The following is a 140569-nucleotide window of genomic DNA, read 5'->3' on the forward strand; positions in this document are numbered from 1 at the left end:
TCATGTATTTAATTCAAAGGTATTAGGTTCGGCTCACGAAAAGTTCGGCGTCCGGTCTGAACCGGGCCTAAGGGGAAGTTAACCACTCGGCTTAAACACCGTCATAATATAAACAACAACTCGTTTTTACACGAACACAAAAATTATGGGCCTGAATAATGTGTATAAGGAAGTTAGAAGCTAACCAACCGAGTTACAATACTTGAAGAACACGAGTCGGTAAATCACTTGCATCGAGATGAAGCGAATTTTGATCGTCGCTTTCGTTTTTGCTCTTGGTATTCTGATGCTGTTGGCTGAGAAATCTCCGCAGCTTGAAGAGAGACGTGTGCCTGCCTTGAACGATGATGCTTACCACGCTTCGACGCTGAAGAGAGGAGTTGGGAACCATACCTCAGGTTTGTGTGATAGCTTTAACTGGGAAAAAAAATTCCGTTCAATGTAGTCGCGCGCAGAGAAGGATATGTGATTTCGAACGCAAATGCGTGTAAGCGAAGCACTGAAACTGAATTGTGACATATTTTTCAACCAAATTTGCTCCCGTCGAATCAAAGAAAAATAGAAATTCAATTTTTAAAAACACACAAGAAAAGGAAACTTCGCCTGTGTGAGAGGGCTTTCATCTTTGAAACTACAACCGAGGTTGGTTGATCAAACAAAAAAATAGTTTGCGGTGTTCTGGTTAAAAACTAGCGCTGAAAGCAGTCGTAACACACTGATTAACATTACGAAGCCGTATAAAAAATTGGCGATTTAGCTCTGATCTTCAACTGGATATTGTAATTGAGTTGTCGCACCGTTAACCGGCTACAACCCGTTTTCTTTTTTATGGCGGTTTACTGTAAAGCAATGGGGCGAACGGTGAATTAACCTCGACTAAAAGTCACACATAATTATTTTAAATGAATGTAGTGAATAACTATTCAAAAGCATTTTGCTATCAAAGCGGCCTAGAAAACTCGCAGAAGAAGAAGAAAAGTGTGAAAGAAAGTGTGCGTTTGGATGCTAAACTCTTCTAACGTGAAACACACAAAAGTACTTGTCCCCAACGCAAGGTGCGACCTTAGAGGAGCAAAAAAGCACTTAGAATCCTTATAAGATCTCAAACATTTTACGTTTAATTCCTAGGCCGCTGGAAGAAAGCTAATACCTCTCCCGTGTGTTTTGGTGCCAAAGATCATCACTTCGGTAGGTTCAACGCTCCATCGCAAGGCAGTTTGGCGGCCATAAAGTTGGTCCACCTGTACGGTTATGTTTCCTGCCATCATTCCAGTTGGTCTTACTGGGGATGTTTTGTTCCTGACAAACGCAATCAGATCAATGTGGTCATAACAAATGCAGCCAATCATGTCCTTCTGCCTCCAAGACAGTTCATCCAAACGGCGAATGCAAAGTGGTCCATACTTCATGGATATAACGAGTTCTCCCCAGAGCTGGTCATGTCAGTTTTCGCCCATCCTCGCTCTGTGATAAGAGGCGAAGAGTTACGCTTGTGGTACGGTGAAGATTTGGCAGACTACAGCGAAGCCGATAATGGAGGAAGAGTATGCTGCGATGTTTATGCTCTCTACGTCTAAACAGCTTTCCTGTCCTCTGGGGATTTTTACGAAATTATAGAAACTAACACAACTTAAGGGATTCATTTACAAGCAGATCAGAAAAGTTCTCTATTGGAAGTAGCGAACAAGCCTTACAATTAACAGTCTTTGAGCTATTTTGTTACTGGCTAATTGGCACTGATCAGGATAAAACTAAGCAAAATAAATAAGTGGGATGTATGATCAAGGTTAATCTCCCGGGGACTCTTTTATTTTGTATTAAATGGTACAACAATAAACTGAGGTTATAACAGGAAAAATGTTGGTTTCTGACTACTTGACTTAATATATAAGACGGAACGTTCTCGCCAAAATCTACCCACAGTCGGAATTTTTAGAACTTTTGCTGCAGTCAGATAATGGCTAACTCATGTTAGCTAGAAAGGGAGAAAAATCAGGGGATTCTTGTGCTCGTTTTGGAGATGAACCGGAAAATCTCAGTGTTTATAAAAGCTTTGTTGATTAATCCAAAATGGGTTGGTTTGTTTTCCCTTAAAAAAATGGAAATGAACTTCGCTAACAAAGGTTTTTGTGTCCAGAATGACTAGTTCATGTCGTGCCCAGCCGCCCAATAGAGAAATTCGATCCCACGCGGGGCAAGAAAAATTTAAACGTCTTACCCTCAGGTTTTTGTTGTTTTTTGTCAAAAGGCGAGAGTAGGAAAGTGAGTTGATCTATCAAATCAAAAGCTGCCATCACTGTGTACAGCAGCAGTTTTTCTGGACTTAGGGTGGAAGTTTTGAAATTACAATCTCGCATACAAGATAAACTTCGATCTCCTTCATACTACATCATCATTTCAACATATGATCAAAGTTAATTTTCTCATCGGTTTCCAAGCAACAGCTATTACCATAGCAACGGAAGCGCATTGCCTCTCATTTTAAACATTGTCGATTATCTCGGCGTGAATCTAGTCAGACAATTTATGACGAAACTTTAGGGATTTAAACTGCTCAATCTAGACAACTTGTAGGCGAAATTAGAAAAAAAATTATAAGAGCGTTTTCAAGTAGATAATGAATCAATTTTTGTGGGGTGATTTTGATCATTTGATCATATGTTGAAATGATGTAGTATGAAGGAGATCGAAGTTTATCTTGTATGCGAGATTGTAATTTCAAAACTTCCACCCTAAGTCCAGAAAAACTGCTGCGAGCCTCCTAAAATGGAGTGCAAAGTTATTGCGGTCCACTGACACCAACACTTCATTCGTCTAAATTCTTCCTCAGCGCGCGCTTGATGTAAGACGTTTGTAAATAAAGATTGAACTGAATTGGAGATGGCGTTATATTGCATAAACTGCGCCTCAATGTTAACTGGGTACCAGTAAACTGCGCGGACTCAATTTATGAATTTCATTTGAAACATTGGTCACGTGGCAAGTGTTTCCAACGAAAATCATACGCTGATGTCGTAGCGATTACCATGGTAACCCTTCAGCTCCACAAAGAGTCTCAAATTTTTTTAGTTACCTGAAAAACGTTGACCTACTGTATTTTATTGCTCTCTTGAAAGGTTGTCACATTTTACCCCGTATTTACACCTCCGGTGTGTTGTGCACGCGAATTTTTTATAGAAACTTTGATCCATTTAGCTTACGCGTGCATCCTATGTGCGCGTGAGTAGCTTCTTTACACCGACCCTTGTACCTCGTTTCTTTCAATTCTTACTGAATTGGCATAAACTGTACCAACAAGCAGTTCGAAGTGTCGTAAAAAGGGCAGTAATGTTTATTCCTGAACTTGAATAAATGTTGAATAAATGGTGACTAAAATGTTAGATAATATTCTCAAACATGGGATAAAATGCTATTACCCAAAGAGCTTTCCAAATGAGGTAGCGACCGCATATTACATCAAAGACCTTGACTAGGGAACCAATCAGATTGCTGAAAAGTACATTTCACAGCGGTTTTCAATTGTGGGTCGAACGTAATAGGCGTTTGCTTTGGTTTTGCTTTATACGCTCCGTGATGGATTGAAAAAACTGGCGCCATTTTTTCAACCAATACTGACTTGCTGGCACGCGTTTTCCCGCGCTTGGTCTCGGTTGCATATATTTGTTTCCAATTCAGGTCATGTCTGTTGTGATCGGCCAGATTAATTACTTTGGTTTTGGATTTACAACAGTCAATTAAAATCAGTCTTATCTTCTGTGGTAAGTGTGTTACAATTAATTATATACTGAAACGAATTAAAATAAAAGTTGTGCTGGTGATAAACTTAAGTTAATGTCACTGTTCCGGTTAAGACTTGAGCTACGTGGAACTCTACCCAAACATAGAATTAACTAAAGTAATGGCAACAGACATATTGGCGTAAATAAGGGGGAAACACCGCTCGGCGATTGCGTGACAGGAGACTTCTATTGCGTGACCATTTTAAGGCCTCACTTCTCTGGCACTTCCAGCTGCACCTATTCCAACAACAACAAAACACAGCAACGCGCTGCAACAGCAGCACAGCTAGGCCAGCAGCACCACTCCGAGAAGAGTATTGGCAGGTCCCAAAAACTAGAGTAGCTGAAAGGACCTCTCGTGCCTCACCTATCTCACCAGCGCTGCTGGGTCAGACTGGAAAATTGGCAGGTCAATACAATCGAAACACGATAAAATATACTAGAGAACTTAACTTGGGGAAGTCACTGCGCAGACTTAACCGAAGCGCAGCCAACAATTGGTGCAAATGAGACATGAATGGGGTATTTCGACATTATATTTCCGAACCGACTGAGATCTGGCTACGAGATTAGGACGAAATAACTAGTATCCAGACAGAATTGCAACATACTAAGATAGAACTATAGATAAATGCCCAGACAAAGAATACAATGGTACATTTACAGTACCAGGTTAAGAGACTAAAGTACAATACAAGCATTCCCACAGGGGGAAAAGTGTCACGTTCCATTAACTGCGTTTTACAATTTTGTTGTAAAATTCTCTTTGGTTTCTAATATTGGATACGGACCGTATCTTCAATCCTGCCTTATAGCTGCATGAGAGTGATTGATGCGTACCAACAAAAAGTTAAAACAATGTTTGTTAATCCTGGTCTATGTCGTCTTTAATCGTTGACATCAGAAGTTGGATAATAAGTGAACTTTCTTTCTCCCTAAGCATAATGCCTGACAGCCTCAAAATGCAGCTGCATTCCCGGCTTCTTTTCACCTTTCTTGGGCGAGGTTCTCTTTGGAGGATTCAGTATATCGGTACAACCTTCTTTATCGGGTTCTTTAACACAGGCAACATACTGCCTGATGTGCTCCTGCAGGAAAGCAATGGGTGAAGGTCCCAAGGACAAAACCTACAAATGGATTCAAGAAAAAATTGAAATAAGTCAAGACTATGCAAATGAAGTAGCTCAACAGTAGTAGCAGTAGTAGCAGTAGCAGTAGCAGCAGCAGCAGCAGCAGTAGTAGTAGTAGTAGTAGCAGTAGTAGCAGTAGCAGCAGCAGCAGCAGCAGTAGTAGTAGTAGTAGTAGTAGTAGTAGTAGTAGTAGTAGTAGTAGTAGTAGTAGTAGTAGTAGTAGTAGTAGTAGTAGTAGTAGTAGTAGTAGGTATCCTTTTATCTCGTGATATAATGGAAGCACCCTGATCGGTCAGGATCAGTCCTTTCGAGGGCATCGTCTGGAGTGGCTCAACAGTCCGACCTTTGTATGGCAGTCCCTGCTGCAGGCATTGCAGGTAAAGTTAGTAACTAACACATTCACATTATCTTTAATACATTGAGTACCTCGTTCATTATACTTTGTTTAATTTATTGAATTCTGTGCCGGGTTGGCTCTATCGTTCTGTATAAATTTAAAGCCTCGTATTTGAAACTTGTGTTACCCTCGGAGGGAAACTCGTCTCTGCCTGAATTGTTCTGTAGGGTTGAAATGATTGTGATAAGCAACGTACTTGACACATCATGATGACAAGATGATGTGACTACCTGTTTACGATTGAGTAAAAGTTTTTATGAGGTTTCTGTCAGTACTTTAACCTTCAACCAAGGACAAAAGGGTAGGATCGCATTTACGGTGTTTTGTTACGTACGCGAAAGAAACATGGTACGCACGAGCGAACACTCCATTGCCCAACCCCCTCCCCCCTCCCCTAACAATGTTGAGCTAGTGTAAATAAAATACATTGGGGACTTCAACATTCTCTTTGGGGAGGGTGTGAGGGAGTTAAGTGCGTTGTAAATGGATGACATGGCTTCTATGGTTAGTCAGACTAAATAAGCAGTTAATAGCATACTTTGTAACTTCTTTCCCAAGGTCATTTGTCCTTGATTGGAGGATGAGTATAATCCTACACTACCTGGTAATGAAAATCTTTCAGGTTGAATTTTTCACCCAAGGTAGAAGTTGCATTTTGTCTGGCTTGTAGAATTCCTAGCCTACCAATCATGTAGGCTGTAGCCTGTCCTGGCCAGCCTTGGTAACGTGTTAACTGTTTCAAAAAGATGAGATAACAATTAACCTAACTTGCGATTGTACGTAGACTTTGAACGCGTTTCAAACGCGTTTTGAACGTGTTTTAAACGCGTTTTGAATGCGTTTGAAATGCGTTTTGAGCGCGTTTTAAACGCGACTTGAACGGGTGCTAAACGCGTCAAACATGTTTGAAATAGAACAGGTTTAACGTTTAAAACGTGACTAATATGCAAGTGGAATGCGTTCTAAAAGCGCCTGGAACCTGTCCGAAACGCATCCAAAACAATTACACTTATTTTGTGTACATTAAAGCGGAAGTTTTAAACTCGTTTCAGACGCGTTTAAAACGCGTTTAAACTGGTCCAAAAAGAAAGGAACAGGAGCGGGAAAGCTACAACGTTGTGGTCGAGCTTGAGCTGAAGTAAAAGACAGCAGTGGAAAATAACGGTACTTATTGAAAAGGTGGTCGATGGAAACTTGATTGCTTTTCGTAAAATGATGGTCGCAAGCGGTGGTGAGTATTTGATGGTGTCAAAATTCCAGCACCGTCATGCCCAAAACGAGAGTGTGTAATATTAGGATGAAAATTGGGCTAAACAAATACCATAATATCATAATACTATAGACTATGGATTGTGGCTACATTTTGGTGCTAATAGTATAGAGTATGGATTTTGGCCTAATATTAATTTCTTCATAATACTATAGACCACGTTTTTTAGTCTATTTTGTTCCTAATACTATAGACTATGGATTTTGGCCCTAATTTTCATCATAAGACTATGACTATGTATTTTGAGCCAAATTTTCACAACAATACTATAGACTATGGATTCTGGCCTTATCTAGGTCCTAATACTAGGGACTGTGGATTTTGCCCAAATTTTGATCCTAATAATATAGACCATTGATTTCGGCGAAATTTCATCATATGGATTGTGGCTAAATTTTGGTCCTATTACTATAGACTATCTATTTTGGCCTAATTTTCATCATAATACCATAGACTCTCTTTATTGGCCTAATTTTGATCCTAATACCATAGACTCTGCATTTTGGCCTAATTTTGATTGTAATACTATAGAATATGGATTTTGGGGAAATTTTGGTCCTAATACTATAGACTATGGATTTGGCTTAATTTTTATCATAATACTATAGACTATGGATTTTGGCTAAATTTTGGTGCTAATACTATAGACCTCAATTGTGGCATAATTTTGCAGGGCCCCACTGAAAACCGCCAAGGCGAGTGGGCTCCCTGGATAAATATTATTATTATTATTATTATTATTATTATTATTACTATTATTATTATCATCATCATTAATTTTGGCCCTAATATTATAGACTATGGACTTTGTCCTAATTTTCATCCTAATACTACTAACTATTTTGGCCTAATTTCATCCTAATACAATAGACTAATACAATAGACTATGGATTTTGGCCTTATTTTCATGCTAATGCTATAGACTATTGATTTTGGCCTAATTCTCCTCCTAATACTATACACTTTTGATTTTTGTCTAACTTCTATCCTTTGATTTTTGGCCTTATTTTCATCGTAATGGTAGAGACAATGTATTTTGGCCTAATATTCATCGTAATACTATACAGTGTAGATTTTGGCCTAATACAATAGAATATGGATTTTTACCGAATTTTCATCGTAATACTATATACCTCTTTTTCAGTGAAGTCAGAGTCATCCCAAGCATATTCTGCAAACATTTTTATAGCTTGGTCTCTCTTCATTCCTTTGTAGTGCAGCCCTGTATCCACTATCATCCTTATTGCTCTCCAGATCTGATGATACAATTAAAAAAAAATCATAAACATGAATATATATTCTAAGAAGACAGAATTTCAGACTCTTCTAAACCCATGACCATATCGCACGCAGAGCGTAGCGCAGGTATTTAGTCACCGCCTTACGTCCTTTCAAACCACTCTTAGCTATAGCATCATTTAACACCTAATGCGAAGGCTGCATTGTGTGAACTGCAATGAAGTGCACCTGAGAATTATCTTAAAACTGCTGAATAACTTTTGGGAATAGCTTCTTTCGTTCAGCTTTCCTACCGTTGAAGACGATCTAAGATCCAACAGCTAAATGTAGCTTATTGAAATTCTGCTAAGGCGTGGCCAAACAAATGTCCGATACGTGACCAAAAGCAAAGGTGCTGTTATAGAGGAAATTTTTCTAAAACCTGTACCGTAATCCTGACACCAGTGTTGAGTTGCAAATCACAGAAAGAATGTTACACGCTGCCAAATATATCGCATTTTTTGCTATAGACGTAACGGAGATTTGTTTACTCTTTTGAAACTCGCAATGTTATCTCTCGCTATACGATGCAAGTTGCGAAGAGATGACACGTACAATCCATCGGTTCGGAAATTTTTCTAGCAGCACATTGCGTTTGCAAGTTACATCTGGAAAAATTACTTCATCCAAAAGCACCTTATTTAAAGTATCCTCTGATGCGGCAAAGTGTATTTATGTAACTGGGCATTGATTGAAGCCTCTAAATAGATAAATAAATAAATAAATAAATAAATAAATAAGTAAATAAATACATAAATAAATAAATAAATAAATATATGGATTTTCTTTCAACATTTTTACTATCTTACTCACCTGCCATTTTAACATGCCGTATTTTTTCATTGGCTCGCTTTCATAAACATCTGTATCATCTGATATCAGAGGATTTTCTGCGTAAAGAGCCCAGCCTTCGTTGTACGCTGTGTAGTATGTTTTGGAAGCCAACCATCCAATCAGACCACCACAGGTGTCTAGGAAATGCTCTCTAAGTCCTTGGTTCTAAATTGAGAGACAAACGTTGACTGATTTTTAATAAGGTGAATTTGGAGATGCCGCAAAATCCGAATCTTATCTATTCCCTCCACAAAACTCATATTTATATTTATGCCCCATACTAAACATGCCTTTCTCAAAAATATAGCAGCTGCAACGTCTTCTACAAAGTCCAAAATTTAGTTTGTGTTTCTAGTGAGAAAGAAAATCTTGCTGTGAGTAAGTAGTTTTGAGATAGAGATAATCAGAATGTTTCGGTCTTCGAATCATTCGTCAGAAAGTTTCTGCAATTCTCGCCCCATAGTTTGATCAGATTAAGAAAAAAATTTCCAAGTAATAGTGTTGAAAACTGAATTTATATGGAGTTTTTATAACAAGGGACTATGGGCCGAGTTGGCTCTTTAGTGATGGTTGAAAGAAACTAGGATAACCTCGACAAGCGAAGCTTCGATTAAATCATTGAAACTGGCATCTAGAATTTAAGGCCCACCTGTTTTTGCTATTAGATGAAGGATTAAAATGTGAAAAAGACGTATGAGCAAATAACATGGATGTAACCTGTTTGTCAGTGAATCCGAAAAATAAAGGGGAATTCTTGTCGCTGTTGTTGTTGTTTTAGTATTTTTCACCAGATGGACCTTATCGCTTGATAATGTCTTGGGCGAAAATTTAGCGGCCGCCGCTCGTCCCTATGCAAAAACATTACAGTAGGTAAAAAATTATTAAATAAAGAACCGAGAGAACCAATCGGTTTTGTGGGTTCGCGATAACTTACGGCAGACGACAAATATCATTACCTGAATATGGTGCCCAGGCCGCGCTTCGTGGGCATTTATGCTCCACTCAGAAGACCTGGGGCCTAACTTGTTCAGGAAGAATGGAAAGTTGTAATACGCAGGCTTCAAACACACCGGATCGCTATCGTCGTAACTCTGTATACCACTGGAAGGATTCAGGCTGGGCCGTAGCTCAATTGGACAGTTGGGATTCGTTTGTTTATCGCCACCAAAGTGGAACATGTCAATTGTTTTGGGATACAACAAACTCATTGCCTGAAACCCAAAAAAAAAAGGTTCTAAAGTAAAATGTAATTGATCTTGCTTGTCACCACTGCTACTTCTTTCATCACGGTCGTTATGACGATATACCTGCCAACTCTCACGCCTGCGGATTGAAAACTTCGATCTCACGCTTACGAAACAATTTCTCACGCCTTGTTGAAAAAAGTGAGCTACTTCAGCCTAAACTGACACACTTTCCAAAAATATGTTAACTCAAAACAATGCAAGAAACGAAAACTTAACGTAAAATGCGTTCATGACGATACTTTACGCGAAGTATCTGATGTTTTGAAGGTCCATAAGGAGCATAATCATTTTCTTCGGAACATGTTCGGGCATCTTCTGAAATCTTCAGATAGAGTCGTGTCATCTTCAAAAATCCTGGCACTCAGATATGTTGCTGTTGAAGTCTAAGAGGACAACAATCAAACACAAAAGGCTAACAGACCAACTGACTTGAAAACATAAGACTAATGCGGTGCCTAATTATTATAGAGAAGTTATTTTAAATTTACAGACTGAAGTCATTAAGAAATCACATCTGCTTCTGACCATTGATAATGAAATAATTACAATATCGGTCAGTTCCCAGCAACTCTCACCATTCTAGCCTCCTTAAACCAGCTTTGTAAAGCTTTCCATCTCATGGGACAATATTTCTTAGCTCCTTCAATAGTACCGCATCGCACATGTGCCTGGTCATCAGATTCGTTTGCAGGAAACTCGTCTTTATTGAAGTAATTATCAGGTGAGTCTAACTTGCTTCTGAATTCTTTGACAGCTTCAGTTTCGTTGTCTTTTCCAGTAAAGTTCTTAGCTACCTCCACGGCCTACGGAAAAGCAGTGGGAAATTGCCTGATCAGTTTCATATGAAAAATATGCCATTACAGTCACTATTTTAAACTATGGATATACCGAATTACGTGCCGTGTTTGGATGCTTTGTCGTTTTGCAGAGGTCTTGGTACATTTTTGTTTTAAAAAACGCTTTGTTTGGCTCCAGTGGGCGGAGTCTCTCTACTGATAAAGTTTCAAATGTTTTTTGTTTTGGAAGCATAGCTTATATTACGTCTGAGACATGTTTGCGAAGACGGATATCACCGACTAAAAACAGGTGCCCGATACACTAATCTAAAGTAAATATTCCTTGTGTGTGAGTATTATGAATAAACCATAGGAAATAGAAGCGAGAAATAAAAAAATCAACTCTGCAGTGTGCACGTCAGTGCATTCTCGTCCCCTTGGTCCTTGTGCCCAGCCTCCAGCGGCTAAGAGGACCAGGCGGCTCTGGGGACGAGAATGACGTCAGTGTTGGAAGGTAAACACTTAATTACACTAGAGTTCTGATTTCTCGCTTGTATAACTAGTGCTGTGCAGCGGCACAACATTTTTCATGTTTACAAATAAAATTTTCTTCTCGTGGGCCTTATATCACAATTGATCAACAAACAAAGTTGGCAAGGCCACCATTACCAGGTATTGCATTAAAATTTTCTCTGGAAATCTAAACCAGGAAGTAAATTCTGCTTACCAGCGGATAAAGTTTATTCAGCTGTTCATATCCCAGTTTGTTTACTTCATCCGGTGTCATCTCATTGGTCGTAAAATATGGCATAATCATGTCGTATGCTTTTTTACCATCCAGCATTTCACCGGTAGGCAGCATTTTGTTGGTTGGCCAAGATGTGTTTTCTTTTCCATCAACCCACACATGATCCAGTGGCAGAGTGGCTAGGCCGCTTGAAAAGTTACTTGGGACACAATGGCGGTAATGTTCGTGCTCAAAATATCTGTCGAAAAACACAAAATGATCAATATCATTCAATGTCCCATCACAAATTAGAATTTTTCTGTACTTTAGTATTTTAGTTTTCCTTTGTACTGGCTGGTTCCACTTTCGTATCTCTTCCCACCTCGATTAAAAATTGCTATTTTTGGCAAAGCTGCCTCCTGTAGAAATTTTTACTGACCTGTGGACAAGTATTGCTGCATTGCACTGCCTTGCAGTTTATTCGATTGGATTAGATTGAAGTTATTGCTCGTCTACATGTCGCGATGCATATCAGTTATAACTTCAACCGTTCATCGACAAATAGCTAACTTGAATCGTACGTGCACATTCAGACATATTAAGTTACCTTAGTAATTGTGACATTGGTTTTCCTATATTTTCCACAAGGTAATCATATAAAGATTGCTTCACAGATTTGCCACCGTGGTCGTTCTTCCATGCGGTATTCATTTCTTCCGTGATGCTGGAAAAGTAAGCATCATTGAGGACACCTTTGACGAACCACTGCTCCAAGACACCTGCAAGCAAATAAAATTTGATGTTATTCATTTGTCAGAAAATGATAAATATTCTAATGGCATATGAAAACTAACCGTCTTAAATCGTAAAAAATATGTACTTCAAGGCTTTAGCAATCAGTACTAATACCGTACTCCCTTAATTGCATAATTAATAATTACAAAGTATTACACGCAAGAAGAATCAATTCGGGATCGACCCGAGGCCCCAGGGGGGATACTCGGGTATAAACGTGACGGGGAAGGGGGGGGGGGGGGGGTCCGACGTAATTTTTGGGTCTAAAATTTTCATCTCCTGTATTTTTTTGGGTTGAAGATTTAACCGTGTATTTTTTTTTTGGGTCTGAAAAATCTGCGCGTATTTTTTGGGGTTCGAATTTCCGCCAGGCTTATAGTTCTTACGCAATTCAGGCCAAAGTTCCCGCAAGATCCGAAAGCATGATTTCCAGTCTTGTATTTTTTTGGGTGCACAATATAAGGTCCATGTATTTTTTTGGGTGCAAAATATTAGGCTCTGTCGGACCCCCCGTCACGTTTATACCCGAGTAACCCACCTGGGCCCGAGGCCGATCGTCGTCGTCGGGGAACACGCGAGTAAATAAAGACAGTAAGTGTGCGTTTGACTGACCCTATTCCGGAATAGGAATACATACAATTATAATTACTTGAAATCCCTCACGAGAGGTCTTTGGAGTTGGATAAATAAAGAGAGATAGATAGTTTATTTATCAAAAACCTTGCAGCCACAGGCTGAATTACGTTTGATTTACGATAAAATATTTACTACAATAAAATACATGGCTAAGAATAACTAACATAAAAGGACAAAATTATATAATTAAGAGAAAACAATATTACATCATTTCTTTATGGACATAGTGATAGATAAAACTATTTCGAGTACGAATGGTGTGGAGGCGCCGTGTAGTAAAAGAGTGCTGACTCCTTAAATTGACTTTGCACTCATTCTTGGGAGGCAGTAAGCTATACAGCTTGTGCGAGGGATTAGACAGGATGGAATTAAAAAGCTTATCACATAAGAACTCGCGGCGGTTGCGTAAGTTACTGGAATAGTTCTTAAATGATTGGCATCACTGAAAGTTATTATTCCGGAATGAATGTAATCGAATGTAGCCTCCCTCGCAGACGCTCTTTTGGATCGTCACGCAATCTTTCCTCACCAAGGTTGGGGAGAAAAGATTGCGTGACGATCCGGGGGGCTACATCGCACGCGACCTGGAGCTAACTTTGATAGAAACCGAAAACGACGTGAGAAACGCCTCTGGTCACTCAGGGCGAGAGTGCAGCTTTGGCCTTGTCATGAAGGCAAATGGACAAATTCATAGGTATCGCATTTAATGTATATGTACTCCCTTACTCTTGCCGACCCATCAGTGCAAAAACTGTCGCGTGCGTCAGGTAAATTTAACTTGGTGAGTGGGTTTTCTCGACTTCGTGAAATTATGGCCGGGGTGACAAACTGCTGACTCACTGTATGTCACGCTTTCGGAAATAAGCGCGCACGCAGAACGATCACACTGAATATCAAAATTTCAATAACACCTCTTTTGTTGGAAACTAGTTGACTTTACGAATAGAGATCTAGATTAGACAACAAATTTAATTAGGGGTAAGAATTTCCACAGTGTGAAATATATATAAAAAAAAGCTAACCTTAAAAGTACTCAGGATATACTGATATCAGTATCCATAAACTAACCTGTTTCATTCTTTAAAGCGATGTTAAAATAAATCCTTTTGATCATATTTCGTGATGCGATGCAAGCCTCGTGACTGTACACCATCCCGTGCAGTTTTCCCATCTTTAAATTCTCCATGTATCTCAAAATCCCTGTCTTGTGAGTATTTAATTTTTTTTCTATCAAGGTCACCTCATCTAACGTCTCAGGCTTTAGCCTTTTCAGCATGTCATGCAAATGTTTTCCAACGCTGTAAATCTGTGACGGGTAAGCTGGTTTCATCATCCATTGCCCCGTGTAATAGTTCATGTCAAATGGTTGTCCGAACGCTGTCTTGAGGTAATGCTTCAGCTGTGATAGAGCTTTGCTTTCTCGCGGTTTCAGCTTATCATAATCCACTTTTATTTGGTTTATCTCTGCCAGTAGTTCCCATGCGGCGTCCGTGACTTGTTTGATGTATTCTGGTGTCGGGTTGTAAGCTGTGTACTTCTCTTTAATATCATCTCGAGTCGCATCGGGATCATTTGGTAACTGGAAAGGATGATTATCGTAATAGCTCTTCTTCACGCGCAGAATAATATCGTCCAACCCGATCCGTTTGGCTTCTTCGGAGTATTCACAGAAGGTTGATGAAGTCTGTTCGTCAGTGCTTCCAGGATGTTTATCGTCTTTGTCGTCGCAATCTTTCTTCTTAGCTGCCAGAGCTATTAGCACGATTCCCACGATTAAAATGATTATGGCAACCACAGCAAGAACAATGATCGCAATCCTACTCTTGGACAAAGCCGCCTTTTTTTGTTCAAATTTAAGGTACTCCTCAGCCATCATTTGGCTGGTCTCTGTTGGCTTCTCTGCCATGACTATCAGCACCCTACTGACCGATGTAGTGATTACTGGTCACCTCAGTCGACCAACACCTTTTGAATTAGTTACTTATTCACTCAAGCAACTGTGATGATACAGCGTCATGCTTTGATGGCCGAACACAATGAACATTGTAAAGCGATATTGGCGTTTGCTGAAATGATTTGCATTTTCCTGTTTGCACGTCGTTTTGCACGCGTTGAAAAATGTCATCAACCGAAATACAGTCAAGCTACGTATTGACTGGACCAGTCAGATTTGATGTAATAACTCTTCGCTGTAAACTTTGAAATGCCAAATGAAAGCATTTTTATCATTTGCGTGCCAAACTTTAGAACCTCTTAAAGAAAAATGTTTATAAAAGTCACGTACAACTAAATTGTTTACAATTTACTGACCTTTTCTGCGCCATTCAATAACTACGGACTCTGAACTTCACCCTCCCCACCCCCGCTCCAACTAACGATTTGCGTGTTTTACTGCTGTCCATCATAATTACGGCAACAACCGGCAAACCGAACGTAGCTTAGAGGATTACTATCGCGTGTGTGTAAAAGTCTAAAGTTTGCTAGAAAGTTTTTGACTCGCCCTAGTCAACGTGATGCTCGCTCACGTGTGGTCAAACGTCTTGGTTATTTTGCCTGGGGCTCTCCTTGTAAGCCCAGTAGGGTTTATTAAGAGCTCCTGCTCCTATAAAGCTATTAGAAAATAATACTGCTGCAAGAAAACTTTCAATGGGTAGCTTGGAAAAGCCGGAATGACGGAATTCGGAACCCGGAATTCGAATATTCCGAATTCCGGGTTCCGAATTCCGTCATTCCGGCTTTTCCAACCTACCCTTTCAATGGGGCAAATAAACATTGATTGATTGATTGACTCTGATAACGCATAGAGGACGTGCATGAAACGTGCTAAGAGCATCTGTCACGCTACGAGCAGCATACCATGTTTTGCAGACGTCATCTGTGCGTTATCAGAGTACAGACGACCCGCAAAATGAAATCTTATATATTAGTTAAATAACTGTCAGTGTCAGGCATGCATTTCCACACTGTTTTGCGAGATATTGTGATCAGTCATCCACAACCGATGTAAACATGCCTTACAAATAGACTATAAAGTGACGTCATAAAATGTTCAAAACTCAAGTGGAACCACGAGCCCCAGGCAAGTGGTTTTCTAACATTTGTAGCGTCTTTTTATGGTCTCAACGAGTATAGACGAGATAGAAAACTGCCGTCGATTTTTTTTACAAGTAGAATTGGCTTATTTTAGAAAGGGCGCGCGTTACACATGACGTCATTTTTATTATCTTTAATTTCAGAGACAAAAGTCTGAAAAGTTTCGAGCCAATCAGCGCGCGCAAATTTTGACAGTTATTGTTATTTTTGACAGTTATTAGCGACCCAGCATGCATAACATGTTTCTTTTACTAACTGTCAAAATTCCCGCGCGCTGATTGGCGGGTTATTATTGTCTCTTAGACTAAAGATACTATTTCGCTCGTAGTTTTTACATGTTGTTGTAAAAAATAATCGACCCACTCAGAGAATTTCTATGAACATTAACTAAAAATCTTGTATGAACGTAAACTAAAAATTTTGTAAAGTATGAGAATTCTTGATTTCCCTTTTGTTATGTCTTCCTGATTTGAATTATTTCATTTTTTTTTTTAAACTGTTACGCTTTGTTGTAATTGTTATCAGTATAACAGCTGGATATACTATATCACAAAGAAAATGCAAATGAATAGCGAAGCTTGTCGCTTGACCTGAAGGCGCTGGCCGCTGAAAACATCCGCTTCTGGATTGCTTTCTGTACTATACATGTGTGCCACTGGCAGAGTAGGTCAAAATAGCTTACGTCTACTTTACTCTAGGTTATGGCAGGCAGACATGGTGAAACGAGCCAGATGATGGATGAAGATAAGATTAAATTCCAGCAAAGCAAGTCCACTTTTCCCAAGGGCAGGATTCTGTTAATCGTACTAGCTGTGATTGCCATAATCATTTTAATCGTGGGAATCGTCCTAATAGCTCTGGCAGCTAAGAAGAAAGATTGCGACGACAAAGACGAACAGACCTCATCAGCCTTCTGTGAATACTCCGAAGAAGCCAAACGGATCGGGTTAGACGATATTATTTTGCGCGTGAAGAAGAGCTATTACGATAATCATCCTTTCCAGTTGCCATATGATCCCGATGCGACTCGAGATGAGATTAAGAAGAAGTACACAGCTTACAACCCGACACCAGAATACATCAAACAAGTCACGGACGCTGCATGGGAACTCTTGAAGGAAGTGAACGAAACAAAAGTGGACCATGACAAACTCAAACCAAGGGAAAGGAAAGCTCTATCACAGCTAAAGCATTACCTCAAGACTGCTTTCGGGCAGCCCTATGATATGAACTACTATACCGGGCATTGGATGATGGGACCGACTTTCTTTTGCTATCGGCGGGCCATGTGTAATGTTGGAAAGCATTTGGGTCAAATGCTGAACGTCCTGAAGCCAGAAAACTTGCAAGACGTGACCCTCCTAAAGGCCAAGTTGGAAACTCACAAGAAAGGGATTTTGAGGTACATGGAGAACTTAAAACTGGGAAAATTACACGGAATGGTTTATAGTCAAGAGGTGTGCGTGGGATCAAAGAATGCAATCAGGAGGTTTTTTTTGAAAATCGCGTTGAAGAACGAATCAGGTTAGTTTCCTTGCGGTTTAAACCTAACTAGATTTTTCCTTTCAGACCTACCAGGTCTCCTACCAGTGAAGAAGCATTGCGTGACAACCCTATTAAATGAGACTACGTTATCAGCGATCCGCAAAATTATTCCGCCCGTCACACCCCCACCCCCTACCCCTCATTCATGGAAAATTGTTCTCAAGGAACGGACCGGGTTTTTCGTTTAAGTTTTCTCGAGTTAGTGCAGATCCACTTACTGAGATTTCAGTTTACATAAAAGCCCATTTACCTCTTTAGTGAACTTTATTACAGGTGTTCTGGAAGAGAAATTCGTCCGAGATGTTGTCGATGATAGTTACTTTTCCAATATCACTGAAGAAATGAATGACACCTGGAAGAACGAACACGGCGGCAAATCTGTAAAGCAGTCTTTAGATGATTACCTTGTGGAAAATATAGGACAACCAATGTCACAACTACTAAGGTAAATTTGATAACTTACTTCCGCCAACAAGGAGCCCCACCGCCCAAAACTCTGCAAAGATGTCTTTTCTTTGACAGGAGCAGCAACCTGGAAATCATTTTGCATCTATAACAAGATGCCTGCTATACTGGCATTACGCGAGATGCTGGGGCTGATTCATTTATTCCAACTGTATGCTTCGCCGATTGATAAAACTATCCTTGCTAATGGAATAGTTTGAGTCACGACGATCGCGTTACGTTGTTTTCCGTGTGTTACGCGACTCAGACTATCAGCGGAAATTTGTCAAATTCCATTACGATAACGTAAGCTTCTCAATGACCTCTTTTCAGTCTCGCGTCGTGGTCTAAGACTGTCAAACAAAGCACGATTCCTTCACTAAGAACTCACCAATTTCCACCGTTTTACGTGTCGGGTGCTTCTTAGAAGTTATTCTTTCGATTTGCCGCTTCAAAATGGTGAAATTTCCCTTTGAAAACGGCACACTTGAGTCCAGAACATGTTAAAACAATATGGCGCGACTTAATCCGTCTTTAATAAATATATCAAATGAAGCATTGACGTCACACAGGTAGGGGTGAGTGGGTCCCCTCCCTCGCAATATAAGCGACAAGAATGGATTTTGATTGGCCTGCTTTTGTTGAAGACAATCAAAACAATACATCCCGAGTAGGAGAGGGGAGAGTTTAATGAATAAATTAATGTACCGATTTGTGTATACGACGAAGAAAAAAACAAGATGCCTGCTATACTGGCATTACGCGAGATGCTGGGGCTGATTCATTTATTCCAACTGTATGCTTCGCCGATTGATAAAACTATCCTTGCTAATGGAATAGTTTGAGTCACGACGATCGCGTTACGTTGTTTTCCGTGTGTTACGCGACTCAGACTATCAGCGGAAATTTGTCAAATTCCATTACGATTACGTAAGCTTCTCAATGACCTCTTTTCAGTCTCGCGTCGTGGTCTAAGACTGTCAAACAAAGCACGATTCCTTCACTAAGAACTCACCAATTTCCACCGTTTTACGTGTCGGGTGCTTCTTAGAAGTTATTCTTTCGATTTGCCGCTTCAAAATGGTGAAATTTCCCTTTGAAAACGGCACACTTGAGTCCAGAACATGTTAAAACAATATGGCGCGACTTAATCCGTCTTTAATAAATATATCAAATGATGCATTGACGTCACACAGGTAGGGGTGAGTGGGTCCCCTCCCTCGCAATATAAGCGACAAGAATGGATTTTGATTGGCCTGCTTTTGTTGAAGACAATCAAAACAATACATCCCGAGTAGGAGAGGGGAGAGTTTAATGAATAAATTAATGTACCGATTTGTGTATACGACGAAGAAAAAAAAAAAAAAGATGCCTGCTATACTGGCATTACGCGAGATGCTGGGGCTGATTCATTTATTCCAACTGTATGCTTCGCCGATTGATAAAACTATCCTTGCTAATGGAATAGTTTGAGTCACGACGATCGCGTTACGTTGTTTTCCGTGTGTTACGCGACTCAGACTATCAGCGGAAATTTGTAGAATTCCATTACGATAACGTAAGCTTCTCAATGACCTCTTTTCAGTCTCGCGTCGTGGTCTAAGACTGTCAAACAAAGCACGATTCCTTCACTAAGAACTCACCAATTTCCACCGTTTTACGTGTCGGGTGCTTCTTAGAAGTTATTCTTTCGATTTACGGCTCCAAAATGGTGAAATTTCCCTTTGAAAACGGCACACTTGAGTCCAGAACATGTTAAAACAATATGGCGCGACTTAATCCGTCTTTAATAAATATATCAAATGATGCATTGACGTCACACAGGTAGGGGTGAGTGGGTCCCCTCCCTCGCAATATAAGCGACAAGAATGGATTTTGATTGGCCTGCTTTTGTTGAAGACAATCAAAACAATACATCCCGAGTAGGAGAGGGGAGAGTTTAATGAATAAATTAATGTACCGATTTGTGTATACGACGAAGAAAAAAAAAAAGAAATCGACCCGTTTTAAGACACGGTATGCCCCTTCAGGGCATCCCGCGTAAAAAAGAAATCGACCCGTTTTAAGACACGGTATGCCCCCTCGGGGCATCCCGCGTAAAAATGTAGCCTGCGAGCAAGCTGTCTTCGGGGTGGAGACGGGAGGCCCCCTCCCACCCCCAAGAGAGCTTGCTCGCAGGCTAATAAAAATGATACTTCTTAGATCGAACAGAGTGAATACAGCAACTATAGAGTTGGTTAACTCTCCTTATGATATGTGCTAAGTTGTATTGTTACCTATTAACAAAATTTGCAATTTGTTACATTTCACTGCATTTTTCTGTGTGTTCCAGTTTGCACTGGCACAAAATTGTAGTTTTTCTTTTGTGGTAGTGTATGTTTCTTTTTTGAACAAAGTGATTTGTATTTGTGTTACGACGGCAAAATTTTGTGAACCTGACATATCAAGCATTAAGCTCTTCGTCAGAGAAAACAGGGGGCTTGCGCTCGAAATGTTAACTTCTTAACTTCGCTAGGCAGTTAATTTACGTACGTTTATCACCTAGAAGCTGATAATCAACTGCATGTTTGGTTGGCAAGTGTTTTTTGTTGTTGTTTCATTTCGTTTTGCCTTTTCCCTTTTTTGCGGGGGGGGGGGCAGGGGGCCGACTATGGGGGGGAAAATTACACGTATTTAACCTTGTGCATTCATGCGGACAAGAAAACTTGTCGACGTTTCGTATTCCTCTTAGGTATCTAGATCACGAACATTACCGCCATTGTGTCCCAAGTAACTTTTCAAGCGGCCTAGCCACTCTGCCACTGGATCATGTGTGGGTTGATGGTAAAGAAAACACATCTTGGCCAACGAACAAAAGGCTGCCTACCGGTGAAATGCTGGATGGTAAAAGAGCATACGCCATGATAATGCCATATTTTACGACCAATGAGATGGAACCGGATAAAGTAAACGAACTGGGACGTAAACAGCTGAATAAACTTTATCCACAGGTGAGCAAACCTAATTTTTTGTTGTGACGAATTCATTTAAACATCTTGTGTGCTCCGATAACATATTTATCACCATGATAAACTGTAGAAATGCGTCTTTAACAAGTGAAAAATCTAACTAATCCTTGGAGGTCCAAGGAGGTCTCCAATCACACCGTTCTGTATATATAGGAGCTTTCATTTGAGTCAAAACTGACCATAGTAAATGTCAATTTCCAAATTCAATTCGACCAGGAAAAGTGGTTGTACCACTACAAATTTCCACTGATATATCTTTCTATCTATTGATCTTTCTATCTGGTTTGATTGTTTAAGTAATCACTCGAACCAATCACAGCACATGTGAACAATACAAGGCACCAATCAGAAAAGCTATTGAAGTAATGGGAAAACGCTTATGAAGTCACGATTGGTTGGGCTTAGCTTCTAAGTAGAGTTACAATAGTTTACACTATAACTGCTATTCAAGACTAATCTGTTATAAATCACTTATCTGCGATCTGATTCGTAAATTATCTAGCTGTTAATGATTTTATATGATAAACAAGTAATTCGCTTGTTCTCCATAGGCCCTGGAAGCAGCTAAGAGAGATACTGGAAAAAACAACGTAACTGAAGCCGTCAAAGAATTCAGAAGAAAGTTAGACTCACCTGATAATTACTTCAACAAAGACGAGTTTCCTGCAAACGAGTCAGATGACCAGGCACATGTGCGATGCAGTAGTGTTGAAGGAGCCATGAAATATTGTCCCACGAGATGGAAAGCTTTACAAAGCTGGTTTAATGACGCTAGAATGGTAAGAGTTTAATACTGATCGATTTTTACTGATCCTCTGATGATAAATTTAGAATAATTCCTGATGGATTTAACCCTTTAATCCCTAATATCAAGGAATACAGATTCCCCTATCTTGTCTCACACTTTTCTGAGTACATAGTAGAAGTTATTTAAATATTAAGAAAATTCACCTTGGGTGACCATAACCTTAATTCTCATGACCTCAGGGTTGAATTACCATCGATATTACAAAGAGAAATTTGATGCTGATCACTGTTAGGGCTTAAAGGGTTGATTGTTGTGGAAGTAGAGATAGTGCAAAACGTCTTGTACGTCCCTAAGCTTGAAAGCATGACACACCAGGTGGAAAAGAGAACTTCACGTTTGTTTAAGTTAGCGAGGTTTTCGTCTGAGAAATATATCCTACATACAGCAGTAACATCTGATAGCCTCGTAGACTCGGTTCTGTGGAAGATGCTTATTGGCGAACCGGCCATTTGACAATTCCAAGAGCCTATCCTAGTCACTCAGATGGTGAGTTTGGAAAGAGCAATTAGGCAGTGAAGAAAAATAAGAATTATGAGAAACAAATCCAAATGAAAACTAGAGATGATGTTCAGGGGGAAGAAGGAAGCACACTCGCGTTCCTTTCTTTCCTCGACGCATGCAGCATTTTCTTGGTACATTGCCAATCTTATTGATCGCCTAGAACAGACAAACGTTACAATAGTACATACTGTTTTTCATTACGAAGAGTGGAGATGGAAGAAGAGGAAGGTCTATAATATCTAATGCCGTGCATTTTAACCAGAGACATTATGCGCGACTGTCACGCTCTTACCCCCCCCCCTCCCCCCATTTTTCCCATTTCTCCAACGTTTGCAAAAGACGACAGAAGCGTAAGTGAAAAAAAAAAAGATACCGTTGGTTTTTATTTCATTTTTTTTTTGTCCTTTTTAGAAATGGAAAAACTCTGCCCTGAATAGGTAAATAAAAACCGTTATCTTTGAAATTTAGCCTTTGCTGAATTTATCTTGAACACTTCAAAATCCAAATTAGGATCCGTGACGCTATGGCATTCTGCAAATAACATTTCTTGACCAATGAGCTCGGTAGAATTCAGGCGGTTTTTATAAAAGTACTTTGTGTCTTTTCTATTTCAGGCAATGGGTGTTTTGTACCCCAAAATAGTTCACATGTTCCACTTTGCCGGAGAAAAGCATTCAACCCCCAACTGTCCGGTTGCATTGCGGCCTGATTTGAACCCGTCCAGCGGTGTGCAGAGTTACGACGATAGTGATCCGATGTGTTTGAAGCCTGCGCATTACAACATTCCGTTCTTCCTGAACAGGTTGGGCCCTAAGTTTTCCGAGTGGAGCATCAGTGCGCATGAAGCGAGACCAGGTCATCATCTTCAGGTAGACAATAGACTGATATAACAAGAAATTTCGATTCTTCCTTTAGGAAACTACTACTCTGATGTAACACAAATCCCTTTTCCTAATTATTGAGCTTACATCACACTTTTCTGTTTGAACTGGTATAATAAATTTCATGACAACATGAAACTGTTAAAGAGTAAAGCCAACTTTGAGTAAGACCAACTTTGAAGATGGCAAGGTCTCATAACCAGTCCCTCAATTAACTGTGTATAGTACACACTGAGTGATTAGCACTTTTTAATCCATAGAAAATAAAATAAGGAGATTGCTTTATCGGCCCGCAATCATTGTCTTTCTCAGCTCTTGAGCACACGCTGACACGCGTCATCAGCTTTGGCCCGCCGAGCTTCAATTTGGAAAACAACGCCATACATTGCTTTGTATTTTACTGCTTTTTAGAATACTTTGTAATTGTTGCTTATTTATCTCTAAGAAACGCGTGGTTACCCCCATTTTCTTTTTGGATTTTACTAGCCCTTGCTAAGATCTACTTCTTCCGCATAGTCATAAACCGCGCAAAAATACTTCGGTACTAATAGGCACCGTCCTTAAGTGGACGTTTACGGCACGTTCAATTGTATTTGCCTCTCGATTTAGATCCAAGGAGCCCTAGAGCATTTCCCAGACACCTGTGGTGGTCTGATTGCATGGTTAGCTTCCAAAACATACTACACAGCGTTTACCGAAGGCTGGGCTCTTTACGCAGAGAATCCCCTGATATCAGACGATACAGATGTTTATGATAACGAGCCAATGAAAAAATACGGCATGTTAAAATGGCAGGTGAGTAAATAAGAGAAATAATAAAAACCTCACCCGCAGATTGAACTCTAATCATTGTCATTTAACCTAGAATCGTTTTACATCAGTTGCTGTTAACAGGCCTGTAGAAAGGTATTGAGAGCAGTTTACACTTTTTCTTTTTCCCTGATTTCAGATATGGCGAGCAGTGAGGCTGATTGTGGACACGGGGCTGCACTACAAGGGAATGAAGAGAGACGAAGCTATAAAAATGTTTGCGGATTATGCTTGGGATGACTCTGACTTTACTGAAAAAGAGGTAAGAACATGTGCTTGGTAATAGCGAGCATGATGGCTTGACAACGACGAGGACGATAAAAATGAAGAAGATGATGACGATGGCAATAATAATGTTGATAATGATGATAACGAGTGACGATATTGTTGACGCTGGCTTTTTTCATCATTGCCATTTCTCATGCACCAAAACCAGTGCTTAAACAAATGATAATTTGCATCTATCTGTTGCACCAGGTAACACGTTACCAAGGCTGGCCAGGACAGGCTACAGCCTACATGATTGGAAGGCTAGGAATTCTACAAGCCAGACAAAATGCAACTTCTGCCTTGGGTAAAAAGTTCAACCTGAAAGATTTTCATTACCAGGTAATGTAATTTACATTTAAAATGTTCTGTTTAGGAGAGTATTTTTGGGTTATACTCCTTTACGCTGTTCTTTTGAGGACAAATTAAGGACGAAGGGAAATTTATTACCCAAACAGCAACGACTGATCTGGAGCCCTTTGGGTATGACAAAGTTGTCCAGAAATAAGCATCAAAAGATGTCGAGGGTGATCAAAGAAATTCGCAGCACTCTTCTTGCATCACCATTCTTTTGACACGCATCAAAGGTATCCGCTTTGTACAAGTCAACGCCAAGTTTGACAGCATCTTTATCCTGGGCTTGATAACAATCAAAGGTGCATAACGCCTTTGAGTAAAATCAAACACGGCCCATACCACCTTTGACAAATGGCCAAACGGTGAGTAGAAAAGGAGTTTTCGTATGCAGCGAAGGTTCCCGAAAAAAAGTTGGAGCAACTTGAAAAATATTCGCGTTAGAATATATACCATAATCCCTCAATATAGAGAGATTAGTTTTACTGGCTTCTTGATAACCTTTATGGGAAAATTTTACTTTCAAAGCAATGTTGTCACAATTTCCTTGTTTATCCAATTAATCCCTTGATTATGACAGGCCAACTGGGACCTGGCCTTCTGCAGGTCTTTATCAGGAGATTAAGCCAAGCCAGGTCTTATACAGGCTATCAGAGACTAATATTTTTTCCAAATATGCACTGCTTTCCGCTCCCTTGAGTTACACTCCCCGTCTCCTGTTATACGTCTCGACTTATTTCAGTTCTTTTCTCGGATCTCTCTGCAGGTTTTGTCACAAGGATCCTCGCCCCTTGCTTTCCTACAGGAGCATATCAAGAAGTTTGTCGAGTGTGTTATTAAACCCGAGAAAGAAGGTTGTGATGATATACTGAATCCTCCCAAGAGAGCCGTGTCCAAGAGAGGCAAAAAGAAGCCAGGAATGCAGCTACATTTTGAAGCTAACAGACATTACGTGTAGCACAAGACAAAAGCTTACTCTTTTCCCACTAGTATTAAAGGAAAGATGTGAAAACAACTTCTAGGCTTGTTAGCTTTTTTCCCCTTTTTTATTACAGCACAATGTTTAGCGCAAGTAGGGTTATGGCGAAAGTTAAAAAGAGTACTACTTGTCTAGTTTACAGTGGTTTAGGGTCAGTCCAGTAACTGTGGTACATTCACAGGAATACTACCTGAGCAAAACTTTACATTGAATGGCCACTTTAAAGTATTCGGTGTATTGAGTCTTAGACGAATAACTTTTCATTCATTGAAAATAAAACAGTCAAACTTTTTAGAGCCGTTTTATATTAAATGTGGTAATTTTTCGCGTGATAATATTGATTTCTTCTGATATAGTCTCACTAAAAGCTAAGAGGTTAATTTACGTCAAAAGGCACACTGGCAGGACTCAGTTGTTTGGTTTCAGGCAAACTTGACAGCTCTTCTTGCAGTTGAAAAGCATGTATAGTTTAAACTTTTGATTTGTTGTTGAGGAACACATCGACTTCCAGTTATTACAGTAGTCATCGTTGATCCAATTTTGGCAACCTGACAAACATTACAGAAAATACGAGTTAAACATTGTATCCCACTTAAATTCTCATTGTACCCAATGTTAATTCTCATGATCAATTTATTATTGTATCAAGTCTTTTACTAAATATTTCTAGTGACCCAAACTCATAGAATCAAGAATTCCATCTTCGACTTATGCTCTGTATTCACAACAGATGGAGACTGTGAGAAATATTTCATAGATAAAAGTTGGAAATTTTTCTCAAAATGTCATCCAAGACTTGCCTGTTCAGGGAAGGGGAGGAGGGGGGGGGGGGGGAAGGCGTTGAGTAGAAAACAAAAATCTAATCAATCAATCAATCAATCAATCAATCAATCAATCAATCAATCAATCAATCAGGCAGGCATGTAGCCGCTCAATCAATCAATCCGTCAATCATTAAGTCAATCATCTAGTCAGTCAATCAATCAATCAAACACTCACTCGGTCAAACTAATAAGGCAGTCAATCACTCAATCAATCAATCAATCAATCAATCAATCAATCAATCAATCAATCAATCAATCGGTATTTAAGTCATTCAGTCAGCTATAGAGACAAACAGCCAGTCATATAGTGAGTTAGTAGTCAGTAAGTCAATTACTATTGCGGTACTACTTACTACATGATTGGCAGCAACTGTCCAGCATATAAGGCGCGTTATTAGCACACTCGCCACTTTGAGCCCATCCGCCGCAATCGTTGTTAAGGTCACGGCATCCTGAAGCTTTTAAAAGATGTTTTTCAAATTCACACACAATCAGTGACGGAGATCATTACAGATGTAAAGCAATGGCTTCAATTAAACCTTTGTGCGCTCATGATAAAAACGTTTTACTGCTGGGTTTTTTTTTTAATTCCGCTACACAGGATACTAAACCAGGCAGAGCAAAGGAACTGATGACTTGATAAGGGGACGCTTATTGGAAAGGGCCGGGATGGTACATACCTAAATCATTTCCATAAATCGCAAACAAAGGACATAAGAGAGAATCCAAAGGAAATTTACATCACATTTTTACATCCGTGTAAGTATATCAAGCGTAGAAAGGCGACTATGTAATGCTTGTGCCATCGGACTTTCAATCGGAAGAAGAAGAATTCAGTGGTTCGAGCCTACAACTAGTGACATAACTCGTTCGACCACCCGCCCTCTTTTCCCCCGATGCAATGTTGGATAGCGCAAGGAACGCGACATATTTTGCAGGGCATTTTAGTTTGTAAACAACATTGAATGGTAGGAAAGGGAGGGAGACGCCAACGAATCGAAATTGTAACAACATATTGTCATTGGTTGTAGGTTGATCCCTCCTTTGTTTGGCCGTAAATTAGGATGCAACCTAAGTTTGAGAAAACAAGTTTACTAAATGAAACACAACAAATTTTTTGCTTCTGCATTACAACATACGAAAACTTTGAAGTGAAACATAAAACTTAGATTCAAGTCTCCACTTTGTTTCTCACCTATTTCGCAATTTTTCCCTTCGAAACCTTCAGGACATAGGCAGTAATAACCACCGCCTTGTTTGGCTCGACATTGTCCACCATTAGAACATGGATTGTTAGAGCATGGGTCATCATCTATACCAGGACGGAAAGTCAGAGTTTCACCAATGGTAAACGAAAAATTAAGATCACGTTTACTTAAAAATAAAAATAAAAATAAAAATCACTTTATTTAAGCGCAGAGCACTAGTTGGGGACACTATCCAGATCAAATTGGAATTTAGAAATGTTGGTTTTTGAGGAGAGGGGAAAGCAAGAGTACCCGGGGATAAACGTCTCGGAGCAAGGACGAGAACCAACAACAAACTCAGCCCACATATGACGCCGAGTCTGGGAATCCAACTTCGGCCTTATTGGTGAGAGGCGAGTGTTCTCATCACTGCGCCATCCTTGTTGCTGGTGAATTAGGTAAAACGTAACGGGACGAAACGCAAAATGCAGAATCACTACTGAAATACTGCACTGAAACTCTCTTACGCAATCTTGTTCTTGCTTGAATTTTCCCCAAGATAGCCAAAGCAAGAAACAAAGCGTATAATCTGTCCATACTGAAGGCGGGTTACAACCTACAAAACAAAATGCTTAAATGCCTGTACTTTAAACTAAAGAATAGTCAAGAAGTAAACCGGTCACAAGACGTACCTAACCTGTACTTTTTCCTCTTTGTCTACTACTAGGTGAATCCTCTTTTCCTTTTTGTAAGGTTTATAACAATAGAAAGATTCAACCAGGTGCATCCAAATGTTTGTTATAAGAAGAGGGTGAGGCTATCGAAAATTTACAGAAAAAACCAAGATGCCTGGTAGCGGCTGTTTTTCAACTTGTTGTCAACAATGTTAGGAAGATCGCTAACTGCCTTTTCAAATTTAACGGCGTTATTTAGGCCTTTTGCTAGCTTGTGTATTTGTAAGCGTATAGGCTTAAGAATGTTCAAAGACAGCTTTAAAAAGTGCTATAATTGCTTGTAATTTACACTAACGAATAGTCAAAAACAAATGCCATAAAACAGACCTAACCTGTACTTGTTTCTCTTTTTTCTACTAAACTGAATCCTCATCTTCTTTTTGTAAGATTTATAACAATAAGGAGATTAACCCAGGAGCATCCAAATGTTTGCAGAGGGTGGGGCTATTGAAAATTTGTAGAATAAAAAAACATGATGCCTGGTAGCGGCTGTTTTACGACTTAATTGTTGTCACGAATTTCAGGAAGATCGCTAATTGCCTTTTAGAATAATACAGTATAATATTTCGGCCTATATAGCTAACTTGTGTGTTTGTAAGAAGGCTCAAGAGTTGGATCATTTTTCAAAGAAAGCACCAAGCTCGAGCTCCTTAGCAGTAATCGAGCATGGATCTCGAAAATCTGTTATGGTAAATAATAAATTTTGTTCGGTAAGGAACACAAGTCACAGCTTTTCTAATTACTAAGTGTAAAGACAAAAGCTTGGAGACTTGTCCCTATGTTGGCAAATTTACTCGTGAATCATACGAGAAGAGGAGTGCGTACACAGGACTCTAAAATGAGCAAATAAATGAACAAAATAACGAACATCATAACGCAAACCATAAACATAAAGATATTTTAAAACGAATACCCTTTCCGATTTTTTCAATGTGGTATACTTGTAATGCAGTAAATTAGTGTATGACTCTTTTATTCCATTAACTGATAAAATAAATTAAAATGTCCCCACATCTTTCATGGAGATTCAACCAGATGCATCCAAATGTTTATTTTATTCAGAGGGTGAGGTTGCTGTTTTGAAAAATTGTTTCAAGAATTTTAGTAAGATTGCAAATTTCTTTTTCGAATAATTCGACAACATTTCGGTCTATTACTATAACTTGAGTATCTGTAAACGTAGGATTATTAAGACAGACAAACTTTTGAAAGGAAGCAACAGGCGCCACTACAATAGACTATTAGTTTTTGCTTCGTTATTTTTCTTAGTTATATAGTAAGGCTAGCGAGCCACGCGAGGCGAGGAGACGCGACACGTGGGCCGGAAAAAAAGAATGAGGGACCACAGACAAAGCCAGAGGTTTGGACTTTTCACGGCTGACTTAATTTTTGAAGTGCCATTTTATGACAATTGAGCGTATCCAATAGAATTACCCGCTCTCGACTTGCTTTCATGTGGTCCCGTCATCGATAAACTGCGGAAATACATGTATCGCGACTTGACGGTAAATTATTAGACACGATTGGATTGGTTGGACGGTTTGCGAAAGAGGATTTCAAGAAAATAATTTTAACGGATAATCCCTTCGAAATTATTAGACAAAACGAGTCTTGAATTTTATTCACTGTACTCTGGTTTTCACGATGAACAACTGACTGCTTACGTTCGCCTACATAAATATCAAAGAGTGATGCACTGTTTCGTTTTACATGGAAATCTCTTCAACCAATCTGCGCGAAATTGTTCAGTGATTAAGTCTTTGAACTGGGAAAGTGCATTCACTCGTTGCCCTTCTTCCAGATCTGATCTTCCTGACCGTCAAAGATCCAAAAATCACTCCAGTGTTTCCAAAGAATATCTTTCTTCTTTTTCTCAAATAAACTTGAAAATTAAACGAGACTTACCTGTGAGTCTAATATTAATTTGGATTGTATGAGTCATCAAAATAGCCAGGAGGGGGAGGGGGGGGGGAGGGGGGGAGGAGGGACCTTTGACGGCTGACGGTTAATTTTTACGGCCTTTGACGGTTAAATTGTCAGTGGAGATGAGGGTCACATCGAAAAATTCCGTCAACGAATATGACTTTTCAAAATGTCTTCAATTGTCGGCTCTTGGATGCTGTTAAGTGTTTCTCGAGGATCGGAACAGGTCTAGTTTTTCACAATACTTGAATATTGAATTAGTACTATTCAAAAACTCCGATTTTATGCGTTAAGGGATAGAATGGTCCAACGAAAAATGTTAGCCTAATTGTGCAATGAGCTCACCTTTGATAATTGAATAAATAAATCTTTTTTCTGGCGTTGTGATCTCTCACAGAGGTTGATCGTTGACCTTTAGAATACTTATTACTAGTAGCCTTCACCAGACAACGAGATCGACAGCTTACGGGTGTTCTAATGTAGGTTCCACTTGCTTCAAATCGAAAGATGTCAGGTACACAACGACGGTTTGTAAGAGCAGAATAAGCAAGCAGAATGTGACCGTCTTTGCTCATCAGAGATCAAAATGCTTTTATCTATCTCCCCAGTCATGTAGTGGCGTGCCTGTGTCCAATGAGCTCCACTGATTCACCATCATCGTCGCAGTCACTGGTTACTGTCCGAATCGCTTTCAAATTCATCGACCTGTTTCAGGCCCACGTCCAACGCTGGTCAGGACATGAGGACAGTTCACTGTCAAGTGAGACAGGCAGACAAGTGAACCTCGTTTAATTTCACCAGAGTAGCACCACTTCTGACAACACGCCACAGGGTTCAACTTTTTGTAAAAAGCCGGAGGAAGCGCGGTGACTTGACTCACTTCGGACAGTTCTCTGCCTCACTGGTCTGTAACTTTCTATTAATTCCTTCATGATGAGTTCGGCATCTATCAGAATAGCCCCTGTTGGCAAAGGGGTCATAAATCTAGTAGTGTTGAAAGGCATATCAGTATGGAGGACAGGATAACAGGACGCAGGATGGGTGTAATATCTCAGTGGCTTTTACACTTTGTGACGCGTTTGAGGGACTCTTTTGAGATAGCCCCAAATTAAAGTCCATAGCATGCTGAAGAATGCTGAACGTCTTATGTATAAAATGTGAGACATCATGGAGGTTTTCTAGTTCACTAGTTTCTGGAGTAGTGCGAAAGATGAGCTTCACAAATTTTGGATTAATCATCTGGGTTCTTCATAAGAAAGGCTCCGATCCAGTGCTGTCAAAAGGAGCTGAACAGACTGTCGTGTCTTCTGCGACACTGTACCTTGGGGACCATTTGTGGTTGACGACTCTTTTAGCTAGTTGTGAGAATCCAAGTAAGCGTCAAATTCAGAAAGAAGCATATACACCAAAAAGCTTAGGTGCGGTTTAGTTTGGCTTAATCAAGAACTGCACAAAACCGCAATTATTTCCGGGAAGCAGTCAGTTATGTCTCCAAATTTCAGCCATAAAAGTGCGAACATACTGGGCATTGACATGAGCGCATTTTGGTTACATTCTCATGTGTACAAGCATGTCATTCATATGCACATGAGCACAGGTATGTGCTGGTGACATTGGCGTCTGCATATGAATGTCATTCAAATCCGCATACTGTGGCACTGACATGAGCACATGCTGGGCACATTCTCATGCATACAAGCATGCCATTCGCATGCGTATGAGCACAGGTACGTCCTTGTGACATTGACATGTTCACATACATGCGCAAACACTGGGCATTGACGTGCGCGCATGATACTCACATTCTGATGCGTGTGCACGTCATTTACAGGTGCAAAGCACAGGTATGTGCTGGTGGCATTATCATGTGCACATGCATGTCATTCACATGCGCACACTTTAAGCATTGACATGAGCACATGGTGGTTACATTCTCGATCGTGCGTGCATACGTCATGCACAGGTGCAAAGCAGAGGTATGTGCTGGCGACATTAACATGTGCACATGCATGTCATTCACATGCGCACACTTAAGGCATTGACATAAGCTCATGGTGGTTACATTCTCAATCGTGCGTGCACACGTCATTCACAGGTGCAAAGCAAAGGTTTGTGCTGGTGACATTAACATGTTCACATGCATGTCATTCACATGCGCACACTTTGGGCATTGACATAAGCTCATGGTGGTTACATTCTCAATCGTGCGTGCGCACGTCATTCACAGGTGCAAAGTACAGGTATGTGCTGGTGACATTAACATGTGCACATGCATGCCATTCACATGCGCATAATCTGGGCATTTGACATAAGCTCATGGTGGTTACATTCTCGTTCGTGCACACGTCATTCACAGGTGCAAAGTACAGGTATGTGCTGGTGACATTAACATGTGCACATGCATGTCATTCCCTCTCGCATACTCTGGGGATTGACATAAGCTCATGGTGGTTACATTCCCGTGCGTGCACACGTCATTCACAGGTGCAAAGTACTGGTATGTGCCGGTGACATTAACATGTGCACATGCATGTCATTTACATGCGCATAATCTGGGCATTGACATAAGCTCATGGTGGTTACATTCTCGTGCATACACACGTCATTCACAGGTGCAAAGTACAGGTATGTCCTGGTGACATTAACATGTGCACATGCATGCCATTCCCACGCGCATACTCTGGGCATTGACATAAGCTCATGATGGTTACATTCTCGTGCGTGCACACGTCTTTCACAGGTGCAAAGCACGGGTATGTGCTGGTGACATTTATGTGTGCACATGCATGCCATTCACATGCGCATAATCTGGGGGCATTGACATAAGCTCATGGTGGTTACATTCTCGTGCGTGCACACGTCTTTCACAGGTGCAAAGCACGGGTATGTGCTGGTGACATTTATGTGTGCACATGCATGCCATTCACATGCGCACACTCTGGGCATCGACATGAGCACATGGTGGTCACATTCTCGATCGTGCGTGCACACGTCATTCACAGGTGCAAAGCACAGGTATGTGCTAGTGACATTAACATGTGCACATGCATGTCATTCACGCGCGAACACTCTGGGCATTGCCATGAGCGCATTCTGGTTACATTCTCATGCTTGCAAGCAAGTCATTCACATGCTCATGAAAACGGGTACTTGCAGGTGACATTGATATCTGCACATACATGTCATTCACATGCGCATACACTGGGCATTGACATTAGCACATGCTGGTCACATTCTCATGCTTGCATAGAAGTCATTCACATGCGCATGAACAAAGGAACGTGCTGGGGACATTGGCGTGTGCACACGCATTTAATTCATGGGCACACACTCCGGCATTTAACAGACGACCTCGAACAGAGCCTATTTCACGCCTAAAAGCAAAGTAACACGACACAAAATAGTGGCTTTCAAAATCCTTTCTGATTTCCATGCAGGTTTAAGATCACACTGCGAACTAAATATTTCTTAATCATTATAAATAGTTGTCGACTGGAAAAATCGACAACCTGATAAATACATCTTCCTTTTTCTAAATGTTCTATGCACAATAAAATTACACTTTAGGCGCTAAAAATACTAAACAAAGCATTGGTAGGGCTTTAAACGTGGCTCTAACTTGTCCACAACCGTCTAGTTCTCCGTGCCATCCTATCTTACACTTCTACCAAGCTGTATAAATATACTTATACATATATGAATATATGAATTGTTATTATATGAATTATCTAACTCATCGTACGCCCAAAATTAAGCCTGTTACTGTAGTGGTTGTAATATGTAGAGCTTGATGATTTCTTGAATCGTTTAGCGCTATAAATAACCTTTCTGAGTAGGTATAACCATAAGATTAACACCACTTACATTTCTACAAAACCCAAATGTTATTGGAACAACCATAAAAAAGGGCGTGCCATGGGTTTCTAAAAGGATTGATTAATTAAAGCATACCTAGTTGTCGGTCATTTTTAGATAAATTATTCAACACGGAATGAAATACCTAACTTCGTGTTCAAAAAATATCTTAGTTATAATCATTACTTAAAAATATATGAACATTATCTTTGGTTTGACAATTGAGGTGTTCGTTTACAATTCGTCCACTATGGGCATTTCTGGGTGAATCATAACAAAAACAAAAGCAAGAAATAGGATCACTTCCAATCATTTGTTCATTAAAACTTGTTTCGTTTCCTAAGTTGGGCGGAGAAATATTTGGTTTATCTGTTAACCTTGCAGTATGTCGAGCAAAAAACAACACCAACAAAAAACAAAAACAAAAACAAAAACAAACAAACAAACAAAGAAAAGATAAAGAAAGAAAAATCTGAAATATTTATCTGCATTGCTGATGTAATACCACAATGACCGATTTGAAGCCAATTTAGACGTTTCTGTTTGCCATTGCAAATTTTCCAGTTGCATAAAGCTGTCCTATAAGATGTACGTAGACCATAGTAATCACTTCCTTTTCCTCCATGATGTCCCTGATGAGAATACCGGGTTGAATTCAAGAGGACGCCTTTTACCGCGCGCTGGGGGCCTGGGTGGGAGACTGCTATCACCGGCTGTAGCAGCTGCGGGTGGCCTGCGTGCAACGATTGGACTCCTGATTAAGTTTGATGAGTAGAGACTGGGGCTAGATTGAGTTCTATTCAAGGGAGGGTGGGGACGAAGAACAGAAGGTGACATGCCAATATCCACTGTGTGCACAGGCTGGTTAGGCAGGTGGTATTCCTGTGAAAGAAAAGGTCATCTTAACTGAACGAATTACAAGTCAACCGGTAAAAAATTAAATTGACTTTCAATACACAGTGACTGCACTTAGCTAGAAATACAATGTCAATCTCTGGCTGAGTGGGGATCCCAAAGCAAAAATTGTTATAAGAAACTCCTGCTAAAAAGAATTGTATAAACTGTACTTTTCCTGATAGAACTGGAAGGTTTATTGCTACTCTGTTAAACTGTCGAGTGATCAACGACAATAGACACCTGCCTGAGGCCTGACATTAGATGTCACACAAAACCTTAAGTTGTTTGGACACTCCGTTATGTACTCCTCAATGTAATGAGCAGCCTTCGTAATTATTAAAAAAAATACGCTGTGAGTCAATATTTCGCTCAGTGAGATGTACTCAGTTGTGTGCTTGGCAGTGTCAGTAGTCATTTTTTTTTTTTTTAGGGGGGGGGGGGGGAAAGGAGTTCTTCTATATAGTATAACTGTACAGTGTATAACGTTATATTCATTAGGGTTGTGCTGTACGTACCACATCAAAGGTGCTCCGGCGTAGCATTCTGGCTGGTCTTTTTTCTCTGCTCAAGTGTCCTACTGAACTATGCGAATTAACAGGAGGACTGTGTGAAGCACGGCTGGGTCTTACACTTCTTGCTGCACCTTCCTGTTGGTGGTAGAGTCTCAAATTATCAAGGGATCGACTGTGCAGAACCACTGAAATGTCCCTTGATTCATGACAACTGTCGGAACTGAGAGGCCGCTCTGTAAACGCTCTTGATCGTGTAAGAGAACGAGAATTTCCGCCTTTTTGTTCGAAAATCTCCTCCTTTTCTTCTTCAGTAGATTCTGCTTTTCTCCTAAATGTAAATGCAGCAGCCTGCAAATTGTTACATTCACCGGTTTCCTTGGGAAAGCAGTCCTCGTTACGTGTAGGTTCGCCAGGTTTTTGTTCCGCTTCCAGACTTTTCGTCCATACGGCAGTTGGTTTTTCTTCTGTGCTTTCTATGGAGTAATGTCTTGTTAATGAAGGACACGTAGCTGTCTGAGAACCTTCATGGCGAGTTGGACATGACAGGTCATCAGTCTCACTAGACTGGTCAGGTTTGTCCTTTGTTCCTTGAGTATCTCGATTCTTTGGAACGTCACAAAAAATAACAGGCTTCTCTTCTTTGACTTGCACCACATTGTTACGGTCTGTAGTTTCCATCACATTGTAAAGTAAAATAGGTTTTTCTTCTAAGTTTTTATCTACCAGAGGATAAATGTTTTCTATACTCTTGGCACTTTCAACATCATCATTATCATCATCATCACAATATTCATTAACATTTTCGACCCTGGTTTTATCAATATCAGAATTGTCGCCATTATCTAGATCCTCGATAAAGAAATTATCTCCTCGCTGTCTTATTTGTTCTCCAGAATCTTTTACTTCACTGGCACCAAAAACAGTGTCGATAATGAATACGCCTCTCGCTTCCTTACCATTCGAAATTCCTACATTAGGTGTCACCTGTTGCTCTCTAAGACTGAATGCAGCAACAGGCATCACAGGTTGCTCACCAGAAAGCACATCACCAACAGCTTTGCAATCTCCATTTAAATCCATCTCCTGTTCATCTCTGGGAACATTCGGAGTGCAGACAGAGCTTGCTCCAGCTTCACTGTCAGTAATTATGGACATTGTTTTGGATTTTTCCTCAACAACTTCACTTGCTTCGCCTTTTGAAGGTGCAAGAACTACACACGCCACATGCCAAGACCCACAAGAAACCTGGTGAAAAATTTACAAAGAAGGTAGGAAATAATATGCTTTCAGAGAGAACCCATAAGGTATATTGATTTTACTGATTGGGTTGTCCACTCTGGATTCCTGAACTTATTATAAATTATTTCCTCATTCCACAAAAGCCAACATTTCTAAATTTACAACCGCGTGATGCGGATATTTTTCCTCTAGCGAAATCATTATATATTTTTGCAATTATTTACAAAAAAATAATGTTGCTTGAAAGTAAACTTCTCACTACAATGCTGGTATTTTTTTCAAAACCTAATTCTTAATTGTTTAGGACAAGGACCATCAAACACATGCATGTAGAAGTAAAAATTCAATTTGCTTTTTACTTACTTTCAAGGCTTTCCATACTCCTAGGGGCACAAGATGTGGCTCAAACTGGAAATACCGGCTGTTTTCATCAACACGGATGACCTGGCTGGCGTTTTTCCCCCACATATACAACTTGCCGTCCTCTATAAAGTACACACATTAAAAGAAAGCTCAGCTAGGGAAGATTAATCAAACACATTATGCATAACTTGAGTAGCCATTACTTGTTTGAAAAATGTTTTGCTTCTCATTATTATAACTAGGGCTACGGTTATTAGTAACCCATTTCCTAACATTGTTGGTATAAGTTACATTAACAAATAAGTTTATCAATTACATGTACATTCTTTAACAAGTAGAGTATTAGCGCTGTCAAAACTTTCAAACTTGTTTTACAAGTCCAGCATTATGGTTTTCCTTTTGACTTCTGCACCACTTCCCGATCATTTCTATAATTTTCGCTTTGGCTGGTTTTTCCGGCATCTGTCACAAATGAGTTTGAATCTGACAGCAAGATATATGAGACATGTATGTAACCCTTTAATTCAGTTATAGTTGACTTCAATGTGATTAATAAACAGTCCATTTATTTATTTATTTTTTATTTATTTATTTATTTATTTATTTATTTATTTATTTATTTATTTTAACTTACCAGTAACTGCAGCACAAGTGTTCTCACCAACAGAAATATTGACAATCTTTTCTGGAAGCAGATTAAAGCCCAATTCTTTTGGCTCACTAAGGAACTTCACAATCCTTCCATGCCCCAACTGACCCTTAAATATACATAAGCAATAAATTTCATTTATAATAAACAATAAAAGCCCTTCTCATTGCCCAGTATACAATGTGCTGTGTAGTTGACTTTTATAATTTCATATTTTTTCGTAAATGGCTCCCGTCCTTTAAAACTTCTCCCACTTACCAGTACATACACCTCTGCAACCATCATCTTTTAATTGGCGTCACTTAATTTTAGGCATTATTTTAAAATGCTAATTAATTAAAACTGGAAGACATACTGGAATGATAGAAAATGCAAAAATAATGGCTCAAATTCTTAGCAAAAATACTTCACTAGTTTTCTGAGAGTAAAAAATGGGTTTCTTTGGCTATGGAACTTGGCAGGATTGAGACAGCTTGTAACTGAAACGTTAAGGTTTGGCTAACTTCTTCAAGTTATATTCTTTTGTACATTGTAACTTGATTTAATGACTACAGTTTTCTCCTCTTGTTGTTGTTCTACAGGGGAATTTGCTGTGTTATAGCAAAGGGATTAAATTTTCTAAAGGAGAATGATCATAACTTATTCACCAATGGTTAGGCATTATTTTGTTGGATATCCAATCTTGTACCCAGAGTCCTCCTGAAGGCACTTTGGGAAGCGGTTGGTCGTCAGGAAAGACTCTGGGGAAATCGAAAAAATGTATATTTTCCCAGAGTCTCTCCTGGCGACCAACCGCTGGCCAAAGAGCCCGAGGACTCTGGGTCAAGATTGTTTGATATTGTAATAATTATTGCTGTCTTAAATATCAACAGATAAAGTTTAGTAATGATCCAACAAAGTTTAAAGCTAGAAAGTGCTACAAAGCAGTGCCAGCCACCTTAAAGTTTTCCATGTTTTCACATTTAAGAGCTTGAATATAAATCAGGGAGCTTAAGCAACAATGGCAGTGACGGCAGTGAGAATGCCACAAAACAATAGGTTTAATGAGCAAAAACAATCACTCTACACGTGCGTTATATGTTTTGGTACATTTCTTTGCCATCCTCTGCAAAACAACAACGTGAAATGACTAAATTCAAGGTTTTGTGGAGAATGAGAGCACACGACGGTGAATTTTTCGTTCTTCTTCCTTACTAATACTTGAACGTCTTTCGTATCAATTTAGTTCCTGCATAGTTCAGCCACATTGTACAAGTTGAACGAATTGGAATAATCGTGAGGTAGAACAAGTAACACAAACATATATTTTCAAGGGAAATTTTAGTTGTTGCTGCCGTCGTCGTTGCTAAAGCTTCCTAGTTATTAATTTTGAACTATTTCTGTATTTCTGAACAGATTTTGAGCTGAAGGCATAAGGATGTAATTACCTCGAAATTATTACCCCAGGAATAAACTGCACCACTCGAAAGAAGGATCAGTGAGTGGGAATCACCACCAGCCATATCAGCAACTATGTGTTCACGTTGATCTCTGCTTGAATACACACATGATGGTGATAAAACATCTGTCTTTGAGCCACATGCTTTACCATATCCCCAGGCATACACACAACCATGAACTATCAATGGAGAAATTATATCACATTGGAATTGCTTACACCACTACTATTGCAAAATTTACTGTAAGTTATTTAACCCTAACCCTAACACTTATAAAACTCTGGGGACTAGCTCAAGGGAAATACATGCGTATTGAGGGGAATAAAAATTTATTATATAAACACTGGCCAGTGTTTTATTCGGATTTCTGCCACTGAGAAAATCCATATATTTTCACAAATACGTACGATATAGCCAATCAGAAATCAGGAAATCTTCTTTTGTTGCAATAGCAAATTGCACTTTCGTTTATTTTTCGTTTTTGTTTATTTTTACTGTACTTTGTAGAGCTCCGAGTTTTCACTGGAGTATAATTTTTAAGCACGGTGCCTACTTTTGTTACTGCGCATACATTCTGCGCATCTCGAGATACTCGGGTTTCCTATGGGTGGTGCCTACTAATACAGGGATAATTTTGCGCGGTTTAAAACTATACGGAGAAAGCAGAACTTACCAAATGCTCTTGGTATCTCAAAAGAAAATTGGGGGTAACCATGCATTTTTCAGCGATAATTAAGCTTCAATTTAGGAAAAAATCCCATACATTGCTTTATATTTTGGCGCTTTTTAGCGATATTTTTGCTTAACTATCTCTGCAAAATGCATGGTTATCCCCAATTTTCTTTTTGGATTCCAAGAGGCCTTGCTAAGATCTGTTTTTCCCGCATAGTCATAAGCCGTACAAAAATACTTCGGTATTAGTAGGCACCGTCCTTAAACCATGAAATACATTTATCGGGCTCTCTGCTATATGGCATGATTTTGGCTTATGGAATGGCTGATTCTTGTATATATAATAAACAGAATAATACATGGACGCTTGGAGATATGGAATTTATCTTCTTGTGTTCACATTCGATATCTCACTCGTTCGCTACGCTCACTCGTTTGATATCGATGTGAACACTCAAAGATAAATTCCATATCTCCGCGCGCCCATGTATTATTCTCTATGTATTCCACTGTTTTGCTATTGTTTCAGCCTGCTTTCCCTGTTTCAATCAAAGACATGGTCACACCATTCAGACTGACAGTCCTGGGTTATCGAATTAAATTTTATTTCCCTGGAAAACAAAACAAACAAACAAACAAAAAACAAAAACAAAAACAAAAACAAAGAAATTCAACATTTCACAGTCACTGTAAAATAAAATCCTGATTCAACATTACACAGTCACATACCATCTGCAGCCAAGGTGTGACTATTGCCACATGCAATCACTGAGATGGGAGGTAACTCAGGGACAGTCTTGGCACAAACAACATCAGCTGTGTCACCACACCCAATCTGACCTCTGTTGTTTACACCAACCGCTGCCACTTGACCATTTGTAAATAAAAACACAGAATGACGAGCACCACAGGCAACTTGAGATACTTGGCGATGTAACAGAGTGTCTACAAACACTGGACGGAGCTACACATTCATGTACATGTAATAAAATAAAAATAAAAACAAAATTGAAAGTAATTAAAATCCAAGTGTAGCTATGGTGCAGTAAAGAGCTTTAAGGTTAGCATAAACATGCAAAAGCAACAAAACTTCATTTACACGCACAATACATGTATTTCCTCAATTAAAAAGGCAGATTGTTGCAGGGATTTTGACCTTTCTTGATCAAAACTGTGCTACATGTACAGCATAACACCTTTAGTCAGGGCTCGAAATTAGCACTCGCAAACTCGCGAAATGCGAGTGGTTTTTCGAAGTTGCGAGTCTAAAAAATATCCTCTAGCAAACATTTGCGAGTACCGGTATTTTTCCAGTAGAATGTCGATTAAAAAATTAACGCTGTTGGAGAATTTTGTGGCAAAAAGCTACGAAAACATTCAGGAATGCAGGTTTCATGTCAGTCACTGGTCAGCGGTTTTATGTAGAACCTATGCTCAATTTAGCTGCGCGTGGCCCGGCACGTGTGTGTTCTACGGGCGTTCTACGTGGGTGAGCACAGAGATTGATATTTGTGAGGTTTTCAGCTTTTGTTTGAAGAAATGTCTAAAATAACTGCATTTTTTAAGAGGCCTTCGACCTCGATGACACATGCGACCGACAATAACAACATCTCACCCGAAAATGCCGAGCCACCAAACAAACAAGCTTCGAAGTCGGGATCGAGAGAGAACACGGCCTATTTGAAAACAGTTCTTCATTGGAAAAAAGACTTAACTATTGATCTTGGGTACAAGTTATCTAAACTAGAAGGGCAGAGTGAAGTTGTGGAGGAAATATGGCGTGAAACTTGTCGATATTTTTCCAGCGACCGCTCTTCTTCGGTAGGTGATTTAATACAAATAGTGCGTTTGTTACGACTCCAAAATCATCATCTTTATTTTCCAAATGAAAGCTGTTCAAGGACAGCGGCAAAGGAGACCATAAAATGGACACTTTGATACACTTTTTTCAATTTATTTTTACTTTTCAGGTAGCTAAAATCTTTACAATGATTTAGCCCTCAAAGGGAAAATGGCTGCATTGAAAAGTTGCCAGTTAGGTTCCTTCTTTTGCTAGTAAAAAAAAATCTTACTAGCAAAACTTTGCTAGTAGACAAAAAAGTTAAGTTCGAGCCCTGTTGAGGTGGAATTTGTTCATGATGGTAGTCACAAAAAATTATTGCTAGCCTAAGTTTAATAATGCTTATAACATGGAAAAATCTCAGCCAAGGCTTGCATGGAATAAATATTTTAATGATTCACCCCTAAGAGTAGAAAGAAAGAAAGAAAAAAAAAACAACAAATTCACTGCACCTGGTTTTCCTTGAAGTCAGGTTTCCTAAAATCATAACCTAACTGAGCACTGTAGTTATTCCCAAAGCTGAAACAGTCACCATCTTGTGTCCATATAAAGCTGTGCCTTGTTCCACATGTGATACCTGCCAGCTTTGTTCCTGACGGCAACCCCCAGTGTAGTGCACGAGGGTGAGGGCTGGTTTCAGTGCTACCCATTCCCAGCTGGCCACTGTTACTGTTTCCCCAACTATAGATCTTGTTATCATCTAAACAAACAAAAAAGCAAGATCAGCTCACAAAACTAAATCATTGCTCAATAATGTAAAAATTAATTGTAATTATAGTAAATTTGGCAGACCACTGAGAAAAAATTCACAATTTTTTCCATCATTTATTTGTTTTTGAATATGATAATGATGATGATGATGATGACCAACATTGACTAAAGTTTCACCAACTAGAGCACAAGTGATTGGTCAATGAAGTCATGACGTCATTGGCTGTGAAAACTGTAAAAAGTGATTGGTGCATTTTTGCCTTTCTTAATTAATTGCTATTCAAATGTCTACCAGTAGTAAAATTAGTCAATTTGTCTATGTTTTGTTTGATTGCCATTAGTCTTGATGTCATAAATGTGTAGTTTGTAAGGTGCAGATCATAGTTGTTGACAACAGTTCAATGGTGTTTGTTCTAAGTAATTTATAAACTAAACCAGCATCCAGAGTGATTAACCAATTGGAGGGTTGTCCAATACCCCCAACATGAATCGGATCAACTAAGGGCATGAACAACCCAATTCACCTTAAGTAATTTTGAGAGGGTCGAGTGTATTCCTGACGAAACTTCTCAAACTGTTCGGTAATCAAACTTAATCAAACTCAATTGAACCTAATCGAACGATTGGGTTTGATTGAGTACAGCAATCGAACACAATCATCAACCAAAAAAATTGTGTGAGAGTTTGATTACGTTTGATTTCCAAACCCAAATCGAACTTAATCGAATGGTGTAAACCATCACTGGAAATAGACAAGAATTTTTTGAAAAGTCTTTTTTAGCATGCAAGAACAACAAAGAATTAGGTGAAACAAACAATAGAATGATGTAGCTTTACTGAAACATCATTTTATGATCCAGTACCGTTATCATTTTTAATCAAATGTATGCTAACTTCGGCTATCAAACCTAATCAAAATCAATCAAAGTTCAATTGCTCCAATTTTTTGTGAGAGTTTGAATGTGTTTGATTGTCGAACTCAATCGAACCCAATCATTCGATTAAGCTCGATTACGTTCGATAAATGAAATGTTCGATTTGGATTGAGTAGTTTCTTCAGGTTGTATTGGACATGTATTTTTGTAGATATAGATTGTATACCTGCCAACTCTCATGCGTTATGCGCGAGTCTCACGCCTGTGGACTAAAGACATCGATTTCAGGCATCAAGGGCAATTTCTCACGCTGACTCAAAAATCCGGACGAGTTGCCCTAAAAAAACTTCATTTCATTTCAGATTTGTTATGTATCATTTCTTTGCTCTATATAACAATCACAAAAGCTTTCAAAAGTCTACAATCCATTTAATCCTGGGTGTTCAAAGTTGTAGGAATATCTTCGGACATTTTTGGCAACGTTCAGAAGTCGTGGGAAAATCGTGGGAAATCTTTGGAAGTGGCTCGGATGTTTTCGGAAATCCCGGTCATGATGAGACAAAAATCTCACGCATTTGACTCAGAAAAAGTTGGCAGGTATAAGATTGAATAGATTGCTGACCTGTAAGAACAAGTGTATGGCTTGATCCACAAGCAACTTCAAGCACCATCCTGTCTTGACCCAGCCACAAGGGACTTCCTAGGGCATCAGCACTAAGTACATCCTCTGTATGTCCATGACCATGCTGACCAAATTCCCCACAACCCCACACTAAAAGGAGCCCACCGCAGACAGTGCTTTTTGAGTGCAGTGTTTGCTCTTCCACGTTACAAACCAATTCATCAGCCGTTGGTACTTCCGTTTCACCATTATCCTCCACGGAAATATTTGAGTTAATTTGAAGCACATTGTCTTTATTCGTTTGTGGTACCTCCACAACTGAACAGTCCTGTTTTAAGTGACTGTAGGTCATTGTTTCTGTTACGATTCCATTTTTCAAATGCAAGTTGAAATTATTTTGAAGCATGCCTTCGTCGCTCCTGGTAGTCACGTATTATTTTTCACACGACCTAGCTCACCATTTTCCAGCAGTAAAGCTGAATACGAAATTTTCATTCGTTAATCATAATTTTAATTTCATTCCCTGTAAATTGCCAAATCCATGACCTTGCACATTGGACCGTCGAGCGGATCCATACCATAATGCAAACTTCAAGGAGTTCAAATCAACAAGCATTACTATTTCATAGCCTTACTTGCGTTACCACGGCCTCTAAACGTCCTTGACAAATTCTTGATGCACAGATAACAAAATTTAACACTTTCAATGAACAAGTAGGAAACGCGTAAACGGAAATACGCAAGATTTGCCTTCCATAGAAACACCAAACAACCCCAAGGCGTCCACCATTTTGACAGCACTATAATACATTTTAATAAATTAAATTTATATCTGACTCGGAGAGACTGGAAACTAAGGTGTATGCGACACAAATCCACAAATTTCAATATCGATCAGACACGCAAGGTGTTCACAAAAATTCCTCGTACGTGTTCATCAGGTTTCGTATGGAGTCAGGAGACCCGGCTTTTCTCTCTTTGCTACTCTCAATTGGACGAGATCTAACGGATGATGATTTTGAGAACTTGAAGTTTCTATGCCAAGGAACCATACCTGAAGGTCGCCTTGAAAATGTGACTCGGTCCCGTGAGTTATTTCTCGAGCTAATACATTGCTGTGATCTGAGCGAGGAAAATAAAGACCCGCTATCGTCTTTACTCTTCCACATTGCACGGCACGACCTCAGGAATCGTCTCCTGGGTGTTGAAGGTAGGAACTTTCAATTTCAATTTCAATATCGTTAATTTGTTGACTTTATAACTTTCCGGGGGAACTTTGTATTTAAGACTAGTCAGTATACGTAGTTTTATTATTCTACGGCTATGTGAATAAGCTAAAACATGTTTTAATGTTGACTGAATGGAAAATTGATAAAATATTTTCTTGAAATAAACGGTACACCGCGTTCAGGTGATCACATGGGTTTCATGAGTGGTGTATATATAGATCGAACTGCATAATTCCTGTATTTCTGATTTGGGGGGAGTAGTCCAAAGAAAACAGTCTTAATTATTCAGAATTATTTTATGCTTATTGTTAAAATAAATTTTCAGAGATCAAGTGAACGCTGCTCACATCAGACACTTTTCAAAAAACTCTAATTGTGACTAAATTATCATAAACTTGATAACCAGCATGCTTAAAATTACATGTAAATGTTTAAGCCTTTTGCAATAATTTTAAATTATCCAGAAAACTGTTTGGGGAGGTGAAAATGTCTTACACTTGTGTGGCATCAATCTAGATGTTGTAGGTGAAATGATGGATACAGTCTATGGCTGAAAATCTTTAACCCAAGTCAAGGCATTTCACAGGTAGCCTAATACACAGTATGTGGTTATGAAATAAGGATAGTGGATACTGAAAAAAGAAATGACAAAATTGTATTTAAACCAGCCAGGACACATCAATTCAGATGTGCTCTTGTTGACTTTTGAGAATTTCAATAATATAATGGCTTTTACAAACCATCACACTATGCATTTGACACAATCATCAGCAAATTTCATGTGCAAATACCATACAATTTGGCTCTTTACACAGGGAAACTGAGGAAATCATAAAGTAAAGATTAATACGTATAATTTGATTTGCTCTAGATATAATTAATTTTATGCCACTACAATCTACAGCTTCAAATCTGTAAATAGCCGTGTCTCGCATGCTATGATAGGGCCATCTGTGGGCATTTCAACTAGGAAAAAATTATGTTGATTCAGAAAATAAAGTATTGGTTTTTGTGCATAGGATAGCGAGCATAATTTTGAAGTTAGTATGTAATGTCCCAGAAAATATCCATATATTCCTCTCAAAGAAGGTTTTTGGCTATAGAGTACCTCCCCACCACCCCTCTGAAAATTTAAATTTAGCTTGTACACAGGGGTTTCATTAAGTTTTGAGGTAGGGGGGCACTTATAGGAGAGTAGCTGGGCAGAAAATTACACTTGAACTGAATTTCTGTATGTTAAGTTTGAAAGTAGGCAGGTACTGACTCTTGTGTATCCTGGTACTGGTACCCGGGTCCCACCTTCTAATGAGAACCCTGTGTACACTTTCCCTTAAAATTTATTGTTGAATCTGTAATGGAAAGTCACTCTCAAGAGTTGGACTAATGGACATTCATTTTTTATGAGGAGTAGACTGACCTATCTGCATTTGAGGGGTGTCATGCTAAAACCTGGCTTTTGGAACTGGGGTGGGGGTGGGGGGAAGGGGGGTCATCCAAAAATACATGGAATGCTGAACGGAGAAAGCAAACATTTCGGTTGGATGTAGACAAAGTTCCTCCAGTCCCTTTTCCCTATGTACATGTAAATGATTAATGATCCCAAAGTCATTCAATTTCTTGTGTTTTTTCATAAGGAGGTGCTGTGACCAAGGCTTTCACTTACTGGGGCGGTATTCCTTGCAGAGTGCCAAATTTTGTGGGTCGCAAAGGACAATGTTCTGACATACTGGAAAAACTTGCCCCAAGTGACCCATCCAGGATAGTGTCTATTACTGGACCACCGGGCTTTGGCAAGTCAGCCGTGGCCATACAAGTGGGGCATGAGCTAATCTCCCAAGGAAAAACAAATGTGTACTATGTTTCACTTCGAGACTTGGGGTCATTGAATGGCCTGGTGAATTCCCTGCTTGGAGCTCTTCAAATTGTGTCCAGCAAAGATCCCATCCGACAAGCAAAGCATTATCTCCGTACATTAACTAAGCACTCAGTTATCATTCTGGATAATGCCGAGGATTTGCTGATTCCTCATGTGAAAGAGGAGTTTTGTCACTTCATTGAAGAGATTGCAGAAACTGCTTCTCATGTAAAAATCCTGATTACTTCACGCCAGTCAATCACATTTTTTTCTGTAGAAATGTTTGAACTCCGTTTAGATTCTCTTTGCCCTGACCATGCTAAAGAGTTGCTTTTGACGCTGGATCCTAACGTAGCTGAAGATGATGCAAAAAAGCTGGCATTTCACTGTGGTGGAGTACCATTAGTTCTTCGTACTACAGGATCTCTCCTGGTGAAGGGAGTTGATGCTAAAACCCTGATAAATGAATTTGAGATGAGCCCAGTATCAACCCTCAAGTCATTCAGTCTCACCTCACTGTCCCATAACCATCAGCTTTTCAACTGTCTTGGAATCTGCTTTAGTCGGCTGGATGCTGATCAGCAAGTGGCTCTCATATCCTTAGCTGTGTTCCCTACAACATTCACTGTCTCTGATGCCCATTTTCTACTCAGAAACCTTTCCAAATACAAACTGGAAATGTTGCTTCAAAATCTTGTTGCTAACTCAATGCTCCAGTTTGACTACTTGTCAAAGCAGTATTATGTCCACCGCATTATCCAATCTTTTTGCCTTGATCACATGCACGGGGAGGACAATTTGTCTTCAACCTACCAATCAGTTAAGAAGCTATTTAACATTCATTATTTAATCATGCTGAAAGAGCTGTATGCTCTTTTCCTGAGCAAGGAATGTTGCAGTGCAGCTGAGAAGTTTCTGATCAATCGTCGCAACATAAGGCAGGCCTTGAAGGACTCGCTAGGTGACCCGGACTTGATGGAAAGGTGTATTGACACAGCAGTTGATGTTGCTCCATTCTTAACCAAAGTGTTCCAAAAAGAAAAGTTTCTCTCAGTTTATGGTCAATTCACAGCCCTCTGCAAAGCAAATGGGGACAGGAAGCGTTACAGCGATTGCTTGACTGCTGAAGCATACTGCATCCTTTCTCACTGTGCCTGTCATCTGCCATGTCCAACTGCTGTGGCTAGGTTCAAAGAAGCTGACAAGTTACAAAGAGAGCTTGGAGACGAATCCTCAGTTGTCCGTGCCTTTTGTTTAAGTAAACTTGGCCGCTGTTATGGGCAGTCTAAGGATTTAGACCAGGCCATCCCACTCATTAGAAAAGCTATTCAGATCAGAGAGAAACTGAATGATAAGATTTTCATTGCTGTTGGATATAAAGATCTTGGAGGTAAACATTTTTGTCAATAATTTAATTTTTAAGAAAACTGTTCTCAGTGTAGGTCCTAATTAATACTGAAATGTAGCAGTTCATAAGTTCTTAAAATTGTTGCAAATAATTATTGCACCTTAATATGTATTAGCCTAAGAGTGCTAATTTAAACATAATCCTAAAGTTAATAGGAAGTCAATGAAACTTCAGAAGTAGTGTGTGTGTGTGTGGGGGGGGGGGGGGGGGAATCATGGGAAATGGTCAATTTTTCCATGGCTGATGCCTTCCTGACACTTGCTTTTGTCTGGGTTAATTAGCTTCTATGTATGACAGGTTGCTCAAATCGTTATTTTTCATCTACTGTACATATGAGTTGGTAAAAATCCATGGGACATGAGGCAACAAAGAATTCAGCTCAACAACTTTTCAGGAGTAAAAGACTATAACTGTCAGCATCTTGTCACTAAGTGTGACATCACAACTATTTGAATTTTTGAAATTATGAGATTTGTGAAGATGTTTGCAAATAGCATGATGAAAAATGCCTACCGTATTTTCTCGATTAAACGCCGGACCCCGATTAGACGCTGGCTTCGTTTAAACGCTGGGTCAAAACTGCCGATTTTTAAATAAACGCCGGTTGCGTTTAATCGGGGCCCCGGCGTTAATTAGGGGTCGAGGTCACAAGGACCGTTTACAAGTATATAGTAGCCTCTTGAATGGCACTGTTACAACATACCACGTACGGTATACTGTTCTTGTATTTTAATAAACGTTCAAAGGAAAAAAAACGGCGTAACATAACTGGGATAGTTGCTGCACAGCAAAATAAAATATAGCAATGTATCCATGTTCGGGTTGTATTATTGACGCACTTTCCTTCTTGTGTTGTAGTGCTCACTGTCGTTTGAATCATGAGGATCCGAACAAACTGCCCCTAGGTTTCCAAGGATCTGTAATAATAAATCAACCTGGAAAAATGGCTGAAAATTGCATTTCATTAATAAACGCCGGACCCCGACTAAATGCCGGCCTCGAAAAAATGCCGGGTCAAAACTGCCAAATTTTAAATAAACGCCGGTGGCGTTTAATCGAGAAAATACGGTACTTGCCAAAAATCAGCATCTTATTGCAATTTGGGAGTGAGATATTGGGACTTACTGCGCCAGTGACTCCATACAAATCCTTCTAATTTTGTCTCTGTTTAAGTTTAGAACAGAGACAAAATCACAAGGATTTGTATGGGGTCGTTGGAGCATAACAATACTCCCAAATTACAATAAGATGCTGATTTTTGGCAAGTAGGCATTTTTCATCTTGCTCTTTCAAAATATCTCAACAAATCCCATAATTTCGGAAATTTATTTTTTGTGACATCTTCACTCAAGTACTCTATTCCAGTCCCAATTGATTTCAAGTCAACTTAATTTTTTGGTTGTTGTTGTGTACCTCTAGCTGCCTATGCATTCAATGACGCTCATCGTGAAGCCAACAAAATCCGAGAGGAGAAATCACTTCCAGTGTATCTTGAGTTGCTAGGTGATCATCCTTATACAGCTACCTTAATGGAAGACATGGGAGCATCATACCAGGCCCTTGAAGACTATGAGAGCTCAATTAAGAACATCCGTGAGTCACTACGCATGCGCAAACAATCCCTTGGTGATCACCAAGAAACAGCACGCTCATACTATGACCTTGGAAAGGTAACTATTGGTAAAATTCACAAATGATGATGATGAAGCACATTTTAATAGACTGCTATCTACGCTTATTACCCATGTAGTGTTTTGCAATGTTAAAATGATTAGATAAAGTAGGACAACTGAGGAAACTTAATGTGTAACATAGTTATGTATTGCTAATGCTTATAAAAGAAGATGTGGTAAGAAGCCTCCTTTAAATCAATCCTTGATGCATGTGCTCCTGAAAAGTCATGGGGAGTTTTAGTGTATGCGTGACACAAGCTTAACAAAACCTATCCTGTTTTCTTGCAATGTCTAAGCTTTGGATTATGCAATGTGACCTTTAAATTATTATTATTATTATTATTATTATTATTATTATTATTATTATTATTATTATTATTATTATATATTATTATTGTTATTATTATTATTATTATTATTATTATTATCATTATCATTATTATTATTATTATTATTATCAATAAGGATTTGGTAATGCAGAGACATGCAAAAATTAACAATAAAAACCGACGTTTCGGTGTCTTCATGACGCTATTGTCAAGGAGAAATAAAAAATTACAGCGTCTGCGGCAAGGTGTAACAATAACACACACACACACACACTATATGCTAATTTATTGTTACACCTTGCCGCAGACTCTGTAATTTTTTATTTCTCCTTGACAATGGCGTCATGAAGACACCAAAATGTCGGTTTTTATTGTTAATTTTTGCATGTCTCTGCATTATTATTATTATTATTATTATTATTATTATTATTATTATTATTATTATTATTATTATTATTATTATTTGTGAAGTCGAAATCAAGGAACCATAACAGGGTTCATAGATATTACATGATCCCACTGCTAAGAGACACCTGTTGTATGCACGTGTTTTACCCTTTAACTCTAAATATCAAAGAACAAATTCTCCTATCTTTTCCCCATACTTTTCTTATTAAAGTACTGGGGAGAAGTTATGAAAACAAGAAGAAAATTCACCTTGGGCGATCATATCCTTAATTCTCATGATCTCAGGGATTGACTAAGCATTGATATTACAAGGAGAAATTTGATGCTGATCACTGTCAGAGCTTAAAGAGTTAGTTTGTGTCTTCCGAGTTTCGTTTGTTCTGAAATGTTCTTGTTTTCATAGGTGTTAGCAATCGAAGGTGATCTGAATGAAGCTATGGTTGCACTTAGAAGTGCCCTAGCCATCCAAGAAAAGGTTCTGGGAAATCACCAGGAGACAGTGCGCTCACACAGACAGATTGCGCATGTCCTGGAAAGGCTCGGACGACACGAAGAAGCTAAGCATGAGGAGCTTCTGGCAGATGAAAGAACGTCGTCCATTGACGAACCACAACCTGAAGACTGATTTGTATGTATTTGTTTAAAGCTTAAAAGCTGTAAACTGATTAGTAAGTAGGACAGCAGGTATGATTACCCTGGAGCGCTCAGTATGTCAAGGGTGAAGCTTAGGACTGATTAATGTGTGAAACACTGGACTGATTTATGTGTGAACGCAATTACACTGGAAGTGTTTAGTGAAATAAATGACTTAAGTTAAGTGTCTAAATATTTAGCGCTGTGGCGCTAATTGGGGACACTATAAATTAGTGAAATAGATATGCAAACTGCACGTAACATTCATTAAAAATCCCAACTGGTGGGAGGCAAACCAGTTGGCTATTTACAAAGCGTGCTCTTGGATTTGAAAACACGGCTACCGTGAAACAAATCTGAGTGGTCAGAGCGAGACTTGAACCCGGGACCTTTGACTTTGTATAGCAAAATTAACGCTTAGCTGGAACAGACTTGTATGCAAGTGTGATTAATTACACGGACAACAGACTTGAGGCTGTATGTTAAAACTTTAAAACGGGTTTCTGCACGTGTGATGGCACGAAAGGCAGACCTGGGACAGAAGTTAACACAGAATTGTATAGAAGTGTGGTAGCACAAAAGGCAGACCTTGGCTAAAGTTTTAAACAGGTTCACTGTTTGTTTAAGTGTGATTACAAGGAAACGGAGTGTAAACTCCCAATAGTTTACGTTTATTAAAATAGATCACTGCGCTTGCACAAATCGAGATACACTGACGTGACACAATTTTGAGGTACAGGTTCTAAAACACAAAGAAACGAAATATACGATGTACAAATGGTAGCTACCGAAAATTAACAACATTACGACGAATAGAACAGGAAAATAATAAAATACCTCGATAGTAGGCCAACGTAGCGGATAAAAGAAGCCCAATTTAGCCTCCAGAAAGACAACTCGATTTACAAAATTGCTTCACTAAGAAAAAAAGATCTCAAGTGATGATAAAACACTTGAGTACTTATAACAACACTTCTCTAGTCCCAGTAACGCGCGTTCAAATAAAGGGAACTCGATCCCACACGGAGATCAAGGCTAAAGCTTATGAAACATAACAAAGGATTCTAACGCAAAGTGCGAAATTGAATTTTAAGTAACAGTCTGAAAATCTTGTTCGAATTGCTTTTCAGAAATTATAAATAAATAACAAAAAGAAACCGTAAATTTACGCCATGTAGCAGGCGCAGCAGTCTGGGCGTGTCTTCCCTCTCTCTGCTCTGCTTGCATTTTGCCGAAATTACGCTCTGTTTTCTAAGTCTGTAGGCGCGAAGGCGGGCTACAGAAATTGCAGCCAGGGTCTCAATTAAGAGAGAGAAAACACATCACAGATAAACAAACATAACAAGAAATAGGCTGAAATCTAAACTCGTAGGAATGCTCACGTTTTGAGGTTAAAGCTGTGCTTAAGTTTAAACTATATATAATTTTTGTCGGACAAAAATGATCTTAGAAAACCAAGGGAGATTTTTCATCAACGGTAAACAAACCAGTCATTTTTATGGATTTTTCCACATACCGTTGTTGTAGTGTATTTTTAGGAAACTAGCAGAAAAATTGTACACTTTACTGAAAACTGAATACTGAAAATAGGTAACAGTATTCCTTTCATGTAAGAAATGCAACACATGCCAATGTTTGTAGGAAAGAACTAGAAACCTACGTTACAAGATGACTTCACAAGTTATTGCAATTGCATACACTGTACTCGTTGCTCGTTTTTATTTAAATGGTTATCATGATTTGAGTAATAATTATAATGACTTAACTAAGCTGTGTAAATAGGTGCCAGTAAACCTGCAATCCTCGTCAAAAGCTCTTAGGACGTCTTGTGAAATGTTGGATTCGAAGCAGTTTAGAGTCAGGGCTAGCGGAAGTGATCTCCTCCACGCTCCCCTTCCCCCCTCCCCCTCCCCCCATACGCACGCAGACACAACAATTTAGATTAGTACGGAGAACAGTGCCTATGGGATATAATAACATTGTCAAGGACAGTTGTGGGCGTACAAACTGGAAAGCTGTTTGAACGCTTTTGACGAGGATTATATAGCTGCTTAGGAATGACGTTGTATTGGCTTGCCATCCCATTTTTTCACAGGTTAGGCAAATCAAATCATTACACAACAGACACCCAAAATCTTCAGTTGAGCGATTTTACACCCTGTCAATACCACCACTGACGGGCCGCAATAATGTGGCCTCTTCAATCGGAGTGGTCGAAAGAAAAAGTTTTTTTGGACAAGAAAATGACAAGGTGGTAGTAAAATGGGGTTCCACTGTAGATGGAGGACAAATTGCTGAAAAATACAGCAAAAATGTTTCTGGTGTTGAATTAATAATCGACCCTTTGCAGCTAACGGTGACGTGGTACAAAATCCACCATCCTAGAGAGCAAGCTATGGACTGGGACATTCAAAACAAAGAAAATTCAAGTTTGACTGGATCAGAAGTCGTTTTGTTTTGGATGTTCCAGTGCGAAACGTACTCTCCATCGTGGCGGATTCTGTACCATGCGACCGTTAGCTGCAAATGGCCTATTGAACAATCCATGGATGGTTTGTAATTGTGAAATTGTTTCGCTCAGTATTAAGTACTTAGACGAGTACGCTTCTTGAACTCAGCCAGCAAGGCGCGCAGCACCTGTGGCTGTTAGTTTGTGTACGAAGTCGATTGCTTAGGAGTGTGTGCTGACACTTAATTATATCTTTTTAAAGAAAGCCAAAAGATAAACAAACTTTCTGAAACGAAAAAAAAAAAAATGCTATAGGACAAGCGATAAAAAACCAATAGATATGTAAAAGTTCCAACTATTAATATATCTGTACTTGTAAGATGTGACTGATGTCACGGTAATAAAATATTTCGATATGAGATATCTGTAGACAAGAACCTCACTTATTGGAATAAGCGTAGATTAAGAGCTTTCTTGTTAAGATTTGTGCGTGGATTTTGGACTGTCCTTCTCCCGTAGTAATTGAATACGCTTAGTTTGTTGACGTGCGGAGCCAGCCATCCCCTTCCCTTCCCCAAGACGTGCGCAGTTCACCCCTCACCCTTGACTGATTGTGTGCGAAGCCAGCCTCCTATTCCTCCCCAAGACGTGAACGGTTCATTCCTTACTGCGATATTCCTTTGCCACTAAGGAGCTTATTCACAGTGCTTATTCACTGTTTGCGATTGGGGGGGGGGGGGGGGGGGGGGCTCTGTCTGCGCACGCCATCAGTCAGGGGCGAGGGGCGAACCGTGCAAGTCTTACCGTGGTAGCTTTTTGTTTTACGCTTGCTGAATCTTACATTTTCACTCACGAATATGTGTTCGACCTGCTCAGTTTGGGCAAAAGCGCCCTAGGGTGGCCATTTGAAGAAAGGATACGATTTGTACTTCCCGGGGGGGGGGGGGTGGGGGGTACTCCCAAAATATTGGATAGGGGTGTGCGGCCCGCTTCCCAAAACCCTTACCCTATTTATGACCAAAATCTGCGATTTTCCCTATCCTATTTGTGACCTGACCAAAAATTTGATACCCTATTTATGACCCGGTCAACTTCAGTTCAAAAACCCCTGGAGCCCAGCGCCTGACCGGAGCGCGTGACAAGCCGTTGCGGTACGTACACAGTTGCCGTAAAGATTATGATGAAGAAGTAGCTTTTTTTTAATTAATTAATTTTTTATTATTTATTTATTTATTTATTTATTTATTTATTTATTTATTTATTTATTTATTTATACAGGAAATCTGGTTTAGCATAGCTACGTAGCTTCTTCAAAAATAAATAAATAAATGAATAAATAAAGCGAATTCAAGACTAGACTGCAAAAATCGATACCCTATTTATTACCAAAATGGCGGCAAAATGACTAAAATCGATACCCTATTTATTTATGACCAAAGCCGCTGAAAAACCATACCCATTGTCCCCGCACATACCTATACAGCCCATATAAGGGAGTACCCCCCCCCCCCCCACCTCCGGGTGTACTTCACAGTAACGTTTGAAGTTTCATGTACGGGAAGTGTTTTTTGGTTGATTGTTCCAGCACGTACGTTTCGACGACACGGTATTGGGATGTCAGTGAGGGGATCGGTTATTTACCGAGTTACGAGTTGACGCCAGTTGAGGTGAGTTTGAGTTTCCCATCTCGTTGAAAAGAACATGCATGCGTGACTCATCGTTTCGAGTCACGCGCAGCACTGATGACATTGTGGCAACTCCTGAACGCTCAGTTTGTACACTGTAAGCTGGAGATTTGTGGGTTGGTGATATGCGCCCCAAGGCCACGACGAGAGAGGAAAAAACCAGCTGATAGCTTTGTTTAGTTAGGTTAGAAAATTGAAAAGCCGGAATTCGGAATTCCAGGAACCGGAATTCTCAGAATCCACGGAATGACCATAATAAAAAAATAAATAAAAAAGAAATACTCAAAATAATAAATTAATTAAGAAAAGTAAATAAAAAATAATTATAAACAAATAAAAAACTAACAACAAAAGACAGAACAATTAACAAACAAGAATGAATTTAAAGACACATATCCGCCGTCGCGTTCTGCACTAAGAAGCCGATTTCCGTATTCTGGATGCCCGCAATATGGGGCTCTTGCGCGCGAAAAACGCTTTCTACACTCTACACATTCCTGTACTTTTACTGTATAAATGGACGGATCATTGGCTGAATGGGGGGGGGGGGGGGGGGGGTGGTGGTTGGATCTCAAAACATTTTCTCGGCCAGGAATTCCTGCCTCCACGTGAAAAGTGCTAAAAAAATCGTGCAAGCAAGCTTTGTACTGAGTATGAAATAGAAAAAAAACGAATTTTTACCTAAAGAGTAGGGAGGTTTCAGCTCGTAGTGTGGTGAACCGTTAAGCCTTTTATAGATTGTTGACGTTTTTGGACCTGCCTAGCCTACAACCAGCGGCGGTCTTTAGGGATGGAACATTTTATTTCTAGAGGGGGGTGGGGGGTGGGGGCGTTGAGCAGTTTTGCAGGGCATGAATTTCTTTTTTATTATTAGTAGTATTTTATTAATTGATTTATTATTTTGAGTATTTCATTTTTAATTATGATCATTCCAAGGATTCCGGTTCCGAGTTCCAATCCAGCATTCCATATTTCCAACTTATCCTTTGTGGTTTTTCCGTGAAACTGGCTCGGTTCAGTTCCGTCGACAGATCGCCAAGCATGGCGATGTCTACACTAAGAACTGTCAAGAAGGACCCAGAGTTCAATTATAAATTGCTCAAAATAGCCAAAGAAATAACACATGGTGTATTGGAGGACATGAAATTTGTGTGCGATTTGCCGAGGGGTGAACTTGAGTCGATCAACGAACCACGAGAATTTTTAAGCATCCTGCTCAATCGGGGTAAAATTGTTCCTGGAGACGTAACGTATTTGGTTTCCCTTCTGGAAAAGACAGAGAATATCCGGCTTGCCAGTGTTGTCATGGAGGAACTGGGTAAGATTGATCAGGTTATATTAAACAGGTTGCATCTTTTCTGTGCTCACTCATGATAATGACCACGCATCTGCCACGAGCCAAGTGCTACGAAGTAGCCAAGGATTGTTGTCTGCTAATCTATTCAGGATTAGAATCCTTGACAGTGTTTAATTTTATAAAGCAAAATCCTGCCTTATGAAATCTAACGCGTTTCAGTCAAGGGGCCGAATAATTTTGTACTATATAACATGATACGAACAGACCATGCGTATCGTTCGAAGTGGGTCGCAGATTTCACAGTTGAAAAATTTAACTTGGTATTCATGTTTGTATGTTAGGGACAGTTAATAGTTGGTAATGCTTCACATAGGAGCCGTTTTACATGCCGAACTTTAGGGGTTTTGTCTTTTCTTTGGTAAACTAAAACACGCATTTTGCTGTAAATTAGTCTCCGAGTTACCTAGGTGGGCTATTATGTTACGTCTTCCGCTCCTAGACATTTACATATATCTATTGTCTCTATTTGTCTGATTCAATGACATGTGAAAGAGTCACGTACGTTTCATGCCCATATAAATGATGATGACCGCCTAGTTTTCAATCTGCAGTTGATTAAGATCTACCCGGTGCGGTTTACGACAGATACTGCGAAGATGAGAACTATGGCGTTATATCTCAGTTGGGAGCTGAGGGTGGAGAGTGAGAGAGTGACCATTGAGCCGTGTATTTCTGCTTGCACTGTACTGATGGCTGGGTTAAGAAGTTTGCGTCAAATTTTCTTTTCCGGGTCAAATTTGTACCCTCGACTCATTTGCTTCCTTGATGCTCTCAAAATAGAATATTAAAGTTGACGATCGTATCTGCTTTTTTCTGAAGAAGCCCCTAAGGACACTAAAATTACCTTCGATTTGACTTTATTTCCCAGGTCTTAAGGCAATAAATCAGTGATTCGTTCAATTTCCTCCCTAGGACCGTTATCTTCACCAAACACCAGCCAGGTGAACAATCTACCCTGCCTAACAGCGCACTTCAAAGGAAGGGAAGAAACTGTGGATGGAATTATTAAAAAACTCACGCAGGTTGCAAATCCTTCCCGCATGGTTGTGATTGTTGCTCTCCCTGGGATGGGGAAGACACAAGTTGCAATTCGCGTCAGTCATGATCTACTTGGAAAAGGAAAATCAATTCTTTTCATTGAAAAGCAAAACAACCTCACGGATGTCTGCGGCGAGATCCTTCGTCGGATAAGCGGTCGGCGCTTATCGGAAAGGCACGATCTTCTATCCATAGCTAAGCGCAGGCTAAAGGAGCTCCAAGAAGACATAGTTATCGTCCTGGACAGCACAGAAGACATACAGGGAAAGGAATTTGATGGCCTTGCAGAATACCTAACGAAGTATGCCCCTAAAGTTCAAATAATTATCACTACTCGAGAGGATGTAGGCCTCGCCTCATTGAACATACATAAAGTACGTCTTCAGCCTTTGGACTCCGACTCGTCCCTCAGTTTACTTCAGGAATCAGCTGAAAACTTTGAAGAGCATGGCAAGGAACTCTGCGAACTCTGTGGAGGAATACCACTGCTTCTTGTCCACTGTGCGTGCTTACTCGAAGATGCCTTCAGCCCAGCAGTTTTAATCCAAGGGCTTAGAGAAAACCCAATACGACTCCTGAAGGCTAGTGCAAAAGATGTTTACGATACATTGGGTCAATTCCTGAAAAGGTCTCCCCCAGAACTAGTAAAAAATCTTGTCATAGTATCGGTATTTCCATCAGCATTTTGTGGAAAAGATATAGAGTTTCTTTTTGATGATCACTTGGAGCCGGAGGCAGTCAAAACAAAGATGGTGAAGTGCTCTCTTTTGCAAAAGATGAACGGTGAAATGGTCGTCTTGCATCCATTGGTCCGTGAGTATTGCCGAGCTGAGAAGGAGACACTGGAATTGGAGGATGTAGGCAATGCTGCCCAGCAGAAGTTTAATCACCACTTCCTTGGTTTGCTGAAAAGATTAAGCAAACAGTTCATCAGCAAAGACTCCATGGAAGCCATCTCTTTGTTTAGGAAAGATAAAGCAAACATCATGGAAGCATTAACGAATTGTCTGCAGGACCAAAGCAGCACAGATGAGAGGACATTTGGCATAGACGTGGCCAACAGTACAGAGGTCCTGGATTTCTTGGCCAAAGTGTTATCGCCACCATCAGAGTGCACTAAACTGTATCAACTGTGCTGCGACATTACCGAAGTTTCTGGTGACAAAAGGAGACTTGCAGACAGTCTAACCTCACTAGGGTTTCGTCGTCTTTGTGATGTGGCGCACCGAAAGGGTGACCAGCGTACTTTTAAAATGTTCCAGCGGGCGTATGACATCCGTATGGGACTTCCAGAGGAGCAGCAAAAACGTGAGACGCATACGATCAATATCTGCAAGCTCGGATTGTGCTACTCACTTCAGGTAACAGAATTACTGTTATTCAAATTGAAACGATATATAAACAAAGTGACTCGAATTTTTCCGATGATATGTGAGAAGTATGCATACCTTGGGATCCAGGAAACAGGACGAGATCAATTCCCTCTAGAATTGTAGATTGTGGAGACTGGCAGCTAAACAAACATGTGCTCTCTAACCAGCGCACTGCAGCATACAAGATTACTGACAGTGTAAAGTAATTTATTAAATGTCAATAACGCGGGGAAAGCTTGCCGCACAAAGTCCCGAGCCCGAGGCTCATGATAAAGGGCTTGACCATGATCCAGATAGAATTGGAATTTGATGATCACGGCATCCCCAAGATGGAATGCTAATCCATCACGGGGATACCTTCCTGCATTTTTATCGGATTTTCGAGTATTTCATATGAGAGGTGAGGGACTATAGAGCAAACTTCCCTTCCTTTCACACCGTACCCTGGTTACCAGAGGTTTTTCTTCGCAGAGGTGGCAACGACGCCAACGAAAACGGAGCTTAAAATTATAAAAGTGATTTCTGAATAAATTCGCGTTAACTTTTACTCATTTAGTTTGTGAATGTGGCCGAACTATCGAGGAGCTAACGTTGTCGGGGCGCCTTTAAAGTTCAGAAAGAAAAGGGAAAATTTATCATCATGCTAGCTCATTCACGTTCTCCATAAAACCTTGAATGCGTCATTTCACGTTGTTATTTTGTAGAGAACGGCAAAGAAATGTACTTAAGTGCACAGTGCACTTCGAACCAGTGTTCAGAGAGCAATGTTCTCGTTGCTGTCGTCGTCGGCTAATTAAGAGATCGACTGTAAACAGAAACAACGCAAGCAGTCTCGACACCCAGAGTATAAATGCCGAACCTCCATTTTGAAATGTAATTTTTCTTATTATCTTGTCTGTTGTAGGGTGAAAACGAAAAAGGGCGCGAGTTTATCCAACAAGGAATTGATATGAGAGAAAGCCTTGGTCTTCCTCTGTATGTAGCAGCTGGTTATTGTGATCTTGGAAGTAAGAATTTGCACTTCATTGTCATTGCAAACTTAACTGAAAACAACAACAGCAATTTCAAACTCATTGGAAAACACTTGAAAACCCACAGGCAGTCTTTAGCTATTCGAGACTACTTCAAAGAAGCCGATAAAACAGGCAACCGTCAAACAATCTACGGTTAATCATGCAGTTGATTGTCGCGATCTTGTTGTGTAGTGTGCAAGCGTAATTGAATAACGGCATCGTACCAAGAACAAAAACATTGCTACTTGAATTTGAACTCCAAGGCTCGTAACTCAATCTCGGACGCTCCAATGTAGTCACCTTCATTATTCAGAATTTCGAGTTTAAATTGGGTTTTCCTAAGTGCTCTCAGGGAAAGTGGAAGTGTATGGCAGATTAAAAAGGATCTTCGAATTTTTTTGGTTATGATATTCTGAACATATTTGCTGTATTGATTAAATGTGGTGGTCTCTTTGAATTCACTACAATTTTTGTTTGCCACGATTAAATTTCTCATCAGATGTATGGTAATGCAGGGACCAAGACCTGCTGGCGTACACTAAGATCGTGTTATATCACGAAAAGCACACTAACGATTCAAGCGCATGAACTGATGAAATATTTAGCAGGTTGAATTTTTACCTATTTTATACTCTCCCTTTAGATACTTATCGAGAGCGTGGCGAGCATCAAAAAGCCATTGACATCTGGGAGAAGAAAACTTTGCAAGTGTACGAAGCTGAGCTTGGGGACCACCCATGGACTGCTTCAATCCTGCGATACATTGCTGGTTCGTACAAGGCCCTCGCCGATGGAACCTCAGAGCTTGACAAGGTTAACAAAGCTACGGATTACAGCAAGAAAGCCCTGGAGTTGCGAATTAAGCTGCTGGGGGTCCATCAGGATACTGCTCGCTCGCATGTTGATCTCAGTGAAGTGTTGGAGATTAAAAAAGAATTCAAATTAGCTTTAGAGGAGCTTGAAAACGCCCTTCAAATCCAAAAGGACGTTTTAGGCAGTGACCATGAGAGCACGATGAACACGCGGGCAAAAATGGAGCGAATTTCAGCCATGATGGTCAGCCAAGTTCAACCAAAATAAACGTGACCAGTGTTTGTAATACTGGCCTAGGTTGTGTTTTTTACTTTTAATCAATATTTACCCAGATAGCTTCTTCACAAAGTGAAGTGTAATTGCACTTAGATACTCCAAATTCGTTTACAGGCACTCCACTCAGAAAGAAATGCTTGCTAATGAGATGCATGAACAGTATGATAGACAAAACAAAGTGTTCCCTACCCTAAATTCTTACTAAAACACAAAAAATTCTGTCAAACCATAGTTAATAAAGGGCAATGGTTATGAAGCCCCACATTCTTCCTTTGGTTTAGGTTTTTGTTGGCCTTTTTTGCCCTTGAAGGTGCACAAAGGTGACAACGCTCAATAGCACTCCAATTTATTTGAAAAAACTGTGCAATAGAAACATACCTTTAATTTATTCAGTCTGAATGTGCGACCAAAAAACAAAAGGTTGTGCACTGTCAGGGAGCTTTCAACCTAAATTGCAACACCGTTGTTTTTGCTTTTGACTATTGCCGACTTTCATAACCAGTCTCCTTTACTGACTATGGTCAAACATAAGTCATGAAGACGACAAATAGGTGTGTCGCATATAAAGTACCCAAATTCGGGGCTAGGTACATTTCTGGACATAAGTGAATAACGGGCTTGAAAAAAATAATCAAATTTAACATAACAGGTTAAAGATCTCAAGTGGCCGGAAGCAAACCAGCCAGTTGAAAAAAAAAAAAAGAAGAAGAAGAAAACTAACCGACAACTTGTCCTCACGAAGGAATAACGCTGGAAACTTCAACTCTCGAATTTTTCTGTGAGGGCCAAATTACCCTGTTAACTCTGTTGATAAAACACTACCCCAACGACCAAGCACCACCGTTTCTTTAGAAACTAACCCGTTATCTTGAACAATATATCTTGAACTGTTTATCTGTTTTATTTTATTTTTTTCTGTTTCCTTGTAGTTTGGGTTGCTTGTTCCATGTAGGTATATTGTTCAGTTTGTTTCAGGTTTTTTTTTCCTTTGAAAAAGAGGACTGGAAGCATGCCCTGTCTCAAGAATCACCTTATTAAAATTAGTAGATTTTACAGAAATAGGGAAATACAAAATAGGAAAAAACAACAGTTGTGCAGAATTAAAATCATGTAAAAGAACGAATCATATACAAAATACTGAAAAGCATGGATTTGTGTGTAACTTCAATTGGTGTTGTTATTTAATATTAACAATTATAAAAACTTTATTTGAGTCTCAAATCTTAATAGCCAAGCACAAGTGCCCTATTAATTGAGGAGACTAAAACAGTTCTATAGGTGGGCAGATTATTCATTTTATTCATAACTTAATGAGCGTACAAACTTTGTCACACTTTATACCATTGAAGTTGTTTCCTTGTCAAAACCATTTTTATTTAAGCCCGCAAAAATGGTTGATAGCGTCGCACATCGTCATAATTCATCTTGGTTCTGCTGTTACGGATTTCTCAAATTCTCAAAAACCTTAGAAAAACCTGACTCAGAAGCAATCAAGACCAATCAAACAACGCTAAAACGATATATACTGAACCCTGACAAGGAAAATTGGAAAATCTACGAACGCTACCTGATGATTGAAACTGACGCCGATGCCAGACGAAACCTAACTTTTAAGTTAGAATTTAAAAATTCTATTCTGCCATCACCGGTTCTATATTTTTGGTTATTGTGCTGTCTGTTTCATGTTCTATCAGTGGTTTACTGCGGGCTGATCGCAGGTAAACTTAAATCCTTGAAAAGTCACATACACCAGTTCACCACGCACCCGGCGCCATGCACTCGGGCCAAGATTCCGCGTCTTGGCCCGGGTGCATGGCTCCTTAATTTGTAAATTGACGTTCGCCCTCGTGCATACCTCCAACGTTTTATACAGTGATGTGACTAACAATTTTATCAAACACAAGGACAGCCGCATAAAAACGGACGTCGACTTGGGTTTCTCGGATTGACGTGCATTTAGCTACCAAAACTAGTTTACTGGCACCTCACTCAAATAATTGGAAATAAATAAGCCAAGCTAAACATAACAGGTTAAAAATCCCAACTGGTGAAGGCCGAGGCCGAGTATCACGCGACAACGCCCAGAACAGGACTCTAACCCAGGACTTCAATATTACATGCCACCGCGAACCTGTACTCTACACTGGAGTAAAATAACACAGTAAAGCATTGAACATTTGAACTTTCAAAACTTAACTTTATTCCAGTTGACCATTTTCGGATAACAACGTGACAGGGTTCAGTTCAGTATCGATTATTATCACTCACCGCTGGTAGACTACAAAAGCTTCAGAATCGTGACGCTCGCGTTTTAACTTTATGTAGCCTCCTACGAAGAACTTAGCTTCTTTAGCTCGTCACGTCATTCTCCACTTGGGGAGGAATGCGTGACGTGACATTTCAGCCAAAGAACGAAAATATGATTGAACAAAAAAATGATTGAATGAATGAATGAATGAATTTCTGGGTCAAACCTCAACAAACATTCTCACCTATCCGCGACATACCGCGCGTCGTATTTGTTTTTCTTTGGAAAACATGAGCAGCGAGCATCAGCCCAGTTCCTAAGGCTGGTCAGAGGGTCTGGATGGGGTTAACTGACAACTGACAAATGGCCAAAATTTTAACTGACAACTGACAAATAGCATAAAATTTAACCGACAACTGACATCTCTACTCGCTGGTACTGACAACTGACGAAAGACCTGCTGCTACGTTTTTCGGCTAATAATTGATATATTTTATAGCAAATCACCAAACAAATGTGTACAATAAACAGCAGCAGAGTAGGGCGTCATATTTTATACTAACAATTCATATTAGTTAATAGTTTATTTCTAACATGACCCAAATTAACGTGGAACGCGCTCTAGCAATATACCGAGTCTATGTCCGCTCGTTCCGGCGTAATAAAGGCGATTGCTAGCTTTTGCCGCGTTGATTCGGATACGGCATTCGAACGACACCGAAGCCGTATTCCAATCAATTGCGATGAGCTAGAGACAGTTCAGTCTCTAAAGAAGCATCTGTTGTCATTTCTTGGGCTGAGAGAACTGGCAATAAAATTCGGCCTTGGAGAGTTTGATTTAAAACTTTACCGCATGGCACCGAAGCAGGGAGGAAAAAGCGAAAATTTTGCGATAATCACAGATGGTCAGTGGAAAATGAAGCTGCCAAGCTTGCTGGAGGAAACAGGCAGCGAATTAACGCTTCTGGAACAAGGAATGCGCCGGCTGCATGACAGCATAGCTGCGACTAACAAGGAATACCTTGAAGAGGTTGAGTTGTGCACGTTACTCACAACAGTTGTGGAGATTTTTCACGCCGTCTCCCATTTTAAACATGAGACGTTCACCGCCTTACAGTATTCCCAAGACTTTGGAACCATCGCAAGGGAGACTTTACAAAAGACCACCATGGCTTTTGAAAGTATAAAATTCATGCAACCGCTTCCGTCAGCAGAGATTAGCGCTGAAACGGAGACTGCCATGAGATTATTGGTAGAGAAGTATCGTCCAGTAACACAAAGAACAGTCAGGGGTGAGACTACAAAGGACAAAGCAGGGGCTCTACCACCAGCGGTGTATACGAAGCCACCAGATTGCAGTAAAGTAAACTTTATGCCAGACGAAGAGAGAAATTTCATCACGGAAGATCCAAAACAACTCAACAGAGATGTTGAAGATGAATCAGTCCTGAGGTTACAGAAGTCACATTTGTAAATGACTGTCTCATTGATGTGGTCGTTGGTGCTGTGCGACCTCCACAAGAGGACGAGTACGATACAGCTTCAGATAAACGATATCTCTGACACTGAGGAGGAAATTTCACCTGTCGCAGTTTCAAGGTCTGGCCGACCAATACGCGCCCATTTTCGCTTGGATTCGTAAGGTATGTTCTTAGTAGATTGGCCATGGGATGATTTGTATAAAGGCCAAAGAAACGATTGTTGTTGCAAAAATGTAAACATAAAATTAAACACTGACCAGAAACAAGTTTTTATAATACTTTTTCGGTTATCAGGGTACGCTCCTATCTGTCTTACATGACGTTTAAGTTTATTTGGGTTCTCAAGAAATTATTAAAATCTGCAGTTAATTATTAACAGTCATTTAACTGACAACTGACAAATGGCCCAAAATTTGACTGACAACTGACAAATAGCCTAAAATTTAAATGACAACTGACATTTGTACCCCCCCATCCAGACCCTCTGGTCAGGGGAGGGGCCCGAAAAGCCTGATACTCAGGTTATTGTCTCATCTGAAGTATTTTGAAGAATTTTTCATCCGAAAATTCTAGTTGTGATGTTGACTTTTCATCACATCAAAACGTTTGGCAAACCTCCGAAATTAGCCAATGAGTGCACGCAGGAGCCCATGAAGGCATGAAGCGTAAATAAAGAAAAATATGCACAACTATAAATAAAACATGATGACCTTTAAATCAAAGGGACTGGGTCTACAATTCAAAATAGTCATTGCGTCGCCATCAATATGTTTTCTCCTGGATGTTTGTAACTAATGTCCCATCCACTGATCTTTTTGGAGAATTCGTGCTTCTAATCCGGTTTGATTTCCTTGTAGCAAGGCACAGGCATTTGATACTTTCTGTATGTAGCAGGTAAAGGGTGAATATCTTCATCCTTCATTATTCATCGCCGATTTTGGTAAGCACCGTTCGATATTGAAGTGATTTCGAAAAACGTCTTGGATCATGGCTTCTTCTGATGATAGCGGACTTTCGATAGGTAGGTTCTATTTCTTTGTTTACGTTTATAGAGTGAGTGGATGGCAAAGCCGATATTCCGTTTAAAACCGATTTCAATAGATTCATGGCAAATATTATTGCATTATGAGCGTACGCGTCCTTACGAAAACCACCATTCCGATATCACTTCGACTTCATTTAATATCGGATTTAATAGTTAGGTGTTTGAACATTTTTTCAACTTTAAGTCGGTATGATCGAAGAAAGCTTGAATTTTGTCTAGTTAGCAAATGGATATGTTTTTGACAACAGAAAGAACATCAGAACATTTCCCTTACTTACTCCAGAGCGGAAGTAAATTTGCCTAAAGAGTACCCAGCAACGAAACCCTTGGACTTCCACAACTGAACAGTGATTTTTGGTTTTCAAAGTTGAACATCGTCAGTGCTATTTAAGTCACATACAACTATTTATCTGATGTAGAGCAACTGCTAAATATTACCCTATATTCCAAGCGATTGCAACCACCCGAGCTGACTACAAACAATGTTTCACTTCAATGATCATGCGCTATTTTCTGCATGTATTAAATAACAGGCAGTTGGCGAGACCTCGAGCGTGGCTCAGCCATTGGGAGTGATGACCTTGTTTATGGTTACCTTATCTCAACGAAACCTGAGAGTAACTTTTTATGTCGTCTAGGACCGAGACAGGTTGACTGATATCGAATTTTAATTGAAATGCCGATATTTCGAAATTCGGTTAGACTATAAGAAGTCCCTTATTTTTCTTAGGGACACTTATACCACGCGAGCGCGCGCGGAAATTGGTTAGCGCGTGGGACTCCCTCGCGGGAGGCAATTTCGCTCGCTGTACTATCCCTCAGAAAAATAAGGGACTGTTTGTAGTCTAACGTTTGGTTTGCTGAATATGTATTTCCATAGTTCCATTTATTTCTACCTGGATTTCTACTATGGCCCCGCTTAAATCACGCTTCTTTGAGAGTGGTGCGAGTCGTTTTTTGCCGTTCAAAAACTAATCTCCATAAAGTCTAATCAATTTTTTTTTTCGCTTTCTCATTTCTCTGTTTTCCTTTTTTCTTCTCTCTTTCCTGCCATTCTGAGTTGTTGTTGTTGTTGTTGATAAAATCAATCAAATCAACAATACTCATCAAACTACAGTAGATTTGCAAGTCATGATGCTGCAGTTGATTGGATTGGGGCATTATTCTGTTTTGTTATCGATTAGGAACCCCGGCACGTACACGATATGACACAGGCATGAATGCAAGTACATGTTGTAGACAAAACCATTTCAATGTAACGTTTGTTTCACTTTTAAGGCTCCTCTTTGGCTGACGTTTTAAGACTGAGACCAAGTTTGATAGAAAAGTTGGCCTTATGCTTGGACAGGAAAATGCGGCTAATACCGAACTGGAAACATTTGTCCCACGAACTAAACGTCGACGCGGCAGTCATTTCTTCTTTGGAGGGGTACAGTGACTTCAGTCCAACCATCCGACTGTTTGAATATCTGGAGGTCACACGACCAGACCTGACAATCCAACAACTAAAACAAGCGTTTTCAGACATCGGGAGGAACGATCTGTTCCGCTTAATCACGACAAAAGGTAAACAGTGAACAGTTAATTGGGACACCACAGCAACCATAAAAACCGGAGGATATTCATGATACCTCTGTCTGAGTATAAAAAGAGTACAATCCCCACCCGTCACCGCCAGCCTGGAGAGAGTGTAACCTTTTTTTAATACAATGTGCGGTTGTTTAAAGTGGCGCATTTCACAATTTTCAGTAACTAGAATACGTTTTATTCTATGAGCTAACGAGGTTACATTGTATGAGACTGTCACGGTTCGGGCAGGTATAAGTGTGCGCGTTTTTCGTATAAACATCGGTGTTCGTAAAACGCAGGTTATGGGTGGGCGTTTGATACAGATCAACCTGTGTTATGTAGATATGGGCCTGTAGCACAGATGGTTAATAATAAAAACGAAATTTTAAAAATAGAAACTTATTGGAATAAATGTGATGAAATATTTCAAGCCTGGTGAATAAATGAGAATGATGTATTGTTTAAGTAAGTGACACAGGCATACTCGGGAAAAAAATCCGAGTGTTCCTATCAAAAGTGGAACCTAAGACCTTCCAATTACTAGTTCGGATGCTCTACCACTGAGCTACAGGAGACTCGTGAGAGCTAAGGCCATTAAACTAGGTTCATGGGACAAACATCCTGCATACTGCTAGGATTGGAATGTCATATGTGGCATATGAGCAATGCCTGTGTCACTTACTTGAATAATACATCATTCTCATAGAAACTTATTGTAGTCACCCATTTCCCCGTTTTGGATGAAATCGATTTATGTACCAATATAACAATACCTGGAAACAAGTCAATAGTCACATGCAAAAATACGCTCTGTTTCCAGGGAATGAGAGGCACTGTATCCATAGTTCAATCTAGAGACCACTTCAACAGCAGCCAAGGATTCGGTCGTGTAACATTATTTAAGTTCAGTAACTGATTCCCTTGACAGCTGCTGGCTGCACTGACTCGGAGCTGGTAAAAGAAGTAATCACTACAAAAGATGTACAATCGCCTTCACCCCAGGCAGGGCTTTTAGACGATATAGCCTTAGCACTAGATACAAAGTCAAAGATACTGAAAAATTGGAGTGGCTTGGCGGAAAGGCTTGGAGTACCCAGAAAATACTATCGACAGTTTGACAGACAGTCAACAATAGACCCTACCTGTCAACTTTTTCAGTATTTGGCGGTGACCCGTCCACAGATGACGCTGAAAACACTGAGAGAAGCATTGGTGAAGATGACAAGGAACGATTTGATTACCATTTTTCGTGATAGAAACTTAGGTGGTAAGTTCATAACTTTACGTTTACTTTAGTTATCGGTTTCCGCAATTTATAGCATCTATTCAATTTCATCTCCTTGATTTAATGTGGAATCAAAATCGTGTACTACCTCTAAAATTTCCTAAAGATAAGATTATAAGATCTAAGATGTGGGATTGAAATAGAAATGTTAAATTTGAGAATTTTACTGGTACACCTTGATGAAGGAAAGCTCTGAAGCGATTTCCCCAGGAATCGTAGCGCACCAGCGTACCGGGTTCCTAATTTTACGCTGAATTATTATTTTCGACACAGATGAAGTCGTATTGAAAGATGTCATGAAAACTGGATACGAACTTTTACAAACAGTGGCGGATAAACTCAATATGGAGCAAGTTCCCGGTGTTCATAGTTGGCGCCAGCTAGCCCTTCACCTGGAAATTCCTCATGACGTGTATCAAGAATTTGACAAAACAGAGCCAAGGAAAAGTCCTACAAGGGAAGTACTGCAATGGCTGACGGCACAATATCCTGACATAACATTAATCGATGTCGTTAAGGCATTGGACAAGATACAGCGTAACGACGCCATTCAGATTATAACAAAGCAATTTCCAGGCACAGTTGGTAAGTATAAATGTCACAAATCGGGGTTTGCCTTACTCTTCAGTACTACCTTTTAAATTAGAAAGGTAAAGAATGGGCCCTTTGGAGCTAACGGTCACCAACCTCGGTTGAACGGTCTCATGGCACAAAATCCCGGCACCATCCTGAGGGCAGGCTACGGACTGGGACATCCAAAACAAAGAAAATTCAAGTTTGACTGGATGAAGTCGCTTTGTTTTGAATGATCCAGTGCGCAACTTGCTCCATTGGCGAGGCTACAACAGTTTAAGAAAATTCTTAAGGGAGGGAGGTAGCCGTTGGCATTGCGAAATATAACATGTCAAGGATCGCTTATTGAGGAAAACTTGTTCACCCTTAACGGACAAGTAACAATTATCATATAATTTGCTTATGTGCAACCGACCTGGTCGAACACTATAATTATGCTATTGTATAACTTTTTTCTGCTTTAGGTTCTTCTTTTGAGCGGCTTGGATCTTTATGGAACAACAACTTCAACTTCGAGCTACCAAACGATCCAACAGGAGAGGCATTTTTCACCTTGCGTTGCGAGGAAGAACGCATTTCAAATGTTAAAGAAGGTAAAATAAATCATTGAACACGAAGTTTAAAACGCTTGTGCATAATAATAATAATAATAATAATAATAATAATAATAATAATAATAATAATAATAATAATAATAATAATAATAATAATTGAAATTCCGTCGGGGAGTTGAACCTGGAGCTCCGGATTTCAAGCCCAGCGCCCAAACTGCTCTGCCACTTTGCCTCCAGAACCGTAGAAGGGCGTTACCTTAAGTATTCTCGAACTCTTCAAAACTCCCCAAACTTAAAGTGATCATGCTTTATTCGGTAATAATTCCTATCTATCACCATAGTTGTTTGCAGGGCTATGCAACCCATTAGGCCGGGTGTTATAGAACTAAAATTACACAAGGACAGGTCAATCAGACTTTTTATTACTTTTTATTGAACTTTTTATGGCGCAAATTATGACAGAGACCTGTGTTACTTGTTTGTAGAGGTCTCTAAAAAACCTGGTCATTGTGGGAGCTTACCAGATGAGGCTTATGATCTCAAAGGTCGAGAAGATGTTTGCGAGCAGATCATAAAGAGTCTGGTCACAAAAAAGGCTGTTGAAATCGTGGCGCCGCCTGGGTACGGAAAAACCTCGGTCGTAGTAAAAGTTGCCCACAAGCTGATCTCAAAGCATGAAAAATTTATTGCCTACGTGAATCCCCGAGGAGTAACCTGTGTGGAAGATTTGGCCAGTGAAATCATAGAGGCACTGGACGGAATTCCCAGTGAGAATACGATAAAGCAATGTCTGCACATCGTTAGGTCTTTAAAACACGATGACGTGGTGTTAATCATTGAAAACCTTGACAACTTATTGCACCTTGAAAAAAATCAGAAACCTGAGTCTTGGCGTCCTGCTGGCGAGGAATGGTGCGCTAAAATGCTTGGAAAGAACAAGAAGGATGACTTTTTAACTTTCATAAAGGAAGTAGGGCAAACTGGAACAATTCATCTTGTGCTGACATCGACAGAAACCAACGATTTCGTCTCTTTTCCCACTGAATTAATCGAGTTAGAGCCTTAAAGCGAAGAAAATTCATCCGCCTTGTTCGAGGAACGCGACAGCGGTCTTGACGGGGACACTATTAAGAAACTGGTTACCATTTGCGGTGGTATTCCGCTGATCATATGTACAGTGTTGTCGCTTCTGAAGAAAAGAAATCCGCAGAACTTGACACGCAGACTCTCCAACTGCACACCCCTAAAACTTATAAAAGAACTCAGTCCAGAATATCTGCCAATTGAGGATCGCATTTATCAATGTCTTAAAGTCTGCTTTGATCGCTTAACTCAAGAAAATCAGGATGTTTTAGTAATGCTTTCTACATTCCCACACAGATTCACCCAGGAACAGTTTAACGCAGTGTTTCAGTCATTTACCACACTTGATTTAGAGAAATGTATAGATTCTCTCAAACATTGCAGTCTCCTCCGTTTTGAACGAGATAGCTGTCGTTACTGTATTAACCCAATCATCAGGGCATTTTGCTCAACCGAACCTCAGCACAAGGAAGCCACGACGGCCTTTATTCGTTTTCACTGTGATCGCATCGTCTCCTTAAACGAGAGATTTTTCAGTCGTGATTCGAAGGCCGTCGTGGAGGAATACAGGGCTGAGAAAGAGAACTTTAGAGAAGCCACGGCATGGTGCGAGGATGAAGAAGTTGATCTTGATCAGGATTTGAGAGACTATTGCATCGATGCCTTTAACAAGGCATCCGTGTTTCTTGCCAAAGTGATGAGGAAACAGGAGTTTGAATCCCTCTTCTGCAAACTTTCCCACCAATGCCATGATGATATGCGATATAGTTCTTGCCTGACGGCTATTGGAATGAAGATAGTATTAGGCTGCATGTGCACACCTCGTATCTGCTCCAGGGCATGGCACCGAGCACAGAGCGTTTTGTCACGAGCAAATACAATTCAGTCAGGGCTGGAGAAGGTGGATGAAGCAACCAGGGCCCAGTGCTTGAGCAAGCTTGGATTCTGTTTCGTCAGGGAGGGGCGCGATGATGACGGCTTTGAATATCTCAATCAGGCGGTTGCCATGCGAGGGAAGCTCTATGAACTATCAAAGAAGGATGGGGACGAGGTCATGTGGGCTGCTTGCAACAACGATATAGCAGGTTTACTGAGTATAACTTCGTTTTCAATAATAAAGCTTTGAAACATTTTTATCTGCTGAACTAACGAAAAAAAGTATTAGTATTAGATTGATATTTTTACACGTTTTTCTTCGCATAAAATAGCTTCACTGATGTTACAACGGAAGCACATGGCAGCTATTGAGACCAGAAGAAACTTCGTCTTACCAATTTACGAAAAGATCCTTGGTAAGCACCCCTTCGTGGCGACAACCTTCAGCTGGATTGGCAAGAGTTACCATGAGCTGGGTCTCTATGACAACGCTATTAAATATGCCAAAGAAGCTATCAACATCCGGGAAACACTGTTAGGACGTCATCGAGAGACCGCGAGGTCTTACTTTGATTTGGGCGACGCTCTCTTGGCGAAGAAACAATTCAGTCGGTGAGTTAATAGAGTTGACAATGTAAATGTAGATCATAGAATATCCACGTTTAGAGAGAACGCACGAACAGAGGTACCACGTTTCCTGAATAAAGTGGTGTTGATGTGCGAGAAGACAGTTCGCACATACAAAAATAATGGGAATTGAGATCTGTCGTCACTCGTCGCTGACCTCGATCTCCTTTCTGGGCTACTGAGAAGAACATGATCCTGCCCCAGAAAATTTGATCCTCAAAAGAAAGCCCACTAAAGACAGTACTCAGGCATTCTTCCTATAACTATTTCATCTAGGCTTGCTCCTCTTATAAAGGTAACAGTTTTTAGCAGACTACACCAGCCAGTCACTCGTCATGTAAGCAACTTTACCACTGCTCCTTGATAAATGGCTGAATATTGTCGCACAGAACCTGACAAACCTGGAAGGAGCAGGTGTAGCCCAGGTTCCACCTCCAGCATACAATAAAGTATCCTCCAACACTGTGGTTTTTAGGGGAGTCGTATTACCATCCTCCCATAAAAAAAAGCAAAAAACGCGAAGCTAAAATAATGGCATACGCATTTTGTCAACATCCTTCAAATCGATTCCAAACTTGCTTAGTCAATTCTAAGCGTTGCCATCAACCCTACCCGCGAGGAGAGGGGGGGGGGGGGGCATTTGATTTTGTTGATCCCCCATGGTTGGGCATTTGTCATCAGAGGTCTGCCTGAAGGTTAGCCTGAGCATCAAGCTTTTACTCCCCCATCCACTTAGCAAGGCCTGATACTCAGGTTACCCGGAGGTGGGTATTTCATGGTGACATCTTCTACTGTCGTGTACACAAAACACGTCTTTTCAACAGGTTATTCACTTGAGCGTTTCTTTAAACCAATTTATTTATTTGTATTTATTTATGGCATCCTTCACTTTTAAGGGCTCTGGAGCCACTTAAGCACGCCGCTGAAATGCAAGAAGAAGTGCGCGATACGTATGAGGAACTGATCCTCACTCACCAAGCCCTGGAAGTCGCTCTCAGGGAACTGGGTCGAGACAAAGAGGCCGAGAGAGAAATGGAGCTAGCGCAGGAGTGTGCCAAAAACGTATCTTCCTTAGACGTTCCTTTACGATCAAGGAAAAAGACTGATCCTATGCCTATTGACAGAAAGTAGGTACTGAACTAGTGTTGCAAGGAGATGTTCGGCCAAAAACAGAAATGTCTGGCTGCTTACAAGGTTTTGATTAATCTGTTTCGAAAAGAACAAAATGTTTGAATGCTTCTTGGTCACTTATTTTAAATAAAGAATACAGCGAGAGATGTAGTCAATGGTGATTCCTCGGGATCCCATATTGACTCACGGTTATTCCGAGCAAAATCTGGGTACAGTGCGAAGTTAAACCACCTCACCGCGTACCCTTTCGATCCGACAATGACAAAACTGTCCCCGGTAATCTTAAACTGACGGACTGCGCATGCTTCCGATCTGACACCCGACAAAATTTTGGATTTTGGGGGCAACGTCTCACAGTATTGGTGGAGAGAGCAAAAGAACAAGCAACAAAACCATGATCCTAGACATAACAAAGTAAAGGAGCCGCAAGTTATTAGGGTCCAGTGAAAATAGAGTTCAGAAAAGGTGCAAGTCTACCGGGATTTTTTTCTACTGTTGCCAAATTGAAACAATTCACTGATTGATGTTAAAAGTTTGACGTTTTCTATAAGAAAAAACTTGCGCAACTGTTAGTTTCCCAGACTTGAGTTATTTGTCCAAATATTCCTCACGAATTTACAAGGCTCAGTAAGAGGACGCCATACTCCTGATGGATTTTACCGTGTTTAAATAAAGATTTATTGATTATTGATTGATTGATATTTTGAGCCTCTCAGAGGGGCACAAACATCACGGCCGTTAATCTTAAGCTGCCGTTACACGTTGAAACTTTTAGCTGAAACTTGTGTGCAACGGCGAACGAGACCAGTTTCACGAAGTGGTGTTGCACGGTGAAACTCTTGTTTTTTCACCACTGCGACCGTTGCGAGCCGTTGCAGAAGTAGAAAGCGTTTTTAATTTTCGTGAAACTTGTCCCGCATCGGAAGTTCGAAAAAGTTTCACGAAGCCGACCATGTTACCAACCTCGTTCCCAGGGCCTCTCCTCTTCACCTCCCAGGGAGCGAGAGAGGACGTGAAGAGGAGAGGCCCTGGGAACGAGGTTGCCATGTTACACGGTGCAACGCGTGCTGAAACTTGTTTCGCAGCGCCGCTGCACCCCGGGGGGGGGGGGGGGGTACTCCCCTATATGAGCTATACGGGGACGTGCCGCTGGATAGGATATGGTTTTTTGCCTCTCTGCCCTGAACAGGGTATATAATTTCAAGCGATTCTGTCCTGGATCCGTCCTAGACAGGGTATGGTTGCAAGACTGTCCGACGTCTTTTATTTGGCAATCCGAAATCAGAGACGTTAGTCTGTATTTGTTTTAGTGAACAATGCTTCACATCAATTGAGTTTCCACTTAAGGTTCACCACTGTTAATGCGAAATTTTGGGATTTTTCGCCATCGCTTCTAGGAAGTGTATTACTTTATCTGTTGTGATTGGTATTCGTGTTTCAATGCGTGGAACACCACGTCCGGTAAGTGACAGTAGGCCTTTAAATGTTCTTACTATTGCCAATAAACACTTGTGTAACACAAGAGCTAGATATTGTCCTTTGTCCTAAATAGGGTCTTAAAATAGAAGGCGCTGTCCTACACAGGGTAGGCATTTAAGGTTATTTTCGTCCTAAACAGGGTCAGGGTTTCAAACCCCCAGCGGCACCCCTATACCCAAACATGGGTCAAGTGCCCCCCCCCCCCCCCCCCCCCCGGGCGTTGCACACAAGTTTTAGCTAAAAGTTTCAACGTGTAACGGCGGCATTAGAAAACTCCTGGAAGCCGCTTCTTCTTTAAAGGCGATTTGTTTTGTCTATCCACTTCAACATTTATCCTACTGCTTGAACTGTTTAGACCGCTACAAATCGCCGGACAAGTTGTGTTTTTATACGAGACAGCCTTGTCACGGAAGTCATCATAATGTCACGCCGGTATAATCGAAAATTGTAAATGCTCTATTTTCAACTGATTTGGAGGATCCTGTCGACTGAAAACTTGTGAGAAGAGATGTTTTCAAACTTCAGAACGCCTCACAGCTTTTGTTTTTATAATTCGATGATGTCACATGAAAACTCGAGAATATAAAGAATAGTAAATAAAGAGAAGCGATAGGATTTGATCCCCTGAGGCAATAACTGGGTTACCAACTTGGTTTATATCGCAAAACGCTTTCTCATTGCCCCTTCATATCTTGAATGTTTTCTTTTTGATATTTTGATCTTCTAAGTGGCTACGATGCAGGGGATTTAAAGCACCGTCTGACTCCCTGGAAACACATAGTAGCGAGTGATAGAAAACCTCGTTCCCTGGGTCCTCTCTCTTCCTCCCTCGAGGAAGAACCCTGGCTTGTCTCGTGGCCCCCAAAATCTGGGTGCTTGACAAAATTTCTCGTTGAGGTGGGGGGGGGGGGGGGGGAAGTAGAGTATACAGTCGGTTTCTAAGAGAGGACCGAGAAGCCGGCTGCAAAGTTTTTGACAACAAGCGGTTGTATAACCAAGCACATCCACACCAGACACGAACTTTCGGCCTGAAAAAAGTTCACATTTATTCCCGTCAGGTAGGGTGTTTATAAATTTCATAGGCGTACGGGCCGGGGGGGGGGGGGGGGGGCTGGAGCTCCCCCAAATTTTGGGCAACTCAGATTTTTTGGGCAGCAAGAGAAATTTGGGCAAAGCCAGCCGTTTTTAATTTAGAGAAGTTTCCATGGTTTTTTTTCCGAAGAGATAGATATTTTCTATTTTAACCTGAATTCGGCGTGGTAAAGCCAGTTAAATTCACACGTGAAATGTAATTTTCTGGAACTAATTCACTTGCGGTGCAAGCTTGGCTGAAGGATAAACTCGATAGCCAGCTTAAGAAGCACGCGCAGTGGACATCTCTCGTGATACAAAATTAACTGCTCTAATTATTGCTGATCTCATTCGCAAACGTTTCACAAACGATTTGCAAGCCAGCGGATGGCATGGTATAATCTCGGACGAGACAACAGACTTTAACAGAACAGAACAAGTTTCACTTTGACTTAGTTTCGCGCTGAATGGAACTGATAAATTATAAAGCTGCTACTGCACGAATAAAATGTCATTTATAGACCAAACGTTGTACTTATTAGCAGTTTAAACTTGAATGACAAAGTGATATTTCTGGTAGAATTTCTGAAAATCTCTGTTCGGCTCTTGCGAACAAAATAATAAAGCGACTCTACCTTGACTGGGGAGAAGTTTGTCATATGAAATCACGTGACCAGCCGCAAACAGATTGGACCCTGGGAACGGGAATAGTAGTTGCAAACATCGAGCGTCGCTTCAAAAAATAATTCAGGCCCAGGCAACTTGACGAATAATTTTAGCAGTATACAGAATAGCGGTTCTCCGAATGGTGGATCGTGGATCCTCCCACCATAATCGTGACGTCATAGGTAGGAATAGATGGTATCGGTGTGGATGGTTTAAATGAAGTCACGGTTGACCGTCCCATAGTAAAGCCAATTCAATAGTATAACTATTTTGTGCAGCGTCCCTGAAAGAACAAACAGCTTCCAGCAATTGCTCTTCACTACTTTCCTCAAGGATTTGACTTTGTCCTCTTCGAAATGACGAAGACCTATGATCTCTACACCTTTCCCGATAACAATTGTTATCAATTGGTCTATAACAAGCGAGTCATTGATCCCACCACCTTCAAGACTTTCCCGTGTGGCTACCAGAAGGTCATAAACTAAATTGTGTAAGTGAACAAAGACATTGCAAGCTACAGACTTGTAAATTTTTTTTCCTTCCATTGTTACTATGAAAGAGATTTTTTCTAAAAATTTTGCGTGCTTTTCTGACTTCTTAATCCGTATGACGTCATCATCTCAAGGACTTTAGACTAAGGGGTGACGTCATTGATGATACTCCATTTTCCTGGCATAAAGGGATACCCCCATCCCTTGTTTCTGCCATTTGTGGTAATGAATTGGTTCTGCAGGGATAACACCCATCCCTTGTAGCCATTATTTCCACTCATGAATATTAATTTGTTACAGTAGGGGATACCCCCATCCCCGTCTTATGTGAATAAGTAGAAGCTTCTTAAGCGAAATCAGTTCTCAACCGGAAGGTCGACAGTTAACTTCTTTCTCAAAATTTCGAAGAGGACACAGTCAAATCCTTGAGGAAAGTAGTGAAGAGCAATTGATGGAAGCTGTTCGTTCTTTTAAGAACGCTACACAAAATAGTTATTTCTAAGAGGTAAGAATTTTGTTTTTTCGATGGAAGTATGAGTAAGTGACGACAAGAAAAACTAAGTAGTAAGCGTGTCGTGTGGTAAGCAATCCGTTCCGATTTAATTTAGAAATTCAGCTTGTTTTTCGTGGTGCGATTTAGAATGTTCTTTAAAGAATGAATCCTGAGGATAGTTGAAAGTGTGTGAATCGAATGTTTGTCACGGTCGCTGGCCAGTAAGACTGCAGAAACACGTCTCCCAGTGTAACGTTTTGTATGAGTCGGGCGCCGGTCACCCGGATCTCGCCGCACCGATCACAAGTAAAAATGTTACCAACGTGAAGAGTTTTCTTCTGTCGCACTAGGTTTGTCATCAGGTGAACTGTTTAAATATCGCTGACGAAAGCCATTCTACTCAGCCGACAATTCTTCTTCTTCTTTGATCCACACTCTTTGAATATTCGCGTTGAAATGCATGGCAGTTTTGCTGGCGACAAATTTATTTGCTCATTCTCCCCATTATATTGCTTAAAACCATACGCCATTTTGACGCAGGCAGGGCATGCCCAAGCGTGCTGACCCAGCTCTTTGCATGGTCATGGTCACAGTACCCAATCAAGCAGTCGATACGCTTTAGGTCAGTTTATATTCACGTCAAGTTTTGTTTGGACTTGTTACAAGAAATTAATAGCACTATTAATTGGCTTTACAATAAAACGGTCAACCGTGACTTCATCAACATTGCCATATGAAACCATCCAACCCTGATACGATCTATTTCTACCTATGACGTCACGGTTATGATCCACCAGCCGCAGAACCGCTAAAAAAAAAAAGACAGAACCGCTATTCTGTATACTACTACTTTTCAGTTTAAAATGTGAACAAATGTTTTGATTCAAGAGATGGAGAGGATGAAGCCAAGCAAATGAGGCCATCAATTTCCGAAGAGCTCAAAATAGTAAGTAGCCGAAGATATCAGTAAGTTTCGCTGGCCTTCCGAACATCACCGATTATTCCCGATGATGTCGCTGTGATGAACCCATACCACTTTGATACCAGCAGCAATTTGTCTTGAAGTATACCACCAATATGTAGTTCATATTAATCGATCGGCGCTCCCTTCCTAGGAACTGAATTTGAACTTGTAATTGCTTACATTGCAGTGGATTTAAAGGAACGTTTGAGTCATGCATGAGAACTTCATGAGAGCGAGTAAATAATATTATGACAGACACCGCCCGTCGCTTCGTACAGCCTGAATACTTCAGTCGCTGAGTGTTGTTACTGGAAAGCGATATTGGAGCAATTTTGTGTAAAATCTGGAGCCAATGGCTTTCTCTCAAGATTTGACAGGTTAGTACTCTAACTTTGTCCTTGTTCCTTGAACAAACGTACGACGAAACTATGGCTTATTCAACACATCACATCCGCGATGTAAATTGAGTTTTTTTGTGTTCGTAGTGTATGTAAGCTAGGATGTTTGCAAGCAACTAGCAGATACTGCACTTGGAAAACCACTGATTTGAGTTTACAATTTATTACCATGAGAATCAAAAGTTGGTTCATAAGCAGACGAGGTGAAGCTGTAAACTTATTTCATGAACATTTCAGTGTAGCTGCTGTGTTGATTGACCCTATAGAACGGAAGTAAGTTCTATCTAAATTTCCCTCTCCTATCTCAAGTTTTAAACGACGTACGGTACGGTACGGTGGCAAACATTAAAAAAAAATTTAGAAAGGGCAAGTTTTTAGTTGTATTAAATATTGAATAGATCCTTTGCGAAATGTAGCTATAACATAAAGTATCACTTCTAATTAGCTAGCTTTCGTATTACATTTGATTATCCAATTTTTTGGCTTCCTTGAACAAAGTACCATCCTGATTCCATGTAGAGCTAACTACAAAAACGTATTTGCTTCAGTCAAAAACTTTTCACACCAAATATACACTAATAATGTTCTCAGTGAAGAAAATCTGCATAAAAATTAGTCATCCGGATTTATAATTTGACCTCTTTAAGATTAAGTATATTACCAAAAACAACTGATATGAAACTGTCAGGGTTAATTTTTAAGTCAATACAAAAGATCTTTAGTTTAAAATTCTGCCTGATCTGTAATAGTGTCTAGAATTCTTCACCTTGCCATGTAATGTGGCGAAAAACAAATAGGACATTTGTGTTTCTCAGAAACCAGTTCCTGTTACTAAGAAAATTCGTCTACTGCCTGTTTTCAACTGTCACGCAATAAAGAACCAAAATCGAAACAATTCACTGAATGATGTTACGAGTCTAAAGTTTTGTAGAAGACTGATAAAGAAATAACTTGCCCAGGTGTCAGATCTAGACAGTGTCCCGCACTTGAGTCATCTGTCCAAATATATGTTTCTGTCCGAGGGATACAAACGTGGCGGTTGGAAATCAAAGAAAACATCTGGGGTCCACTTTTGCTGCCTGTAAAGGCGATTACTTTCCTCTTGTTACTTATTGCATATCTGCATCAACATTTATCCGAATGCTTAAACTGTTTAGACTGTTACAAATCGCCGGATGTTGCGGTGCTTTAAATAAGTAAGTTGTTTTAAGAACTTTAATTCTATTATTGTGTCGCAACATCGCTTAGCGTTCTGAAACGTACGCTAATAGGCTCGTTTCGAAATATTAAAATTCAACTTGATTTCGAGGTCCAGAGGACACAAACAACAGAAATTAATATACATGATTATTCAGTTTCCTTTGTTTGTGTCCTCTAAGCCTCATTGTCAAGCTAAATTTTAATATATCGTTTAAATCGTACATTGGGGACACCGTACCGTATTACCGTATTACAATCCCATACAATACAGTAATAGCCCGCGTATAAGAACCTGGGTTTTAAGAACCTCTTAGGCTAAAATTTTCATTTTAAGCCCCCTCCACATAAGAACCTATTTAGGCTAAAACTTTAAGTTAGGTTCTTATCTGTGGGGTTGCTGTGAAAGTGTATAGGTATAGAAACTGCTGAATTAAGATCATCATCTATTTAAAAGTAACTTGACATAACTTTGTTTTTCTTTCAAGCTTAAGTACCATGTTGTATGTCCATTGTGTTTGCCATTATACTGTATTATGAGATGATATTCATAATATAATATAGTTTAATTATTCAGATGAAATTCATATGAAAATATAAGAACCTATTTTAAGAACCTTGGTAGCCTAAATTTGCTTTAAGTACCATTTATATAAGAACCTATTTAGGCTAAATTGAAAAATTCAGGTTCTTATACGCGGGCTATTACTGTACAATCCTATAATATATGAAGTTGATAAAAATGACAAATGATCATTATAAATGTTGTTGAAGAGAAAACAGTCTTCACAAGTGTTGTCCATCAGTTGAGAAAAGTCAACTGACTTATATATGCCTCTTAAAAATGCCTACGGATTCAGAAGATTTTGTGGAGTGATTAAGTTTGGACCAAATGACAGGATCTAAATAAGTTATACTTCAAAATGATGCTTTTAATTGTGTGGTTCGTATGTGTCTGAAAGGTAATTGTGAACGGCATTCTCTCATTCTTTCCTTCTGTGACGTTTGCAGTGCTGACTGTCCATCAATTTATTCAGCGCGATGTCGGCAAGTATTTACAATACAGTCGGGATCACCACGTGTTCGCCGAATAAATGGCGCATTTTGTCTGAGTTGTTGGAAAAATCACAGTAATCACTGGACTAAAAACGGCTGGGAATAGGCTAGCTGTTGATAAATCTGATCTGATCTCAATGCTTGTCTGTCTAATTTTTTAAGGTTGGTTATTGGCCGACGTTTTACAACAGAAACCAGACTTGATAGAACAGTTGGGATTATGTCTAGACAGAGAAAGGAGGTTAATACCAAACTGGAAGCAGTTATGCTGGGAGCTGAAGGTCGACCCCAAAGTCATTACCCGCCTGCAGCAGTACACTGATTTTAGTCCGACCATCCGACTGTTTGAACATCTCGAGGTCTCGCAACCAGACTTATCCATCTTACAACTAAAAACCGCACTGTTAGACATCCAGAGAAATGATCTGTTTGCACTACTTACGACCAAAGGTGAATATCCAAACTATACTATGCACGTTTCTGCTGTTGTAATGCATCACTCAATACTGACAGTGCCCATCCCCAGGCAGGCCTCCAGCATTACCTGGCAAATGCCCTTCCGTGGGGACAAACGACCTGGTCAAATTTCCCACCGTGGGGAAAAAGACCTGGTCAAATGCCCCGCCGTGGGGAAAAACGAGCTGGTCAAATGCCCCACCGCGGGGAAAAACGACCTGATCAAATGCCCCACAGTGGGGACAAGCGACCTGGACAAATGCCCCACCGTGGGGACAAACGACCTTGTCAAATGCCCCACGGTGGCGACAAACGACCTTGTCAAATGCCCAATAGTGGGGACAAACGACCTTGTCAAATGCCCCACTGTGGGGAAAAACCACCTGATCAAATGCCCCACAGTGGGGACAAACAGCCTTGTCAAATGCCCCGCGGTGGCGACAAACGACCTGGTCAAATGCCCCACCATGAGGACAAACGACCTTGTCAAGTGCCCCTCCGTGGGGACAAACGACCTTGTCAAATGCCCCACCTTGGGAACAAACGACCGTGTCAAGTGACAAACAATCTGATCAAATGCCCCATCGTAAGGTGGGGACAAACAATCTGATCAAATGCCCCACCGCGGGAACAAACGACCCTGTCAAATGCCCCACGGTGGCGACAAACGACTTGGTCAAATGCCTCACCATGGGGACAAACGACCTCGTCAAATGCCGTACAGTGGAGACAAACGACCTTATCAAATGCCCCACCTTGGGGAAAAACGACCTCGTCAAATGCTCAAGCGTGCGGACAAACGTCCTTGTCAAGTGCCTCTTCGTGGAGATAAGCGACCTTGTCAAATGCCCCACGGTGGCGACAAACGACCTGGTCAAATGCGCAATAGTGGGGACAAACGACCTGGTCAAATGCCCCACTGTGGGGACAAACGACCAGGTCAAATGCCTTACGGTGCAGTTAAAAAAAGACGTTAATTTGTTCGCTTCTAGGCTTATTCACACCAAACTAAGTCTCGGATAACACTTATTTCTCAGCATTGTGGCAGTGACCGTTCGTTCCATGGACTTGCCATTGCTTACATGTCCTCCCAAGTCGTAGTTAATCAAGAACTTATTGTCGTTGCTGATGAACTTATAACTGAAACGAAGGAAAAGTATTGGTAGACTACTGGCCGACCCCCGAAAGGAACAATGTTGAAAAATACCCGGCTTATGCTCTACAAATCAAGGGTTGGAGAAATCATCCATCCTGACCAGCATACATTGATTCACAAGTTCACTACAACAAGAAGTCAACTATATTTTTCAACTTTTTTATACCCTGAACTTTGTATAAATAAAGTCACTAATAACCAGGAAAATCGAGCTTAGTCAGGGGCACCCAAAGGGTCGTTTCGGCAAATTATCTGTTCGGAAGGTCCTTCAACCCCTACCATTTTCTTAAGGGAATTTTCACCTCGAACGTTCGTAATCTGGGAAATTTAAGTCCTAGTGTTTTCGGATTGATAAAAATGTCGTTTCGTATACCGAAAAAAGGTCAGCTAAGATTTTCGGAAAGGAAATAAGACCTAAGGTTTTCGGGAAATGGACAAAAATGCCTTAGTAATTTCGAAAAGACTCAAGTTCCCCTAGAATGACCGAACAGATAAAAATATTATAGGGCAGCCTGAAATGAACCTACAGAGCTTTAAAGGCACTCCAAATAGCCTAAAGTTGCGTTTCAAAGGATTTGAGAGAAAACTGACGTTGGGTGCCCCTGCTTAGCACTGAGAAACCACGTTTTACTGATGAACACTTTTGCCCTGTCGGCAGACGTAGCATAAAAATAGAAAAGTGTCCAAAAGATGTAACATCCAAACACACTGAAAAGTTCTTAGCTCTCTCGCTTTCCTTCCCTCCTTCCTTCCTTCCCTTTTTCCTTCCTTCCCTGCTTCCTCCCTTCCGTAAAATTTAAAAAATTGACTGATTTTTTCAGCTGGCTGCATTGATTCAGAGATGGTCCAAGACGCAATCACGTCTAGAAATATAGAGGCTCATTCACCCCGGGCTGATCTTTTAGACGACATTGCCTTAAAACTAGACGATCAATCACCGGTTTTGGCGAATTGGAGCAGTTTGGCGGCAAGGTTAGGAGTTCCACGAAAGACCTTTAAACAGTTTGAAAGACGTTCAGTACAAAGCCCGACCCACAACATGTTTGAGTATTTGGCGGCTACTCGTCCACATTTGACATTAAAAGCACTAAAGGATGCGTTCGAATTAATGAACAGGAACGACTTACTCAAGATTCTTCGAAATCAGGACCTGCGAGGTAAGTGCAATTGCATTTGGTTGGTAGAAGTGTCTCAGTGGCCTTTTTTTCTTAGCTGTTTCCCAAAAGTCTTTTGTTGGTTGTTCAAGTCGATACCAATAGAAGGAGTGTAAATATTTCGTTTCTATATCTTCGACTGAATACGTATCTTCGACTGAATCCCAAACTTTCTGCTCTAAAAGTGGTCGCGGTCGCTTATACGGGAGATGGTCGCTTACGAGAGGTTCCAGCTATAGTGATTTGACTTGGAAACGTTTGGTATTTTAGAAAACTGGTCGCTTAAGAGAGGTGGTCTTAAAGGGAAGTTAGATTGTTCTTCAGAAACCCGTTTCTCAGACTACCCTGAGATACACTTGAACGTATGCGCGCGGTAGCAAAATGAGGCAGTTGTTGTTGTTACCATTTTAACAGATGAAGTTAGATTAAAGGATGTCATGACACCTGGATCAGAGCTCCTACAAATGGTAGCTGACAAACTCAATATCGATGCCGCTCCATGGATTCAAAATTGGCGCAAGCTGGCCTACCACCTAGAAATCCCATCTGACCTGTATCAAGAATTTGACGAATCATCAGGTCGCAGAACAAGTCCGACGAAGGAAGTAATGCGATGGCTAACGGTACGTTCACCTGAGATGACTCTAATCGATATTGTTAAAGCACTGGACAAGATACGACGAAATGACGCCATTAAAATCATAACTGAGAAATTTCCAGACGCTATTGGTGAGTTGAAATAAAATCTTTGTTCTAATTGAACGAGTGTTTGCAATTTGCCATCAAGTACATAGCTGATAACGGACACTGCATACACCCAATGCAAAAATGGCTTACATTTTAATATTCTTTTGTTTGCATTCAAATTAACCTCACTAGCCTCGTTCTTGAGTTCAAAAATCAAAAGGACATTTTACCTTGGACGAGGCTAGTGAGGCTAATTTGAATACAGACAAAAGAATATTAAAATGTCAGCCATTTTTACATCGGGTGTATGCAAAGGATATTATTGTTAATTGTACTATGTCAAGGAAGAGCATGAAAATTGTTATCTGATTTCGAAATAACTTTTTTTATTATTTCGGAATAACGGTCCGTGAATTAAAAATGTAATCAATGAGACTTATGTTCATTCCAAGAGAATCATTTCCCTTTAGTAGAGTCAATATGACTGAGATATTGATTTACAAGTTATGTGGCTCGAGGGATTTTCCTAACCTGTGATATAAAACAAATCTCGGAGATCGGCTACGGATACCCAGGGTGGAAATGGATTCCTTTCCCTTGTGTTTTAATGTCGAAGATCGTTGTGAATTGATGTTTTGCTCGCGTTTCAGGACGTCAGTTGGTATCTGTTTCTTGGTATTCTAAGAGCAATTTGTGTATAAGCAAAACTACTTACTTTTAATCTAAGCACAGTTTTGATTCCGGAACGGGTACAATCCCAACCACGTAGTGAGAAATCGTAAGCTGATTCGCAATCGTTTGCAGTCGTCCTTTTTCATACATGAAAACAGCATTTCACTGAACGTGACATCGTCGCCTTCCTAATGGGTGATTAAGTTACCTTTTATCTGCAGATTCTTCTCTCAAACAGCCTGATCCTTCGTTAAACAATAACTCGAGTTTGGAGATCTTTTTCGATTCAGCTGACAAAACACTCCCCAGTCCGGGTGAGAGGAGGCAAAGCATTTCTCCAAGGCAAGGTATGACCATAACATTGGTAGAAATGCCTTAGCTTAAGATCATTACCGTAAATTCGTTATGGTATAGCTAAGAATTTTGTTGCTAGGGAGGGTCTTGAAACGTTGGATTACTCTTTTTTGCATCGGTGAAATGAGATACAAATTAGTGGTACTAGGATTTAGCCAATGGTTATGGGTAAAAAATCCAAAATTTGAAGAGGAAAACTTGTCATTGACACAGTTTGCTCTTGTTACGAGATTATGGGTCATCAGAGCAGACATGGCTGGTACCCATACCATAGCCAAGCCCCATTCCCATTTAGCAGAGTCCTATCCTCACTGCCAGAGGTTTAATTTGAGAAACAACTCAGTATGGTACATAGCAGCTCTTTTCACTTCACATCTGCATTATTTTCTAAACCGAGGCTAATTATATCTTCAGCAAGCTATCCAGTTCAATGATGTTGCGGAGTATCGTGAAAATTGGTAACGATTATGCAAAGGCAATCGGAACCTTGTGGAAAATCGTAGGAATGGGGAAAATTACAGCGCTTCAGTCCTGTCCAGGATGAGGGTCCGGGAGGGGCCAGATTCTACCCGCGTCGACTATGAACGTTTGCAACATTTTAAATATTTGCGGAAAGGACACGAAGCGACTTTGTCAGAAATTTGGCGAATTTGATGTTACCATGACGACCAATTTTTGACAAGAAGGTTTTCAGAAATAGAATGATTCCTGTTAATTTGCAATGAACAAAAATTAACTTTCTTGCAGTGAATTTTGCTTTGTTTTTGGTGGTTTTCTGAGGTTTGGGGGTGATCAAGAAATCCAAGATGGCTTATTGGGGGATTTTTCTGAGGAGATAAACAAAATCGCCTCAAAATGAGCTACTGTTTAAAAGAAAACGGCGTAAAATGTTTACCATATCAGCAGTATTTATTGACGTTTAATCAATGGCGTTCGACATACTATACCTATTGCCTGCTATCATGCCAATAACCTTACACAAATTGAAGGAAATTGTAAGAACCACACAAACTAGGAGGGAAAAATCTGTCTCGTTATACTTAGTTGTAAAGTGACAATATTATTATTTACATCGTTTCTCCGCAGAAGCGAGGAGAGAACTGAATCGATCTGGAAGTTTGCCAGGTGTTCCTCATGAACTAATAGGTCGAGAACAAATTTGTGAACAAATTATAACGTCGGTGATGTCAGACAAGGCTGTTGAAATCGTGGCGCCACTTGGATACGGGAAAACATCGGTCGTGGCAGAAGCTGCTCGAAGAATGGTTGCAAGAGGAAAATCCGTTGTGTACGTTAATCCCAGAGGCGTAACTTGCGTGGAAGGTTTGGCGAGTAAAATCATTGAAGCGTTTGGTGAGTACCCTGGCGATCATGCGATTGAGGAGTGTTTGTATCTTATCAGATCCTTGAGAAACAAAATAGTGTTAATCATTGAAAATCTTGACAACTTGCTATATCTCGAAAAACAATTTAGCAGCGAGAAGTATCATCAAGAAAAAGAAACGTCGCGTCCAAGTGAGAAATATTTCAGTGCCAAAGCCCGTGGACACTTCAAGAAAGAAGATTTTTTGTCTTTCGTCATAGAGATCGGCGAAAGTTCAACAATCCAGCTTGTCCTCACATCAACAGAACCCAATGATTTTCTCTCTTTTCCTATTGATTTAATTGAATTGCCGCCATTAAGCAAAGACGATTCATCAACCCTGTTCAAGGATCACTACGGGAATCTTGACGAGAACACGGTTAACAAACTAGTCGACATCGGCGGTGGTATACCGCTGATCATCTTTACTGTGATGTCACTTCTCAAACATGAAGATCCAGAGATTCTTGCTGAACGGCTCTCCACGAGCCAAGGTGAAGCCCTTATTCGAGAGCTAAGCCCTAAACATTTGTCTTCCCAAGAACGCATTTATGACTGTCTCAAAGAGTACTTCAATCGTTTGAGTGAGGACGACCAGTATGCTCTGGTTATACTTTCCACATTTCCGAACAGATTTACTCAGACACAACTTTTTGCAGTTTTTCAGTCATTGACCGATTTTGATTTGGCTTCATGTTTACGTTCTCTTAAATTCAGCAGTTTTTTTCCCTTTGAAAGAGCCAGTGGTCACTACTGTCTTCCGTCATACATAAGAACATTTTGCTCAGTGCAACCCAGACATGCAGAAGCGAAGTCTCTCTTTCTGGATCACTACAGTGATCTAGTTGTTAATTTGAACAAAGAATTTTTAACAGAAAATTCGAAGTCTGCTGTTAAACGATACAGGGACGAGAAAGACAACATAAAAGAAGCCATGGTTTCGTGCGGAAATGATCACCCCGAACTTGCCCAAGACTTAAGGGAGAAGTGTATCGATGCTTTTAACAAGGCCGCCGTGTTTCTCGCCAAAGTAATGAGAAAACAAGAGTTTGAGTCAGTCTTCTGCAAACTTGCACACAAATGTCGCTATGACCCAGAGAGACACAGCGCCTGTCTGACTGCTATTGGAATGAAGATAGTGTTAAGCTGCACGTGCAAACCTCGGATCTGCAGCACTGCTTGGCACCGAGCGAAGAATATTTTGTCACTAGCAAATGACTTTCAAGAAAGCCTGGAGTCAGTGGATGACGCCACCCGAGCTCAGTGCTTAAGTAAGCTTGGTTTCTGTTGGGTACGAGAAGGGTATCATGACCTTGGCTTTAACTGCCTCAACCAGGCCTTAGCATTGCGAACAAAGCGCTGGAAGGAGTCATCCAAGAATAAGGACAAGGTCATGTTGGCTGCTTGTCACAATGATCTAGCAGGTTTCGTATAATCTCATTATTATGGGTACGCCATGAAACGTATAGCAAATCGAACAAGTAAAAATTGGTCCCCATAGAGATTATTCAGATCAAAAAGAGATTTTGAAAACACATTTGACTCAGATGAAGTAGAACGTCAGTAGCTTTAGTTGCTCTTGTCAGCCAATCTGCAATCAGCCCGAGAATGATACTTATAAACCGTTTCAGAACCTGCGGTCAAGGAGGACAATCAGTTGCCAGGAAAGGCGTCATTTAGAGTTATTTTCGGGCCTTTCAACTGGTTGTGTAATACAAGGATAAGTCAGGGTTGTTGTTTTTTCTCTCGTTCTCTTGCTGCCATCAAAGTCGTCAACAGCATATGGCACCGTTAAAACACTGTGTCGTTAACATTGATATTTTGCCATGTAATTAACGTTGTCAATGCAATCATCATTTTACAGTGCAATTTGAGATCTCAGTCAACAATTTTACACTAAGTAATAAGACTATTTTTCCACATTTCGCGTGACTACATCCACGCTAAATATCGAGATAAGCAAACAGAGAGCTTGATAACGCTAAAACGTTTTTTCGTTGTATCCAATAGCTTCGCTGATGTTGCGGAATCACGCCGCAGCTATTCAAACCAGAAAAGATCTAGTTTTACCTGTCTACGAAGCCATCCTTGGTAAGCACCCCTTTGTGGCGACAACTCTCAGCTGGATTGGCAAAAGTTTCCATGAGATGGGTGACTATGACAAGGCCGTTACATTTGCCACACAAGCTCTCAACATCCGGGAAACAGTGTTGGGACACCATCAAGAGACTGCAGGGTCTCATTATGATTTGGGCGTGGCTCTAACTGAGAAAAAGGATTATGAAAGGTGAGTGGTTGCCGTTGATGAACAAGGGCAGCATAACTGGTCCACGCAGTTGTAAGCGTAGCTTAAAAGTAGTTTCCACGCAGTCTTAAAAGATCCGGTGAGAGGTATCTCTCTCTTACATTACGATCGATGCTTCTAGGTTGTATTCTGGCAGGTGTCATCAGCCAATGCTCATCCCGGTTTTCATCAAATTGAAATAGACTAATCAGACCTTACTTACAGTCCCAAAGTTACTAAGGAGAGTGATCTAGACCATTATATTCCTGAGCTTGCCCATATGGATTCTTTTTCTTCCTCTTTTTAGTGCCTTGGAACACCTTAAACGCGCGGCTGAATTACAAGAAGAGGTGTTGGACACACACGAGGAACTGATCCTCACTCACCAGGCCATGGCAGTCGTCCTGATGGAACTGGGGCGAGCTGAGGAAGCCGAAAGGGAAATGGACCGAGTGAAAGAGTGCATACAAAAGTTGGACTCTTTAGAAGTTGCTGTGGAAACTTTTGTGACCCACGAAGAAAAAGGATGGCAGAAGACCGATCCTGTTCCTGTGGGAAGCATATGAATGCAACAGTGAACATTCCAGCGAGAAATGTACTGGCCAGTGCTGTATACAGCTCTTTCTTGAAGACAGTTACAAAAATGGTCTCCAGTCTTTCAAGAGTGACATTCGGTCAGAAAAAGAAAAGAAAAAAAATCCAAGAAGTAAATATAGCAGGGAACTAAAGCGATGACTTGTGGTGAACGTTTGAAAAGTTGCTGGCACACCAGTGTGGTGGGATATCGAGGCTATCCCAGCAAACTGTTTGACGTTGCCAAGATCCATGCATCTTCCAACTGATCACTGTTATCCTAATGACAAGCAGCTGTATGTCTCTTTTAGTTCAGAAGACACTGGGCAAACCGAAGCTGTCGGTGCTACTAAGAGCTGCGTTTAAGATGTACGGAAATGGCTGATCAAGACTGATAACTGTTGCTTAATGAAGATAAAAAAGAATTCCTGACAATTGGTACCAAACACCAATTAACTAATTTAAGTTACCATTAATTTAAGTTACCATAAATCATATTTTAATAGATCTGAAATTATTCCGAAATCGACAGTAAAGAACTTGAGGGCGTGATTCGACTCAATGCTGTCAATGAATTATAATGTTAACAACACTTGTTCTATAGCCTTTTTTATTGCTTGTATGTATAACATAAGAAGAATCAGGAAGTATTTATCGAGACAGTCCACCGAGACTCTAAACCGTAATAGTTTCCTTTTTCAAAATACTGCAGCCGGATTAATTTTCCAGGAACATAAATGCTGGCGAGCACGTGCTAAATACCGTATTAACTTATAGCCTGTGAACAGGCTCCCAAGTGGGGTCTAGGACGAAGACAAAAATCGAGCTCGAACAGCGCTCCGCTCGCCCGGCTCGCCGACTTTTCTTTTCGCCCTATACCCCACTTGGGAGCCTGTTCACAGGCTAATTAACTTACAAAGTCATCCATAGTTAGACCCGTAGCTATATTCAGGAGCTTATTAGTCATAAGAAAGTAGGAATATATGAGTTACTCTATGATAGCAATGGGCTGCTTCTTACCCTGTGAAATACAGGGGCCCGTTTCTCGAAAGTCCCGGTAATTTCCGGGGCCGTTAACTTATCGGGTAACTTACCGAGAAACTTTACCGGGCCCGATAATGTGTTTCTCGAAGCACCCGTAAACTTTCCCGGTAATTTCCGGGCCCGGTAAAATAGGGGATTGTTACCAGGCTCTTGCGCGCGCTACACGCTCGTTCAAAAGAGAAGGAGAACGACTTGGGACTACTCGATGGAAAAGCACGGTTATACTATTGCCTGATTTCATACCGTGGGGGTCTGGGTACGAGTCTGTGTATTATGGGTTATGGGACTCAACACCCACATAGCCGGAACTTTACAACATTTCCAAGTTTGGTGTCAATCAAGCTAATATTAGGAAAGATACAGCCATTCAAAAACTCCAAATTTTACTAAGAAATGTATGGAACGCCGGACGTGTGTCCGGCGTTCCATACATTTCTTAGTAAATTTTTAAGTTTTTGAATGGCTGTATCTCGCCTAATATTAGCTTGATTGACACCAAACTTGAGGATGTTGTAAAGTTCGATGTGCTCTTTCCGGCTATGTGGGTGTTGAGTCCCATAACCCATAATACACAGACTCGTACCCAGACCCCCACGGTATGAAATCAGGCAATGGATAGGACTGTCTTCATGATTAATCGATTATTGAAGGACAGTGCAATACGTGCTAAGTTTAACTTTCAGTTAGTCGTTTTGTCAAAGGAGAGCAACCAAGAGAGATCATTATTTTGCATTATCATGCAATTTGCAAGATCTGATCGGTTGCCTTTGGTAGCTCGATTCGATAGTTTCGCTTTTCGCCATCGTACATGTATCTATCGTCTGTGAAGAATTTTTTGTATGATGATACTTCACATGGATATGCGAATTGGAGATGCCATGTTTACATTATTTTAGAACGCGCCAGTGTGGGAGGAAGGAAGGTGTATTGATCTGCTGGATTCCGATCTGCTTTTCTCTTTGACGGTCAGTTCGTGGTTGTGCAACAAACATTTGGTGGTGTTAAAGGTAAGCTTATGTACGTTCAGATAACCATAGCTATCCCTTTTATTGTTTATAAATCAAATATTGTATTTTTGGTTCTTGGTTAGTCAGTTTATTGAAATCCTACACATACATCAAACCGGAAATGACTAATTCTAATTACACTCTTAGAAATAAACCATGTCTGAATGATAATGGTGAGCCAATTCCAATTTCTAGATTACAGATACTAGGTATGAAGCAACACTTAATGATTTTACTCTACGTAGCGGAATTTTATTGGATTGCTATAGTCTTTATATGACTAATACATGCTCAGTTGCTCAATCGCTAAAAAAAGTAGTCTCTGTTCCTGTGCCTGAACCCTACTGTGAAACCAATGAGTGGCTGTCATGTCTGGATTCAGATTAATGGTATTAATATTCAACTTTGATCATAATAATGTTACAAGTATGATAAAGTTGTTATCTTATTATAACTTGATACAGGAAGTCAGTCTGGCAGCTGGTAACACTGCACTGCTGCTGTTACAATTTACTGGTAATAATAAATATATTTGCACCTGAATAACACTTGGCTGCCAAATTGCTCACTTGAAAATACAAATATTTGTGATTTTTTGTTCAAAAATCAAACTCATTCCAAAACCAGTCATGCATTATCTTGGAGAGGGGAAAGGGAGGATGCTAGTGATAGCAATTAATATCAGTGGGAGCATAATTGTGGTCAGTTTATGACTATTTTGCCATACTTCTGGTCAGCCAAGATTAACCGACTGTATTGGATTACAGTCATGACCTTTGGTGATGATCACTGAAATGATGTTTAGGACAACAACACTTCTAATAGTACTAATAATTTATTGATGATTTAACCTTTTAGGATAAAAATAAAATGGACAGGCACAACACCAACTGGGGCAAACAAGGAAAAGGCCACCAATTTAGACACTTGCTCAAGCTCAGCTGGTAGTAATATATTCGAACCATACAATAATTGATATTTTCAAAATAATCTAATCACCAGTACATTCTGTGTGAATATTCATTTTTAATTATTAGTGTCTATCAATAAAAAATGAACAAAAGCTAATGCTGTATTCAAGTGACTGATTATATAATAGGTTGCAGATCTCAATTTTATGTTCCAGAATTAAGTTATACAATGTAGCCTATCCACTGAGTGTCTCCAATATATTTTAAGTAATTAGTTTATACCCTTAAGGACGGTGCCTACTTTTGTTACTGCGCATACGTTCTGCGCATCTCGAGATACTCGGGTTTCCTATGGGTGGTGCCTACTAATACAGGGATAGTTTTGCGCGGTTTAAAACTATGCGGAGAAAGCAGAACTTAGCAAGTGCTTTTGGTATCTCTAAAGAAAATTGGGGGTAGCCATGCAATTTTCAGAGATAATTAAGCTTCAATTTAGGAAAAAAGTCCCATACATTCCTTTCTATTTTGGCGCTTTTTAGAGATATTATTGCTTAATTATCTCTGAAAAATGCGTGGTTACCCCCAATTTTCTTTTTGGATTCCAAGAGGCCTTGCTAAGATCTGCTTTTCCCGCATAGTCATTAGCTGCACAAAAATACTTCGGTATTAGTAGGCAAATAAAAATAGTAACAATAATAAATTTTAGCTGCAAGTTTTTCAGGAATCAATATAGGCCGAAAAACATTTAGTGAGTTAATGACATTGAGTTGGCAGAACTAAGGAACCCTATAGCATTTTGGAACCTTTCCGAAAGTGCTACTTATACATAGCTATTAAGATATTGGTCAGGATATATCATCATCATCATCGTTATCATTGATAAGGTTCTTAGCAGCCGACCACATGCATCTATTTAATAGCTCCAAACATGTGCTGAACATGTGGAGATTAGAAAGTATAATTTATTGAATTCTAGGCAAAACAATTATTTTTCCTTTTGTACTTTGAAACAGTGACTGCATACTATAAAATGAAGATGCAAAAGGTGGAATTAGAAATGAATCATTTCAAAGAACAAAAGAGAGGAGGAGGAGAACTCTTGGCGTACCTCTAAGAACCAGTTCTACAGAAAAAAAAATTATTGAAAAGAGTAATATTATTGATACACTGTCCATTAATGGGTACATTTTAGACACTCACCATTGTATTGCCTGTTTCTCGAATCTCTATGTTGAATGAAATGGGCAGTGACATTCAACCCAGCAAGCCTCAACACTAAAAACTTGGGGAACGGGGGGGGGGGGGGAGGGGGCTAACAGAGTATTACATTGTTCATTGCCCTTTTAGAGTGCATTATTTGCAGGAAATAGGAAAAATGATGAGAGTGTATCAACCTTTTTGCAATAAATAATTATTGCTTGTAGCTTTGAACATTATAGACGTCTATATCTGCATTAGAACAGGTAATTAAAGCGCATGTTCATTAGACCTGTGACTTTGAACAGTGTTGAATATTGGGGCCATATAACTCCAAAATATAACTTTAATTTCAACAATACTAATGTATACTATCCCACTGGAATCTGATAGCCAGGTTAACAGGTATTATTCTTGTTGGATATCTTTTACATCAAACTTTTCACAAGTCATCTCAATAATTATTCATGCAGGCTATCAGATTTTTTTGTAATTTCTTTTTTTCTGCTTGTCATTTGAACTGGTAAATAAAAAAGATACATCCCTGTGAATGTATGAAACATATTTTTGAACTGCAGATGAAAGATTAAATAGAAGAAAGTTGCATAAATAACTGTGAAGGTCTTTCTTCTATTTAAAATTGATACAATAATTGCTTCATATTTATCAACACCAAAAAATTCCCCACCGAAATGTTTTCTAACCAAATAAATCTGCCAAAAAAATTAAACCTAAGCTGCCCAAAAGTCCAACTGAAAATCCCTAACTTCAAACCCACAAAAGCTTTCATACATCAGCAACAAATATAACTGAGTACCCTCCCTTGGGGTGGGAAGAATAATGGGACTTGAATTATGTTTTGGTTAATGGCTTAAGTCAGAAGCTAATTGTTTGGCAGATTTGAGCCCTCAAATTACAAAGTGAGCATGGAACCATATAATTTTCTGACACAAGAACCAGACTGTACGTATGCCAAAAATGTTGTATGCCAGGTCATTTCAAGGTGGCTACTTAACTTTTTACATTCTCATGTTGTTTCACTAACAAAAATAGTCAGTTTCAGTTTCATGAAGTCCTATATTACAAGGAAAAGAAAGTATTGAAATACTTTAAAAGAATTAGCAGTTCCCATATTTTTAAGTATGTCTAACCTTATGTAAACATTTAGTAAAATTGAGTTTAATTATCACATGTAAAGGATTTACTGCCAGTGCAGTTTTCAAGCTCATTTAATTCTCCCAATTACTCATGTATGTACATTTTTCTTAATTAAAATTTTCATTAAAATTCAATTAAGTTGTTAACACTCAGTCTTCTTCCATCAGTTGTTCCCCTGCTCCTGATGTTCTCAGTTAGCCCTCTTCTGTCAGTTGAACCCCTGTGGATGAAAAAGAATTTTCAATAAAAATTATCTTGAAAAATAATTATTCAATAACAATTTAAAAACATTATTCAAGTTATTGTTCACAAAATTATTTAAGTGCATGTTCAGCTGTCCTTTTTGGTTATGTCTAAGAGTGGGCCTCATGCCCGAAAATCTCTCGTGCAGCTGTTCTTGTCTGTACCATGCTGGCACTTGCTTGGTTTGGCATGCTTATTTCTGCCTGTTCAGTTGCAGTTGTGGCTGCTCATTCATTCATTCAATACATTATTTGGGCAGTTCAGTTGTACGTCTGCTTTCCATGGCCCAAAGAATATTTTCATACGTTTTTTATTTACTCCCCCTCCCCCTACCCTACCCTACCCATGCCCCCAGTTATTTTATTTTTTTGTTTGTTTGTTTGTCCTGTGAACTCCTATGTTACACTAGGTCAGTAACACAAATTCCTGTATTTGTAGTTGAAAATGACACCTCCATCACTTTCGTTTTTTTCCCCAAATTTATGAAGTGTTTATTTACAACCATCAATGACTTGAGTACTGGGTGGGTTTAGTTTCAATTCAGCCGAATTTCCTTTTTGTTATATTCATCTTTCCATTTCAAACACGTTAGTTATTCCCCCCCCCCCCCCCCCCATTTTCGTAGTAAATGCAGCTAATTCGGTAATTCTCATACTGTACTTTTTCGGACGATCGGAAGCAGTTTCTACGTAAAAAAAGCCAGCTTAGATCTCAAACAAAAACCATCTAAGGGCCACGCACGGGCAAGTATATGCCTTGCAAAATTGCAAGTCCTCCCGGGATAACCGAAATTCAAAACACACTGAGCAAATTACTGTAGCTCTGGTTTTTACCGACTGAAACCAACTGGATTAGGAGTTTGTTCTAGTTCTAAAATTGCAAAATATTTACCTGTGTTTTCGCGGACAGCGGACAGCTTCTCGTACTGTACGGTATCTCTCGAAAGGTTTCCTCCAGTAAACTCGTCAACAAGCGAATCTATTACTTCCCTGGAAAACCAGTATCTTTCTATTATTTCTCTTTCTTCTATTTTGTCTAAAATCAATCGCTCTTGGTAAGTACGCGACCGACAAACCGGGACAAAAATGACCGCCTCCGGCGGCCATCTTGTTTTCTTGCAACAAAATATTGCTTCCCGTAAACTTTACGGGCACTTTACGGGAGGTCATGACCTCCCGTAAATTACCAGGCAACTTACCGGGATCGTAAATAACGGGAGTTTCGAGAAACACCCGTAAACTTATCAGGGGCTTAACGGGCAACTTACCGGGCCCGATAAGTTACCGGGACTTTCGAGAAACGGGCCCCTCAGGACTCAACACACTAGGAGTTCGTTCTTTTTTATTAACTGCTCCTTAACTTTAGAATCGGATACCTCTTGTGTTATAATTTTTAAGAAATCTTTCCGGCAGTGTTACTTTGATCTAATTATAGTTTTCGTTAAATTTCGTTCGTTTCATTTTCGCAGCATTCTTAGTACTTTTATATTTTGATATTAATGTTAGCATAGTTAATAAAGGGCAATGGTTATGAAGCCCTACATTCTTCCTTTGTTTTAGGTTCTTGTTGGCCTTTTTTGCCCTTGAAGGTGCACAAAGGTGACAACGCTCAATAGCACTCCAATTAAGTTGAAAAAACTGTCCAATAGAAACATACCTTTAATTTATTCAGTCTGAATGTGCGACCAAAAAACAAAAGGTTGTGCACTGTCAGGGAGCTTTCAACCTAAATTGCAGCACCGTTGTTTTTGCTTTTGACTTTTGCCGACTTTCATAACCAGTCTCCTCTACTAACTATGATGTTAGTAAATTTTAGAAGAATTCGATATTTTCTTGAGAATTATAAGATTTAATAATTCTCAATCTGACATTTATACTTCCTACTTTTTTGTAAAGACGGTAATTTTCATGGCGATTTCATTGAAAAATTCCCAACCAAAAAATGAATTACCCATGTCACATTTCAATTTGGAACGTTCCCTATAAATGGCCCTCATGCGGATCAAATTTGTGCTTAGCACCTCAGGTGCTTTTAACCTAGTAATTGCTAGAGGGCCTAAGCGGTTCATATCGTATTTACAGACCCTTACTTAGTACTTGTTTGTTGTAGATTAGTCAATTCTAACTGCATGTCCCAAATTGGGCGCAATTGAACCTGATCACCAAATTGCAAAACTTTAATTTGCAATTTATTTCTACTCATTTACGAAACAGCTCAGAAAAAGTGTTTTAAGTTCTGTTCAGGTCAGGAACTCTAGAACTCGGATTACAATAAATGCCTTTTTATTGACAAGTTTGTTTAACAGTTTCCTCATTGCCAACTTTGCGACTTGAAACCTTTCATCATAACGTACTCCTGCCTTACGCGGCAGTATTGGTGGAATTTAGTTATAGGACAAACTCTCAAGACACTAAGTGTCATTGATTTGGCTCGTGTCCATAGTACTGTCCTCTTTTTTCCGCCTGTTTCGTGACCTTCTGGAACTTTGAGATATTTCCATTTTTTCGCCATCGTCCGCTTTGAGAGCCTCAATCTTCTCACTGTCTTTAGATCCACCCTGAACTTCCATTTGCATGCCTTTGTCTTGCTGGTTTTTCCTTCTCTGTTTTCGCTTTGTTTTCTCGCATGATTGAGTGTCCATTTTCTCTTCCTCAACACAGCTTTCGGTTGGACCTGTCCTTTTTTCTTCATCTCCTTGCCATAAGTCCTTGTTTGACTTAAGGAGGGTGAGTTTGTTAACTGGCGGTGCCCCTGCGAGATAAGCCTCTGGTAGGGACACCCCTAGAATTTCAGGGACCATGTACGGTTTAAGCCATCCGACCCGCGGCGTTCGCCCAAAAGTATCATGTGTTCTCTTGTGAAAGAATAACAGACCGTCTACCTCGATAATAATTATAATTACAACGGTATGCAATACATGTATATAATTACAATATTCACAACGAATTGTGCTGACAGAAGGCATTAATAATTACAACTTTACACTCTAATTTACTTTAATTTAGATGTGATTTCTCGTGACCCCTTTATTACTCCGTAGGTTATTCCGAGGGAAATTTGGGCAGAGCACGTACATTGTCCCTGACGGACTGCGCATGCTTCCGATATGACATCCGTAAAATTTTGGATTTGGGGGCGACCTACACCGTTTACAGCGTCTCACAATATTGGTGGAGAGAGCAAAAGAACGAACAATAAAACCATGATCCTAGACATAACAAGTTAAAGGAGCTGCAAGTTATTAGGGTCCAGTGAAACTAGAGTTTAGAAAAGGTGCAAGTCTACCGGAATTTTTTTCTACTGTTACCAAATCGAAACAATTATTATTATTATGAAAATTAGTTTTCATTCATATGCAAACAAAACTTATTCTCATATGAAGAGCTTTTGCACTCAGCCTCGCTTTCAAAATGAGGTTCACAGCAACTCGGAAAAGGCCTCTTCACTAATAGCTTCCAACGCAGACGTCCTTAGGGGTTCGTCCTTAGCTTAGCCTAGGGGAAGGAAACGCGTAACGAACCCCTAAGGACGTCTACGTTGGAGGCTTATTCAGTAATTGATGTTAAGAGTTTGACGTTTTGTATAAGATAAAACTTGCCCAACTGTTTGTTTCCCAGACTTGAGTTATTTGTCCAAATATTCCTCACGAATTTATAAGGCTCAGTAACGAGACGCCATATTTTGAGCCCCTCCGAGGGGCACAAATATGACGGCCGGAAATCTAAGAAAACTTCTATAATCCCCTTCTTCTTTAAAGGCGATTTGTTTTGTCTATCCGCTTCAACATTTATCTTAATGCTTTAACCGTTTAGACTGCTACAAATCGCTGGAAAAGTTGTGTTTTTTTGTACGAGACAGCTTTGTCACGGAAGTCATCTTAATGTCACGCCGGTATAATCGAAAATTGTGAATGCTCTATTTTCAATTTGAAGGATTCTATCGACTGAAAACTTTGAGAAGAGATGTTTTCAAACTTCAGAACGCTTCACAGCTTTTGTTTTTATAATTCGATGATGTCACATGAAAACTCGAAAATACAAAGAAAAGTAAATAAAGAGAAGCGGATATGATTTGCATCCCCCGAGGCAATATTAAACACAAACTGGGTTACCAAATTAGTTTATATCGCAAAAAGTTTTCTAATTGGCCCTTTATATATTGGATGTTTTCTTTTTGATAAGTTGATCTTCTAAGTGGCTACGATTTAGGGGATTTAAAGCGCCGTCTGACTCCCTGAAAACACATGGAAGCGAGTAATAGACAACCTCGTTCCCAGGGTCCTCTCTCTTCCTCCCTCGCGAAAAAACCCTGGCTTGTCACGTGGCCCCACAATTTGGATGCTTGACAAAATTTGTCGTTGGGGAGGGGTAGTAAAGTATACGATCGCTTTCTAAGAATTTGTGACAACAAGCGGTTGTATAACCAAGCACATCCACACCAGACACGAAGAGTGTTGATAATCCACAAGAATTATGTTGGAAACTGTGATTTCGGGACGCCAGAGGGAAGCCGACAGAAGATGGCAGACGCTTGAGTCAAAACCAAACATGCGGGGCGATCAGAACAGAAGTATCGCAGGCTTTACGTCTTTTAATGCAGTTCGAAATGGAGTGAAATGGGAAAGGAGATCAGGTTAAGCATTGCCCGGAATAGCAGAACAACAAGACGTTTGGGGAATAGGATGTAAGCAGGCGACGTCTTTGATTAAATTGTAATTGTTCTGGCAAAAATACTTTTTACGGACAAGAGTCGCATATGAAGTAATTTTCCTGTTGTTTTATTCCCCACGTCCCTGCCTGACTCTAAGCAGTATTTAAATGAAAAATATTGAGCTTAGAGTGCTGATTGTGATCGAAAACAATGTCGCTCTTTTCTAACAGAAAATCAGTGACCAAATCAATATTATGCTTCGCCAATTAAATAAACAGCTTATTATTGACCAGAATGTATTTGTATTTTCGTGTGACTGATCAATTATGAAGCCGTTACTGCAAGAATAAAATTTTATTTGATAGAGCAAACCATGTACTTAGTAGCAGTTTAAACTTGAATGAAAAGTGATATATTTCTGAAAATCTCTGTTCGGGTATTGCGAACAAAATAATAAAGAGAGTCTACCCTGACTGGGGAGAAGTTTGTCATGTGCAATCACGTGACCAGCCGCAAACAGTGTCCTTTCTCAAGGGAGGAATTGAGAGCATCCTGGGAACGGGAATAGTGGTTGCAAACATCGAGCGTCGCTTTAACAAAAATAATTCAGGTCCAGGCGTCTTGACGAATACTTTTCAGTCTAAAATGTGAATAAAGGTTTCGATTCAAGAGGCGGAAAGGATGAAGTGAGGCCATCAATTTCCGAACAACTCAAAGAGTAAGTAGCCGAAGATATAAAGTATGAAGTTTCGCTGAAATTCCGAACATCACCGATTATTCCCGAAGATGTCGCTGTGATGAACCCAGTTTGCACGTTTTGTTATGTCATCGTCACCGCAGGCGATTCATTATGAAGGTCTTCTGTCCTCATGCCTAAATGTTCCAACTGCAGAATAAAACTACAATTAATGGAAAGAGTGTGTGATTTACGGCTTGACCCTCACCACCCCCGAGAGGGTTTAGAAACATACCCTCGAGGCTTGATCAATATAAACATAGTTACCATTTTGAAACCAGCAGCTAGCAACTTGTCTTGAACTAGCCTACCGCCAATATGTAGTTCATATTAATCTATCAGTGCCTATTCCTAGGAACTGAATTTGAACTTGTAATTGCTTACATTGCAGTGGATTTAAAGGACCGTTTGAGCCGTGCATGAGAACTTCATGATAGCGAGTAAATAATATTATGGCAGACACCGCCCGTCGCTTCGGAAAGCCTGAATACTTCAGCCGCTGAGTGCTGTTACTGGAAAGCGATATTGGAGCAATTTTGTGTAAAATCTGGAACCCATGGCTTTGTCTAAAGATTTGACAGGTTAGTACTCTAACTTTGTCCTTGTTCCTTGAACAAACGTACGACGAAACTGTGGCTTATTTATCACATCATCCGCGATGTAAATCCTGATTTTTGTGTTCAATTCGTCGTGTATATATATAAGCTAGGATGTTTGCAAGCATCTAACAGAAACTGCACTTGGAAAACCACTGATTTGAGTTTACAATTTATTACCATGAGAATCAAAAGATGTCTCATAAGAAGACGAGGTGAAGCTGTAAGCTTATTTCATAAACATTTGCAGCCGCTGTGTTGATTGTGCACTAAAATGGACCCTATAGAACGGAAGTAAGTTTCATCTAAATTTTCCTCTCCCATCTCAGCTTTAAAACGACGTACGGAATTTTTGGCTTCCTAGAACGAAGCTGCAATCCCGATTCCATGTAGAGCTAACTACAAAAACGTATTTGCTTCACTCAAAAACTTCTTACACCAAATATATACGCTGATAATGTTCTCAGTGCAGAAAATCTGCATGAAAATTAGTCATCGGGATTTATAATTTGACCTCTTAAGATTAAGTGTATTATCATAAACAAGATATCAAACTGTCAGGGTTTCTAAGACAATACAAAAGATCTTTAGTTTAAAATTCTGCCTGATCTGTAATAGTGTCTAGAATTCTTCACTTTGCCATGTAATGTGGCGAAACACAAATAGAACATTTGTATTTCCTATTTCATCAAAGTTAATTCTCAGAAACCAGTTCCTGTTACTAAGAAAATGCGTATTATGCCGTTTTTCACTGTGACTCCATAGAAAACTAAAGTCGAAACAATTCACTGAATGATGGTAACGGTTTGACGTTTTGTAGAAGATTAATAAAGAAACAACTTTCCCAGGTGTCAGATCTAGACAGTGTTCCGTACTTGAGTTATCTGTCTAAATATCCCTGGCCGCCATGTTTTGCGGACACAAACATGGCGGCCGGAAATCAAAGAAAACATCTGGAGTCCACGTTTGCTGTAAAGGCGATTACTTTTCTCTCGTTACTTATTGCATATCTGCATCAACATTTATCCGAATTCTTTAACTGTTTAGACCGTTACAAATCGCTGGATGTTGCAGTGCTTTAAATAACTAAGTTGTTATAATTCTACTGTGTCGTAACATCGTAGCGTTCTGGAACGTACGCTAATAGGCTCGTTTCGAAATATTAAACATGATTATTCAATTTCCCTTTTTTTGTGTCCTCTTGGCCCCATTTCAAACATTAATACATCACAAGGAGCCTGTTGGAGACACCTTATTACTTTATTACAATCGTGTACAATACAATCCTATAATATGATATACAGTTGAATGATAAATGATCATTATAAAGTATACAGTTTTTATAATAAATGAATAAATAAATGCAGAAGATATACAAAAGAATCGGTGACCGAAACATGTCTCATTTAAATCCAAAAGCGTTTTGCTTTTTATAAGAATATGAAGTGTTGGTAGATCAGACATTTTTGCAGGAGCTTTATGGTGGCTTATTGTACTTTGCGAAACGAAATGGAACGAAACGAAATGGAAATCTGTACTTTGCGAAATGGAAATCTGTACTTTGCGAAATGGAAATCTGTACTTTGCGAAATAAACAAGTAACAAGTCGAAATTCGTCGTACCGTACAATCCACTGAAATGAATGATCCTTGTGTGATGTTTCTGCGTATCTGTTGCTTTGCATGTCGCTTACGACATCATTCCAGCCGGATATGATACGCTAGCAAGAAAATCTGTACTTTGCGAAATGAAAAAATGTCACGTCGTGTCAAAACTGCAAGAAAGCAATATCTTGCAAAACAGCAAACTAGCAAAGTTTTGTCAACAAAATTGCATGAATATACTTGCCTTTTCTGAGAATAATCAGTCCCTTTATTCCATTGCTGATTTTTCCGTTCGTTTTACAACGTTAAGTGAGCAAAACGTTTCACTTTAAAGGGACACAGTCACCTGGTGCACATGCGCATTAGATACCATTTCTCAGCTGCATATCACACTTCATCACAAGTCTCGCGCTGAGAAGCGCATCCTTTGAAAAATGTAAACAAACCTTGTCGAGTCGAAGTATTTGCCAGTCAAAATTATTATAGTGATTATAGACCTAATGTCATTTTAGAACACTCATTTTCTTGATACCATGGAGAATTTACTGATGGACTTGTCCAGGGAAGGGCAAACGTCAACGAATACCTCTGAAGTCGAACAATCATTTTCTCGTTTATTTCGATATCCGGTCGTGTGAAAATTATCTTAGCTGTTTCTACGTTTCACAGTGTTTGCATGAGAAGCAAATTGAGTTCAAATATTAGAGAATATGTCAATTTTGGAACGTAGCTAATCGACTGAGCCGCAGTGTAGCGAAACTACCGCTAAGCTATATTTCTGCTTTTAATCATATATTTTGCTTTTATAATTTCGTTTCTGCAACTTCTCCGTTATCTAAATTTTGGAACCAAACCCATGTCGTTGCAAGAACGCTTGCTCGACTCGAAGAAAACAAGGTTCTACTGGATGTTTTCCTTGTCGAGGAGATAATCGACTGTGTACCAACGCTTGTCTTCGTCTGAGCTCCAAACCAAGCAGTCATAGCGCGTAGTTCGAATTGTTTACGAAGATTCCCACCGCACGAACCTTTCGCCAGGTTGAAAAAATGTAATTTTGCAAATATAAATTTAAGATAGAAAATGTAACACAGTTAATCGAGTTTCACGCACTAAGCGATCATCAGACTGATGAGTCTGATGATCGCTTAGTGCGTGAAACTCGTGTAACTGTGTTACATTTTCTATCTTAAATTTATATTTCGCTCTGCATGTTTTTGCATCGAGCACTCCTGCGACTGAGTGAAGCAATCATTGTATTGTTTCTTTGTTTAATTTTGCAAATATATATGATGATGATTTGTTCTCCAATGTTTTTGATTGATTTCTCTCGTTATTTTAGTCAACGCAGGCGATTTCTTCCGCCCGGCGCCTTCACGTTTCCCACCTCTTCTTTTCATGTTCCGTTGGAGACGCAATCCATACTGTTTTTAACCAAACAGGTTTCCAGTAAAAGATTGAAAATCCAATAAAACACTGGGAAGATTGAAGCGGATTTCTAGATGCCGACGCGTACTTTTGATTTCGGGTTGAGGTGGACTGACAAAAACTAGCGTCCAGGTCAGCGCGGTCACAAAGGTGACTGTCTCCCTTTAAAGGCCGAGTTTCACGGTCAAGCGCATGCGCGAGCAGACCGGCTCAAAAATAAATTGTACGGGTCGACAGTAAATTCGATGCGAGCTTGTGGTGGAACAATCCGTTGAAATCGCGCCCGAATGTGGATCATCCTCTCTTCGTTCTTCACTTTTTACAATCTTTGTTTCCTGTTGTAAATATAAGTTCGATCTTTGTAAGGTTAAAAGTGTTTTAGCATCCAAAAACGACATTTTTGTCGATGGATCGGAAAGGAGACGTCGCGGCCGACCGGCGACGGGACGTTCTGTGGACTCTCTGGAAGCACAGAAGTTAAAGCGGACAGAGTGGAGTGGATGTAGAAATCCTGTGTGGTTAACAAGATACGTCCACCAAACGTGGAAAATTGGTAAAGAGATAAGTCTGTTTAAAAGAGACAACGATTTCGCGGGACATCTGCTTTCGCCGGAAATGGCAAAGGTCACCAAATGGCTTTGGATGAACTCGCGAGGATTTTCTAGATTTCAATCGTACTGTTTGATCATATGGAAGTCAACTGTCAAAAACGGAGAATTCGACGGACAAACAGCATCAAACATCAGTGCTTTGCTTTGGATGGAAAAAATTGTACAACACTGAGACGCGAAGCGAATAAATATGTGATCAAATGTGCGAGTTAGTTGTAGTCGTCTATTAGCGGGCTCGAATAGCGGGCAGTAGAAAAAAAATCCAAAAGATTTGCGGCAAACTACAAAATGTATTGTAAGGTATTTATTTATCTATAAAATTATGGTCATTGCGAATGGCAAACGCAGTTTTGATTTGCCACCATGGCAGAGTTTTCTCAAATGCATTCCAGCATCTCGGAAGGACGCTCAGTGTTGTTGTTACTAAACGGTCGCATCGCTTCTTGAAGCTTTCGGATTTCTCGTTCTTTGCCTTCTCGCTGGTCTAATAAAATCAGGCTATCGAGCGTACACAGTATAGCAAGTTTATCACTGAATACTGATGAAATACTGGATTTAAGCACGTAAGTTTGAGGGAGCTTCTCGGCTTTTCGAACCGCGCGTGATAAAAAAAGGTCGATGCCGCGAGATATCGACATTGTACTAAAATAAAACCGTATACGTTCGCAAAAGTTCTGGCATTTCTTGAATGTCATGGGACATTCACGAAGCGGCGCTGCAAAAATCCCCATGTGTTTTACATGGACAGCCTTTTTGTTTCTTTCTGAAACGTGACCGAAACACTGGCCGGTCAGTTTTATTTTTATGCCAGCAAGTTATAAGACTTGCCCGCCGTATCCCGCCGGTGTTGCGTACTCGCTTCTAATTGGTCCAAAAACAATTGGCTTGACAGCGCTTACGTTATCGCTCGCACATGCGCCGAACCGTGAAACTCTCCCTTTAAGAGGAAAAATCCAACGTTTCCTCGCGCCGGATTGGACTAAAATGATTTCACTTCAAGATTCTGATGATGTGCCAGTCGATTTGTTTCTCCCGCCGCTAGTTGCCTTGCTCTTTCTCCTGCTGTTGGTCACATAAATTGACTTTGTGTCTTGTCGTCTTCAAAATTATTTTTTGTTTTGTTTTTTCTCAAACGCAGTTGGCGATGCGACTTCCCACCAAACAAACGCAGCCAGCAGCGCAGTTGGCCATGCATTTCCCGCCGAAAAACAACCCAGGTTCCAGCACATATGCTCATCTATGTAAGCCAATGTGAAATGAGACACCAAACCCTGTGCTGCAACACGGGTTTTTTTCGGCGCCGTTTCCTGTTCTTTCTCTCTTTGTTCGTCACTCATGTTTTGCCTGTTTGCTAGCGCTCTCAGTCGTTCTCTTTTATGTCGAGCTTAGCTTCTTCGTCGCCTGTTTTCTCGATCTCTTTCTATCTCCCCTTCTCTGCTTTCCATGTTTGCAGCCTTATTCATAAATTAACTTTGTGTTTTGTCGTACACGTCGTCTTCAAATTTTTTTTTCTCAAACTCAGTTGGCGATGCAATTTCCTACCAAACAAACGTGGCCGTTTGCGCAGTTGGACATGCATACATTTTTCCGCCGAAAAAAACCTGGTTTGCAGCACAGGGTTTGAGTGTTTCATTTCACAATGGCTTACATAGAGGGGCGGACGTACGACGGACGGTCGGACAGTGACGTCATAATAACCAAAATTTTTCGCTTTCATGAGTGTACCAAAATCTATTATCAATGGGGCTCCGCGCGCGCGCCTCCGGCGCGCGGAGCTCCGCAATAAAGTCAAGATGGGAAGTTTGAGATGACGACTACAGTCAGCCAAGTGGATAAAGGCGTCCTACTGTCGACAGTTCCAAACCCAGGGTATGCAGAAAAGATTAACAAGTACCCCAACCTCGAGGAAGTAGTGATGGACGATGAGGATGCCAAGCCATAACTGTCAATGAATCCATATATTTTTGGTGACAAGCGAGTATAAAAACCGAGACAAAGCTAAGGATTGGAAAAGCTGGGGAGCTGATCGCGTGAATGAAAGACCAGCAAGTTTTGCATTCAAACTACGAGGTTGATCGTCGAATTTGAATCGCTTCTAACTAGCTAGCGTTTGAATGAAATCAGTATAGGTTGTGAAAAAATTGTGCCATTTTCAGGGCCTTCATTCTTGGGAAACTTGAAGTTCTTCAAAATGATGCTTTTAACTGCATGGTTTTGTGTATGAAAGGTAATGTAAATGTGAATGGAATTCTCTCATTCTTTTCCTTCTGCGACGTTTGTAGTGATGACTGTCGGTCAATTTATTGAGCGCGGTGTCCGCCCGTATTCACAATGTAGTTGGGATAGCCACGCGTTTTGGAGAATTGGCGCATTTCGTCCGATCTGTTAAAAAAGCAGTCATCCCTCTAGACTAAAAACGGCTGGGAATTGACTACGCTGTTGATTAATCTGATCTAATCACAAAGCTTGTCTGATTTTTTAAGGTCTGTTATTGGCCGACGTTTTACAACAGAAACCAGACTTGATAGACCAGTTGGCGTTATGTTTAGACAGAGAAAGGAGGTTAATACCAAACTGGAAGCACTTATCCTGCGAGCTGAATGTCGACCCCGAAGTCATTACCCGCCTGCAGCAGTACACTGATTTCAGTCCCACTATCCGACTGTTTGAACATCTGGAGGTCTCGCAACCAGATTTGTCCATCTTTCAACTAAAAACCGCACTGTTAGCCATCCAGAGAAATGATCTGTTTACACTACTGAAGACCAAAGGTGATTATCCAAACTATACGATTACAAGTTTCCGCTGTTGAATTGCATCAGTCAATTCCGACAGTTCCCATCCCCAGGCTGACCCCTAAGTATTAGCATTACCTGGGAAATGCCCCACGGCGGGGACAAACAAGCTGGTAAACGAAGCAGTTTAAAAGACAATGATTTCTTCGCTCTTCGCTTCTGGGCTTGCCATTATTCTAAGAAACGCTTATTCACGCCAATTTAAGTCTCAGATAAGTCTTCTTTCTCAGTACTGTGGCAGTCACCGTTCATTCTGTGGACCTACCTTTTAATTTGTATTCTGCCCTGACTTAGTTAATCAAGAATTAATTGTCCTTGCTGATGAAGTTATCATTGAAACGAAATTCTTAGTTCTCTCGCTCTCCTAGAAATTTCGTTCTTTTCCTTTCCATGTTTATGTTATTCAGAAAACTCTGAAAATTGACTGATTTTACAGCTGGCTGCATTGATTCAAAGACGGTCCAAGAGGTTATCACGTCTAGAAATATACAAGCTCCTTCACCCTGGGCTGGTCTTTTAGACGACATTGCCTTAAAACTAGACGATCACTCACCGATTTTGGGAAATTGGAGCAAATTGGCGTCAACGTTAGGAGTTCCACGAGAGGTCTATAGACAGTTTGAAAGGCGTTCAGTACAAAGCCCGACCCACAATATGTTTCAGTATTTGGCGGCTACTCGTCCACAAGTGACGTTCAAAGAATTAAAGGATGCGTTCGGATTAATGAAAAGGAAAGACTTACTCAAGATTCTAGGAAATCAGGACCTCGGAGGTAAGTGCAATTGCCTTTGGTTAGTAGAATTGACATGATTGCATTTCATTTCTCAGTGGCCTTTTTTCTTATTGTCCAATCAGCTGGGTGTTTCCTAAAGGTCTTTTACTTGGTTCTTCCCGTTGATACTAATACAAGGGGTGTAAATATTTCTTTTCTATATCTTCGACTGAATACATAATATGACTTATGAAGTGTTTGTTGGTCTAATTTTGAATGTTGAGGTGTTCTGTGGGTATCAATCTAGTTAAATTGCATACGTGATTATGTAGAGGTTAGAGATTCGAACTTAAATTGATTGGAACTTTGCGGATAAGGTTGTTTCCTCAGACAGGAAATTTTAACAAGGTGTGTAACTGGTTACCAAATCAGTTGTCAGCAATTCAAAAAAATAATGGAGGGTCGAATCCATAAGGTGTAGCAATCCCTCTACTCGTATTATCCTACAGACCTTTTGGACTCCAATAACCGTTGCCAAACCCTCTTTACCCGCAGTCGTAAACCGCACAAAAAATACTCTAGAAACCAGAGTTTCTCAGACAAACCTGAGATGCGCAGAACGTATGCGCGCGGTAGCAAAAGGAGGCACCGTCCTTAACTTGTTGTTGTTGTGATTTTAACAGATGAAGTTATATTGAAGGATGTCATGACACCTGGATCAGAGCTCCTACAAATGGTAGCTGAGAAACTCAATATCGATGCCTCTCCGTGGAATCAAAATTGGCGCAACCTGGCCCATCTACTGAAAATCCCATCTGGCCGGTATCAAGAATTTGATGAAACATCAGAACGCAGAACAAGTCCAACGACGGAACTAATGCGATGGCTAACGGTACGTTCACCTGAGACGACTTTAATCGAAATTGTTAAAGCACTGGACAGGATACGACGAAATGACGCCATTAAAATTGTAACTGAGGAATTTCCAGATGCTATTGGTGAGTTGAAGATCTTTGTTCTATTTTGACGAATATTGTGTGTCAATTTGCCATCGAGTACGTAGCTAATAATGGACGGTGCAAAGGGTGTGCCTGTTAATTTTACTGTGTCAAGGAGGTGCATAAAAATTATTATCCGTGTTATTCTTGAATGACCGTCCGTGAATTAAAAATGTAGTGTTTAATTTGGCCTTTTTGCACGATTTTGTACCAATAAACAAAAATTTCGTCAATGATGGTGACGTTGATTCAAGAGAATTATTTCCCTTCAATAGAGTCAATATGACTGAGATATGCCCCAAAAATATAACACAGCACTAATTAACAATATGTGGCTCCAGGGATTTTCCAAACCTGAGAGATGAGATCGGCCTAGAAAGAGTACATTTGATGTCATGTTTTCGTTGTTTAATTGTATTTTATTTACACAAAAGCCAAGTAGCTTGACACTCGAATTTAACCTCTGCCATGCATTCAAGTATAAAGAAAGGTTTTTATCTTTATACTTACATACTTTAAATGAATATAAAAATGACCAATTAAATAATATTGTAATACAGTCGAACCCCTAGTCAGCGGCCACCCCCTATTAAGTGGTCTCTTGCAATTTCCCCGAGAGTGGCCTTTTTTCTGCAGATTCTTCTCTCAAGCAGCCTGATTCTTCGTTAAACAATAATTCGAGTTTGGAGGTCCCAATCGATGCAACTGACAAAACACTTCCAAGTCTGTGCGAGAGGAGGGAATGCAGTTCTTCTAAGCAAGGTGTGTAAATAAAATACAATTACAGTTGAAACCCTATTTTACTGTAATCGTTCTGAAGGGTTTTGTCACATAACTTGAGTATTATTTTCAAGAGCTGAGAGCAAAGTGAACCAAAATATGATGAATTTCTTTGGCTACTGAGGACCAGGGTGGAAATGGATTCCTTTTTCTTGTGTTTTGAAGTCGAAGATTGTTCTAAACTGATGGTTTGCTCGCGTTTGAGAACGCCAGTTGGTATAAGGAAAGCTACTTAGTTTTAATGTAAACACAGTTGTGATCCGGATACGGGGTACAATCCCCACCACGTAGTGAGAAATCGCAACCTGATTCGTAATCGTTTGCAGTCCTCCTGGACGTGAAAACAGCATTACACGTCAGAAGGTTGATTAGTTAACCTTTTTTCTGCAGATTCTTCTCTCAAGCAGCCTGATTCTTCGTTCAACAATAACTCGAGTTTGGAGGTCCCAATCGATTCAACTGACAAAACACTTCCCAGTCCGCGCGAGAGGAGGGAATGCAGTTCTTCTAAGCAAGGTGTGTAAATAAAATACAATTACAGTTGAAACCCTATTTTACTGTAATCGTTTTCAAGGGTTTTGTCACATAACTTGAGTATTATTTTCAAGAGCTGAAAGCAAAGTGAACCAAAATATGATGAATTTCTTTGGATACTGAGGACCAGGGTGGAAATGGATTCCTTTTTCTTGTGTTTTAAAGTCGAAGATTGTTCTAAACTGATGGTTTGCTCGCGTTTGAGAACGCCAGTTGGTATAAGGAAAGCTACTTAGTTTTAATTTAAACACAGTTGTGATCCGGAAACGGGGTACAATCCCCACCACGTAGTGAGAAATCGTAACCTGACTCGTAATCGTTTGCAGTCCTCCTGGACGTGAAAACAGCATTGCACGTCAGAAGGTTGATTAGTTAACATTTTTTCTGCAGATTCTTCTCTCAAGCAGCCTGATTCTTCGTTGAACAATAACTCGAGTTTGGAGGTCCCAATCGATTCAACTGACAAAACACTTCCCAGTCCGCGCGAGAGAAGGGAATGCAGTTCTTCTAGGCAAGGTATGACCATAACAATGGTGCGAATGCGTAAGCTTAAGATCATTACCGTAAATTCCGAACAGCATAGCAAGAAAATTATTTTGCTCAGGAGGGTCCCAAAGACACGAAATCAGAAACTTTGGATTAGCCTTTTTTTGTATCAGTAAAATTAGATACGAATCAGTGGGTATGGGAAAACATCTTAAACATGCCCAAATGTGATGGGAAAAGTTGTCATTGATACAGTTTTGCGCTTGTTACGGGATTATGGGTAATCAGAGCAGACTTGGCTGGTACCAATACCATATTCTAGCCCCATTCAAATCCCAATCCCCAAAGTCCAATACACATTACCAATGATTTTTAAATTCAAAATTTCAAGATTACATCCCAGTACTGTACATAGCAGCTCTTTTCACTTGACATCTGCATTATTTTCTAAATCGAGGCTAATCACGTCCTCCGCAAGCTACCCGGTCCAACGATGTTACGTTGCTCGTGAAGATCAGTAAAGATGATACAAAGCTAGTCGGAACCTGAGGGGGGAGGGGGGCGTTGTCCTTGAATGTCAGAGATCCCTGAATTTTTTGTTACCATGGCAACCAATTTTTGACATTCATATTATGTACAAAACTGGCAGTTTTTTATTCTGTTTTCCTTTTCATTTGGATTACTTTTTTGGTGGTTTCTGAGGTTTGGGGGAGATTAAGCAAATCCAAGATGATGGATTCCTCTGAGGAGAACGAAATTGACTTACAAGTATTTACCTCGCGAAATTTTGAAGGAGATTTGTCACTATAACGAGACAGTTAAATATGTTTCGTTAAACTATGTTGCCTACTGACAATATTATTTACACTACGTTTCTCCGCAGAAGAGACCGCAGAAGAGAGGAGAGAATTAAATCTCTGTGGGAGTTTGCCAGGTGGTCCTTATAAACTGATAGGTCGAGAACAAATTTGTGGGCAAATTATAGAGACGCTGATGTCAGACAAGGCCGTTGAAATCGTGGCACCGTATGGCTACGGGAAAACATCGGTCGTGGTAGAAGCTGCTCGTAGAATGATTGCAAAAGGAAAACACGTTGTGTACGTTAATCCCAGAGGCGTAACTTGCGTGGAAGATTTGGCGAGTAAAATCATTGAAGAGTTAGGTGAGCACCCCAGCGATCATACGATAGAGGAGTGTTTGTATCGAATCAGATCCTTGAAAAACAAAACAGTGTTAGTCGTTGAAAATCTTGACAACCTGTTATATCTCGAAAAACAATTTAGTAGTGAAAAGTACCATCAAGAAGTAGAAACGTCGCATCACGGTGAGAAATATTGCAGTACCAAAATCCGTGGACAGTACAAAAGAGAGGAGTTTTTGTCTTTCGTTAAAGAGATCGGCGAAAGTTCAACAATCCAGCTTGTCCTCACATCAACAGAACCCAATGATTTTCTCTCTTTTCCAATTGATTTAATTAAATTGCCGCCGTTAAGCAAAGAGGATTCTTCCACCTTGTTCAAGGATCACTACGGGAATCTTGACGAGAACACGGTTAACAAACTAGTCGACATCGGGGGTGGTATACCGCTGATCATCTTTACTGTGATGTCACGTCTCAAAAATGAAAATGAGGATGCAGAGACTCTTGCTGAACGACTCTCCACGAGCCAAGGTGGAGATCTTATTAAGGAGCTAAACCCTCGAAATTTGCCTCTGGAAGAACGCATTTATGACTGTCTCGAAGAGTACTTTGGTCGCTTGAGTGAGGACGACCAGTATGCTCTGGTTATGCTTTCCACATTTCCGGACAAATTTACCCAGACACAACTTTTTGCAGTATTTCAGACTGTGCTCGGTCTGGATTTGGCTTCATGTATAAGTTCTCTTAAATACAGTAGTTTTTTTCCCTTTGAAAGAACCAGTGACCTCTACTGTCTTCCTTCATACATAAGAACATTTTGCTCAGTGCAATCCAGACATGTAGAAGCGAAGTCTCTCTTTCTGCATCACTACAGTGATCTAGTTGTTAATTTGAGCAAAGACTTTTTGACGAAAGATTCGCAATCTGCTGTAAAACGATACAGGGACGAGAAAGACAATATCAAAGAAGCCATGGTTTGGTGTGGAAATGATCACCCCGAGCTTGCCGAGGACTTAAGGGAGAAGTGTATCGATGCTTTTAACAAGGCCGCCGTGTTTCTCGCCAACGTGATGAGAAAACAAGAGTTTGAGTCACTCTTCTGTAAACTTGCATACCAATGTCGCCATGACCTGAAGCGACACAGCGCTTGTCTCACTGCTATCGGGACGAATATAGTGTTAAGCTTCACGTGCACACCTTGGATCTGCTTTACTGCATGGTACCGAGCAAAGTGCGTTTTGTCACAAGCAAATGACATTCAAGAAAGCGTGGAGACAGTGGATGACGCCACCCGAGCTGAGTGCTTAAGCAAGCTTGGTTTATGTCGGGTTGGTGAAGGGCATGAAATCCAGGGCTTTGAATGTCTAAACCAGGCCTTAGCATTGCGAACAACCCGCTGGGAACAGTCATCCAAGGAAAAAGACAGGGTCATGTTGGCTGCTTGTCACAATGATCTAGCAGGTTTAGTATAATTTATTTATTATTTATTTATTTATTTATTTATTTTTTCATTTATTTATTTATTTATTTATTTATTTATTTATTTATTTACGACATACAAGCATAGAAAGTTACAGTGAATAATAGACTATAATCACATTATTTATTTATTTATTCACCACGACATACAAGCATAGAAAGTTACAGTGAATAATAGACTATAATCACATTATTATACAATTAAAAATTGATCAAGTAATAATTTTTAAGATTTTAAACATTTGATCAGAGAAAAACAGATTAACACATGATTGAGAACACGTAGAAAGTAGTAGTGTTAGTTCTACCTGTCAGCCAATCCCCAGCCAGCCCGAGAATGCTACTCAGTAAACCGTTTCAGAACCTGCAGTCAAGGAGGACAGAATCAGTTTTCAGAAAAGACTTCATTAAGACTCGTTTTTTTCCCATTCAACTGCTTGTTTAATACAAGGATTAGTCAGGGTACTTTTTCTCGTTCTCTTACAAGCCATCAAGGCCGTCAACAGCATTTGACAGTAACTGTGTCGTTAACATTGTTATTTTGCCACGTTGCCAATGCGATCATTATTTTACAATGCCAATTTGAGATCTTACTCAACAATTTTACCCTGAGTCATAAAGGCCCATTTAAACTGTTTCAACACTTTGTTAAACCAAATGTCGGGGGCGTTTGAACAGGTAGTTCAACATTGTTGAAAGTGCAATCAAAGGCTCCTGTGAGCCAACTCGTGAATGCAGATGACACATAGTAATTGCAATTTAGACGGCTACGGAAACTTCCTCAAAAGCTAAAAGAAATTATATCTTTGCCCGATTATGTAACGAAAAATGACCATTCTTGTACTATTAAAATGATTGTCAAATTATTCTGTACAGATTGAATAAGCCGATTATTCTGATGCGCCGATTAAAAAATATCACGTGTTTTTTTTATTCAAAGTTTATAGGAGCACGCCATGTGCAGCTACGTCATGCAAATTCGTGTGATAGTCCGCGGCTACTGGATTTCACGATCGGGCTAGTGGATTCTAACCATCACTTGCCCGATGGGCAAGTGAAGTTTTTTTGGGAATTAAAATTACAAAATTACTGTAGGGCAAGCCGATCTCACAAAGGGAAATATGTTCAACAAAGTATCGCATTACGATTCATGCCCGACATAAATGCGTGAAATTTTTCCTTTGGAGTTCAGTCCACGCAATCCTCAAGTAAAAATAATGAACTATGACAAGCTCTTGCTAAATAAGAATTATTTATCGACAGCGTCCTTTTGCTTTCCCATAAATTACCAGTTGTAAATTTCGAAAATGAAACATTTTTTCCTTTTGAAACCTCTATGAAAGCTGACAAGATCTTAAAAGTGTTCATTTCACCAGAAATTTGCATAATTTTGTTTACGACGTCAATGATGCGTGACATGGCACGTTCCGCTTTCGCGTGAAAACTGACAAATTAAATTATTTTTTAATTAAATTATTTTTAAATTAAATTATTTTTAATTCTTGAAAGAAACCGCACTTCGTAGAAAAAAAACGAAAAAATCCTATAACTTTGCTCAGATTCAACGAAAAATCCCCATTCTTACACTAAAATGATTGTCAAATTATTCTCTACAGAATGAATGAGAGAATTCTGACGCGTCGCGAAACAAATTTTCACGTTTTTTTTTTTTTCACTAATTGAGTTTACGACCCCGGACTTTCTGAAAAACTGAAAAAACTTGAAACTTTGCTCAGATTGAACGAAAAATCGCCATTCTTGCACTAAATGTTCGTCAAATTATTCTCTACATATTGAATAAGAATTTCCTGATGCGCCATGAACAACAAATGTTCGCGTGTTTTTTTCCACTAATTGAATTTAAAACTCATTCACTGCGCACGCCCGAAAGTTAACGACAAAACCGACTGATCGACTGATCGACTGATCGACTGATCGACCAAGTCGAGAGTCAGCTATCGCTATAACTCGTTCATTGCGCATGCGCGCATTCACGAGTTAAAAACTGTTGAAAGCTTGTTGAAAGCGTGTTGCATCAAATTTAAATTGGTTTTTAAAAACTTTCATTCAACATCGATTCACTCATGCCTTTGCTCTCGACGATGTTGAATGGTGTTGAAGCCGTTTGACTCCTTTTCACATTTGTCCAACATTTGCCCAACATCGGTTCAATTTTTGTTGAACGAATGTTGGTCAAAAATTGAAACCGTTTAAACGGGGCTTAAGGTCGGCACACAGGAGGGGACTAGTCGCAGGGACTTGTTTCAGGGACTAGTCCGCTGTAGGGTTTACACGACGGGACAAGTCGCGTGGATAAGTCCCTTGAAGGGTTTGCACACGGGGACCTGTTACACATCGAAAAAGAAAAATTTAGGGCGACTTCACTGAAATTCAGGGAAACGTAGAGACGAAAAAGAAGCGGTCCTAAACAGTGAAACCGAAGTTACTAAATTTTAAAACCGCAAAACATTGAAATACACACACAAGTCAATAAAACAGCACGTTGTCGATCTATAAAATTAGTCATTTACAATTTCCAAAAGGTTTTTGCTTTTTTAGAGTTCGGTATACTCCTGATTCAAAACAACAGCTATTCAAACAGGGGCTTAAATACAAACAAAACTAAAATACTTGTTCAACCTCACCGTCTGCCGCCATCTTGAAATGGAGTTCGTAAATACTGATCAGCAATTGGTTTATTTTCATTTGATCGCAGGGACTTGTGCCACGAACAGTTCACACGCAGGGACCAGCATAATTTGAGGGGACAAGTCCCGGGGACTTGTCCCACGAAATCAAACATGGTTTGAATTCGTGGGACAAGTCGCGTCCCTGCGACTACATTTTTTGATGAAAATGGGTAGTTCACACGTACTGACTTGCATTGGTCCCTGGGACTAGTCCCTTCGTGTGTGCGACCTTAAGAATTTGTTTCTCTATATTCCGCGTGACTACATCGCCGCTAAATATCGAGATCTGCAAACAAAAATAGCTGATTTGATGCTAGTGCACAAAACTTAAACGTGGCCCCTTGAAATGTTTTAATAAAGTCCTCCTCAGAGTACTTGACAATGCTGCAACATTTTCTCTTTTTGTCAAATAGCTTCACTGATGTTTCAGCACAAACACATGGCAGCTATTCAAACCAGAAGAAAACTAGTTTTACCAGTTTACGAAGCCATCCTTGGTAATCACCCCTTTATGGCAACAACTCTCAGTTGCATCGCCAAAAGTTACAATGAGCTGGGTGACTATGACAACGCCATTTCATTTGCTGCTCAAGCGCTCAACATCCGGGAAACACTGTTGGGACACCATCAAGAGACTGCAGGGTCTTATTATGATTTGGGCGTGGCTCTAACTGGGAAAAATAATTATGAAAGGTGAGTGATTACAGAGGAACCCGAAGAACAAGGCCAGCATAAGTCGTCCACGCATTTGTAAATGTGGGAGATATTGAGACTGCGTGGAAATTATTTAGCTCCAGTGAGAGGTTTTGTCTCTCTTACACAACGATGAATGCTGCTTAAAAGTTTTATTCTGACACCTGTTGTCAAACTGAAAAACACAGCCAATGCTCATTCCGGTTTTCAGCGAATTGAAATAGTTTGATCAGACCTTACTTACAGTCCCCAAGTTATTAAGGACAGTGGCTTGACTTCCTTGTTTCCTTGACCCCAAGGGGGGAAATGAACTAGACCATTATATTCCTGAGCTTGCCTATAATGATTCTTTTTCTTGCTCTATTTAGTGCCTTGGAACACCTTAAACGCGCGGCTGAATTACAGGAAGAGGTGTTGGACACACAAGAGGAACTGATCCTCACTCACCAGGCCATGGCAGTCGTCCTGATGGAACTGGGGCGAGCTGAGGAAGCCGAAAGGGAAATGGACCGAGCGAAAGAGTGCGCACAAAAGTTGGACTCTTTAGAAGTTCCCGTGGAAACGATTGTGACCCACGAAGAAAAAGGATGGCAGAAGGCCGATCCTGTTCGTGTGGGAAGCATATGAATGCAACAGTGAATATTCCATCGAAAATAAGTACTGGCCAGCACTTGCTGCATATAGCTCTTTCTTGAAGACAGTTACAAAAATGGTCTCCAGTCTTTTCGGAGTGACACTCGGTCAGAAAAGAAAAGAGATTCAGAAAGTAAATATAGCAAGGCACCCAACTGGTGCTGAAGCGATGACTTGTGGTGAACGTTTGAAAAGTTGCTGGCACAACGTGTTTGGATTTACGGCTATCCCAGCAAACTGTTCAACGTTTCCAAGATCCATGCATCTTTCAACTGACCACTGTTATCCTAATGACAAGCAGCTGTATGTCTCTTTTAGTTCAAAGAAAGACACTGGGCAAACCGAAGCTGTCGGTGCTACTCAGAGCTGCGTTAAAGATGTACGGAAATGGCCGATCAAGACTGATAACTGTTGCTTAATGATGATAATAAGAATTCCTGACAATTGGTACCAAGCACCAATTAGCTTATTTAAGTTACCATTTATCGTATTTTAATAGGAGATTCTGAAATTATTCCGAAATCGACAGTAAAGAAATTATGGACGTGGTTCGACTTAATGCTGTCAATGAATTCTAATGTTAACTACACTTGTTCTATAGCTTTTTTATTGCTTGTATGTATAACATAAGAAGAATCAGGAAGTATTTATCTGGACAGTCCACTGAGACTATAAACCATAATAGTTCCCTTTATGACTTGTCCTTGTTCAAAATGCTGCAGCCGGATTAATTTTCCAGGAACATAAATACTGTCGAGTACTGCTAAATACCGTACTGACTGCAAAACAAAGTCATCCACCGTTAGACCTGTAGCAATATTCAGCAGCTTACTTGCCATGAGGAAGCAGGAATGTATGAGTTACTCTCTGATAGCAATAGGCTGCTTCTTATCCTGTGAAATAGATCGTTCGTTTTCATAAGCTACTCCTAAACTTTGGGATCTGATACCTCTTGTGTGGTAATTTTTAAGAAATCACCCTAGACGGCCTTTTGGCAATGTTACTTTGATGTAATTAGTTCAAGTTAAATGTTGTTAGTTTCATTTTCGCTTAGCTTTGGTAGGTTTATGCAACTGTATATAAACAATAGCATTCTTAGTAATTTTATATTTTGATATTAATTTTCGTAAATTTTAGAAGAACATTTTCCTGGGAAGTATACATCTCAATCTGATATTTATACTTCCTACTCTTTTGAAAAGACGTTAATTTTCATGGCGATTTCACTGAAAAATTCTCAACCAAAAAAGTGAATTACCCATGTCACATTTCAATTTGGAACGTTCCCTATAAATTGCCCATTTGCGGGTCAAATTTGTGATTAGCACCTCAGGTGTTTTTAACCCAGTAATTGTTAGAGGGCCTAAGTGGTTCATATCATATTCACAGACCCTTATTTGGTACTTGTTTGTTGCAGGTTAGTCAATTCTAACTGCATGCCCCAAATTGGGCGCAGTTAAACCTGATCACCAAATTGCAAAACTTTAATTTGCAATGTTTTTCTACTCATTCACAAAACAGCTCAGATAAAGTGTTTAAAGTTCTGCTCAGGTCAGGAACTCTAGCACTCGCATTGCAATAAATGCCTTTTTATTGACAAGTTTGTTTAATTAACAGTTTCCTCATTGCTGTAATGCGGTGCCCTCCATTTTGCACTTGAAACCTCTCATCATAACGTACTCCTGCCTTACGCGGCAGTATTGGTGGAATTTAATTATAGGACAAACTCTCAAGACACTAAGTGTCATTGATTTGGCTCGTGTCCATAGTACTGTCCTCTTTTTTCCGCCTGTTTCGTGACCTTCTAGAACTTTGAGATATTTCCATTTTTTCGCCATCGTCCGCTGTGATAGCCTCAATCTTCTCACTGTCTTTAGATCCACCCTGAACTCCCATTTGCATGCCTTCGTCTTGCTGATTTTTCCTTCTCTGTTTTCGCTTTGTTTTCTCGCATGATTGAGTGTCCATTTTTTCTTCCTCAACACAGCTCTCGGTTGGACCTGTCCTTTTTTCTTCATCTCCTTCCCACAAGTCCTTGTTTGACTTAAGGAGGGTGAGTTTGTTGACTGGCGGTGCCCCTCCGAGATAAGCCACTGGTACGGACACCCCTAGTATTTCAGGGACCATGTACGGTTTAAGCCATCCGACCAGCGGCGTTCGCCCAAAAGTGTAATGCGTTCTCTTGTGAAAGAATAACAGACCGTCTACCTAGATAATAATTATAATTATAACGGTATGCAATACATGCATATAATTACAATGTTCACAACGAATTGTGCTGACAGAAGGCATTAATAATTACAACTTTACACTCTGTGCTAGTAGCTTGTTCGAGAAGCAAGTAAACTACAAGGTTTCTATACACTGTAGTATAAAAATACACGGAAACTGACCCAGGATTGCAGAGGCCGATTAAGAATGTCAAGGGTTCAGTGCTAAGGCAATTCAGTGTCAGGCCTGACAAACCCTAAGAGAGGTGTCTAAAACAACACCCCTTTCACATTTCCCAGTTGTGCGTTGTTTGTGTGTTTGTTTGTTGGTTAGGTTTCTACGGGGGGGGGGGGGGGGGGGGGAGAGGTGTCAAGGCAATGAGAGCCAGTCTATCCGTATTGAACGTAACAAAAACTGAACATTTTCAGTTTTTACGGCTTATTCATAAAAAGTACAAAAATTAACTCAACGTGTTCTTGTCACAGTGAGCAAACAGTTGTCAAGTTTCCTGGGATTTTGAAGCATTTGAAAGGAAAAACTGTAAGAGATGGCCTAAAATTATCTCTAATCTCTGTGAGCAGCTGTTGTAATTACGCACCTCAAACGTAGCAGAACACAATGCTTGATGAATGGCATTTGGATCACAGGAACAGTAAGGCAGACTAACGAACCTGTACTGACAAATGAAGTGGGCACAAATGTAAGCCAAAAGGGAAAGTAATATAAACACAAAACAAGACAAGAAGACATGACAGAAAGTAAGGAAGAGGCATGAAGAGGCAAATAAAAACATTAAGACTATAACTGAAATTGCATACACAAACTGTATGCATTAACATTGCTGGATTAAGGTTACTGCATTAATATTACGTACTGGATTCGCTCTAACGAAAGGCTAACGCTCAAAACGTCTGCACCTGAATCTCTTTACGGTGGCCAAATTAAAATTACCAACTCCGCGGTTGATGAAATCAAACATTTGTTGCAAAACAAGAAGCCCGAGCGCAGTCATACTTGTTTTCACTCCAGAAAACGCAAATAAAGATCTGTGCACTTTTTCTTTTGGTTTTTGTGGAGACCCCAGAGCGTAGAAATCAGGCAACACTGAATAATTTTATGAACTAGCCTCCCACGCAGATGTTCTTAAGGTTCGTCATGCGTTTCCCCCCGCGTGATGAAACCCTAAGAATGTCTGCATAGGAGGCTAAATATGAACGGGCACCATAATAATGCACAGTTTCAAACAATTAATTTTATACTCACTGGGTTGTTTGCAGACACCTCTGATACTATTGATTCTTCTTGAAGTTTAGTCTGTAGCCAATAAAATCTGAAATCTGTCTGTAAAGACAATCATTTTAACCCTGATATTAAGGACGGTGCCTACTATTGTTACTGCGCATCGCGAGATACTCGGGTTCCCTATGGGTGGTGCCTACTAATACAGGAATATTTTTGCACGGCTTAAAACTATACTTAGAAAGCAGAACTTACCAAATGCTTTTGGTATCTCAAAAGAAAATTGGGGGTAACCATGCATTTTTCAGAGATAATTAAGCTTCAATTTAGGAAAAAATCCCATACATTGCTTATATTTTGGCGTTTTTTAGAGATATTATTGCTTAATTATCTCTGAAAAATGCGTGGTTACCCCCAATTTTCTTTTTGGATTCCAATAGGCCTTGCTGAGATCTGCTTTTCCCGCATAGTCATAAACCGCACAAAAATACTTCGGTATTAGTAGGCACCGTCCTTAAAATGATATTAACAGCAACCTGATTTAAGTTAAATACAGTCATGTACAAGGTACATTGTAGCTACCACCCGCAAGTAGAAAAGTTCTGTGGTAGCTAGGGGCACACACAAAATTAATGTAAGATGCACTGTATATGACATATTACACTACCAACTGTTAAAGGCACAGTTACAATGTGTACAAGGCACCATTATTTTGTGCAAACGTTTTGTTAGAAGGTGCCAAGCTAATTTGGCTCATTAATAATCTGGGTAATTACAAGATAGTCCACAGATTTGTTTTTTATTATTATTATTATTATTATTATTATTATTATTACTATTATTTTTTTGCATTGGTTTGTATTGTTTTTTGGAATACATGTATGATTTGATACGTTTTGAAAATTATTTTGGGAGTATGCAAGGAATTCCAGATCTGTGTTCCAGGTATTATAAAAGAATATGATTTATGCACCATTTTCTGGTCTTTCGTTTTCAGAATCGGTGAAGAACTACTTGTCAAGTAGAAGAAGTTTGTTGAGTAAAATTTAATAGGAGCAGCATTATTGGCATTATTTCTCACCAGAAAGAACATTTGAAAATTAATTATGAAAAGTGGAAAGGCATATTGTCTAAGACTATAATTTTTTATTAACTGTAGTCTTTGAAGTAATTCACGTATCTCCACTCAACTATACAATGTAGGTCAAGCTTTCATCAGGGCCCTGCTTTCATGTAACAATTGCACTTAATATTAATATTGAATTATCAAATGCAAATGTACACTGTAAAAGCAAAGAATGCAAAGAACCCAAAGAACCTATCAGAACTCAAGCAAGGAATTATTTAACAGGTGCTAAGCATTGGAAAATCAAGTCATGACAAGTCGGTTACAGTCACAAATAATAGAAAAGAAAAGTCAAATCAAATTAAATTTATTTTCAATACTCAGTTGAAGACCCTCTATCAGATACACTGTAACTTACAGTGAGTACTTTCTATACTATTAAATCCTTCCAAACCATTAAATACATAAAGTTACCAAAACCTTATAATTCAACAAGATTGTTTTCAAGCCTATCAACAGAGCTGGCAGCAGGAACACTCACCTCACTGTCATACACAGGATGACCCCTCCAGCACATCACATCCAGAACATTAAATGTGTCTGTTAGTTCATTGAAGATACAATCCAAGATGGTGTAATCTGGTAAACACAAGCATTAGTCATCAGGTCATCAGAGCAGAGTGGTTGTAAGTAAATAAATAAAATAGACTTAGTTTAAAGAGGGTGACACTTCGCACTTTGTTATGACTGACAACACTGTGGTCCTCAGATTCTAGATCAAATTGGAATTATTTTGGAAATGTTGGTCTTTGATAGCAGGAGAAAAGTCTCTCAGACCAAGAGACGAGAACCAACAACAAACTCAACCCACATGACACCGAATCTGGTCATCGAACCCAGGTCACATACATGTAGGTGGGAGGTGAGTGCTCTCACCATTGCACCATTGCTGCTCCTTCAATTGTCAGTTGAGAGTCAAAAGGAACTTGTGCTTCCTTTGGGTTTGCTTTATGACACGGTGTGATTGGTTAGCAAACAAAAAAGTCATCGCAAAATAAGCATGTAAGTTAGACCATTTTTAATTTACCCAGACAAAAGGACTCTCCAGACTGGGAGCTTGGAGTTAGTGTGGATTTGAGGATGAGATGAAGGCAAGTTTATTTGTCTTTGATATGCAAATTTGTATGTGAACCTACAATGTAACTAGAAAAATTTTAACATCTTTCCAATAATACAGAATTTACGGATTATCAATAATATTATTTTCATTCTAAAATTCTTATTTTTAAATTAAAAACCCAACCTATCAGTACCTCCAGGTTTTAGAGTCTTGTGACTTCCTCCTGGAAGCAATGACGAAAATTTATTTACCCGGTAACCACTCTTAGTGTATGCAGCAGTATAACCCTGTGTGATGAGGAAGCAAACAAACAATAAATCAGTCTCCAATCTGTCACACAATAAACAACAACACATTCATGATGCAAGAACTGCATTTAAACATGCAACATAAAGTACAATCATGTTACTTACATTTGAAGCAATAACAAGATTCCTCTTGCCAAAGGGACAAACCACCATCAGCCACTCTTGCTGTAAGTCATCTGGAACATCGACTAGCCACTCTGACAACATCAGCTAGTGTGCACAAAATTAATAAAACATTAGTTATGTATGGTATGTTTTAAACTAACTTTACACCACAACTTTAAAGCAGCTGGCCAAAGTTGGTATGGTACGTAAAGCATACACTGTAAGTCGTGACTCTACTGACTTAGAATACCAAGGAAAAGCTTTGCCTTGACTGGGACTCAAACCCATGGCCACCAGACCACTACTTTTTTGTCAAGCAACACCTGGAAGTCTGGGGTGGGTGACCAACACAATGAAAAAAAAAAAAAGAAAAATAATGTGTATTGCTAGAAGCGGCAAGTCACACTACAACAGTGTACATGATGGTGGCCCAATAAGAGATGTTGTGATGTTGTGCAGCATTCTGTTAAATTCTGCAAAAGGAAAAACACTACTGAACAAGGCAGAAGCCACTTAGAAAGGGGCAGAAGACAGAAGTAAAGGGTACAGCAAGCAAAATAGTCAGCCATGTCTCCACCTGACAGCTCCAGAATGGCACCTGATGTTGTGTTACAAAGAAAAACTTAAATCAAACCTAAGATGACCAAACAATCAATTTTAACAGTTAGAATGACCCTAGAATAATAGAAATACTGTAAGGGAAGTTGGAATAAGAAAAAATTAAGAATAGAATAAGAGAAACCACATACCAATGAGAACAACAATTAAATGTATTATTATTGTTCTCATGATACAGTGCATGTCTGTGGTTTCTCTAATGCGATTCAATCATCCACCTGATTGGATGCCCCACTAAAGGTGTAAATATTTTATCAAAATCAAAATAAGGAGATTTGCAAGTTGAAAAGGATGCCACAGCATAGATTGTAAAGCCAGAATTGGTATTACAATAAATGGTGCATTTATTCAAGACAGACAAAAACAAACCAACCTGATATGCATATGGGTTGAACTTTTTCTTTTTAAAATCACTCCTTTGTACTTTACTACATTCATCAGCAAATTCCATCCCCTGAAATTTAAGGAGTAAAACATGCATTAGAGGAATGACTACAGACTTGTGATACAACAAAGTTCTATGTATACTCCACAATGCACATGCAAATACGTACCTCAATTTCAACATCTTCAACTTCTAATGATCCTTCAACCAGTTTCCTTGCATAATTCATAAAGTCTTGTCTCCGTCTAAGAACACAATGCACATTGTAAATAGCTATAGAAGTCAAAATTGTAAATCAGACATAAAATAATAATTATAAAAATGGAGTCATAATAAATGCATTCAATTGTAGAATGACTTTTTACCACATAAGTGCAAAACACAGTATAATAATAATAATAATAATAATAATAATGATTTTTTAAATTTTTTTTTAACATACTGGCATGGTAATCCTTATTAACATATTCCAAGCTATTTACAAGTTAAGTTCTAATTCACATTTACATATTCCAAGCTATTTACAAGTAAAGGAAAAAACAAAAGTCCTAAACTTACAAAAAGCTTTCCTCATTTGTAATAATAATAATAATAATAATAATAATAATAATAATAATAATAATAATAATAATAATGATGATAATAATAATAATAATAATAATAATAATGATTTTTTAATTTTTTTTTAACATACTGGCATTATAATCCTTATTAACATATTCCAAGCTATTTACAAGTAAAGGAAAAAACAAAAGTCCTAAACTTACAAAAAGCTTTTCTCATTTGTAATAATAATAATAATAATAATAATAATGATGATGATGATGATGATGATGATGATGATAATAATTAAAAGACATGGGTTCATGGTCACAAGAGAAGAAGCTTAGACACCTGAGGATACAGGGTGGAGCTTGATTTTCTACCATCATTGACAAGATCACCTATTACTACCAACAGTACCTACATGCAAGAAATAACCAGCTACAACAGCTTTAACTCTGAGCTTTTTCTTAATAATAATAATAATAATAATAATGATAATAATAATAATAATAATAATGATGGTGATGAGTTGTCCATGGATTAGTAATTGAGAGAAGAAGAGTGAGGAGAAAACTATGAAGTATGGTCCCTTGAGGTGGGAACTGAAGGAGCAATATAAAGGATACAAGGTGCACCAGTATAATATTATCATGGATGTGCTAGGCGGCTGGTCGAAAGAGACAGAAATTAGTGTGCGATCACTGGTTGGGTGAAAGACTACTCAAGTCTTAGAGAGAATGCAGAAGGCGGTTTTATCAGAGACGCTGAACATTGCAAGAACTTTCAAAGTAGTAACATGATAATGTTATATTATACCAAGATTGATAGACCAGCCATGAATAGTTATTTGTATGAGTTTTAGATTTTCAGACATCTAGACTATGACTTTTATATATGTATATATATATTTTATTGATTTATTCACGTGCTATTTTAAGTTTCGCTTGGCTCACAGGTTACACTACGTGCCCTGTGTTGCTTTCTGATACTGTGCATACAGATAATTTTACAGCGCATAATAATAATAATAATAATAATAATAATAATAATAATAATAATAATAATAACTCAACTCTCTCCAAAGAGTATGCTTACAAGCAGCTGATAGTTACAAGAGATCATTATAAGTACTCTTTCTATCCAAGAACAATTAATTTTCAGAATGGAACAAACTCCCAGGGGAAATTGTATTGTCCAGTTCACTGGCTGCATTTAAGGACGGTGCCTACTAATACCGAAGTATTTTTGTGCGGTTTATGACTATGCGGGAAAAGCAGATCTCAGCAAGGCCTATTGGAATCCAATAAGAAAATTGGGGGTAACCACGCATTTTTCAGAGATAATTAAGCAATAATATCTCTAAAAAAACGCCAAAATATAAACAATGTATGGGATTTTTTCCTAAATTGAAGCTTAATTATCTCTGAAAAATGCATGGTTACCCCCAATTTTCTTTTGAGATACCAAAAGCATTTGGTAAGTTCTGCTTTCTAAGTATAGTTTTAAACCGTGCAAAAATATTCCTGTATTAGTAGGCACCACCCATAGGGAACCCGAGTATCTCCCGATGCGCAGAAGGTATGTGCAGTAACAATAGTAGGCACCGTCCTTAAAAACAATTTTTAACTCCTACTGACCTTTCTTATTTTTATTTCATTTATTTATTAATTTATTTATTTCAGTCTAAAATGCTCAAAAATAAAAAATTAAATAATACAATAATATTAGATTATTATTTAATAATAATAATAACAATAATAATAATAAATAATCTTGATGAGCGAAACAATATTTACATACACTGTATTAAATCAATTTTTTACAAACATACATTATTATAATTATTAAATAATAAAATCAGTCACTAACTAAAGGCTTTGATTTGTTGAATCAGATACAAAGAAACTTGTACCATCATGTACATGTACATGTACATTGTAGCTACTTAATGAAGGAGTATACCATACTTTTTCTGCTCTTCCAACATTCTTTTTCTCCGTAAATACTGGTCAGGAGTATTACTGGGTTTTGTTTTGTACTGGACCATCCTGCAGGTGGAGAACAAGACAGGTACATGACCATGAAATAATTAATGCTCCGCTTGAGTTGGTCAAGAAAAGTCAGTCAAGCAATGTTTCCTCATATGTGTAGGTCGCTTGTGTTTTAAACAAAAGCAATAAAAGCTTATTTCCTGTTTATAATAATTATTATTAAAAAAAAGCACTTTGCCTTAAAATATGCACCTAAGTGTCTTACTCTCCCTGCCTAAATAGAGCTTATTAAGAGCAATTTTAATTCAAGAGAAAAATTTCACATAGAATGATGGTCTTCCATAAAACTCTTCAATTAGGCCAAGTTGAGACGCCAAACTTTTCGTGAACCAAACTTAATTCAAACTAAGGTTGGCTCAAATAATGGCAATCTGGCCTTTTAATTCAGAAGCCGAACTAACACTGTAATTAGCCAAACTTAATTTACTTGAAGCAAAACAAATCAAAATGATAGCGGTTTTCAGATAAAGTGTAAACATGTGTATCCATTAGGTTGACGGCTCGTGAAAAGTTCAATGTCTGAATCAATGCCGTTACAAAGCTGAAATTTCCTGCTGAGCCAGGCAGGAAGAACGGCTGAGCCATTCCAAATTGAAGCAGCCATTCTCAACTGATTCGGACACCAAACTTTTCATGTATTTATTTCAAGTTTTTTGGTTTGGCTCATAAAAAGGTTCGGCGTCTGAACCGGGCCTTAGTCTCATGTTCAGGCAGCTCAAAAGTGAGTTGCTCATAATTATAGGAGGCCTGCAGAGTCCACCTCTTCTGTCTATTACAGACAGAATATTAACTGAAAAATCGGCCAAGCTGCTACATTGGCCAAAATAAAATTACTTTATTTAAGTATCAATGTATTTATTAATTATTTAGTGCAGAACACAAATTGGGACACTTTCCAGATCAAACTGGAATTTGGAAAATTATGTTGGTTTTTGAGGAGAGGAAAACTGGACTTCCTGGAAAAAACCTCTCGGGCAGGGACAAAAACCAACAACACACTCAACCCGCATATGATGAGAGTCCTGCAATTGAACCTGGACCACACTGGAAGGGAGCGAGTGCTCTCACCACTGCACCATCCCTGCTCCCCATGAAAAAATAAAAAGAACTTTTGCAACTCTTCTCACAAGTTCTCCCTCTCATGTACATGAGCCATTTGCACTCAAATGCATCAAGGGTTGCCCACAAGTCATTGTTCACAGAAGATACCAGGTGGTACAGTGGCTCTCACCCCTCCCCCTCTCCCTCCCCATTCCCACAATCCTTTTGTGCCCTATTCTCTACTCAGTGTATAAGAAATTGAGAAAACTTAATCTTTTTTCGTCACTGAATCAATTTTAATCTATTTTGCATATAAAGCATGAAGACAATATTATTGTCTGAGATTGGGTCACCTGATGCTTAATTAGTAAGCTCTAATTGATGGTTTGCATGTGATGTCATGGCGGCCATGTTGGTGGACAGGAACAAAGAGATTTTTCTCCTCTGGGAGTTACCTGCCATTTTTATGTAAACGTTGTGAAAAATTTTCTTTTGTTTTGTCCACCAACATGGCGGCGATGCAAACCACCTATACTGATTCTTATAATTTTACCTGGGGTGAGGTGCAGCAGTGTCGTTTGGTTCAGAAGAAACTGTAAATTGCGCGGCAAAAGATTCAGCAAGACGTTCCATCTTAACCACAGGCGAGAGAAAGTGTTTCAATTCAAGAATGTCAGCAAAATAATATACTGTGTTCCAACTTGTATTGCTTATACTTTCCTCTCGATCAAATCAAATGCAATAGTAAAAGCCTGTGTTTTGCAGGACAGTAAAGACTTCGTGTAAGTACTCCCTGTGATTCCCCTAAAACCTGAGCACGTGACACACTTGTGACGAGTAACGCCTGGTGAATTTCTGACTCCTTCTCTGTTTCCTGTTAAACGTAAACCCAATCTGTAGTCAAGATAGATGCTGTATTAATGCCAGAGTTGCTGTGCCCAGCTGGATGTGAGTATGGGCACGTTTGTGGAGTTCATGGGCCACAATATCTGGGTAAGCTAAAGCTTACGTTTTTCTACCAGTGGTTGTGCATTTTTTGATTAGATTCCTCTACAAAACTGCAGTAGTATCGAATTTCAGCTGACGAAATTCATGCACGTATACCAATTAATTTCTATGGATCTCTTTACTGTGGGTCTTTTTTCATGTGTAACACACGAGATGTAACAACGCCACCAAGCTTGTTGGTACCACTTAGCTATAGGGTGCTGGACTTCTCAGGTTGATTCAGAGGTGGCTAGGGAATATGTCCAATTGATGGGAATCGGTGATCGGAAAAAGCAATCAATAAAATTGAATTTAGTTAATTGTTATCGATTGGTATTGATCATTCTATAGTCACACAAAACCGTTGATTGACTGGTATCGATTGGAAAAAGAAGAACCAAGTTTTCTCAGCGCAAAGAACATCAGTAACTTGTTACATGTGCACACCATACAGTGTGACTCATAAATAAACAAAATAATAATAAAGTTATAAATAAAAGCTCGAAAATATACGTACATATCATTTAAAAAACTATAAAAAGCTATTGGTAAAAAAGTTACAGAGTCACTTCTCCTACAGTACAGTAGTTTCCCTTAAAAGGTTAATGGCTATTAGCCATTGTGACTTTCATAATTTAAAAATCATGAAAGTCACAAATTCCGAGTTCATAAGCGCGGTGCATGTTGGGATGGTGAATTCTGCTAATCGCTGATTTATCTTCAGTTGGTGATAAGACTTTCAATACAAGGTAGTGTGATACCTAAGGACATGTATCTGAATGAACAAACTTCTTCAAAGGGTCTTTCATTGATCAGGATAGAAACAGTGTACCTAAAGACTTCAAACAAGATTTGCTTCGACCCAAACAGAGGTTTTGATTTAATGCAGTTGAGGGAAAGGAGATTTGTGTGTAGCCATTAGGAATAGTGATGGTCCTAGAATACTGCCTTGAGGCACTCCAATAGTCCTAGGATAAGAAAGACCAGTCCCAATTAAGAAAATTTGGTCAGAGTCAGACAGATACACCAATTGAGAGCATTATCATCCAAGCCAACGGACATGAAGCAGTTTTTTTCAATACAAGTTGATGTTCGACAGTATCGATGGCCTTGCTCAGGTTGAGAAAAACTTCCCTTGTGATTGACCACTGTCCAAATTTTCCATTATTAAAGATGTTACATGTACGTGTACATGTATGTATACAAAGAGTTTCAGAAAATCTAACTTTTTTGTTGCAGGCAGCTATCCTGATCGCTATTGGTATTGCATTTATTCTCCTGATCATCCTGTGGTTGATATGTAGACACAGGTAAGTGCGATGTAAAAGATGCAAACCAATTCTGACCCTCTCCCCTTTTCAATGTACAGTTATCACCCATTTGTTTCAAAGTCCATCAAAAATTCCCTCAACATTGATAAAGAATCGAAGGGAGGGTGGGGGAGGGGGGAGATAATTAGAAAAAATGTTGTTTGCACTGAGTGTCCCAAGTGTTTTTACAATAGACCATTTCCCAGTTGCTTTGAACCTCATTATGAAAACAAGGCTAAGTGCAAAGTTTTTGTTATGAAAATTAGTTTTTATTCATATGCAAACAAAACTAATTTTCATACGAAACGTTTTGCACTTAGCCTCGCTTTCATCGTGAAGTTCACAGCAACTCGGAAATGGACTATTGCTTGTACATGTAGCTGGAGTCACCTAAGCTCCATCATACCAATACCATGGCTGAAACATGAAAGCCTATTGATTGAAACAACAGTTTTAATTTATTTAAGAGTGTTTCATGGGTGCAGATCCAGATCCATCCACCACTTTAAGGGATGCCGATTCTACATGTACTTTTTTCAAATGCTAAGATTTTAAGACTTGCAATAAAGCTTGCCAAGATACATGTACTTACATGTGATTTGTAATTAACAATTCTTTCTGCAGCCCCTTTTTAATAAATACCTCTTGAAGTTTAGTCATGTGCAATTTTGTCAATACGCAGATTATATGTAAGTACAGTACATGTGGGACTGTAAATATTTTATTCATAACTTGAAGAACAGATATGTATTAAAATTTAAGTAGCAATACATGTATTAAAGTTCAATAAATAAAAATTGTCTTTCTGAAGGAGACGGAATCAGTTTGATTACCTTGCCCTTGCTGAGGATAAATCTTTATCAGAGAAATGGGATGAGGAAAGGAGAATACAAAAGAGAGCAGAAAGAGGTAGTGTGCATAATTTGTTGTACACATGGCATACTGTAGAACTTATAAACATTTACATTATTTTGTAGCGTTTTATGAAGGGCAAGGGCCCAGTCGCATAATTGAAGGAACTCAAGATGCAGGTAAAGGGGGGTTTTCTGCAACCGTTCACTGCACTTTGAAGCTCTCTTTATGGTGCACTTCTTAATTCGGCCATCAACCAACTGAACCATTGTAGTATACAGTACAAGAAATATTATCCAGTTGCCAAAAGTTTGTGGCTACTGACATGTATGGATGTCTTAATCAAATTGCTTTGTACACCTAGGTCCAGACAGTGGGCAAATTGACTGAACATTACTTTAATGTACTTGAACTGCAAGTTTTATTGAGTATGTACAGCATATCTCAACTGAGTTTTTCATTGTGCACGGTAATGAAGTTAAATACTAAAAGATTTTTGCCCATGAAAATCAGTTTCCCGCTGGCACTGCACCTGCATGTAAAACCTCATGTTTTAAAACTCACGGTAATCAAATTAGTTGTAAGAATAATAATAAGTCATACATGTATTAACCTTTTGTTAGGCCATCAAGTTTGAAAAAAAAAAAGTGCAGGGTATCTGCAATCAGGGACTTTACCCAGGGTCTGTAGTCTAACAATAGACCAGTTAAATTAATATACTTTGGGAGACAAAAACCGCCTGGGGCAGGGCTCTATGATACAGTATGTAGTGTACATGTAGGAGGAAAACACACAATGTGTTGATAGAAACAATACTTAATTATAACAAATATGATTATTATTCTTTTGCTATAATTATTATTTTAATGTCATCTAATCAAGAGAAACATTGTTTGACTGTTGATCTGCTCCACAGATACCATGTTACTGAATTGCTATTATTACTTGAAGGACTCCAAAAAGTACAGTTTCATTGACCATTTACCTGACATAGGTACTGTTAAAACACTTACATATATATACAATTTTATCTTTTACCCATTACTGGCAACTTTGCAGTCTGGTCATTTTCATCTCTACGTAAAATGATTAATTTGACTGAAACGTTTCTTCACACCTGTTTACAGGGAGTCGAATGAACAAGCAGTGGTTTCTTGTTCGTGACAGTCAGCAAGACATAGATGCACTGTTAACGTTAGTGCCATGGAGCACAAAATGTGCGATTTCCTTTACCAAAGGGACAAAGAAAACATTGAAAGAGCTTTTTTCACTTTTACAGGTTTGTGCTACAACTTACGTAGATCTACGTACAGCTGTGCTATCATGATAATCATGTGATTTTCATGATGTGCCGTACATGTATAAATGATAATGATGATGATGATGATATGTCAGCAATGATTATGAAATCATGTAAATGTTGTTGTTGTTGTTGTTGTTGATGATGATGATGACGATTATAATATCATGATGATGATGATGACCTGATTTCCCCTAATCCTTTTCACTTTTATCTTCCTTGCCAGCATCCATACTTATTTCCTGTAATGGATATAGACTTTGTGTTTGAGCATAACCTGGTAATGTTCATTCATCCATTCCAATCAGGAGGATCATTAAAAGATATCATTTATGGGGTATGTTTCATCATCTTGTTTATTCTCCATCTTTCTTAACGTTTAACATTAACTAAATTTGGTTTTTACTGCCAGGTCATTTATAACAGCAGTGCACATTGCCCAGTGCTATTGTGCACAGTAGTTTTCTGCCTCATGCATGCTATAAATCATATTTCTGTCCATTAAGGTGGCTCTATATCATTTCTTCAGTTTTCACTGGTAGTGATCTGTATTTTTCTTGATGTTCTGGTTCCTTTAACCCTGTAAAAATATCTCGGTTAAGACATAGTTTTGAGTACCTATGTCCTTATGCTTTGCTAAAAACACCATTACAACTGGTCAACCACGTTTCCATGGCAACCATTGGATGATACATCTGCTGATTCCTTCACTCCTAGCTAGTTTCAATGCGGGTTTGTCTGAATTTTGCGCGGTAAAATTTCGCTTTTTTTTTTTTTTGTAAAGAAGAGAGAAACTCCAATTAAAGTATCTCCTCGTAAACTCAAAACAAATTCTGTACATACGTTTGGCCAATTTCTGCAATTTTCGTTTTTGCCAATAAATTTTATTGCAGTTGTCCATGACTTGTGAAATTCTCCCTAAGGTTTTTTTGGAGTACAAATACCAGCTTATTAATCCTAAAATTGAGCCAATTTTCAGAAAAATTCACAGTGGAAAACTCGTTAAAATAGCCTTACTTTTCAGGCTGAAACTGGCCTTGTTTCGTGCACCAGTATATAATGAAAATTCAAGTATCAGTTAGAAAACTGCGTGCGCTCGCGCCATTTTAGTACCCAGTCGCCACGCGCCAAGTAAAGTTCTGTATGGAGTCACCTTAAGATCACTTGCTACATATATACCACTTGTGTATGCATCCATGTTGACATTATTTTCCACCAGTTCAAACAAGTAAGTAATTTGGTGTGCCTGGTCATTGACACATGCAAAGATAATAAATCACGGTATGTGAATAATTTTTTTGACAGTTTGGAAGAGTTTTACCTGATAGTAGAAGGCTTCACAAAGTAAAATATAAAATAGTGTATTTTGTCATGGTTTAAGTTATAAATAATAATTATCTTCTAGCCTGTGATCAAGTTACTTGATAGATCTATGATCTTGACTATGAAGAAATAAGCTAACATCTTGAGAAGCAGAGTAAAGAGATTCAAAATGCTGAGAAAAAAGGCTTCAAAAGGGCAAGAATGCTTAATTACATGTACTTACCTTTTAAAGTCCAATGCCGTTGTTAAAATTAATGATGTAAAATGTGCAACTGTAGATGAGTTGAACCATAAGCTGTCCATGAATCCTGTGTGGATCTACTGTAAATTATCTTTTTTTCCATAAGTACTGCACTTCTTCCTTCTTTTAATTTCCAGTCTCGCCCACGGTCATCATGGGAAGACAAATACCAAGTAAAGGGGAAATCCTTAACACTTACACAGATACGGAACTATGGAAGGCAAGTCTTAGAGGTAATACACTCTGTTGTAATCTGAGAGCTTTTTGCTTTGTCAGGTGAGGATGGCATGAGCTTTGTGTACAAAGTGTGATAAGCACTAGGTAGTCCTGGTGTATAGAGCTCTACACTATTTTGTTCGTTTAGAAATTCATACATTCAATTAATACAATGATTATTACTTAGTACCTATTCATTCTGTGGTTGAAGTTACAGCATCTTTATTTATTTATTTATTTTTCTGGTTTGAAAATTTCTAACCAAATGAAAAGTAATTTAATCCACAACATAATATTATACTTCATTGACCATGGTCTGTTGTAAAAAAAAAATATACAATCTGCTTGGTTTGATTATTATCACTGTCCGCTCACTTTTAATTATATTTGTACATTTTACAATGATCATACATGTATGTTCCATATCCTTAAGAACTAAAATTTATTTTGTTTAGCTTTCAAGTTTTTATTTTGAATTCATTCTCTATAGACAAGAATCAACTTGACTGGGTCTTTTTTTTGGTATAGTTTAATAGTTATTGTAAATTACAAAATACATGTAACACATGTATAATAATTATTGCAATCTTTTTCTCAGGCTTTGTTATATTTGCATGATAAAGGCCTCCCACCGTGTGGCCATGTGCACTCTGGAAATATATTTATTGTCAAGGGAACTTCCAAGTGAGTCAACACCCTGTGAAAATTAAATTATAAAATCAGTTTGAAAATAAATTGTATTCATATAAACTAGTTTTTGAAAGCCATATGGAATGCATAGAGCTTGCGCGCAGACTACAGTAAATTGTGTTACTAAATAATTATTGCACTGCTCTGTTCTTATAATTGTGTGACACCAATCTACTTGTATGAGCTAAAACTACAACTGCTCTACTGGCATTAGTTATAAGCCATTTTGTGCAAAAAAAAAAAAATGTCTTACACTGTCTTTACTGTATAATCTATTATTATTATTATTATTATTATTCTATACAGGCTTTCTGGCTTTGAAAACTGTCTGATGGGTTGGAAATCAAGGCTCAACCCTACCATAAAGAAACTGTTTAAAGATAAAAAGGGCAATGTTGATGTCATTCAATTTGGTAAGAGCATGCATGTCCATTGCTTCAAAACTTAGTAACGTTTGTGATTAAATTTGATTGCGATTATATGAATCCAGGCATACGTTACGTAGAGTTTGCTTTTCATAAATTTGTGCTCATATTTCAGGTCACCTGTTGTATGAAATGTTGGCTGGTTATGAACTAACGACAGCAGAACCAAACAAAGAGCATTTAATTAACTTTAAAAATGCACCAGTTGTGGAGGTTTGAAATAGTTTTTTTATACTTTTTTATCCAGGTCACACTCAGTCTGTCTGTTATATACAGCCCAGATTATTTCCACCTGTATGCCCTCTTCTCCCGTCCCCCACCCTTTTATTCTGGACCTAAACCTTAAAATATTAATGATCACTCTTTTGCAAGCTAAATTAGCATTCTGTAGATGAGATCTGTATAATGCTGTATACATTTTAAATGCGTGTATCTTTCTTAGTAATTCTTAAGTGGAAAAAATGTACATGTTTAGATGCAGTGATTATCTAAAAAAATTAATAATTAACGATTTCAAGGAATGCTACAACTGTAAGTGGTATTACTACATTAATTTTTTGATTGCATTTACAGTTTTGGGATCAGGCTGGGGTGAACTGCCAGAACAATGATACTTTTGTTGTATATTTTCTACTTACAGGTTATCAACTTTATCTTCTTCAATGAAAGTGAAATGTATCCATCGTTGGATGAGGTACGTTTAAGTGACTCGCCTGACTGCTTTCTTTTTTACAAAATTGCTAATAACAGTTGCGCATAATTGGACGATGACCTGACAAAATTTGGATTGCCCATTAGTCATAAATTGAGGTTAGACATTGACAGAAATGACATGTTTTTACACCATAGCTGGCATATGACATCAAATGTCCCTTGATTCTATATGAGCCTGCATTTAATAAGCAGTCACATGCACTAGAGCATTCTTTGAAGATGTCCGTTGTATACAGGTTTGACTGTAACAACACAATTAAAATTAATGAAATGCAGCACAAAATTGCCGACTGTTTATTTTCTTAAAGTGACAAACAGATTTTTAGTACATACACTGTATATTACTGTGGATACAAAGTTCTCAGGATTGAAATGAGGAAATCCAGCTCTATCCAAGCAAACTCGCTGCATTGAGGCAGTGTCCTGAGGTCCTGTATAATCATATTTTGTGCTTTTAAAACGGACTCTACAACAGTGATTTTTACAGATTTGTTCTTGCAATGTTCTTCCTTATTGACCATTTAGTAGCGGGTGCCCCCTTAATACGTATATGACTGTAATTCGTTTTCTTTTCAGCTTGTCAGTCATTCATTTTTCAAAGGTGGTGACATCAGTGGGTTACAAAAATTTAACCCTGGTCCAGTAAGTACTTCGTGTATTGTTACACCTCATTTCCTTTTTGTCCAGTTTCCTCTCTTTACTCTCCTTTTCGTTTTTATTTTTCTTCTTTCCTCTTCTTGCCTCTTCTGTTTTGTGGTCTTTTCCATATGTCTTTTGTCTCCTCCCTTTCTTGTCTTGCCTTTTCCTTTCTATTTCTTTTTTGTGTCATGATAACATTCACGTACAGCTGTACAATGTTTCTTTTTAATGTTTCAGGTCCGTTTCAGTTCAAGTGTTAAACAGCTCCTTAAACTTTGCAGAAAGGAAGGCGAAGATTTTCAGAGGTAAATAGGTATCCTCTATTCATAATGTGTACTGCTGATTAATATCATCAGTCTGGTGGCACACTACAAACGAGAAAAAATTAATGTAAAGAATTTTTTAGACCAATTTCTCGTGTTATATTTTTTCCACAGGTTTGTACTTAATGATTGTATCCAACACTGCTTAGTTACCCGTCTTAAATGCATTAAAGCTATATTCATCTGTGGTCTTTTCCGAGTCGTTATAACCAGTTCTTTGTTAATTTAACCGTTTTCTTGTTTCATTTGCAATGCAAAGAAAACGAAAACCGTCGACAAAGAGAGCAAAATCAGATGAAGTCTCAGTAGTCCACAAAGAAAGAAAGATTTCCAAGTGAGTTTGGGAACTTTAGGTTACATTCGTCTATCTGTCTGTCTGTCCGTCTGTCTACCTACCTGCCTGTCTATCTGTCTGTCTGTTTTAATTTTCTATCGTGTTTTATTTGGCGCATTCTTCTTCTGAATGTTATCAATTTTGTACACTTGTTTGTTTTCCTAAACAAACACAATTTTATTTACCCCCTCAATTATCTTTTCAGATCCAAGAGCAAGAGACAATCTGTAGACAAAACAGCAGACATCCCGGCGGTTCAGTTTCACCCACATGCCTCTTCTCCTCCCAAATTTCATCCTCTTCCTCCTAAATTTCCACCTCCCCCTAAATTTCCACCTCCTCCCCCTAGGGAGGCCCCACCCCCTCCCCAATCAAAACGTCAGTCCTTTTCTGAGAGTGCTCCACCGAAGCCTCCAAGCAGACCTGGCCGAGGAGCTTTGTTGAGTCAGATCCAGAAAGGGGCCAAGCTTAAACGAGCGGTTACAAACGACAGAAGCGCGCCTCGAGTGTGACGCGCGCGAACACTGATGGCACGTGAGAAGACGTTAGCGATAAGGTTATGCGGCAACGCAGTACGGTCAATTAAGTACTCTGACAGCGGAAGATAATGTATTGAATTTGAGGATGTTCGTGATTGAATTTACGAAGGAAAATTTGTGTTTCTGACTTTATCCGGGTAGTGAAGATTAGAATCACAACATACTCTGGTCAGAACATGTTTTCTCGTTTTTATTCTGAATAATTGAATCCACGCAACAGCAGGCCATCATTCATTATTACATCGGACAGCCCTGGGTATAAACAAGCCTGCACTCTGATTGGCTACTCATTAGCAGACTATCAGCCAATATCCTGAGGTTTTGTAGAGCAGAGCTCCTTAATGGTGGAGAAATTTGAACAAATTACCGAAAATACGGTTTTTTATTTGTCAGGGTTTATACAGACTATACAGACAAGCTAAAACAGATAGATCTGTTCTTAATTTTTAAGCTAAATGTTGAATGGAAAGCAACAGAACAAGTTAGCTAACCGAATCTTATCTACCGAATTTCTGAGTTCAAATTACTAGCTGGCCTCCAGAAAACGAAAGGATTATAACTTCCAGTGTTACGAAACACCGAGGTGAAATTTCACGTAAAAAGCAATAGTTTCCATCGTAATTTAATCCTAAAATCCGAGGTGTTTGAAGCCATCCAGGGAGACATTCACCCAAACAAACCACTGGTTGCCATTGAAATGAACTGAAGGCCACTGACTTGGTGCTTCACGCCCGGTTGGCCCTAAGCTGATCACATACAACTCCCTTGAGTAGAATAACCCGCTGTTTGTTACATTCTTTGTTTTTTCTAAAACATATAGAGTGTCGTAAAACCAAAACCAAAGTAATTTCTCTGGCCAGTCGCAACAGATGTAAACAGCACAATCAGCTAATCAGAACTCGAAGCAAATACATGTAACCTGCGTCAAGCGCGGGAAAAAGCACGATTGGTTTTGGTCTAGCTTCCTATTGGTTGAGAAAATGGCGCGAACTTTGCCAACCAATTATAGAGTCTAGAAAAGCAAAACCAAAGCAAACGCGCAATTACTTTCGATACTCTAAACCGTTGTAATTGCACTGCCTTACTTTGTTAAGTGGTTTTGACCCTTTCTGTTTCTGAGAGTTGTATGAAACGTGAAATGTTGTTTAAACAAAGTGACGTCACTTGAACTCGGGGATACCAGTACCCGACTGTGCTTGAAGGTAATATGAAGGTAGAAATTGCTGCCCAAATTTGCAAACGTTTTTAAATAATTAACTATAAAATGAAGAAAAGTTAGCATATTATACACTTTAATATATTAATTGCTTGCCATGGATGCGTGTAGAAAGGAACAAGAAAAAAAAACTTATTATGAAAGTTTTATTGACAAATAGTGTAACGGTTTGATCAGAGCCTGTTTTTGCTACAAATTTATTTATTCGCTTAGTTTAAGCT

At 39.4% G+C, this 140569-nt stretch overlaps 12 protein-coding genes and 2 long non-coding RNA genes across 24 annotated transcripts in view; 8 read left to right on the top strand and 6 right to left on the bottom strand.

Moving 5' to 3' along the window:
- The first annotated feature begins 148 nt into the window (after positions 1-148).
- Positions 149-1858, top strand: LOC146468092 (uncharacterized). 2 transcript variants are annotated; one of them, XM_085124942.1, is made up of 2 exons: positions 149-326; positions 1129-1858. In XM_085124942.1, exons 1-2 carry the CDS (start codon positions 239-241, stop codon positions 1575-1577), a joined length of 537 nt encoding a protein of 178 aa, XP_084981068.1. In that variant the 5' UTR covers positions 149-238; the 3' UTR covers positions 1578-1858. The 2 variants fall into 2 exon arrangements, with proteins under 2 accessions (XP_084981068.1, XP_084981067.1); XM_085124941.1 differs by having other exon boundaries at positions 150-398.
- Positions 1859-3310: 1452 nt separating this feature from the next.
- Positions 3311-15253, bottom strand: LOC146468093 (uncharacterized). Its single transcript, XM_085124680.1, has 9 exons — positions 13938-15253; positions 12046-12217; positions 11439-11697; positions 10511-10738; positions 9645-9899; positions 8668-8853; positions 7710-7832; positions 5908-6039; positions 3311-4906 (listed from the first exon to the last, which is right to left on the bottom strand). Exons 1-9 carry the CDS (start codon positions 14773-14775, stop codon positions 4715-4717), a joined length of 2385 nt encoding a protein of 794 aa, XP_084980806.1. The 5' UTR covers positions 14776-15253; the 3' UTR covers positions 3311-4714.
- A 1228-nt stretch (positions 15254-16481) lies between these two features.
- On the top strand, positions 16482-25862 carry LOC146468094 (uncharacterized). Its single transcript, XM_085124681.1, has 9 exons — positions 16482-17486; positions 17781-17952; positions 20683-20941; positions 21511-21738; positions 22883-23137; positions 23759-23944; positions 24099-24221; positions 24437-24568; positions 25347-25862. Exons 1-9 carry the CDS (start codon positions 16664-16666, stop codon positions 25536-25538), a joined length of 2370 nt encoding a protein of 789 aa, XP_084980807.1. The 5' UTR covers positions 16482-16663; the 3' UTR covers positions 25539-25862.
- Positions 25863-25967: 105 nt separating this feature from the next.
- LOC146468095 (uncharacterized) lies at positions 25968-31718 on the bottom strand. The gene is made up of 5 exons (XM_085124682.1): positions 30573-31718; positions 28098-28186; positions 27579-27695; positions 26737-26841; positions 25968-26107 (listed from the first exon to the last, which is right to left on the bottom strand). Exons 2-5 carry the CDS (start codon positions 28165-28167, stop codon positions 25968-25970), a joined length of 432 nt encoding a protein of 143 aa, XP_084980808.1. The 5' UTR covers positions 28168-28186; positions 30573-31718.
- Positions 31719-33628: 1910 nt separating this feature from the next.
- On the bottom strand, positions 33629-44686 carry LOC146468096 (uncharacterized). The gene is made up of 8 exons (XM_085124716.1): positions 43902-44686; positions 42146-42393; positions 40583-40817; positions 39170-39360; positions 37728-37851; positions 37094-37215; positions 35495-36736; positions 33629-34964 (listed from the first exon to the last, which is right to left on the bottom strand). The coding sequence occupies exons 1-8, from the start codon at positions 44305-44307 to the stop codon at positions 34689-34691; spliced, it is 2844 nt and encodes a 947-aa protein (XP_084980842.1). The 5' UTR covers positions 44308-44686; the 3' UTR covers positions 33629-34688.
- Positions 44687-44702: 16 nt separating this feature from the next.
- On the top strand, positions 44703-54308 carry LOC146468097 (uncharacterized). 2 transcript variants are annotated; one of them, XM_085124717.1, is made up of 4 exons: positions 44703-45111; positions 46765-48375; positions 49813-50063; positions 51207-54308. In XM_085124717.1, the coding sequence occupies exons 1-4, from the start codon at positions 44850-44852 to the stop codon at positions 51426-51428; spliced, it is 2346 nt and encodes a 781-aa protein (XP_084980843.1). In that variant the 5' UTR covers positions 44703-44849; the 3' UTR covers positions 51429-54308. The 2 variants fall into 2 exon arrangements, with proteins under 2 accessions (XP_084980843.1, XP_084980844.1); XM_085124718.1 differs by having other exon boundaries at positions 46768-48375.
- A 2266-nt stretch (positions 54309-56574) lies between these two features.
- LOC146468098 (uncharacterized) lies at positions 56575-62156 on the top strand. The gene is made up of 4 exons (XM_085124958.1): positions 56575-56888; positions 57840-59326; positions 60243-60345; positions 60995-62156. The coding sequence occupies exons 1-4, from the start codon at positions 56612-56614 to the stop codon at positions 61429-61431; spliced, it is 2304 nt and encodes a 767-aa protein (XP_084981084.1). The 5' UTR covers positions 56575-56611; the 3' UTR covers positions 61432-62156.
- Positions 62157-65917: 3761 nt separating this feature from the next.
- LOC146468099 (uncharacterized) lies at positions 65918-74056 on the top strand. The gene is made up of 8 exons (XM_085124902.1): positions 65918-66190; positions 67493-67780; positions 68712-69050; positions 69342-69653; positions 70106-70234; positions 70681-72363; positions 72487-72766; positions 73678-74056. Exons 1-6 carry the CDS (start codon positions 66157-66159, stop codon positions 71259-71261), a joined length of 1683 nt encoding a protein of 560 aa, XP_084981028.1. The 5' UTR covers positions 65918-66156; the 3' UTR covers positions 71262-72363; positions 72487-72766; positions 73678-74056.
- A 5091-nt stretch (positions 74057-79147) lies between these two features.
- LOC146468100 (uncharacterized) lies at positions 79148-118678 on the top strand. 2 transcript variants are annotated; one of them, XR_014867573.1, is made up of 9 exons: positions 79148-79453; positions 81890-82177; positions 84161-84496; positions 84908-85222; positions 86074-86199; positions 87293-88993; positions 89580-89856; positions 90161-90506; positions 118637-118678. XR_014867573.1 is itself a non-coding variant. In XM_085124907.1 (8 exons), exons 1-8 carry the CDS (start codon positions 79429-79431, stop codon positions 90417-90419), a joined length of 3327 nt encoding a protein of 1108 aa, XP_084981033.1. In that variant the 5' UTR covers positions 79148-79428; the 3' UTR covers positions 90420-90741. The 2 variants fall into 2 exon arrangements, 1 of the variants encoding a protein (XP_084981033.1); XM_085124907.1 differs by lacking the exon at positions 118637-118678 and having other exon boundaries at positions 90161-90741.
- Positions 92428-97268, bottom strand: LOC146468101 (uncharacterized). Its single transcript, XR_014867548.1, has 3 exons — positions 96878-97268; positions 94706-95963; positions 92428-93190 (listed from the first exon to the last, which is right to left on the bottom strand). It is a non-coding gene; the product is annotated as an uncharacterized LOC146468101 (long non-coding RNA).
- LOC146468102 (snurportin-1-like) lies at positions 97791-129928 on the bottom strand. Of its 5 annotated transcripts, none has more exons than XM_085124914.1 (10): positions 129793-129928; positions 128115-128195; positions 125771-125846; positions 125590-125670; positions 124599-124703; positions 124379-124472; positions 123607-123704; positions 122024-122101; positions 121359-121436; positions 97791-98867 (listed from the first exon to the last, which is right to left on the bottom strand). In XM_085124914.1, the coding sequence occupies exons 1-10, from the start codon at positions 129870-129872 to the stop codon at positions 98397-98399; spliced, it is 1242 nt and encodes a 413-aa protein (XP_084981040.1). In that variant the 5' UTR covers positions 129873-129928; the 3' UTR covers positions 97791-98396. The 5 variants fall into 5 exon arrangements, with proteins under 5 accessions (XP_084981040.1, XP_084981041.1, XP_084981037.1 ...); XM_085124915.1 differs by having other exon boundaries at positions 97791-98863; positions 121355-121436; XM_085124911.1 differs by lacking the exon at positions 97791-98867 and adding an exon at positions 120123-120757.
- LOC146468103 (uncharacterized) lies at positions 101640-118678 on the top strand. Of its 4 annotated transcripts, none has more exons than XM_085124904.1 (10): positions 101640-101953; positions 108092-108379; positions 108840-109175; positions 109799-110113; positions 110750-110875; positions 111284-111409; positions 111818-111943; positions 112809-114515; positions 117637-117916; positions 118285-118678. In XM_085124904.1, the coding sequence occupies exons 1-10, from the start codon at positions 101929-101931 to the stop codon at positions 118541-118543; spliced, it is 3588 nt and encodes a 1195-aa protein (XP_084981030.1). In that variant the 5' UTR covers positions 101640-101928; the 3' UTR covers positions 118544-118678. The 4 variants fall into 4 exon arrangements, with proteins under 4 accessions (XP_084981030.1, XP_084981032.1, XP_084981031.1 ...); XM_085124903.1 differs by having other exon boundaries at positions 101786-101953; positions 112797-114515; XM_085124906.1 differs by lacking the exon at positions 111818-111943 and having other exon boundaries at positions 112797-114515.
- A 134-nt stretch (positions 129929-130062) lies between the features above and the next one.
- Positions 130063-140569, top strand: part of LOC146468104 (slowpoke-binding protein-like) — a 10871-nt gene continuing 364 nt past the window's right edge. Inside the window, exons 1-15 of the mRNA XM_085124909.1 lie at positions 130063-130232; positions 131466-131536; positions 132348-132445; positions 133305-133382; positions 133516-133667; positions 133915-134025; positions 135390-135485; positions 136067-136152; positions 136465-136571; positions 136699-136796; positions 137224-137277; positions 137874-137939; positions 138174-138241; positions 138519-138593; positions 138799-140569. The exon at positions 138799-140569 is cut by the window's right edge and continues 364 nt beyond it. Coding sequence (XP_084981035.1) covers positions 130194-130232; positions 131466-131536; positions 132348-132445; positions 133305-133382; positions 133516-133667; positions 133915-134025; positions 135390-135485; positions 136067-136152; positions 136465-136571; positions 136699-136796; positions 137224-137277; positions 137874-137939; positions 138174-138241; positions 138519-138593; positions 138799-139105 — 1506 coding nt within the window. The 5' untranslated portion in view covers positions 130063-130193 and the 3' untranslated portion in view covers positions 139106-140569. The remainder of the gene's footprint in view (positions 130233-131465; positions 131537-132347; positions 132446-133304; positions 133383-133515; positions 133668-133914; positions 134026-135389; positions 135486-136066; positions 136153-136464; positions 136572-136698; positions 136797-137223; positions 137278-137873; positions 137940-138173; positions 138242-138518; positions 138594-138798) is intronic.
- Positions 139600-140569, bottom strand: part of LOC146468105 (uncharacterized) — a 2455-nt gene continuing 1485 nt past the window's right edge. The window contains exons 1-2 of the long non-coding RNA XR_014867574.1: positions 140180-140569; positions 139600-140144 (exon numbers count right to left, since the gene is read on the bottom strand). The exon at positions 140180-140569 is cut by the window's right edge and continues 1485 nt beyond it. This is a non-coding gene — a long non-coding RNA (uncharacterized LOC146468105). The remainder of the gene's footprint in view (positions 140145-140179) is intronic.

The sequence above is a fragment of the Pavona decussata genome, unplaced genomic scaffold (genome assembly GCF_977016875.1).
Source record: "Pavona decussata unplaced genomic scaffold, jaPavDecu1.1 SCAFFOLD_133, whole genome shotgun sequence".
NCBI classification, from domain to species: Eukaryota; Metazoa; Cnidaria; class Anthozoa; order Scleractinia; family Agariciidae; genus Pavona; species Pavona decussata.

What these genes read in the sequence shown, in the direction of transcription:
- LOC146468092 (XM_085124941.1), top strand. Translation starts at nt 239, where the DNA reads ATGAAGCGAATTTTGATCGTCGCTTTCGTTTTTGCTCTTGGTATTCTG. An exon ending in AGTTGGGAACCATACCTCAG is followed by an intron (nt 399 to 1,128) that starts GTTTGTGTGATA and finishes TTTAATTCCTAG; the next exon opens with GCCGCTGGAAGAAAGCTAAT.
- LOC146468093 (XM_085124680.1), bottom strand. Translation starts at nt 14,775, where the DNA reads ATGGCAGAGAAGCCAACAGAGACCAGCCAAATGATGGCTGAGGAGTAC. An exon ending in GGTTTAAGGAGGCTAGAATG is followed by an intron (nt 9,900 to 10,510) that starts GTGAGAGTTGCT and finishes TTTGGGTTTCAG; the next exon opens with GCAATGAGTTTGTTGTATCC. An exon ending in TGAAAGATTTTCATTACCAG is followed by an intron (nt 4,907 to 5,907) that starts GTAGTGTAGGAT and finishes ATCCATTTGTAG; the next exon opens with GTTTTGTCCTTGGGACCTTC.
- LOC146468094 (XM_085124681.1), top strand. Translation starts at nt 16,664, where the DNA reads ATGGCAGGCAGACATGGTGAAACGAGCCAGATGATGGATGAAGATAAG. An exon ending in CGCGTTGAAGAACGAATCAG is followed by an intron (nt 17,487 to 17,780) that starts GTTAGTTTCCTT and finishes ACTTTATTACAG; the next exon opens with GTGTTCTGGAAGAGAAATTC. An exon ending in TGAATAAACTTTATCCACAG is followed by an intron (nt 20,942 to 21,510) that starts GTGAGCAAACCT and finishes TGTTCTCCATAG; the next exon opens with GCCCTGGAAGCAGCTAAGAG.
- LOC146468095 (XM_085124682.1), bottom strand. Translation starts at nt 28,167, where the DNA reads ATGGACAGATTATACGCTTTGTTTCTTGCTTTGGCTATCTTGGGGAAA. An exon ending in AGGGAAAAATTGCGAAATAG is followed by an intron (nt 26,842 to 27,578) that starts GTGAGAAACAAA and finishes ATCTTTTAAAAG; the next exon opens with CTTCAGGATGCCGTGACCTT. An exon ending in CAGTTGCTGCCAATCATGTA is followed by an intron (nt 26,108 to 26,736) that starts GTAAGTAGTACC and finishes AATGTTTGTCAG; the next exon opens with GTTGCCAAAATTGGATCAAC.
- LOC146468096 (XM_085124716.1), bottom strand. Translation starts at nt 44,307, where the DNA reads ATGCTTCAAAATAATTTCAACTTGCATTTGAAAAATGGAATCGTAACA. An exon ending in TCACACCTTGGCTGCAGATG is followed by an intron (nt 39,361 to 40,582) that starts GTATGTGACTGT and finishes CTCCATTGATAG; the next exon opens with TTCATGGTTGTGTGTATGCC. An exon ending in GAGTATGGAAAGCCTTGAAA is followed by an intron (nt 36,737 to 37,093) that starts GTAAGTAAAAAG and finishes ATTTTTCACCAG; the next exon opens with GTTTCTTGTGGGTCTTGGCA.
- LOC146468097 (XM_085124717.1), top strand. Translation starts at nt 44,850, where the DNA reads ATGGAGTCAGGAGACCCGGCTTTTCTCTCTTTGCTACTCTCAATTGGA. An exon ending in TCGTCTCCTGGGTGTTGAAG is followed by an intron (nt 45,112 to 46,764) that starts GTAGGAACTTTC and finishes TTTTTTCATAAG; the next exon opens with GAGGTGCTGTGACCAAGGCT. An exon ending in CATACTATGACCTTGGAAAG is followed by an intron (nt 50,064 to 51,206) that starts GTAACTATTGGT and finishes TTGTTTTCATAG; the next exon opens with GTGTTAGCAATCGAAGGTGA.
- LOC146468098 (XM_085124958.1), top strand. Translation starts at nt 56,612, where the DNA reads ATGGCGATGTCTACACTAAGAACTGTCAAGAAGGACCCAGAGTTCAAT. An exon ending in TGTTGTCATGGAGGAACTGG is followed by an intron (nt 56,889 to 57,839) that starts GTAAGATTGATC and finishes TTTCCTCCCTAG; the next exon opens with GACCGTTATCTTCACCAAAC. An exon ending in GATTGTGCTACTCACTTCAG is followed by an intron (nt 59,327 to 60,242) that starts GTAACAGAATTA and finishes TGTCTGTTGTAG; the next exon opens with GGTGAAAACGAAAAAGGGCG.
- LOC146468099 (XM_085124902.1), top strand. Translation starts at nt 66,157, where the DNA reads ATGGCTTCTTCTGATGATAGCGGACTTTCGATAG. An exon ending in TGATAGCGGACTTTCGATAG is followed by an intron (nt 66,191 to 67,492) that starts GTAGGTTCTATT and finishes TTCACTTTTAAG; the next exon opens with GCTCCTCTTTGGCTGACGTT. An exon ending in CATTTCAAATGTTAAAGAAG is followed by an intron (nt 70,235 to 70,680) that starts GTAAAATAAATC and finishes ACTTGTTTGTAG; the next exon opens with AGGTCTCTAAAAAACCTGGT.
- LOC146468100 (XM_085124907.1), top strand. Translation starts at nt 79,429, where the DNA reads ATGGCTTTCTCTCAAGATTTGACAG. An exon ending in GAAATTTCCAGACGCTATTG is followed by an intron (nt 85,223 to 86,073) that starts GTGAGTTGAAAT and finishes TTTTATCTGCAG; the next exon opens with ATTCTTCTCTCAAACAGCCT. An exon ending in TTGTCACAATGATCTAGCAG is followed by an intron (nt 88,994 to 89,579) that starts GTTTCGTATAAT and finishes TGTATCCAATAG; the next exon opens with CTTCGCTGATGTTGCGGAAT.
- LOC146468103 (XM_085124903.1), top strand. Translation starts at nt 101,929, where the DNA reads ATGGCTTTGTCTAAAGATTTGACAG. An exon ending in TTGTCACAATGATCTAGCAG is followed by an intron (nt 114,516 to 117,636) that starts GTTTAGTATAAT and finishes TTTGTCAAATAG; the next exon opens with CTTCACTGATGTTTCAGCAC. An exon ending in GGGAAAAATAATTATGAAAG is followed by an intron (nt 117,917 to 118,284) that starts GTGAGTGATTAC and finishes TGCTCTATTTAG; the next exon opens with TGCCTTGGAACACCTTAAAC.
- LOC146468102 (XM_085124914.1), bottom strand. Translation starts at nt 129,872, where the DNA reads ATGGAACGTCTTGCTGAATCTTTTGCCGCGCAATTTACAGTTTCTTCT. An exon ending in TTGAAGATGTTGAAATTGAG is followed by an intron (nt 125,671 to 125,770) that starts GTACGTATTTGC and finishes CTTAAATTTCAG; the next exon opens with GGGATGGAATTTGCTGATGA. An exon ending in AGGTGTCTGCAAACAACCCA is followed by an intron (nt 121,437 to 122,023) that starts GTGAGTATAAAA and finishes TTCATTTGTCAG; the next exon opens with TACAGGTTCGTTAGTCTGCC.